This window comes from Hemibagrus wyckioides, linkage group LG15 (assembly GCF_019097595.1).
Source record: "Hemibagrus wyckioides isolate EC202008001 linkage group LG15, SWU_Hwy_1.0, whole genome shotgun sequence".
Classification (NCBI taxonomy): domain Eukaryota; kingdom Metazoa; phylum Chordata; class Actinopteri; order Siluriformes; family Bagridae; genus Hemibagrus; species Hemibagrus wyckioides.
The window spans coordinates 17851026-17995204 of record NC_080724.1 but is presented as its reverse complement, the minus strand read 5'-3'; the positions used below and the strand labels follow the sequence as shown (position 1 = coordinate 17995204).

Genomic DNA, 144179 nt, shown 5'->3' with positions numbered 1-144179 from the left:
TCTTTGAAACTGATTCAACTCTGTCTTTGAGTTAAATCAGACTCTTAGAACATAAAGAAGGATGTTGAAATCCAAGCGACACCAGTCAAAAAAACACTCAAAAATAAAATCCTGTCACAACCATGACAGCTCATAATAAATCATCAGCAGGTGCAGAGTCACGTCATGAAGATTCAGAATAAATATACTGCTAGATCTTCGATGATCCTAGCTACTAAAATATAGAAATATAAGCAACAACAAATCGATCACAACAAGAAATATAGCTATAATCAAAACTATTGTAACTGAAAAAGATAATAATGGTCGGCATGCTTTATTCTATTCTCTCTTTATTTTTGTTTACTGACCATATTTCTTTTGTGTCCTTCAACATGTGGACAAAGGCAAATCAATACTCCAGCACTGGGAAAGGCCATTCGATACAAATCAGCATAAATTACACTAACAGAAAATAAGGTTGGATTGTTAACCAGTTTGATATTTAGCTTCCTAAACGGGTTCGAGTGGAACATGCTGAGAAAGAGAAACTCTCTGTTGCAGGGACGAACCAAAGAACCACTTAGGGAACTAAATTAGTCCTTTAGATATCTAATAATCTAATTTATTTATTCAGTAAAAATCCATTTACCATGGACTGGCCATAGGTTATTAACGCTCACAGCAAATAAGCATTTAGACATAACTCACTGCGAGGTGAACGTAAATACTCTCACAGTCTTCCCTCTTGGAATCTATTTTCCATATTTTCCATTTGCATCAAGCATTTCTGTGAGTTATACAGGAACAAAACCTAGTGTTCAAAGAGTTATACAAACACATTTGGTGCTCTGGGATTACACACACTCACACACACAACCACACACTCACACACACACCCAAGCATCCAATTATACGATTTCACCCTATTCCAAAGATCAAAATGAACACGACATATTAATCACTGAAGACACAAAAAAACATATTTCCTCTAAACGGTTAATTATGCTGTAAAGGACAAGCCCCAGCATGCTGATTCTACAGCCCCGCCCTCCACATCACACGCTCAATGCCTGGAATCCCAACACCTGCAGTGATGATGGGAATTCCAGCTCGTTTCAGTGAAGCTCAGCTCATCTCACCAGCAGTGTTGCCAGATTGGCCAGGTTTCCGCCCAGTCCGGATTCATAAAATCTGGGCTGGTTTTTGATGCAGCTGGCGGGTTTTTATTTTTGACTACAAACATAATATTTTATTAATTTACAATAAAGTGTAAAATGTAATGTTGATGTTTTAATTATATGGTTCAGTTTAGCCAATAAGGTTCAAGAGAGTCCTGTCCAGTCAGACTTCAGTCTTGATTAGCGGATTGTTGTAATCGTTCTACTCGTTATCACAAAGTTATTAACTGTTGTTATTGTATTAGTTATAACAGTATGCATTTTGGGCTGGTATTTTTTTTAAATGGGCGGGTTTTAAGCTGTAGTTGGGCTGGAAATCTTGGGCTGCAAATCTGGCAACCCTGCTCACCAGAAAGAGTCAACATTCTCCGCTAACAAGGTTTTTTTTGTTTATTTTTTGCTCAGCAATATTTTGCAATAATTTCATTAACAAACCCTTTTATGAAATCATACTTTAGCATCCGAATACTGTGCACTGCATTGTATAAAAATCAATTTAAATAAGTTAAACACATCTCGACATTCATGCAAATGAACAGCACAGAAGCCTAGCTTAAACAAAAGGAAAAAAATGCAAACTGGCTGTCAAACTACAAGGGCCTGTTCAAAGGGCTGACTTGTTTGCAAGTGATGTGTAACTAACAGTTTATTACCAGTTCATTACACACTCTATATAAGGCAACCACAAAAACGGCTTGCTTCACGTGTTTAGCTCCAGCAGCTTGTGCTAAACTTTCCAAATTTGTTTCTTGTGGATTGAATAGTCATGTTTTAGAATGTTTATACTTAGTCCATTTGCTACTCTTAATGAGACTATTATAAAAACATTTTATCATAAAATCATTTATAAAATTATCAGTCCATTCTTTTAAAAAAAATATTTGGTATTTCCATCACTGGCAGCCCCGAGTGTTCAGTTCTGCACTTTTCACACTCTCAGAGTTGCGATACACGCCTTTAGAGATTTGTAAGGCCATTCAGAGACCTGACAGCCCATCTCTCAGTTGTATTCTTCTGAATCTATTCGAGGACCACTTGATTTCATTTAGCGCCAAAAAAAAAAGACAGTTCTTTGAGCCGACTCTTAGTTTTAGCCCTAAAGGCATGTGCGCATGTTTCCCTCTATCAGTGTCACTAAGCTTGTGTACTGTGAGCATCAAATCTACAGAGATAAAAAACCATTTCTGTGTATTGTGATGCAGCTCATTTCACACAGTTGTCAGTTATTCTGAATAGAAAAAACCCCAGCTAAGGCTTAGTGTTTTCATTACTTAGTCTTTTCAAAGCTTACAATATTTTAGGAAACTAATTATGCAAATTAATTTGCATATTAAAACTAAACTGTTAGCAACTGGATTATTTTTGGTACTATTTTTCATGGTTTGTAAATTGTGATAATACAGTATAGTGTAATAAAACTTATATATATATATATATATATATATATATATGAATATACATATATATATATAAATATATATATATTTGTACCTGGTACAAATAGGTACAAATCTTATTAAAAAATATTGTTTATTATGTAGCATTAGGGGAAAAGCTTCTTAAGCTTTATAGCACGCTATAATTATTAAAATATAGAGAGATTTCTAAACACACACTGGAGTTCTATGTCATGTGGGTGTAGTTAATGGGGTTGGGAAATGTATTAAAAAATAAATTATTTATATGGATAATTACCTGTTTCATTTTGCATATTGAGGAAATATGAATGTTATGAAAGTGAAGATTTTTCCAGCCAGAAGCAAAATCACCATCCTGACCCGTAGTACCGTGTGTAAATATCTAAATTAGACTTTTCTTCGGGATACTAGAATCGCAGGCAACATCATGAGAAAAGAAAAGAAAAGAAAAGAAAAGAAAAGAAAAAACACTTCTCTTTTCACACTGGCAGAAGAAAGCAGTTTAGAGTAGCTTAAAGAGTGCAATAAAGGCAACTCTTACTTCCTAAAAATGCATATATCTGAAAAAATGCTTTTTCTGAAAATAATGATAATAATCATATGCAGATGGACAGATAAAGAGGCTGTCACTAACCTTTCAAACTAAACAGTTTTCAAAGTATTGCTGAACCAGCTTCCATCACACACTTCTAGGAGCCATTAAGAAATCATTTGCAAATGATGACACTAAATCAGAGGCATCGCGATAATGGCAAGGAAGCTGAAAGCCTTTAGAGATTTAAGATGCTGTGGAGGATCAGCCAGCACACAGCACACATTCAACATTCAAAGCAAAAAAAAATGATTAAGAACATACTCCGGTTTCTTTGGTTTTTTAATAATAGCATGTTAACTAAAGTTATATTTCCACTCTACAGAATATTTTAATACATACACAATGTGTATTATTAGATGAACGGTTTCATTTGTCATTGTACACAGCATACGACTTGCAGCGAAATGAAAACCCTGCCAGAGTGTGCATATAAATAAACTACATTTAAGAAACTTTTTAATAAAAGAATGAATAGAAATAATGAGAAATAAGAAGTAGTGCGTAACTTGGTTTGAATGTTTCTAATAGCTGTGTATTGTAAGTCTTTGGCCTTTCACGTCCTCTGTGCTTAGGGTAGAAATAAATTATGGGTCTTATATTTAAAATGGCATTGCTATTCATCATCATTTGGCGGAGGGAGCGGGGGGGGGGGGGGTGGACACCCAAAGAGCTCTCAAGACAAAAGAGATAGATGATAGTTGACCTATGCATGTCACGTAGGATATAACAAATACATAAACAGTTATCATTAAGCAGCAACACAGTGCAGGGATTTTCTGAAAACACACACACATAAGAATGCACATGTATGCGCATACACACACACACAGCTGGATTATTGTGAGGAAGTGGATGAAAAAAAGCCTCATATTCATGTTGTTGGTTGATCTTTGATGGCTTGGGGCTGTTGTCAAGGTTGATGGGGTCAGGAATTCATGGTTACCCGCTGCCACAAGTCAAGACTAGTGGATTTTTAAGATAATAACATTATATGCACACAACAAATCACAAAGCACAGAAATATCTGAAGGACATAAAATTAGTGTTTCACGACAGCTGTCTTTCAACCCTGTTAAAAGGCCAGCGGCTGAACTGAATGCAAAGCAGTGAAGATAAACATAGGCTTTTAATGTTCTGCACTGAAAAGGGTCTGAAGGTCTTTCTTTAACCCCTTTGAATTTAACGGAATTTGATTCTAAAGTTAACGTTACAGAAAGAGCCTCAATGCTGTGATTATCTTTTTGCCAGTTATTAATTGAAGAGGTGCCAATACTTTTGAAGCCGGTATTATGAAAATAGATTCTCGGTCACTGTTCTTCAATACATCACTTTCTGTTGTGTTATTCTTTTCATATTTTATATTTAGATTTATAGAGAGAATAATTAATAGTGAACTATATAATGTATTAAAAAAAACACTCACACACACACACACACTCTCTAAGGCCTCATGTCTTTCATGGTGAATATGAGGCTTTGTTACATATAAGTGTGTAGGTGAAGGTGTAAGTGCTCCCCTGGGTTGGGTAATAAGTGGGCTATGCTAAGGAGAGCCCAGCTGTCACTGGGTTGCTTGACATGCTAGGCAAGGTCAGCAAATCCTCAGGGACTAACCCCATACACATATTCTCCACACCCCCTCATCAACCCCGCCTCAGCATTCTAATCTTACATTACTAACACGCTGCACCATCAGCCAACGTGGCTATTTACAAGCCGGCGTATCACAACAGACTGGGAAAATGAGCATGCTCAGGAGTTTATGTAGTTACTGGGGTCCATTATATCTAGCACTCTCAAGCTATCAGTCCCAACCAGTTTGGATAATTTGTGATGGTCCAGACGATAGCTTTGATGGAAAAGTCTTGTGTAAATGCCTGGCCTGTGTTCACTGTCTCAGTCAGAGTGCAATATTTGTAGGCTCAATCCCTGATGAACCTAACCTATGCCAGTGATATTCTACCATATGGAAATGTGAATTTATTGGCAAGGACAAGGCCTGCTTTAGCCACAGAATTTGTATCAGAAAAAAACATGCTGCTGATAAGTGCATGTCAAAGGGGCATAGCAAAAAAAGTAAATAACACAACCGTGTTGTGAATTACAAATGAGTCCAAAAGCAATCTCGCCTAATAGGGGGTCCATGTTTTAGACTAATTGGAGCTTATTCCACAGAGCCGAATTCTTAATTCTGATTGGACGGAAGGTGTTGATTAATTTTCATTGAAAGCCGCGCTGACAATAATTCCAGCTTAGGTTCGAAACATAGGCTTGAATTAATGCACTTGTTTTAATATGTTATTGTTTCTATAGCAACAACTCGTTCACAGGCACTTGTACGATAGCACTACATAACTTAAAAACAATTTAAAGAAAGAAAGAAAGAAAGAAAGAAAGAAAGAAAGAAAGAAAGAAAGAAAGAAAGAAAGAAAGAAAGAAAGACAGTGATTAAGTTTTCTTTAAGAAAATTTTAGGTTTCCACCAAAATCTTCATTAAAAAAAAAGATAAAGAGAGAGAGAGAGAGAGAAAGATGAGGCCAAAGAGATAATGACTTTAAATACAATATATAACTTTAAACGGATAAAAGCACCAAGTGTTATTGTATAAAAGGAATAAAATAGTTTGGAATGTTCTGTTATTAACTGTTGTGTTTATTTTTGTTAAAACAGAACATTCTTTATTTAATCAAATGTATAATGAAAGAAAACATTCTCTCTGCATACATACATAGCTGTGAAAATGAAGGATGTAGCTGACATTATATCTGAGATACCAGCATATTACATCCAGAAGCCTGTTTTTCCACTGGTCCCATTAACCTTGTTAAAAACTTTCTTACTTCTAAGTGCTTTTGATTTAATTGATTCAAGTACCTCTGGGGGGGACGGTACAGGAAAGGAAAGTACACTGCTGAGTTAAAGCATCAGCTTTGCATAGACGGATGGACGAGAATCCAATCCCTTCTGAGCTATCGCTTGCCCGCACGTTCATTATCATCTGTATTAAACCATCCTCCTCCTCCTCCTCCTGCTCTTTCTCTCACGCATAGCCACAGACATGAGCACACCCACACACGCATACAAACAAGCCCATCAGTTGAGAGCGATTTGACTGCCATTCAAATGGTTTTGTGGTTTGCAGTCAGGGAGCAGGATCGTTCAGTACGCTGCCAGAACTCATCCCGGGTATCACGCGAGAGGTTTGCAGCAGGGGAATTCGGCTCGTTCCACGCCGAGACTCTCGGCTGTGCTCTGATGAAGGTCACTGTTCCATAGCGCATCTCAATGGTGCAGATGCAAGCAAGGTGTCGATACTGACCTGCCTTCTTCTTGTTCCACTCCAATCGCCATGACAACCCTCTGACTCCAGCAACATGCCGCTCCACCCATTCCCATTCCCCTCCCCCATCCTCCACTTCATCTCCTTTAGCTCTGCATCTGTCGCTATGTTCTCCCTGGAACATCTCCATTTTGCCTTCCTCTCTTCCCGAGCATAAAAATCTAAGCTACAATATCTTGAAGCTATCAAGGAGGGAAGGTTTGAGATTGTAAAATAGCCCGAAAATCCTTCCTTTTCTTTGTGTTGCTTGCACATTCTTGCAGGTACCAAAATCATCACCTGTGGAGATGGAGGTTAGACCTCTATTAATGCATCCCACTTCTGAAAGCTCCACTTCTTATACAGTACAATAACATCCTTTATTTTTACATTTTGAAATTTCTCATCCAACACATATTGCTACATACAAAACCCTTCATTTGCTGCATTATCAATTAATTAGCCATCCTTCTGTCTTCCTGAAACCAAGCCAGTTGAGATTCTCCACTCAGTAACAGTACACTATGTCATGGTCTTGGTTTTAACACGCAAGTACTTTATGGCTGGTTTACGGTTTCTTATTTACAGCCATTAAGAGGTTGGAAAAACACTTCAGAGAGGAGATGGGAGACAAGGCAATGTGCAAAATATATTCTTCGTTCTTACATCTTTATATTACAGCTGTCCTCTTTTGCATCACCTGACCAGTAATGATGCATGAAGCAATGGAACTAGGGACAATAGCAAGATGGTAGTAATGTTATTCCTTTTTAAGGCGAGTAGCTTGTATCAGCCAAGTAGCAGAGTAGTTCTATTGCACTTTCTTAAAATACACAATTATTTTCAATCATCATGTTAATTCATAGATAGATAGATAGATAGATAGATAGATAGATAGATAGATAGATAGATAGATAGATAGATAGATAGATAGATAGATAGAAAGATAGATAGAATATACTCCAAATAAGGAAGTCCATGCAAGCTTATGTTGGCTACATAAAGCCAACAATTTTTGGTTCTGTTTATTAAACAAACTCGATGGCTTGAAGTCTGTCTCTAGGGAATATATACTTTCTAATCTATCTTATTCCACAGCACTGTTGAATGCTCAGTGGGTCAGACGGTATTACTGTTGATTAAATTTCTATAAGAGCATCTTAGACCGTAATCTAACTGCAATAAATTATTATGGTAATAGTCCTGTGGCTGGTATAGGAAATAATCAACTTTGGGATAATAACGTAACTCCATCGCAATTACAATACACCCCCAACATGTTTATACCTTTGGTATACAACACTGCACAGATGGTGTCATCCCATATTATCTTCCTCACATGAGGTAATACAAAAGCCCTTATCTTTATAACAGAGTGACATCATTTTTTTAACAAACACTACCACAGCACACATTTTCATTTGTTTACTGTCCCTCACCACCACTTCTGTTAGATGTTGCATCTGAAACCCAAGAACCTCCCACTGTTTGGAAAAACCATAAAGGCTCCAGACTTTGGGAAGTTAATTTTGTGTGGAAATCTAACAGTAAAAGCCTCCAATATGAGGAGCTGTGGGATTCCGTTTTAATCTCAGCTGATCTTGCTATTAGTGATACCGGCTGGAAAAGCACATCAAAAGCACATCACACACCTCTATAGCTGCCATAAAACCTCAGCAATTTACTGAACAAATGAAAGCAGATCCTTCTCAGTGAAAAATCAACCTGCTAGCCACATGGGGAGCGACGCAACAAACTGCCATGCAACCTTTTGTCCTTGTCCTACATATACAGTACCTCAGTGCTCTGCAGAGAAGAAAACCTCACACACAAGCAGAGGAGCTGTACAAAAGGTGTTCCTTCTCTATTTCTTTACAGTGTTAATGTGAGGACAGTCTGACCGGTCTTTCTCTGTCCTTCTTTTGCGCTTGCCTTTTCTGAGAATGACCTCCTGAAGACGACCAGCTCGGGTCAGCACTCCACTTCTCCTTTCTGTCTTTCTGTCTCACTCTCCACACTGATGAGAGACGACAGCAGTAGACGGCCCCGACTTGTGGCTTTGCTGGGGCAAAGCGTACACACACCGGAGCAAACAGAGAGAAGACGATAGAAGCGAGAGAGAGAGAAACGAAGGAAACTGCAATGACCTTTCATTGCAAATGCAGGGAGCTGAAATGCTACAAATACAATACAGAGGGGTCAATATTCAGGTCTTTTATACACTATTTTGCATGGACAGTCAACCAAACACTCAAGCAGATGGGCGAGATCGAAGTAAAGCAACAGACTGACCACTCCCAAATGCAATTATGGCATCAAGATGACATCTGTAATTTATTCCAGGTCAGACATGACAGGTCAATGTGTCCTTCGCATAGCCAAGCTGCTCCCCCCCCCAAATTAGTTTTAAAAAACCTCCTACAAGCTCCTAATTAGCAAAATGGCCAGAGATCAAATTGCTAATATGCCGATAATATTACACGGTAATGGATTTCTGATTATAGGTTAATTTGAGGGAGAAAATAAAATAAAAAAAAACCCTGCACCATGTAGAGCATCAGTGGAACTGCAGTAGAAACGGCTTTCCACGAGAGACAGTCTACATGTGTGTTAGAGACAGTTCTAATAACGCTATTGTTATGGGAATTTACACTTCATTGTAGTCCCTTTCCACATGAGAGAAAGAAAAGCATAGCATGCATAATCCCTATAAATAAAGCCGACAGGTGCTTCCACTGCGACTTCCCTGCGGGAGGAAAACTCGCCAACTGCGTTAGGCAAAATAAGAGATCGCAGCCAGGAGAGAGAAGGAAAGAAGAATGTGTTTACATGAACAAGTGCAAGTCCTCTCCGTGTCTTGTAAGCCTGGAGGAAAGTACTCTCTCTTTACCCAGTGTAAATATTGTGAATGTCCTGTACGATGTTGTTTTCATGCAGAAACGATGCACACTTTAATTAGCCTGTCAGCGGCAGTGAGGATAAGGACTATTCTAGAAACAGCAGGAGGCTTGTGTGTGCTCTCATGATGGGTGTGTGTGACTAAGCACAGCTAGTCATCATTTGTCATCTTCATTCTTGACATTTAAATAGCAGGAGGCATCAACACTTGTGTTGTCTGTGACAATCACGATACTTGAATAAATCATCATGATACGTGATATCCATCATGTGTGTAATGTTACAGATTAAAGGATATGGGGTTCATCACCATGGTCCAAATAGTAAGTGTGTGGAAATCTTCATGGCAAAAGAAGTTCCTTTCTAGTTCTCTGGTTACCTTCAACTGGTCAAAAACTTCAATTAGGTGTAATAGCGACTTTAAATCAGACTCTTGCTGAGAGATGTGTGTGTATATGTGCAATTGACCAGAATGCCACTCAGGATGTATTCCTGCTGTGTGTACAGGGTACCTGGGATGGACTCCAGATCCACCACGAACCTGCTCAGGATCAAGTGCTGCCTGAAGATGAAGGAATGATGGTGAAATTCAATGCCTCTGTCTACTGCATTTCCAAAAAGCCAGAAAACAATGAGGTTAAAACTATTTATATTTAATTTTGTCTTTATTGCTCACAGCCACTGTGTCATGATTTTGCAGATTTTGCTCTATGTATTTCCATTGCTTTTGGATTTTTTTGGACACCCTCTATATATGTAAAAAACCTGAAGTAGATTTTGATACAATGACCCCTACCACTTTGCCCCTGATAATAATAATGGAACGCACTAGGAAAATCTCAGAGAAAGAAATAGTTCAAGGGACTGCTTTGTACCTGTCCACAATATTCCATCCATCCAGTTTCTGTACCTCTTATCCTACACAGGGTCAAGGAGACCCTGGAGGTGACAGACAACACCCTTGGATCTCACAGACAACAGAACCAACAAACACATGTCTTTGGACCAGGGAAGAAAGCTGCAGTACCCTGAGGAAACCCCTGAAGCATGAACCACTAAGCCACTGTGCTAAATTGTGTGATTTCCATAAACACATACATGAATGATGATCATCACATTTCCCAGATCTGAGAAAAGAACCAAAAACATGTTTGCACATAACCCAAGTCTGGTGGCAACAGCTGCACTAACAGCTTTATATATGCTACAAATATGGTGACTAGAGATTAAAAAATATGTACAGATCATTTAAGGACACGAGGAAAAGAAAAAGAAAGGAAATATTTGAGATGGAAATATCAGCTGCTTATTACATTAGGCAAGCAATGAAGTCAGATGATACCCAGTGCCAGAAACTCTCAGAAAAGGGATTCATAATGCAATTTATGACAATAAAGATCCATCTAAATGGGCCGAATCAGGCCCTATTTCTCCCTTTCTCACCATTTCAAGCCTTGTACTTCTTAAAGCCCCGACTTTAACCTCGCCCTTTTTCCGTGCCTTACGTTCTTCCTCAGCTCATTTTCTCTCAGATCATTTCCCCAGCCCCCTCACAGTGAGCTTTCATTCTTTACTTAATGTGCACCCCGTCGTCAGCTCCTTCTTGAAACGCCGCCAGCCTCTTTTGCCTCGGGTCATTCGCTTGCTTAACTGCACAGTCACCTCGTTAGGCTTATTAGTGTTGTCTTTCTCATCCATGTCTCTCTCGTCCTCTTTTTCTTTCACTCCAGCTGGCTCGCTCATATTTCAGCGCACTCTTGTGTTGCTACCAGTACACAGTAGCCTGTTTTTTTTGGGGGTTTTTTTCTTTATAGCTCAACTCCCTCTTCTCCATCTCTTCCTCAATGCTCTTTCATCTTGTGCTGCCTACTACATACAGTAAGGTGGTTGTTTATCTCATGCGGTTTCCCTGATGTGTTGAAGTAAAGCAGAGGTTTTTGGCTGGCAACAGTGCTGAAAAAAAAAAAATCCCTGGTATTATTTTTTGCTGCAAAACAGACAAGACTCCACGCAGGGTTCGGTTCAGCCTGGTTTACCTCGCACACTTGGAAATGATGTGCATAACAAGTACAAGCTCAAAAAAAAAAATAAGTGTAGTAATAAAACACACACTCGAATACACAGAAGCACTTAAAACCATGGGGAAAATGTTGTCCTGAATTGTGATAGCACCGCTTCGAAGAAATCTGCAGGAGTTTGTGAATATTTTAGCATTACATAACCCCTTTTTTTTTGTAGCAATGCACAACTGTTATGCAAATATCTACAGCACAAGATGTGAAAGCTTGGGCATATGAGATCATTTTCTTTTCTTCGCCATGACTCGTGTGCCAACGCTAGAAGAATTAGTGTATTATAGATTCAGACGTATTTGAAAATGACAGCTTGAGCGTGTGAATTGTTCTCTCGCACACCATAAGGAGCGTCCTGATTTCCCAAGACCCCGTGCGGTGATGCTTGGGAATGAGAAAGCCCTCCTCAAACTCTTCTCCTTCCTCCATCCTGGCACACCCGTACTTCCCCGAACCCTGCCGAGAGATGCTCCGACGCTCCGGTTGGTGGGTTGCGGTGGAAAAATTGGAAATGCGCAGTAGGTGAGATTAAATTAACTGTGTGTATAGGGATTACTGCCAGCCAGCATGCTGATCTCCTCCCACGCTCTTCCTAATCCAGCTGTAATGAATATATCGCTCACGGCACCAGGTACCATACTTCCATCCATACTTTTCACAAGGTGTGTATAGGCACCTGCCAGTCCTGTAACACAACACACACTTCGACCTTCCTATCAGTCGTACACTGTTCTTATACTCCGCCCATGGCATTCTGCTTTGAACATGCAGTAAAATCTCATCCTGGGAATTAACAATGGAACCACAGAAACAACTGTATCACGTAATCAATGTTCCCAATCAATCAGTCAATTAATCAAGTCAATAGAAATCTGAAGTAGGGTAAGTTTATCCATTTTCCATTATGTTGATACATTCTGTCCAACTGTCTTCCTACATTTCCAGTTAAACCACCCACTTGTATACATTTTTATCCCAAGCCAAGATACTCATCCACCACAGGGATGCGTTACACACATGATTCAAGATTCCAGTTTGTCCAGTGGGCAGTGTACTAGCTCCTACACGTAAACAAAAAGGCATTGGAAAAAGAAATCTCAATGTACAATACAGGATTTTTAATAGCTTAACATTTTCTTTAGCATTCTAGTGAAAGATAACACTAATGCTAGCTATACTCCATGAACCAGACTTACTGCTACTAAATAATGAAATGTCAATCATTTCTACACTTGGGTCCCAAAGTGTGTTTGGTGTTTTTATATAGTTCTTTATAAACGAACTATACTCAATCCTGACCTGAAATGAACACAGTGTTCAAAAACTGGACTCAAAAAGAGATCCGGTTCTTTTTCTGAACAATTTTCCATTGATCAGCTCTGGGGTTAGTTGTTGTTCACAGTACAATGCCTTTGGAGCTCATCAGTTGTGTATCAATGAATTATTGATGATATCATTCAAAACAGTTACTCTACATGAAGCTATAATGTGTCTGTCGATGAGGGGGGAAACAGAGAACAAGTGAAAGGAAAGAACAGGACAATTTGAAAGTGTCCCTGGATTTTGGTTCCCCAGTGAGGATTGACTTGAGATTTCCTCAAGAAAAAAACAAACAGACGTCTTTGCTGCTAGCTTAAACGTTTTAGCCGTATGGTGCATTAGACGCAAAAGCATTTTAAAACAAATGACTTTTTTTATTCTATGGCTTAGTGTCATATATTCTCTATAGTTCTGTATATGGGATGATGCAATGCAGCCTGATGCATTTTCCTTTAACAGTGTAAGGGAAAAGTGTTTTTGTCTGAGCAATAAGTTAGATCTTGTTATCATTTATCAGTTTACATTATAGCAGCTAGAAAGCTAGAAAGCCATTCCCTTACTTTCTCTTGAAGTTAATAAGACTCCAGCTTTTTATGTTTCAGAAACACAGTAAAGCAAAAAGCCTTCCAATATGGAGACTTTCCCATGAAGGAAAACTTATAAAAACTTATAGGTTTTACCTTTGACTGTTACAAAGCACTGACACTGGAGACTCCCTCCATAAATGTTAAATAACGCACGGAAATCATAACAGTTAACGAGTATGTGTTTGCTTTGCTAAACAGTATTTTAAAATTTTATGTTTTGATTCACTGTATTGTCTGTGATACACCGTCCATGTGAACGAATGAAATGATTAGAAGCGATTTAAATTACAGCATAACTATCTGAGCTACTGTTATAGAAACTCAATCAACACCTTCTGAAATGTTCAGATTTGAGAATCCATGAGCGGCATGGTAAAAATCATGGTTCAAACCTTCATCTTCTTCTTCTTCGGGCTTTTTTTCCCTTCAGGGGTGGCCACAGTGAATCATCTCTCTCCACCTATCTTCTGCATCCTCAACACTCGCACCCACTAGCTTCATATCCTGATTTATTACATCCATATACCTCCTCTTTGGCCTTCCTCTTTGCCTCCTGCCTGGCAGCTCCATGTCCAACATTCTTCTACCAATATACTCAAAAATCATGGTTCAAATATCTACATCAAAAATCTACGTGCTGTTCTGTTTATAGTTGGGGAAATTTTGTTCTATTTCAGAAAAGAATAATGACAGACTGCTTCTCAATAGACCAGTCATCAGATAACAATACTCCAGTTCATCAGTAAGGACACAGGGATTCAGGCTAAGTTGATTCCAGTGTTGAGCCAGTAATGCTCCATTCAGAGGACAGGAGTGATAGCAAGAGATTGAAGACAAGGATGACTCACTGCGCCCTCAGTGAACAAAGAGATCATTTCATTTCGGTCACTGCAGGAAGGAAATTGGAGTCATGGAAATTAAACAGCAGAGGAGATAGACACAAGGACTTCTTGACTTTTTTCTCTGTAGATCTCTAAAACCTCATCCTTTCATTCGCCGCTTGCACAATTCCTTCATTAAGGAAAGTTATTGTCTTTCCAGGGGTTTTACTATTCCAGCGTCCTATCAGCTCAGCACTTCTGAGATCACAGGGCCAAAAAAAGAAAATTAAAGTGAGAACTCAGCACAGAAGTAGCGTTTATCAGTCTGCGGAGAAGTCTCTTGGACCTGAGTTATAGCGGGGTTTAGAAAACTGACTCGTTTTGATTCGCAGCCAAATTGGTCTTTTAGCTTTCAGTGAATTTGGATGCTGTGACAGATTCAAAACGAGCGTCAATTCAATTAATTTCATTTGCATATTTGGCCCTGCATAATGGATGTTCTTGATGGATTGGTTTCATCTTTATGGCCTTTGTCTGCGCAGTTCATTCTCAAATACGCCATTATTTTGATTGTGATTGAATGGCAGATAAGAAAGTAATAAATAAATAAATAAATAAATACCAATACTTGTGGCAGAAAAGGCATTAAGAAGGAAAAGAGTGCACTGATGCTTGCTACTTATACTAATGCATGTGTATTATGACTGACATTTAGGACGATGCTGCAAATTCCTTCACCTTTGTTCTGAACTTTCCCCCTTCGGTTAAAGGCTTCCGGACAAGCTTTTAAGCCTGCGTTCACGTCCCATCTTCCAGGATTCCTGTCTGCATGTGCAGAATGGGTCGAACACACATCCTGTGCTTTTACTTCAGCACTATTCACACCTTCTCCTCGTCCTCCAAGTCCTCGTGTCCCACCTGCAGGCCACCGGCATCTCTCTCCTCTCCCATCAGCTCACACTACTGCCATTACAAATGCATTTGCCTAACACAACCCGAGTCTCAATACGAGCTGCAGTAGCAATATCTTTTCCCTGGGCATGGATAATTTAAGCAGGATGTTGGATTGGATTTTTCTCTCCTGTGTGTGTGTGTATTCATGCATGCATGGTTATGGTGGCCCTCTGGTAATAACAGGTGGCTGCTCTGGGGGCTCTCGTGCCATGCCACGTCTCCCTCGAATTCCTCTGGAACAGACAGATTGAGAGCAGATGCTCTCACTTCGCTCAAACACTGTTCTCTGCCACTCCTGCATGCAATAGCGATTTAGCACGTGAGTGTCACACTTGTTCTAGAAGGGAGACACTAAATCTGGTCAGTTGTGGGGGGTTTTTCTTCCCCCACTGCTGGTATCCATTTGAACCCTTCATCCCCGTCAGACGATGGATTTGAGTGCGCATATATTACCAGCCTGAGGAGTGGCCTTGCTTGTCAAACGTGACCCCACCCTGCCTCTTTCACCGTCTGTTTTGGCCCACGGCTCAATTAAAGCCTATTGCTCAGAGGACAGATTATATTTTGCCTCACAACAAGACAATGCTTTCATCCTGCAGGTGGAGGAATGGTAAATTCTTTGAAAAAACCGAAAGACTGCTTACGTGCAACGACCGTGCAAGCTTTCAAACATATCCTTAGTCTATAATAAGCCTTATTGATTACAGGGTGATGTACATGTATTATTGTCAGACTTCATAGGAAGCAACAGGAATTTCTTAGCTCGTGTACATTACATCTAGCTCAGAAATAACAACACAATGCGCTGTATCTATATCCCAGTTTACAGTGTGGATTATTAGCAATCTGAACACTCTATATTGGACCCACCCTGGATCTTGCACGCTGGAGCTCTGCCAGGTGAGTGACATGCATTTAAGCGCCTCTGGAAATGAGAGAATTAATGAATAAATGAATAAATGCTAAAAATGAAGGCCAACCCCAGTGCATCATTATATCTCTCTCTTGGATGCCTAATGTTTATATATAAACCATAATACAAATAAAATGCAGTTAGTTTGGCACTGTTTGCTTTAGCGCTTTAGTGCACACACCCTGGACCTGCACAGCGGCTGCAGCAGACAGGAGCTCCAGCGACTCGAGACCAATGACCAGGATGCCACGAGAGAGTGGAGCAATCATTATCGATGGTTAACACAATTAGCAAGAGGGTAGGGGGGTGGAATAGAAGGAGGGAGGGTGATGAATGAACAGACAGAGAGAAAGAAGTGGAGCAAGAACTAAATTCTGAAAACATCCAGAGGAATATCAGATCACAAAGATGAAAATAGTGTTCAAGAAGGAACCTTTTAGCCATTCCTCCAGTGCTTAGTGTTGTTTTTAATCATTAAGTCACAGATTATAGTTTTCTAACTATGTGTATCAGAGATGCATCCGTTCCAAAACATGAGATGAACCCTGTTGCATGCATGAATTACATCAGATCCATGTTCATGAAAATACCCAAGTTTACACCCAAAAAGGTTTTTTTTTGTTTGTTTGTTTGTTTTATTTTCTATTCTCAAAAGTTCACTGTTCTTTCAGGTGGAAACACATCAGCTACTTTTTATGCCATGGGAACACTTTATTATTCACATGACATGCAAATTCTTCGTTAAGCATTTGCCTTGGAAATCTAAACACACAGCCGTCTTTAGTACCAACAAGCGTGTACTAAATGATTTTAAGTACAATACTGGACGAGTTGTCATGATGCACACATACCATACTGCATCCTTGATTCCCATGCAATGTATAAAATTCTATAGCTCTTAATTCTGCAGCTCTCAGTAAAAGACACTCCTCTTACCTCGACACACGTTCCTTCCTTATTTGATATTTTCCCTCCCTTCCTTGAGGTGAGGTCTTTGCACGTCTTCCTCTCCAGCAAATTGATGGTGGCCTGTACGTGCTGATGCTGCAGTGCTAGAAAAAAAACCACACACACACTCTCTCTCTCTCTCTCTCTCTCACACACACACCCTCTCAGGCTCGTTCTCTCCCTCCCTGCGTCTGATTCGCTGCTGGCTGGAGGTGACATCACCCTTTCTCTCCAGCTCCCTGCCTCTCCCTACCGCCCTCATCCCCTCCCTCCTTCATTCTCCTCTCTGCTTATGGACCATTCCTTTATTGTCTCTGCTCTATCATTTCTCTGCTCAATACTGGCCTGATCAAGCTGATGAAGGGGAAATCCAATCAAGAGGAGAGATGACATGAGGCATGAAGGCTTTGCAGCAGACACCGTAGCGCCATAAAGTCAGACGTCGGATATGGGCTTTGCTAATTAGCGCATAATTATGCCGCATCTGCAGGGCTGTGCTGGAAATGTTTGATGTTCTTCTCGACCTCCCTTCGCCGGTGGAAGGGAAGGGCGATGAATTAGGCCTGACGACTAGAGAGAAGGAGAAGACAAAATAGAAAGACAAGGGATAACAAATCTAAGAATGTAAGAAATTAATCAGCTGATTTGAGAAGAACTCCCAAATAGGTGACTAGGAGTGAAGCAGAAAAAGATCAGTGGGAGAAAACGCTTATACTGAATCATTCCCCACAAAGCTTTCTTGCTGTAAAGACATGCAAACGCTGTTGATGATCAGATTAAGAGTCAGAGAGCAGTGGCAGTGGATGTCTATAGCAAAGGTCACGCTGCACGTCTGTGAATCGACATTTACAGAGCTGATCTCTTTGTATCAGATCCAGATTATCTCTCATGATCTCTGTTCAACTCTGACCTGAATCCTGCCATCTCAGGGGGTCAGAATCAGGCCAGACCACCTGCTGCTGAAAACATAACCATAAACACACACACACACACACACACACACACACCATGAACCAATCAGAAACCAACCCCAGATTTCCGTTTGCCCGGTTTTAGCTTAGGTAATGTTTTTGTGCTGCTTGATTCACATGCTGCACCTCTAGCCCTGTGAAGTGAGGTGGAACAACAAAAGCCTATGCAAATCGCAGATGATTTGAATAAACCATTTGCAAAGGTAACCATAGGTAACCTCAGACGATCAAAACCAAATCGTTCTATGGTGGAGATGAAAAGCTTGTATTGAATATGACTTCGGTTCCGGAAGTGGAACACAGAAAGAAGATCAACGGTACAAGAAAATGCGCAGAGGAAAATAATTGGGAAAAAATAAATAAATTACTGTCCCATTTACAGTCAAATGAGTTGTACTGTGTTAGAGCGTTAGAGTCCTTTCTCAGCCAAGTAGCCATGGGTTGTTTTTTGTTTTTTACTTCTATATGTGAATCACACAGTGGTACCTCACATTGTTTAGCAGGGAGAGCAATTAACACTCAAGTACTAGGAGTGTAACGAGAAAGATAACGGCGTATCACAAAGCTCTCTATTTGTTAGGTCTGCATATTAAACAATACATTCAACAGCCTGCGTAATAAAGTAAGCTATTCAGGATAAAATGTCACTTATACTACATGAGGTGTGATAAAACCCTTTCAGTTTAATCAAGCCCACACTCTCTTTTCAGAAAATGTAGCTTCTACTTTATCCAGAATTAGATGATGCTACAGGGGTTACAAAGAAACTTCTAAGCATACTGTTTTTCACAGGCTAATATGCTAGCTTAAGAAAAACAGCAATGGCTATGCAAATTCTCGCAAGGCATTAAGCACTGGTGTATTGAAGCACTTCTTGGTCAATTACAACTCTGATGTCCAGCGAGTCCTAACAAATCTAATTACAGCACCCTGAGAAATTGAATTAAAAGAAAATCGTGTGGGCTTCAGACAGTAAACCGAGTTTACCACAGCCATGGAGCTAAATGCCATTTTGTTACATTCTAATGAACCTCTTTTGCTTCATAATATTTTAAGAAACATATAAACATCATAGAGCGGTGTTCCAAGACTGCTTATATGTCCTATAGCACTGAGCTATTTCACTGTGTGCTACACTACTATTGTCAAAAGTTTTGGGACGCCCCTCCAAATCATTGAATTCAGGTGTTGTTTTTCAGGGGTTCGGCTTGGCCCCTTAGTTCCAGTGAAAGGAACTCTTAATGCTTCAGCTTCATACCAAGACATTTTGGACAATTTAATGCTCTCAACTTTGTGGGAACAGTTTGGGGATGACCCCTTTCTGTTCCAACATGACTGCACACCAGTACACAAAGCAAGGTCCATAAAGACATGGATGAGTGAATCTGGTGTGGAGGAACTTGACCGTCCTGCACAGAGTCCGGATCTCAACCTGATAGAACACCTTTGGGATGAATTAGAGCGGAGACTGTGAGCCATTCCAAAACTGGGACATCTACCTTTACGTCCACATGAATTTAATATGGATTTGGCCATTGCAGCTCTAACAGCTTCATCTTCATCTTCTGGGAAGGCTTTCCACAAGGTTTAGGAGTGTGTTTATGGGAATTTTTGACCATTCCTCTAGAAGTGCATTTGTGAGGTCAGGCACTGATGCTGGACGAGAAGGCCTAGCTCACAGTCTCTGCAATAATTCATCCCAAAGATGTTCTATCAGGTTGAGGTAAGAACTCTGTGAAGTTCCTCCACACCAAACTCATTCATCCATGTCTTTATGGACCTTGCTTTGTGCACTGGTGTGCAGTCATGTTGGAACAGGAAGGGGTCATCCCCAAACTGTTCCCACAAATTTGGGAGCATGAAATTGTTTTAATTGTCTTGGTATGAAGCTGAAGCATTAAGAGTTCCTTTCACTGGAACCAAGGGGGCCAAGCCCAACCTCTGAATTCATTGATTTTGGAGGGGTGTCCCAAAACGTTTGGCAATATAGTGTACACTTCATGTTTGAAATGTTTTGTTTAGTTGACATTAGGAAGCAGGGAAGTGGTAGCTTTGTGTTTAAGGCATTGAAGTACTTATCAGAAGATTGAATCCCATGACCACCAAACTGCTGCTGCTGGACCCTTAAACAAGGCCCATAACCCTGTTGTATAAATGAGATAAATGTAAGTTACTCTGGAAAAGGGTGTCTGCCAAATGCCATAAATGTAAACTGAAGGCAAATGGAAAATTCCAAGCAATGCTTATTTTTCTTTCATTAAAAATGCATCATTTCATATTGAATCTGCTTTGTTAGTGCGTGTTATGTAGCAGAAGTAAACTGTATTTATTTGCTGCATGCATCTTGTTTCTTTCAATGAGCGTTCATCCATCTATCTGCTTCCCTTCTTTGCATCCTCAGACAGCTCCTCCCTCAGAAGACACAAGAAGTTATAGGTAATGCTGACTATTAATTATAATAGGAAGAATTAATTAATGTGGAAGCCAGAAAATAAATTGAAATGTAAAGAAAGATTAAAAAATATATATATAATGATAAAAAATAAAATAAAATGTAATATACTGTATAAAATGTATAAAACTTGAATAAATATGATAAAAAATAATAAAAAAATAAATGTAGAAAAATAAATAAATAAATGAATGTAAAAATCTTTTTTTTTTTTTTATTCGTTTCTACAGAAGCAGTTGTATTTATTCTTCAAAAATCAAGGAAGAAGTTTTTCCAGTAGTAAAATTAGGTTATCTCCCTCTGGAGCAGTGTTATTCAAACTCTTCTGGCAGATCACATGTAGATATTAGGTAACAAACCCCTGTGAACAAGTGCGCTCAGTAACTTTTAGAAATCAGTCCAGTCCAATCAGTAAAAAGTCCAGACAGTGCTTTCTAAATGCCTTCACTGATGTACGGTGAAGCGATGCCAAGAACAGTGATGGAATGAGGCCTGAGGCTTGTCTGACTGACCAAATGACCTTGTTTCAGCTTAAATTAATTGAATTAAAATCATTTAGCATCCTCAGAACCGTAACAAACAAGTCAACCATGCATGAGAAACACCAGATCCAACAGATCTTCCGGTTGTCTGCAGGAGTCTCACAGAAACAGTGAGCTCTAGTTTTGGGGGTTATTCAGGGTTTCTCTCTCTCTCTCATTCTCACACACAATCAGATTTTGTTCTATGTAGAAGAGTGGAGTCTTCACAACACAAAGTAGGACAGGGTTTGATGTTAGTGTGGGTCTCTTGAGGCTTCACATTATCGTGCGCCAGCACAGGAAGCAAGCACTGCAGAGTGAAAAAGAAGAAGAGAGACATGGAGAAAGAGGAACACAACAGGAATGATTTATAGCGCTCTGGCTAGGCTTTGATCCATCTACATGCCAAGTTAATTTATTAGGTTTGACGTCATTAAGACTCCCAGCGATCATCTGTGTGTGTGTGAGAGAAGGAAGAACTCAGAGCCCAAGAAATTGCTGATTAATGTCCGTGAGTGCAGAGTGCAGACAAAAATCCGTGTGCAGAATGATCACTGACTATATCAAGATCGAGAAAATTGAATTAAATGTAAATGTTTGCCACAATACATTAGACTAGCAATGCAGCTAGTCTCCTAATGTCATGTTCTCCTAATGTCCTGCTTTTCTAGCTTGTCGCGTGTCTGAAGACAGCACTGCTGAAAATCTATGATGATTTTATGATGACTTTATCTTTAATCAACTTTTCTGAGGTGTGTCAATTTGTTAATTTACTCCATTATTCATCACAGTGACTAATCGGAAGAGATGCTGCTTAAAGATTTGATGTACTAAAAAATTTACTAAAGAATAATCCTGCGCTAATACCTGAGTTAATACGTATTTAAATATGACCAAACAGTGGAGTTAAGGCATGCACTAATTATCCACAAAAGAAAAGCAAACCTTAACTACGACATGAGTCTTATGGATTCATGTGTGAATATCGACCACATGCATGTTAATACATGTTTTTAATGGTGTTTAAATGTTTTAGTACCTGTTTCTGTTAGGGGTTTAAGTATGTCAGTACATCAAAATACTCTATAAATTAAACGTGCATAAATTCATAGCGTTCATACAATTTGTTATACAGTATGAACCTGTGTACACAATCATCACTAGATAGAAATGGTATAATTTCATCATTTACACCGATCAGACATATCATTATGACCACCTGCCTATTATTGTGTTGGTCCCCCTTTTGCTGCCAAAACAGCCCTGACCCTCCCAGGCATGGATTCCACTAGATCCCTGAAGGTGTGCTGTGGTTTCTGATACCAAGATCTTAGCAGCAGATCCTTTAAGTCCTGTAAGTTGCGAAGTGCGGTCTCCATGGCCCCCACCTTGGAACTTATAGGACTTAAAGGATACTTACAGGACTTAAAGGGTACTTTTGATAGATACTGACCACTGCAGACCGGGAACACCCCACAAGAGCTGCAGTTTTGGAGATGCTCTGATCCAGTGGTCTAGCATCACAATTTGGCCCTTGTCACTCACTCAAATCCTTACACTTGTCCATTTTTCCTGCTTCTAACACATCAACTTTGAGGACAAAATGTTGACTTGCTGCCTAATATATCCCACCCACTAACAGGGGCCATGATGAGGAGATCATCAGTCTTATTCACTTCACCTGTCAGTGCTTATGATGTGTACATTGATTCTCCTTATCAAACACAGACAAACGCACTATTAATAAACGCTAATTATTTCACCTAATTCTCCATAAATTTCTCTACAAATCCCACTGTAGTACTAGTACCTGCTCTGGGTGGCTCAGGGGCACGGCTCTGCTCCTTTACCCACAACGATGAATGTCGCACCTTTAATTCATATTCTTTCTTATAGCACGTGTAATTTACTTTACAACTAATACATGACCTAATGTAATTAAAGTGGTTATTATTAACGTATGATTTCAGAAGACTCTACGTCGGTTATTTAAGTATTAATTCCACTGCATTTAGTGCATGATAATTCATGTTTTGTTATTGTAACGCTTTACCTGCATTTTAACATGATTATCAATTATGTGCTGCAGCTACATTTCTCGTCTGATGTGTTGGAGGTGGATTCGTTTGGCAAACCATAAATAGAAAAAAGGTACTTCACAGATGAACAGTATATACACTATTTTGGCACAGGTTTTGGGACGTCTGCCTTTAAATGCACATGAATGTAATATGGAGTTTGTCCGCCTGTTGCTGCTATAACAGCTTATAACAGCTTTAACTCTTCTGGGAAGGCTTTGCACAAGGTTTAGGAGTGTGTTTATGGGAATTTTTGACCATTCCTCTAGAAGCACATTTGTGAGGTCAGGCACTGATGCTGGACGAGAAGGGCTGACTTGTAGTTTCTGCTGTAAGTCATCCTAAAGGTGTTCTATCGACTCTGTGCAGGATAGTCAAGTTCCTCCACACCGAACTCACTCATCCATGTCTTTATGGACCTTGCTTTGTGCACTGGTGTGCAGTCATGTTGGAACAGGAAGGGGTCATCCCCAAACTGTTCCCACAAAGTTGGGAGCATGAAATTGTCCAAAATGTCTTGGTATGAAGCTGAAGCATTAAGAGTTCCTTTCACTGGAGCTAAGGGGCCGAGCCCAACCCCTGAAAAACAACACCTGAATTCAATGATTTGGAGGGGTGTCCCAAAACTTTTGGCAATAGCTTGATAATGTGTTGCCTTCACTCACTCCCATACTTTTCCAGTTAACTAATTTGAACCTGTTTTGCTAGTTTGTAGGCTAGCCTGTTTAGCGAAAATCAGCTACCCGTAAACTAAACACACACCCAATGTAGACAAGAACAGGATCATTTCACTACAAACAGCACACAAAAAAGATCTTTCAGTACTCCATGAAATAGTGAACTGTCACAGCCCAGTATAAATATCTCTATGAAGGCAATTAAAAATGATGAAGGCCATTAGACTAATGAACTCCTTTTGCAGCATTGCTGTACAAGTCTCAATTTCCCTCATCAGGAAAGTTAATGCTCCTGATTTATACTCAGTGCACCATAAACACACCGGTTTTATACCAAGCTTTATGGCCCCTTCTCAGAAACATCTCCTCATTAATGAATGAGAGGCTTTACTTCCTTTCCCACCTTTATCTCTCTCTCTCTCTCTGAATTCACACTCACTCTACCTTTCCATCAGTAATACACCTCCTCAACAACTTGGCTGCATTTGCATTATTTATTATAAACTAGTCAATAACTATTGAGCAGACCGAGCAGAAATCACTAGAAGCTGCATTATATAATTGAGGAAGGAAAGTAAAACAGTGCTTATGCAACCTTGGATGGACTCGTACAATTAGCGCATATTATGTAACACACCTTAAGAGCAAATACTTTGATGTGTTGAAGCAATAAGAGATAATGCAGCGTGGCTCAAACAGAAGCTCTCCCCCTACTGGTGAAGAGTGTTCAATGCAGTCCGAGATTCATCTGTCTCACACATGACATTTTATATATTTCTCCTGGCTCAGCAGATTTAAATTCTACAGGTTTGATGTAAAACATCTACACCACGCTTCCTAACAGAAACAATGTGTTGATAAAAATGCAAATCCTCAACAGCCCACTGCAGGCAGGTGCAGCACATGTAGGATTGATCCATGACTGAAATTAATTTAAACTTGCACCAAAAGTCCACTTTTGCCTTGTTTATATTGAGATATTTGTCGTGTTCACTGGTTTTCTCCCACTGTTTTGTAATGAAGTCATTAATCTGATTCATAATGCAATGCAGTTATACACCTATCAGGCATAACATTATGACCACTGACAGGTGACGTGAATAACTCTGATCATCTCATCATGGCCCCTGTTAGTGGGTGGGATATATTAGGCCGCAAGTGAACATTTTGTCCTCAAAGTTGATGTTAGAAGCAGGAAAAATGGGCAAGCGTAAGGATTTGAGCGAGTTTGACGAAGGGCTAAATTGTGATGGCTAGACCACTGGATCAGAGCATCTCCAAAACTGCAGCTCTTGTGGGGTGTTCCCGGTCTGCAGTGGTCAATGTCTATCAAAACTAGTATCGAAATCCAGTATATATCTATCATTTAAGTCCTGTAAGTTGTGAGGTGGGGCCTCCATGGACCAACGCAATAATAGGCATAATTTTAAGCAACCAACCAGGGCTCATCTGACACACAGCACAAAGTGTAGTTTGCTTGTGGGAGGACTGCGTTCTAGCACATCTCTGCATGCGACGTTTATACATGATCCATCTCTTTGCATTACCCTCAGAGAGGATTGTGTCCGATATTGGGATTGGCACAAAACGGGAATTTTTCTAAGCAGATCTGTTTAAGCACAGTGTACTGACGAGGTGTCTATGCTATACACACTAAACGAATAAAGCGCCGCTGCATCCCTATCACTACAAGTAGACATCTAGAGATGAAGCAAGGATGAGTTCAAAACACAAAACCCTCTGAACTAAATCATAAACATGAATCGTAGTTATTAGGTATGGATATTCAAGGTGGATCTTTCCCCCTGAAGATGAAATCCTGAGCTCCACTGTTGAAAGCATGTAAGCAGGAGAGATCATCTTTGAAGAGACAGGCGGCAGGATTGATCAGGTTTGTTTTCAATGGGGGGGTGAAGCTCATTTCCAACGCAGGAGAAAATGTCAACAGAAGCCTGAAAGTCTGAAAGCCTGACATTAACCAGTTCCACTGCATGGCAAAACTTCACATTAAAATTTCACTAGTATTTTGAAATGATTCAGGATTAAATTTGGAAACCGCACTGCACCTTTAAGAGGGGGCAAACATTCTTCATCTTTCTTTTCCTCCCCACACAAGACAACGGCAAAGATTTTGATTAAACTCAGAGGGAGGCCAAAAAAAGTTATATGATCTACAGAGAGATGTTGAACACACAGTGAAGGCAGAAAGGGGTTGAGATAAATTTAGCTTTCCAATAAATCTAAACTCCTAATGATATTACTTGGGAAAACATTTATTCCAAACTTCAATAAACTCCTTCTCTCACCTTGAATTTAATGAGCTTAGAGCCACCAAGCAGGCGTGGTGGAGCCATGCTGTCTGCTTTATGTATTAAACAGAAATAAGGAGGAGGAAAGCTGCTGTGGTCAGCCTACTGATGAACTATCCTGACATGAGCAGTGGCTGGACATTAGTGTGGCGCCCAGATGGCCAGGAGACACCACTCACCACGTGTCGTAATGAGACACACCCGAGTGAAACGAGCGCGATACCACAGGGGCACACCACCAGACTGAGGAGGGGAAGGATTTACAGAAGGAAATCAATTAACCGGCTTCTCTTAATAATCTGAAAGTGTGTATTAAACATGATAAACGGCTGAGCTTCTGTGCTTGTGTGTGTAAAGCGTGCTTGACCTCACTATGCCATTGTCTCATCCGGATCATCAGCAACCCACACGGCAGGGATGAAGTCACCATTTCTATGGTTGGATAAATCAAGCCACTTGACAGCATAAAGAGCAGTTGGTCAGCTCTGAAACCAGAAGGACTGAACCGCTGAAGATCTTCGAGTAGATCAAAACACTTTCTGTACAAAACGTATCTAATCCGAGTGTCCGAACCGGCATGAACCTCAAATCTTTAGTCATACAAGACAACATCAAGGAAACTTTTAAAAACAAACTTCCTGACCAAGGACATTTCAGCTTTGACCCACTCTGACTGTAATCCAAAAAGTTCCACAGATGAGTTTCTCTCAAGGATCCTCTGGCTTGCTCAGTGAGGATCTAGATCTGCATTTTTTTTAATGTGATAACTCTGTTAAATGTGCTGTACAAAGAAATTTTCTCTCATCATCATCGCTACTGGTTGAAACAATTTTAGTAGACACAATGATATCCGTTTTATGCATTTATTTATGTAGCAATTTATTCTCTGTTCACCTGCTGTTTCAGCAGTCTCATAACCACATGTCAGAAGGCCTGTGGCTCTTTATCAGTCCTTCACTTTCACTAATCTCTGTGTGATCCTTCCCAAAAATACCACAAAAGTTGCCTAAAAATGTCACCTTTTGAAAAGTCCCTGCATTTTTTGCAAGTTCATCAAAACTCTAAACTTCACCCGTCCCCCCCCCCCTCCCCCCAGCTGCCCTCAGCTCCCCATTTTCAAAGCTAGTGAGGTCACACATTAGCAACAGAGGACAATCTTCTCAATCCCACCCTGAAATTTTATAGCCATCTTTTTCACACACAAGCAACCTTCTTATTTTAACAGCCAGAGAGGAACAAAAATGATTAAACATAATAAACTCCCAAACCTTTTTTTTTTTTTTTTTTTTTTACAGAGAAAACAAACTAAATGGGAAAATGTCTTTGTATTAGTCCACGTAAATTCTCCAGACCGTCTCTCCGGCCGGCATTTTAATTGGGATGGGAGACACACAAATATACCAAAAATACAGTTCTGTGTGTCAATGAGAGGCTTTGCGTGTAGTAGGCAAGGTCAATATGTCTGTCTCACTCGCTCAGTCGTCCTTTTACATGGATTAGAAAGGAGTTGGTCTTGGCCGTCTCTACAATAGTGTGAATATGTTTGTGTGTGTCATAAGTTAACATTTTGTGAGTCTAAATCAGTGTCGGGTGTGTGCGCGCGCGTGTGGATTGAGGACAAGTCCTTAGGCCAATCCGAAGCCCTCTGAGCATTCCTGAATGGCCAGCAGCAGCATGTGTCTCAACTTCTCGTAGCTCTCGTAGGCTGGGAGATCCAACTGGTTAAAGCTGGAGAGAGAAAGAGAGAAGACAGAACACAAAGCCATTAACAACTTCATCTCAATAACTGATTTTAAGGTATTAGCTTTTTTGTTAACTAAGGTTCTGTATGGCAGATACATTTTTTTTTTTTTTTTTTTTAAAGCTTACCAAGTGTGTGCAGAGGGCAGGCGGTCGGTGGAGCGGTCATCGCGGTGAATCTGAAACTTTTGGATGCCGTTCATGCCCTCCAGTGCAGCAAAGCCCTGCAGAGGCACTTTGGACGTGCCCGTGACAAACTGCAGAAACTTGGCACGGTCTGCCTGGTCAAAGGAGCGCAGTGCACGCCAGAACCACTGGATCTGCACATGCAAATATTTTTAAATCATGATGACCACAAAGAATACTGCTTAGAACAGGCATTCTGTATAAGTTAACATTTATTTATTCATTCTGTAATTATTTGTCTCGTCCACTATAATTTGCTTATACGTTTGACTCTGAGGTAAATCATTTAAATGGATTTGTAATCTCTACTCCACAACCTGTTTCATTTTAAACCCTGTGTGTGGACCTACTTGGATAGAGCTGGACTGGTACTTGTGGTATTCAGTATTGGCCTTAAGATCATCAATGTCAATGGTCGGTAGGCCTGAGATGAGCAGCTCCAGCTCCTGCTCTGTGAAGATGGAGATGAGCCTCTTGGGGATAATCTCATAGAAGCCCTCCAAAAAGGCTGCCAACTGTTTACGAATTGCACCTTCAGCCACAACAAAAGAAACCAGGGTTACAAATTTAACACAAAATACACAGGTCTTCACTTCCTGATATGCTGAAAAGTTGCAGAATGTGCTGACACCAGGATTGTGGATGTAAAGCTCACCAGTCATCTTCATCTGGCAGACCAGGTGCACATACTCCTTCTTGTTCTCTTCAGTCACCAGGATATTGGCCCCATTGGGCTTTAGATCCCTCACCTCACACACACCAAACTCCTGGACCTATAAAATACGGGAAAGGAATCATTCCATGTATTAGTCTAGTGGTGTGTGCGTGTCTACATTTATAAATCACCATTCAGCAGTTTATATGTGGTGTACCTCAGTGCTAAATGTCAGCTCATAGCCCAGTGTGGACACATCGTTCTCTAGCAAGTAGACCAGGCCTTGGAAGAAAGGATAATCCTCACTCTCCATGTCAGTGTACCTGCAAAAAAAATATCAACATGGTGGCTTAGTCATTACACAAGTTTCATTAATGAAAATTCTACACTCAGCTCAGGTATGAAGTAGTCAAACAACCTAAAATGTGTCATTTAAACAAAAATACAATGTGGTTTAGTGTGCAATTTCACATTAACAACTATGACTTAAATACCAAACTGTATAATCAGAATTTACCACCAAAGAAAAAAAAAAAAAAAGTCTCTTCAAAATTGTTATTAAATAAAACAGCTTATTATTAAGTAAAAACAATCTACCTAACACTCTTCCCCAAGATGTGTTTGTAGAAGCTGCGTGTGAAGTAGCACTCTAGCAGTCTGTTATCGTACACAGCCTTGGCCACCACCCGACCCACAAATTTGAAGTAGCTGAGATGGTTAGGATTGCAGTGAGAGGACGGGTTGATGGTGTACGTGACCCGGTCTCCAGGTGATGTGCGGAACAGAGCGTACATGGGATTAAACATTTCTCTGGAGATGATCATGTACCACTCTCTCAACAGACCACCAGCATCCTGGCCCTCTTCCCCTTCAAACACAATGTACCTGAAACGTTTAAAAAGAGCGTAAGAAAGAGTTATATTCTATTACATATTCTTTCAGGTTATGCAACAATGATAATTGGTGAGAAAATGAGAAAAATGTAGTTTAATAGAGCAGCTCCCTATTAAGCCCTCACAGTCTGTTCTTCATGTCCTCTGGGCTCTTGCGGTGCAGCTCTCTGTACGAGTCCTCGAAAACATGGTCTCTCCTCACATGAACAGCCATGTCCTCCTTCCTTAGACCCTCATCCAGGCGCTCCAGTTCCTGACGGAAATACCTGAGGCGCACACACATACATTAGGTCCAAAGCCCAGGGGCACTCAACAAGCCTGAAGGAAAAACACTACAGGCAATTCACGTGTGACTTACTTGCGCTTGACATCAAAGTCAAGAATACGAATGTAGTCCACCAGGACAGCAAAAGGGCCGTCGGCCAGGTGTGTGGTGGACTGGCGCAGGATCTGGTTAAGCACTGTTCTGTGGGTTTCTGTTTAGAAAGCAAAAAAGGGAGATCATTATATGAGTAAGTAGATCAATGATCAGTAATTAGTTACAAAGAACCTTTGAATCCTATCCTGTTCTACACTTTTCACTTAGTCACAGCAATCTTAGCAAAACAGCAGAGCTTAAAACTATGCAAGTGGGAAAAACATCCACACAAAAAAAATTAATACTTTCTAATAAAAGCTGACATGTAACTTCTAAAACATTGTGTTTTCATAAGTGGTTACAATAGTAGCTCTTTTAATGCTCATTACTGAAATTGTATTTTTCACCCCTTCAAAAACAAATTCTCACGAACTCTGATAGTGATGTACGTGCTGAATTTACCGGCAAAACGGAGAAACTTTTGGGTGTCTGGAGGCAAGTTGGAGGAGATGTGCATGGAGGAGGGCTCTCTGGAGAAGAAGGGGTCGAGCGAGGATGGGGTGGCGGGTGTGAGAGGGGCAGGGGACAGCGGAGGTGGCTCGTCTTTGATGTGGGACAGTTGGCTCTCTCGAGTATCTCGCACAGGTGGTTTGCTCTCACGCTCTGTAGCATGCACCAGAAAGAAGGCCTCCACTGCAGGCTGCAAGACTTTAAAAATCAAACCATAGTGTGAATTTACAATCTGGTTTCGTTATTTTATCAGAAAGACATGTGCAGTGTTTCATGATTACCTAGAACAGCATGCTGATCATGTGACTCCTCCAGCTCTTTGAGACACTCGCCTAGCATGTCCCACAGCTCATCCAGTAAGAGCTGCTCGCTCAGAAGAGGCAAATCGGGTAGCCGCTCCTCTTGCTCCTGCTGGCTAGTGGTCTCCTCACCTGAACACACAGAGGTTCCATAATTTTTTTATTTTCTTAAACCAACAACTAATCAGATAACAGTAGAACAAATTCTAATAAATTAATTCTAAACCCATTGGCTAAACTGATTATTTAGCAGAAAACAGGAAGGGTTACTGTCCTGAAGTGTTAGTTGGACACCCAGTGAAGTGAAAACTCACCAGATGGGGCCTGGTCCTGCTCCAGAGGCGAGGGCTGGTCTACGTCCATGGGAGAGTCATCTCTCTGTGCTGCTGGAGGTTCTGCTGCAGAATGCATCTCCGACTAATACATAAAAAAAAAAAAAAAAAAAAATGAACCAAGATGAGCTTCCACATAAACAGCTGTAAAGAGCATGTTTAATAAGAGAACAAGGATGGATTTATGTTAACAACAGTGTACATCTTCAGTGAGAGGACCATGCATTAAAAGAAAACAAATCAGAAGAGGTGCTGGGGCAGGGGCCAAAGCACTCAGCCATAACAGGCAGCCAAAATAAACACAAGGCTGGAAAGCTAAAAGCACATTCAAAATTCATAACACCACAAAAGCCATAAACATGTACACAAACATCAGGCTGTCAGTCGCTATTGCATGTACAATGCAGTGATTGTTTGAAATGTAGGGAACAGACTGCAGAGTCATGTGGTGGAATAAGTGCATTTAAACAAATTGGAGGCATAAGGTCAATACACTGAAAAAAGTGGTAGGAAACATCAGTCTGGCGTACGAACCATACAGAATACTTGTAGGTGTATAGGAGCGGTTCTCAAAGTGGGGTCCGTGAAGCATAGCCAGGAAGTCCATGATTTTAACAATTTTCTTACAGCGGTGAAAATCACAACCCATCATTGTCAGTTATTGATTTATTCCTGAGTGCTGTAGTTATTCGCCTGTCTGACTGGTCACGTGAATTAAATGAGCTTAATTCAAACCTCAATAACTAATAAATAATGCCTTGAGTACACTAGCGATGTTAATAAAGGTGTGTTCGAGTCGAACGACCAGGAATAAAATTCTCTATGGCTTAAACAGTCAGAAAATTAATGCAGACATATGAATAATAAGACTAATATTTAAGGAAGGCAAAGAAACCTGTGCTACAATTAATTGGATCCCTGAGTGCAAAATGGTGGAGAGAACCTGGTGTATAGATCTAGGGGAGCTAGGATAATCAGTGTTCAAGGGCACTATCAAGTTTTGCTACACATTTTGCTGAGATCATTTATTCCTCATAAATATTATGCTGAGTTTTTTCACATCATCCAGTACAATTATTATTCCATCTGCTTATTAAGGGTGTTTCGTAATGTGGTGAGTAGTGTGAGTAGCAGTGTGCCTGCTGTAAATGCGGCCCATGCTAACCGTGGCAGAGCTGGCTGAGCCGGCGGGCGGGTTGTTGCTTGCAGCAGTGCTGGGGATATGGCCAGCCACCACAGACGATCCAGAAGCAGCAGCAGCTACGGAAGAGGAGGACGAAGAGGGCGGGGCAGCCTGCTGGAGACGGCGTGCCTGCTGCCCCTCTCTCACCATCTGAATAATGGCGTCTGCTTCAGCCTCCAGTTGGCGAACCGCAGCCTGAATACTACTGGTAGAGCTCAGACTACTGGAATCTGCAACCGCACAGCAGACAGGACAGCACACAATCAATATTAGTCAGAAGCCACATATCTGTTTCTACACATCAGAACCTGACCCGAGAGTACTTAACTATACCATTTTAACCACTTAAGATGATTTTGTGGGATTTTTTAGCAGTGGTGGCTTAGTGAATCAGGATCTGACCAGATTATTCAGAGTTAGAACTCCAGTAATGGCAAGCTGTCACAGATGAAGCCAAAGAAGAAATTTTAATTACTCAGTTAACTTGTTCGATAAAAGTGTTTACTAAATGAATAATGGTAATAATAATAAATTAATTAAAATGTTTTGAATCCAGTAGCAACCTAAAGAGCTTTAACAGTGTAATGTCCTATTTTCTCTCTCTCACGCACTCAGTCTTCCTGTCTGTTTGGCCTTCTTGTTGGCGCGGCGTGTGTCCTCCCTCAGCTGAATGATGACCTGTAGCACTCGCAGGAAGAATTTCTGCGTAGAGGTCTTTGAGGTAAGTGAGCTCATGCAGGGCAGCTGGAGCTCCCGGCCACCCAACGTGCGCTTCTGTGCAGCCACAATCACCACACTCTCTGAGCCGTCAAACCTGTAAGCAAGCCATAGACAGTATAGTCACCAAAAAAATCTGGCAATTTTGTGAGCCGCTGAAGAGCCGAAATCTAGATGTGCGCACTGGGACAGCAAAAATGTGGCAAATGTCAACAAATTTTACTTTGCAGAAGCAGTCTTCAAAAACAAAGCCATGTTTGTTAACATGTGAATAGTTACTGCATTCATGTCATCACTGCTTTATTTTGGTTAGGAACAATTTGTTTTGTTGAATGAGATTATTTTGTTAACATTTTGGGAAATGAAGCCACATAAATTCATTACAAAATATTGCTGCCAAAAATAATAACTGGCAAATAAGAGCTGGGACTGGGCAAAATTCCTCTGGGAGTGGATGGTAGTGAGATGAATCAATCCCACACAACTCTACCATAAAACGTTATTTTTTAAAGTAATCAAAAAGATAAATGCTTTGTGAATAACTTTTTTTTTCCTTCCAAGACCAAAAGGCTCCCCTCTTACCTGCTGGTCATCTTGCCCTTGAGGCGAGCAGTGATGGAGGGGTCTTCATGAGCCGCCTCTGGAGACTGGGCATCAGCCCGTGCTCTCTTCTGCTGTTCCAGGTTATACTCCCTCAACTCCGCCAGTAAAGTGCCTAAACACAGACCACAAAATAAGACGTGTAAATTGTTACTATTAAGCATAGGCTCTAATGAGCTAAAGAGTACTGCTGTACTAACCAATTTGTTTGCAGAGCGTGTAGCCTAAGTGGCGGGCCCCGCTGAGCAGCAGTCTGAGCACAGTGTCTCGGGTCTGGCTGTCCCCTCTAGACAGCTGTAATAGGATGTTGGCAGCATCCTCCAAGCCTTCTTCTGAACATGAGTGGGACGTCAGCACCTGGTGTAGAACACACACACACACACACACACATCAGGGGGTCTCCTAATCACACTGCTGTTGCTGGGTCAGAGAAACCAAGTAATCTAGACGTGAAGGTTAGGTTTGTGCGTTGGTAGATGTATAAATGGTCACAAACCTCTACTGAGAGCTGCAGCTGTTTCTCTGTTAGTCCAGTAGAGGCCAACTTTGTGTCAGTGTCTGTGCTGCTCCCGCTTGCCTTCTGTTTTCCTGCATCGAGAACAGTCAAATACATCTCATCATATATCTTGGCAAAAACAAGCTTTTGGAGAGCATTTATAATTAAAAGTTATGTAATAGTGAAATTAATGACAATGAAATCAGCTGAAAGAAAATCAGCTGATGAGAAGTGTAACACTGGTTATATGCAAAACAATCATGAACAAGATTTAGCAGAGATTTGGCAGCATCTTTTCTATTAATCATGATAGAAAAAAAAGGTGAAACTTCATATCTATAGCCCTCATACCAGGGGTGGTGCCTGTAGCTGCAGTAGCTGTGGTTGTGGCTGCAGTAGCGGTGGAGGCTGGTTGAGATGTTGGCACCGTTCCTACTGCTGCGCCCTGGCTAGACACCGTACCCACTGATCCGGCAGTGGCCTGAGCCGCGGGAGCTGCAGAAACAGCAGAGGGTGCCTGCGGCACAGGGTGGCCAGCTGGCACCTCAGTGGCCTTGTTGTCAGGCAGAGCGATTGAGATGAGCGAGAGCAACCGCAGGAGCTTCTCAGTTAGCAAAGAGCTGCGGCGGATAACGGGGTGAGACAGCATGTTCATCAGTTGGCCCAGTGGAGAAGCCTCTAAACTCAACTGAGCTCCCTCAGCTTCACCAGATGCCCCCAGAGGCACGGTCTTCATGGAAGCCTTGCCTTTACGACTCACATTCATGTTGTCCAGCTTGACTAGGAGGTCCCAGAAGTCGGTGGAGATGCCCAAGGACTGTGGAGTACCTGTACAGGAGCTTAGGGAATTGTGGGTAGAGGATGGGGTGTTGAGAACACCAGAGATATTTGTCTGGCTACCACCACCTGATCTACAGCCTCCACCAGCTGTGGAGGCAGAACTGCTACACAGGCGAGAGTCCAATTCAGAGGAGGAAGAGGATAACTGAGGGTCCTTACAGCGCTGCTGTGTGAAGTGGCTTGGGAAAACCTGCAGAAAACAAAAATAAACCACTTTAAGAAATCTTACAACAATATTATAGTTTAAAAATACACTTAAATTGCAAAAAAAAAAAAAGTATTTGTCAATACTGACACATACAATACCAAATAAAACAAGGAAGCTAATCCATACTAAGATCTAAGCCCCCCCAACCCCCAAAAATCCACACTGAAATTCACTCACCTTGGCCAGCTGAATAAGGGTATCCAGTACATGTCGACACACAACAGGGGCAGCTTGTGGGTGAATGTGCACTGTAGACCCTCCTCCTCCTGAGCAGCTGACTCCTGCTCCAGTTCCTGAAACTCCACTGCCCAGGCCCGCTGAGCCCACAGCTCCTCCTGCTGAATGTCTGTCCGCATGCTTCCGACCTGAGGCACGCTGGATCTGGAAAATGTTGGTCCTGCAGCCCAGCGCTGCATCCATGGACACTGAGAGCCATGAGAGCTGGCTTGAGCTGCGTGACTCCACTCGATTCAGCAGCTCCAGAGAGGAAGAAGAGGATGAAGAGGAGGACACAGAGGTTGAGGAAGTTGAGGAGCCCTTACTGGCAGCAGATGACCCTTGACCTTGTGCACGTTTGCCTCTAGCCTCGTCAAGCCGTGCTGTCTCCAGGCAGAGCTCGCTCTCGCTGCTGCGCTGAAGGATGGAGAGCAGGCTGCGAATCACCCAGCCACGTGTCTGAGAGTGGTAACACAGGTTCCTGAGCACACGGTGTAACCTACTCGTGTTCAGCTTGGGTTCATCCACAAACAGAAGCACCAAGAGACATGACAGAGCCTCATGGTCCAAGAGGAGACGCCCTCTGAGGCGCAACAGGGAATCTACGTTGGAACTAGATGGGCTGCAAGCAAAGTTCATAGATTACAGATTAGTAAAAAGGTGAGACCGACAAAGAAATATAATTAAGACAAATAATTTCTGCTCTTAACCAATAGCTCCTATTAACACTGACCGGTTGTGGTTGGAGCTTCCACCCATCTGGAAGGTTCCGCCTCTCTGCACAGCCAGTCGAGTGTACTGCACACCACGATTCCCACCTAGACGACTGGTGAAGGCAGGTGAGCGAAGAATGGCTGAGAGGGCCGAGGAGGAACTATGGCCAAACAAGCGTTCATGCATCAGTTGCCTCTGACGAGCTTCCTGCTCCCGGCGCAGTGCTGCAGCCTCGGCAGCAATGTCTGGAGGCATGACAGCCAGCACGCTGTCCTCCATGTCCTCCAGAACGGAGCGACGCAGCTCAGACGGTAGTGTCTGGATGAATGTGACTGGGTCCAGGGGCTGGTCTCCCTGGGGGGGCTGCTGAGACTGATCACGCCGCTGCTGCTCTGCCCTCTGCTGAGCTAAAACCTGACCATGCACAAAATAAATAAATAAATAAATAAATAGACATGTCAGTCTCAATCTTCTGGCTTTGAGAAAAAATGGAAAACTTGACATCAAGCAAAATATAACTATTTTTCTTTGGTCAGACGTATTTGTAAATTAGGCTTTGAAAACAGCACTGAGCATTTCTTTCTACTTTCTACAGCAGAGCATAGAGAATCTATCAATCACGGACAAACCTCCTCCTGAATGGCAAGTGGCAGTGCAGCCAGAAATTCTCGACTGACTTCGGTCACCCCGGCACCTCCTCCCAGTACAGCAGTTGCTGAAGAGGACATGGTAGAGGATACAGAGGGACGAGAGGGGGGTCTGATACCCAGCTGATTCTGCAGTACCTCTCGACGGATGTCCTCCGGTAAAGCAGCCAAGAAAGAGGGATCCACACCTTCTGGCAGGCTTATTCCTATGCACATAGAAACGTAAGCAAAAAAATATGCTGAAATGCAAACAGGATAGAATCTACTAACACAGGGTTGCTGATCTTGCTTCATAAGAAGTTCCAGATTCCATATTAATTTTGTATTGCTATTCTCTGAACACTTCTAAAACTTTTCCCAGTTCTAGTAGTTCCAATTAAAACACACACCTGCAAGTGGATCATCCTCCACATTGCTGGTAGATGGAAGGGGCTCCTCTTGGATGGCCTGGGACTGACTGTCAGCACTGTCACTCCGAGGCATGGTTTCCCCAGGAGACGACACAGAAGTTGAGCTGGGATGATCGAGAAAGTTTGATATTTATCACAGAAGGCCAAAAACATTTCAGATTCACCTCTGATCAAGAATACAAAACATGACCTGTAAACATATATTTACAGGATGCTTACCCTGTATCTGCATCTGTCTGCCTGTCAGTGAGTCCACTTTCACCACTCCCTGACAGTTCTTGAGACATGTGATTAGGTTGTGCTGAACTAGGGGCAGGTTCCTCCTGTGTTGCAGATGCAGGGCTGCTCGTATCCATAGGTGATCCCTCTAGCTGTGATACAGCTGGCACAGGCTCAGAACTCTCTGCTATATCTGGGCTCAGAGAGACTGAGGAATAGCAACAGTCTGTGTTAAGTAACAGGACATAATTATCATTTCTTTCATCACAGGCAGATGTGATAGACTAAATTTCACACTTAATGCAAAACAGTGACGCAAATAGAAAACACACAGGATTTCACAGTATGAGTAACAAACTTAGACACATTAAACACTATATACAACACAAACTAGACAAACTTTACTAGTTAATCTACCTTCTCTAACTGAGTCCAAGACTGCTCCTCCCCTCTCACCCCCAGTGGAGGCAGGCGACATTTCCATCTGAGAGGCTTCTGCATCGCAGTTTGCCCTTTCAGGAGCCGAAAGCTGAGGTACAGCCCCAGCCAGTGCCCCGAGTGAATCAGAACGCGAGTCAGCCAGCAGGAGCTCTGCGATTGGCTGATGTACTTGCTGACTGATGGCTGTCTCTAATGAAACCAACGCCTGTTCGTGAGGGGCAGTGGGGGTAACGTCTCCTGAAGGGGGTGCTGTGAGGAAGCCCTCAGATGAGCGAGGTGGATCAACACATGAGGACAGCCCACCCTGAGCTCTCTCTCCCTCTGCTATTCAAGACAAAGAATACGCAAGTGGAACATTCAGAGATTGCCAAGGTTTCCATAAATCGAATACAACGTACGGATACATCATGTGGCTCAAGGGCTACAATGAGGAAGGCAGTAAGTTGTATAGTTATCTCCTTCGAGGGCTGCGCTATCCTGATCCCCAACAACACAACTTACTACCTCACCACAGCACAGCCAGAAAGACCTGCTATAACAACTTATACAACAACTAACAAATCATGACATCAAGTTATTAAATATGTAAAAAATAAATGTGGCCAGTTAAAACTATTACAAACAAATTACTTCACAGCCTTTGAGTAGAGACAGGTGGTATTGTGAAAGTACATTCTGTTGACAAGCGACTGCCGTGGGAAAGACAGTAGGCTGTATAGTTATCTCCCAGATCTGGTGTGATCCTAAAACTATACAAACTACTACCTCATCCCACAGCCCGCAAAAAGACTTACGCAGCAAGCTGGTCCAGTACACCGATTTAGACTGTATGACATAACAGTGCAAAAACACAAAGGTTCATTCTATAGAACACAAATAGTATCACGTGAACTTTGTCACGAATGTAAAAGTAATTAGAGTACCTGCCGAGTTCTCCCCTGCTCCATTTACCGTTCCTATTGTAGTACCCTGGAAAATACACGGGGAAAAGAAATTCAGACATCCATATAATGCATACAACCACAAGAGTTTCTAAAAACTGGCTGAAACCTATGCATTCACTCTGATTAAATATTGATCTACTTTAGCAGACTGAGTCACATTCTGTCTGCGCCAGCAAACCTCTGGCTGTTACCCATGCCCTCCATCCCCTCTCACGAACCTGCAGCGTTTGCTCCCTGCTCTCTTCTCCAGCCGAGGTGCTCCTCTCATTTTGCTTGGCCTCTTCCTCCTCTGCCAACTGCTGTCTCCTTTTCTCCCTGCGCTCCTCCAGCTCCTCATCACGCAGGCTCTCTAAGTGCTGCAAGATGGGGACTTTCACCACTGATGCAGAAAGAACAAATAAGGTTCAGTTAAAGCGTTAAAAATACATTTCACAAATCAGAGCAAAATATTTCCAAAACGTGGAATATTGGAACTGTGAATCCCCCCATGAACCTGAAGTGCAACAGCATTTTATAAAACCTGCTTAGTTTTCTTACCTGCAACGCAATCGTGCATGCTTTCTGCATCCAGCACTTTACATTCATCTGTCCATCTGGTTAAGGCTGTAGGAATACTTGAAAGGGTGCCTAAAGATGAAGGAAAAAGTAAAGTCTGGGGAGGCTGCAGGAATGGTTCAGCATTTTTCATACAGGTTATACATACTCCTGCTCTGACTCACCAGCTTGGCCTCCGGCATTACTCTGCTCGTGAAAGAAATCATCTAATAGCTCATCGTCAGAGCGGGCGATGATATGCACATCCTCATTGCCAACCAGCAGACGGGCACGTCCTCGGGACTGCAGGGGTAAAGAGCTCGACAGCTGCAGGATGTCTGCCGCTGCACTGGGACCTAGCAACCTGCAACATACAATTAAAGATTCATTCAGAAAACAGCACTCTTGCCAGCACTTAATAACAGACAAAGTTTGCAGCGTGGAAGATTTTGTGGTTTCTCTGCAACATGACAAGCTATATTTTATGTCTTATTAACTTCAAGAGAGAGAAGAGGAGATTGGTGAGGGGAAAACGGATGACAAAGCTTAAAAATGTAACTACAAACGGTTAAATATACAAGTTAGTTATTGTATTTGGTGGCAAACATTTTGGTTATAAGAGGACGAACACTTAAAATGGACAGCGGTAAAATGGACTTTACTTCACACAGTCAATGATTATTTTCCTTTAAACATCCCATACAGTTTATTTCCTTGGCGTATTTCCACATGAATGCACATATATACACACATTTGTGTGTAACTGGATTTCCACTGCACATAGTAACAATAAAGGTTTGCAGCACTTCGCGACAGAAGTCCGTCTCACCTCTGCAGAATGAGTGGAGGGTTGGGTTGCCGATTTCCTGGATAGTGCACATGGATGGTGTGGCCCGTGTTAGCAGTAAGCTGGCGAAGAGTTCGCTGGCTGCGGCCCATGCCCTGGGTCAAGCGGCTGCTGGTGCTCGTTCCCCCCAAGGTGAGGGATCCGTGGTCAGCATGCCGCACCATCAGAGGGTGTGAACTAGGGATGTTTCCTGGGGAAGGTGGAATGTCAGCTGAAAAAGAGAGAGCGCCCACATTACACAAGGTAGAGGAGCAAGCTGGGCAGCATTTGTACACATCTGTAACACTTTCAAAGTGATCACAACTGTACTATTATAATTACTTACCAGAATTGGAGAACATGTTGTCAAACTCTATGATGAGGTCATCATCTCTATCAAATCTCTCGAATCGTATATGTGGAGCTGCATTGATATCTGGAAAATCTTCATCCAGTTCCATCTCTGAGCCTTCATCATCATCATCCTCATCTCCCTCTTCATCATCCTGATTAAGAAAATACAGCGCAAAAAAAAAAATTTAGAGGAAGATTTCAAAAATTATAAACAAAGAATTAAGCCTTTGATTTCTTCCAAACTCATACCGGATCTTCTTCTTCTTCCTCCTCCTCCTCCTCCTCTTCTTCATCTTGACTGTCTTCATCCTCGTTACTGCCGCTCGAGTCTTCTTCCTGAGTGTGCTCTTCATCTTCTGGCTCCAGGATATTCATGGAGTCTAAAAGATAGAAGGGAGTAAATGGAAGGAGTTTATTAATACCAACAATATTTTTAGCTTTACAGAGCTTGAATATTTAATTAGATAATTCTTCAATAGATATAGTCTGCCTGTTTTCTAGAAATTTGTGTTTCTTATGCCTGAAAAAGCAACAATGTTAGGGAAAGAATTTCCTGAATTAACAGGCAACAAGACAAGCAGAAACTTTTATGATCTTCTCCCCTTCTAGCATCTAGATATTTTTAATAGCTGCTAGAATGTGACTTAAAAATCACAAATTCTACTAATTTTCTAGAAAAAACAATCATTAGAAATATACTGTCAGTTTTTCTTTTTCAATAACACATCCTAAAACTGGAAAAAGCAATACAAACCTACAATAAGAGTTACAAGTACACATTTCATTTACCTCTCTCAAACCCTACACCCCAAACACACTCTGAAGTGAGCATGTTGATTGCACACTTGCAAAAAAACCTGTCCTACCTTCTCTGTTGGCCTGCAGTGTGGAGGCTTGACTCATGTTTGAAGGAGCTTCATCCATCAGCACATCTTCCTGAGATTCTTCGTCTCCAGAGCGACCGACTTAAATAAATAAATAACCCACATGTAGTGAAAACAGTCTCTTTGTCTACACCCGTTACACAGTTTTTACACTTTGTGAATATAATATCTGAAGAGCTTACCAATGATGGTACTATTTACAGTTCCTGCATCCCTTTCTAAAAGTTCATCGATCAAATCTACCAACTCATTCTCCACCTGCAAAGGCAAACAGACCACACAGGAAATCACACACACAGAGAGAGAGAGAGAGAGAGAGAGAGAGAGAGAGAGCTGATTACAGTGCATACATACATATATAGTGCAGAGATTTTATCACCAGCTACTGTCTGAATTGAATAAATCATATAATGAAGATGAACATACTTGCATAGCCTGGGTGCTGAGCACCTCTGGCTGGCCTGCGATAACCACAGTGTCCCCTTCTGCCTCCCCATCCATCAGATCCCCATCAGTAGCCTGGCCTCGGTGACTGTTTTCCACTGGCTCTGCCTCGCCTGCCTCTCCTACAGACAAACCATGTTAAAATCTCCTGCTAAAACCATTACACACATCTGCTAAAAATGTCTATTTCTATATTAAGATATTTATAATTCTGCAATACCACTTACCTTGATCCTGCGTATTACTGTTGCTGTCCCTGGCTGTGCCCACAGTATCATGTTCAGTCTTGCTCTTACTGGAGCCTCCTTTCCCTCCAAACAGACTGCTGGGCTGGTTGACAATGCGTGAGAGTGTCTCCAATGGTTTAAGAGCAGCATTGACCGTGTTTGCCATGTTAGGACTGCGAAGAACAGCACAAACAACAGTTTAAAAGCACCTAATGGCTAAGACGCACTCAAATCAGCATTAGATCAAAATATAAATTTATAAAAACAAATGTAAAGACAAACAAGAGTCTGTTTGTGGTGTGTGTGTGGCATCACCTAGACAGGTCAAGGCTGTGGGGTACACGAGCAAGGTCATTAACCAGGCCTTTCTTCAAGAAGAGTCGGATGATGTTGTTCATGCCGTTGTGTTGTGTCTTGGCCGTGGCTGTGCTGTAAAAACTGGAGGTGGAAGGGCATGACTCCATAATGGTGCTGATGATGCACATCACTGCTTGAAGCCTGCAGAGAGTACAGAGAGACGAAAAAGCAAATTAAGGTACAGGAAAATAAGAATGCTGACCAAACCTTCTGGAAGAATTCTGCACAGGAAAGAAAAACAGAGAGCGTAGCTTCATATACTGTAGGATTATGCCTTGTTTGATTTTAGCATCATTTCCTGAACTTTTAAATAATTCTCAAATACACAAAAAAAAACCCAAGTGATTGATTATTCTGTTTAAAACTGCTCCAGTTAAAAAAGAATTTAAGCTTCAATTCCTTTTAAAGCCAGGAAGAGTTCAAGCAGGATAAAAATAAATCTAACAGCTGTGCACATCCAGCTCCACTGTTCCATATAATTTAAGAATGTTTATACTGAGCCAGCATTCAGAAACAGTAACTAAACATTTCAAGCATCTGATGCTCAGTAAGAGTTCTAAGTGATTACAGTCTTTGAGTTAATCATTTTAACTGGACAAGTGCTTATATAATCATCCTTAACTGTCTTAACTATTAGTGCCGATTAGTAACGGCTTTAAAAACAGCTGGACTCACCGAGCATGCTTCTCTGTACCCTCTGCCATTGCCAAGGCTCGGCTCAGAGCAGCCTTCACCTCGTTAACCAGGGTCACCTGAGCCTCTGTGCCAGTGCCTGCTGCTGCCAGGCTGGCAAGGAAGAGGCGTGCAAGGGCAGGGGTGTCCTTATCCTCAGAGTTCTGAGTGTGTGGGAGCAGATGATCCAACACAAAGGCCAGCACACTGCAGTCCTGCAAGAAAACACACAGCCACATGACATTAGTCTAATTATACCAATCATTACATCAACCATAAACAGGTTTCTATGTGAAGGAATTCTGTAAAAAAATATTCTAGTGATGATCTTATATCTAGTAGGATATTAGTCTGTCGATTATTTTAAATCATTTTAATTTCAGGAGAAACATTGCTTGAAAACTAAAATACACAAAAAATGCAAAATATATTTTGATTGCAACATTAATATGCAAATAAGAGAGTAAACATCCACCCACCTCTTTAATCAGCTCAGACTGGCCAGCGGTGTAGTTGTAAGTGGCGATAAGTGTGGCAATGCCCACGTAGGAGCGCACCAGCTCTGCTAGCAGCCGCAGAATAGTGGAGGTGGGCATCAGGGGTTTGCTGGCCTTGGCCTTCGCCGCTCTGCTTTCTTCTGAAGAGCCTCCCCGGTCACCTTCCTGCTCCTTCTTCTCTTCTCGCATCTCCTCGGGAGTTGAGGCTAGAGAATTGTTGTGGGGGAAGAGGAAGTCAGAAAACAAAAACACACAGGGTGGGCATTGAATTTTTAAAAGGAGATCCATAGAAGAGTTGCATCACAGAGGGCTGTAAATGTACATGGGAAAGTTTTTACCTTCTCCCTGCGGTGTTCCAGACTGGGAGGACTCTGCAACTGCACCATCTGCAGCAAATACCTGAGTCTGAAAAGAAAAACAGAAAATCACTTCCTTGTTCCATCATTTACACACAACAACACAGCTACAGTTGTAAAGATATCACAATTCCTTCCTGAATTGTGTCACGTTATACAATTATAGCAAATAATTGATTACCAAATGGCTTTAAATGGTCTCAATTAAGATACCATGCACAGTAAATTAGGTTTTTGTAAACAGGCAATAAATCTATTCTACAACAGCATTTTAGGGGAAATAAATCTGTTGTCTCTGTAGTTTTCACTTAAACATTATTGTAAAATTTAGGAACAGATGTCTCGTATACTGGTACACGACCCTTCATAAAAAGAAGGGTAAAACACATGCTCTATTGAATAATGAGTGAATTTTCTGTACTTGCATGTAGACTCACATTTATGTGGAAAGCAGACTGGGAGTCAAAGTCGCTCCCTTGCCGTGTGAGTCTGTATTGCTGGTAAACATCATCACCAACATCCTGTAGGATCTGACAGAGGTCCTGGCTGCCAGGGACTGTAACCAGACGTTCCTCTCCTCTCTCTGCTACACGCAGGAGTGATGAAGGGGAAACAGAAAATTTCTCAGCATCGTAATATGTCTGTATCACAGGCGTATATGAATGAGAAAAAAAAAAAATTCTATTGATGTTACCTTCCTCAGGAGCATGGTATGCTGCCAAGGCATTAAGCATGTCATAGATGACCTCTTTAATGGTTTCTGGGATTTGTGGCAATGGAGACAGCTTCAGAGGTGTAGTCTTCACCAACTGTACAGCATTAGGACCCTTAATTCTGAAGTTCTCAAATTCGTCATCTGAAGCTAAGGCATTGCGAGGCAGATTAATAAAGAAATAAAAATTAGTAATTATAAGAAAAACAAAGTAAAACTAAACACAAACATAAATAGTACTAAATATAACAAACAAACCAAAATGAAAAAATTCTACTGTTGTATAGCTGGACATCATTTACAGTCTTTTATTGTTTGAAGACATTAGCCTACATTGTTGTACCATTAATCTCCATCTTCTTACCTTAGCAAAAATAAATAAGTAAATCTACCTCACCACAAAATAGCTTAAGGCTTTTGTATTGCCACTATAAATAGTAAATAAATACACAGAACAAATGTGTGAAAAATGCTGTTTCTGTAATAAAAAAGAAAAAAAGAAAAAAACCCCATGTGCGTCATACCTGTTCCAGCCCCTCTCGGAGCCGGGAGAGCGATACGGACACAGCTGTTAGCGGTTTCTGTGAAAATTTCAGGGTTCCGGCAGGCCGCTGGTCCCAACACACGCAGAATGTAATTAATCTCCCGAGAGCCTAAACTACCAGACACCACACCTGACGTGGTGCTTCCTGCTCCACTTGTCACTGCAGAACGAACCACCTGGAACAGAAGCAATTAAAAATAAATAAATAAACAGACAGCATACACAACTTGATTTCAACATCCTTTATTTTAACCACTTAATGGTAAAAATGACCCTTGCCTTCTGATGTATGAAAGATGAAGCTATAAATGGCGTATTTGCACTTTGTTAAATTTCTGCATTGAAAAAAACTAGTGAAAATTTATAGGCACTTGCGTCTGTTCAATAGATTTACTGCAGGGGTGTCCGATCTTATCTGGAAAGGGTCGGCTTTATTTAAGGTTTTCATTCCGACCGAACAGAAGCCACGTCCGAGTCTACTGAAAGCCTAACTAAAGCAACTGCCGCAGATTTGCAGATCAGACGGGACACCCCTGCTTTAACATACTAGTATTATATTGTGTTACTGTGTATGACTTGCTGTACTTCATGTAGCGAGCGTATACAGTGAACAACAGGGCATTTGTGATTCATTATATGGTTACTGATTTTTCACCTTGATGCATTCATATGAATGAATTTGAAATGAAGTTTTACAGCACATGTTTTACTTTTAATGCATTCAAATATTACTGAATACATAAAAACCCTACCGGAACATTTAAAGAAATTACCTTTTCCATGGTGTGGCGCAGTGTAGCCGGGTCCTCAATGATGTGGCGGAAAAGCAGAGTGACGAGTGGTGTGAAGCCATTGAAGCCAGAGCTTTGGGTCAGGCCCAAGATCATGCGTGTACTCTTAAGCTCAGCAAACATCATGGCATAGTGGTGGACGCGTGTGAGGCGCAAGCACAGGCGAAGCGTGGCGTGCAGCGTGTCTGGGTCCACAGGCACACTGATCATGCTGACGCAGGCACGGATCAGGACGGTGGTCATCTCCTCGGTCAAGCCCTGCACTACAATGCCACCGGATCCGGATGTGGAGTCCTGAGAAGTTGCAGGAGCAGTAGAACCAGATGAGGAGGACTCCTTCTGCTCCGTTTCCTCTTTAGGGGGGGCCATCTCGACGGCTACAGATGCTGGGTCTGTAACGGCAAAAAGAATTTTTTATATAACAAACAAAAGTAAGCTTATTTGCAGAGCCGCTGTATATAAAGTGAAATGCAAGTCCTGAACCTGCTACAGCCTGGGTCTCCTCACTCTTGGCTCTCTGTTCCTCCTCTCGCTCAGAGTCAGCTGCATTGCCCGATTTGTTAGGTTTGGGTATCCGGGGTACTCTCTGCACTGTTAGCATGACCGGCCGCCTGTTCCCTGTCTCCTCGTTTACCTGCAAAAAAACGGATAATGTTAGATATAGATTGTAGAAATATTATTGTTAATCTAAAAAATTTTGATCATGTAATGTGCTGTAATCTCTTGAAACTAAATAGTCTTCGAGTTGTAATGAATTCGTATTAAGCATGCTGTACACTTCCTTGATCTTTTAAACAACACACCAGCTGCTGCATACATAAATATGCAATCTATAAAGCAAATATTCAGCGAACAACTCTAGCTGTAGCACCTTATGTAGTCTAGTTCCCATATTGCATTTATTCAGAACGTAATTTTTGATCCTCTGAAATAAGATTTGTTTAAAAAAGAAGACAAATCTACCATATATTTACTTTTCAATAAAGCCTAAAGTAAACAGATCAGATCACATGGTATCTAAGTCCCATAGGGCCAAGGACACATGGTTTGCTTTCACAGCGCTTTTTCATTTGCTTTATACTTATTTTTTTGTCACACATACAGCACCTATTGTCAGATAACACAATACATCTTTAGTTTTAGTCACCTGAACCATGGTGTTGAACTGTACAGTGTATCTCCTACGGCCTGCAGTGAAACGGACACTGGTCTCGCCCGCTCTCCAGGCTGAGTCTATGGTGCTGTTGTTACTCGCGCTGTAGCTGCACCAGCGGCCTGAACGGTCATCAAACCACCTCCAATTATTTCCATTAGGCTGGAGGTACTGATGAGGGAAAAAGTTTCAGTTGTTTAGGGTACTCCATGCACCAAATTCCACAATAAAGACTACATTGCAACTGCACACACACCTTGTTCATTTGGGCTCTTCGTTTGGAGGAAACGGCCATTTTCTCGTAGAAATCAATGAGCAGGAGCACTGGAGTGATCCATCTACAAATAGAAAAATGGTAAAAAGTAAGTTTATTCCTAAACTAAAATGCAGACCAGCACAAATAACAGCAAAGGAACATCAGACAATATGCAGATGTAAACTGGCATGAGATGCTCCAAACTTTGTTACGACACCCCCTATTTCTTTGCATCAGCATAAGCTCCTCTCATATGGTGTGACACTATCAAATGTATGAAAGATTAATGGCTGCCTAAAAGCTCGACCCTGTTCCAATTAGCTAAACCGCAAAACTACTACAGTTTGTTATACCGTCAGATGCTGGTATTAGTCTGTAGTGTTGCCACTTTCTTTTTTCAGCAGGTTTGACATGTTGAAGTTTTCCTAAAGCCACAATATTTAAAGATGTTTGATGAATTTCACATGACTGCAAGGTCATCTTCATTTGATTCTATAGATTAACATTAGTTTGTCAGACCAGGCTCACTCCTGCTAGCCTTCATCATCTTTGCTGCTATCTAGCGCTTCGTTCCTTAATGTGATGGCAACACATCGTCCTGGCCTAGGTCTGTTAGGCTACATATGTTTGTGGAGTTATGTTAAACTGTACATTGCCAGTCTACTTTCATGTTTTGTTATTCGGTGAATCGTACGTTTTAGTAATTGCAATTTCAATTCAACATCTATCACTGATCCTTAATGTCTGCCCTGCCCTCTATTGAGGTTACAAGAGTTTTTTTTTTAACTCGACACATTTGCTGTCTCCTTTAAGGCTTCAAAGCTGGCAGCTTGAAAACACCAAAATTCTTGTGTGTCCTTCTATCCTGGACTACTTCCATCCAGATGATGGCTGGCACTCACTTAGGTGTCTGGATGTCTTTCTGCTCCTTGGCTGCCTGCAAGCAAGGCTGAACCACCTCCAGCAGCTTAATCAGCACAGTCAGCACTCCACTACTCTCCACAATCTGTGCGCAGGACAGCTTCAGCTCCTGCAACACAACATTCCAATATTGTAACTTTCACATCCGTGTACGTGCATTCATGATTTGTGTACTGTATACTGTAATTTGTGTGTCAGGGCACACTTTTAATAGTTTAAAACCTTACTAAGGGAAAGGCTAATGAAAAGTGTTTGTGTACCTCAAAGAGCAAAGTGAGAAGGAGAATACGTGTGGCCAGATTGGATGCCTGGGGTAACGTTGCCATCTGTTTGGTCCATTCAGACACTGTCTTCGTGTCGCTGGTGGTGAGCGGCACAGCAGCTTTTATCAACACGTCGGCAGCCTCCCACACCTACCATGGAGAAACAGAGGAATGAAGGCGGGTGCTAAGTCACATATGAAACTATACAGCTTTTTTTCAGGTGATAAGTTGCAATGTCATGACTTTGCTGGAGATGGAGTGAACTGCAGCTGTGCCACTGTCCTCGAACCTTATAATGTTTTCATTTCGACACAGCATTTACTCATGTTTCATAGATCAGCCAATAAGATAACTGCTATTTTGTGTGTTGTATTGTCTGTCTGCACACTATGCACTTTATACAGCTAGGACAACCTACTTTTTAGTCCTTAGCTCTGTGTTGTTTTTTTTTGTAGCACCAGGGTCCAGGAGAAATGTTTCTACTGCGTCAGCTATATATGATTGAGATTACAATAAAAGCTTCGACTTGACGTAACACTGCACTGGTGAAACTCGCCACTCGCAATGAACTCAGCAAAAGAGAAGGGGGAAAAAAAAGAAAAAGGAAATCCTATACGACTATAAATTCCACTCACTATTTTTTTTGTTTGTTTTATCAGGAACTTTTACATGACTGCTTGTTGAGTTATTGCTCATGGTTCATTTTAGAATGACTCATCTGCCCACAGCTTTAACGTTCACATCGACAACACAACTCTTAACAACCGACAAACACACCTTCCCTCACAATAGTCACAAATTTTATATTAGTAAGAGGGGTTGGGGGGCAGAAATGTGCAATCTTAGCCGCTTAAAAGCTACTGCCCACATATCCATACTTCCCACTGCCTCAAAACGTAATCATAATGCCTGGGTGTTTTCCCGGATACATGGCAGGCCTGCATAATTAAGTCTATTAAAAACAGATACTCGGTATCCTGGCTTTGGTAGATTTAATTATAACATATAAAGCATTAGATATTCTGGCATTCATACATAAGTAGTATGTATGAAATATTCGCATGCATTGCTTGACTGACCTGGTTGACAACCTGGCGCAGGATGAGGTCTCTGTACTCTGGGCCGTTCCTTTTAATGGCGGTCATAAGCAGGTCGCAGAGGCGATAGACGGTGTCTGGCAACTCGTCCAGCAGGTGGAAGCAGCCTGGCAGCATTGTGTCGGTGAAGGCATGGAGCTCTGTGCTGTCCAGGGGCTCAGCTTCCAGAAAACGTTCCAGACAGCGAGCCTCCTCTTCCTCAGCTCGTTCTCGTGCTCTTCTTTCCTCCTCCTCCCGCCTGCGTGCTGCCTCCTGAAAACACATACACACACACGTACCGAACAGAATTACCCCACCATTGTTTCACATAAGAGCTAGGATAGGTGAAAGACCTGCCTGTGTGTTTTTATAGTATATAGTGTATAATAATTTTCATTTATGTCGACAGGGACATCATATAGACTCAAATTTTCAAGATGACAATTTCCAAAAAAAAAAAAAAATCTACAAGGGCTCTCAACTAATAATAGATTTGAATAGCTCCGTTAGGCTGTGTTTGAAATGGTGTACTTATATCCTGCACCTGTATATACACTGTATATTACATACGATTCCTGCAGAGTGTAAGAATTATCACTTGAGATCATACATCAAGTCAATACCACCCATTTAATTTCACTTGTGAAAGCAGTCCCGTCAGAAATACATTTTAATTTACAAATTGCGTTACGTTTTAACCCAAAATTGATGTGAGGAGGCACCCGAAAACGATTTAAGGAGGCCACCAAAAACATTACTCTTTACTGTTAATTTACTGTCTGTATCAAATGACTTTAAAACAACGGTGTAGCTTTACTTGAAATATAACCACGATCTTTCCTCTTGTTGCTAATAGATTTATTTTAATACACTCCCCAAAAGTCGGATGTTGTAGACAGTATACATCATATGCACAGTATGCCATTTGAAACACAGCTTTATTTGTATGCCTGTGTGTCAGTCTGCCCACCTCAGGAGAGTCTGAGCGCTGCTCCATGCTGACTTCCTGACCCAGAGACATGGCAATGGCCCTCATCATCTGATCCTCTTCAGACATGGTGAATTCCTTTAGTGACACAAGCCAAAGTGACTAATTGTAAGCCTTATGTCTGTGTCTCTATGCTTGCCTGTGTGTGTGCATGTGTGTGGGAGCAAAGCAATTTTTATTCAAACATGTGATGGTGTCTTACCCGAATAGCAGCACTGAGTAACGGTGGTGGATGTGTGAGGAGGTACTCTGTGGCCTGCTCCATGGTGGTGGTATTGAGCAGAGCCTCCATAGCATGCTCTCTGGAGAAGCCCATATCTATAAGCTGTATAAAACGACAGAGAGTCAGTATTGTATTGTGTAGTTTTATGAACTGCACCAAGATTCCAAGATGTGGGTTAGTAAAATAGAATATAAATATAACTCAAGGACCTCAAATTGTGTTTCTAACTTCAAAAATATGTTTTACATTATTTATGTTTGAAATAATGTAGCTTCTATAGACAGCTACTGTCAGAATCAGCAATGTAGTTTCTATTTAGTATTTAGCAATATCCAGTAAAAGGCTTAAATCTAACCCTAAACCTAAGAAATAACTTCAGAGAAAGAAACTGTGAGCTGGGACCCTTACCTGTGTGAGTTGAGCCTGGTTGACCTGTGGTTCTCTGCGGGTCGTGGAGCTGCTCCCATCATCTGCAGTGCCTCCACCTGTGCCAGTACTACCTCCAGACCCAGAAGCACCTTCCCCAACTGCTCCAGTTCCTGGTCCTCCACTAGCTGCTCCAGCCCCAGAGCCTCCGTCCTCATCTGCACGAGAAGTGCCTTCCCTCTCCTTGGCTAGACGCTCTTGAATGACTGGCTCACCGCGTAGTATGTGGCAAAGGATGGCCAGCATGGACTCGGCCATGCGCCCGCCATATACCTTTAGTGGCTTGCGGTTCCACAGGTTGCGGATGCAGTTAAAGGCGGCCTGGATGTCAAAAGAGGCAAAAAATTAACAGCGTGTTGTAAAACAACCACGGCAGCACAGATACATTTTTGCTGGCTACATCCTAGGTACATGTATTCTGGTCAGTTTTTGGTGAAAAAGGCCAAAATATAAGTGTTGCTGAGTGAAATGTCTCAGCTTTATAATTTCCAACTTTAAGGTACAACTCTATTGATGCTTTTGATCTACATAGTGAAACCGTCATAGGCTACTAAATTCTGAACTGTACAATACCCGTTAGTCTAAAGAATAGTGCTGTTCAGATTTATTGCTTTTTCTGAATTTGTCCACCCCTAGTGAAATGTCAATCACTGTTGTCATTGTATATTGTCCATCAACAGAAATATCATTAGAACTTAGTTCAAAAATGTGTTCTCACCTTCTGGGTAACGATGAGGAAACGTGGAGCGCTGAACTGTGGCATGGTTGTCGTCGTTCCAGGCACCTTGGCAGGCAGAGAGTGGGGAGAGTCCAGCACTGTGCTGGGGTTCACCATCTTCTCCACTAGCATTAGCCAAGCATCTAAAAACTCCCCAGTCCCATCAGGCAGTTCGGAATGCTCCAATCCCTCAGACACTGGCACCTTCCCTCCCATGGACAATGCCCAGTTAAACGTCCTGAGCAACAGAGGCAACGGAAATAGGGGTTAGAGAATTATAATGATATCAAAGTGCCACAGCAGGGTTAAGAATAGCAAGGCACTTGCTGAACTCACTCAAAAAGTGCATCATGGCCTCCAGAGCAGAAGAACTTCTGTAGCATCAGGTGGTAGGGGTACTTCCTCTCGTCAAATAGCATGGGTGAAGTGAAGCCAACGGAACAGATGAAGAATGTCAGCCTGAATAGAACCAGACACATCAGTGTATTTAAAAGGCATATCAATAGAACAAACACGTACAGCAGCAGACAAAAGGAGACTGATGAGGTTTACAGGTCTGGGCTATTCACACTGTACCTGAAGCGAGGTGTGGGGGTATACGGAGGGGGCTGCCAGCTCAGGCCTTTGGTGAGCAGTTTAGTAAGTGATGAAGCAGTTGCACGAGCAGCTGGCGTCGGGGCAGTGCCCGTGTTTGTTGTGTGGTGGGAGCGGCGCTGACGGACAGGCGAGCCCACGCAAAGCTTCACCAGCAAGCCAAACAGTTCAGCCAGAGCCCTTCCCAAACGAGAGGATGCTGCAGACGAGAAGTACAAAAACAGTGTGTTTTAGCAAGACTAATTTTTATTCTTATAGAATTCAACATCTGAATGTTATCCTATAATTTTCTCCTGCAACTGACAGTTATGTGTTAACACTGATAACAACACTGTATCACATGAACCATGGGAGATGTAAACTGTTACTATACCAGGATCAAACTTCATAAATGTTGATGATTCAGAAAAATCTGTTTATTTAGCCACAGAATTATTTTGTCTTTTATAAATTTACATTGAAATTCATTTTTCAAAACAGCATTTAAAAACAGAACAAATGAATTTACTTAGCCTGAAATGCTGAATTCATTTAGAAATAACACAAGTCATATGACTCGTCTTTGTGCGTTTATTTTTCCACAGTGACAAAACTTGCAAAATACATAACCAAATAAAGCCATGTGGAAAAAGAATCTGATGCAGGGTCTGACCAGAGAGCAGAGGTTTGATCTGCTTGATGCGTGTTGCCATGGCAGGAGTGAGTTTAGACTTGGCTTTTGGGTCGGCGGTTGTGGGCTCATCCGTCTCCATTGGAGCGAGGGCGTCTCCGTCCAGACCCATGCCCTCCAGCAGTCCCTGTGCAGAGGGGTCCACACCCACAGACAGAGCCTCTGCCTCAGCTAGAGGAAACACCAGCAGAGAGAATTTAGTCGAGCATGAAGACATGGTAGACTCACAATGGCAAGTAAATATGTAAGGAATGAAAAGCATGCAAAAAAGGAAGTACTAAGACTCAAGGTAGAGAAAAAGGAGGACAGACAGTTAAGCAGAGGTTTATAGGGAAGGATTTATGCAGAATCACCATGGGGCAGTGTTTTTTTACCGGTTCTCCGGCCTCCACTAGTTGCAGCGCTGCTGGAGGGTTTTTCTTCTTTAGGCACCAGTTTCTGCATGTCAGCCTGGCCGAATTCACAACCAGGAGGGAGACTGCACAAAAACAAAAACAACTTAATACTTAAAACCCAGCCATCTCTGGCCTGGAACAAAGGCCATGATTCATGGGCAAGATTGTGCATCAAGGACCCTAAATATGAACCGCCATAGTGTGTGCGTTTTATAATTAATACTAAAATCAATAGGAATTTTTTTTTTTTGCCAGTTGACTGATCAAGCCCTACACATGAGTGGAGCTACCCAAGCATTTCTTTTGCTGTACATCTTGAGATCGAAAATCAAAATATGCAAATGGGAATCATTGGTAAATCTGCCAAAGGCATTAGAAGAGGTTTGTTAAGCACTGAGTGGGGGACAAAAATTAATCATCGATCAATTCAGTCAAACCATTATTACTGTACGAGTTTGGAGAAATAAATATCATAAGCAAAGGAGTCATTTTTGCCAATTTGCAATCGGAGAACTGAGACTTAGGCATCACTTGACTAATATAATAAATTTGTGCTGAATCAGGTGTTCGGAAAGCTATTTTGTCATTTGAGAATCGTGATACAGGTCTGTCTATTTTAAAAGTATACAGGTTTCAGTTTTCAGTCAATGGCATGGAACCATTACATTCACAGTTTCAGCTACAAGGATGCAGAAGGCTTGATGAGAATAAGCTGAGTGGAGTGTAGTGCTGACCTGTTGGGTGTGCAGAGGGATAACAGCACGGTGCTCTCCCACACCAATGAGCAGTAGAGCTGACTCAACTTATTTAGTACACTTAGCCCCAGCTGAGAGCCCCACTGGTTCACGGAGATCGCCCGGATTTCACTCTGAGGAGAGGGAAGGGAGGGGGAGGGAAGGAGAGAGAGTTACAAGAGAAGAACTTGTAGCAGGAAAGATAATGAATTTACATATATAAATTTTTTTTTTTTCTTCATTTCATGCATGCACTTCACCTGTCCAACTCTGCATGTGTGGACAAACATAAGGATGTATGCATGTGCAGCAGTGAGTGCATGCAGCAGAGGTGTAGCACGAGCAGACAGTGTCGCATCAGTGACATGGCCAGCATTGGCCAGTTCTCTCAGTAGAACCGAACCACCCGGCTCTTCGATTGGCCGATGTAGTGGCTCCAGAGCTGACAGGATGCTGTCCAACTGGCAGAGTCCCTCCTGCAAAACCTTTGGCTCATGGGATAAGGTCTGAGCCAGGAAGAGAGAGAGCGTTTTACAGAATTATGGTCAGAAAATTGGACTTACAAAGACGGAGATTTTAATTAGTTATGATTTTTTTTAAGTACTCAGAACACATGATGTGAAACCATTAAAGATAATCTACACGGAACAATAAAATATTTAATACAGGCCTCTTGCCCTTTATTTATGGAAAGAACAGCTCTTTTTCAATGCTTTATCCAGAGCGATTATTTTTTAAAGCTTCCAGACTTCGGGTTAAGTTTACTTTTAAAGGTCAGTGAGAGTATTATGAAAGGGGGAAACATGAAATATGACTCTTTTCACTAACACAGCCTCCGTAATGCATGCGACAGGGAATGGCTAAAGACAACACATTTAAATTACAGTGAAAACAAATATCCATACATAAACATCTTTAGAATTTCCATATACTCTGAGGTCTAAAAAGGAAAAGACTTTCATTGAAACCCTGTAACATTTTGTAATTCTTAAACTATTAATTTATTAAACAAGCGAGAAGTCTATTAATATGCAAGACTTGTAAAGCATCTAATTATATAGACTGGCATTTAACTTAAATGTCAAATCTGTAGAATGAAAATCAGGCAACATGAAGGACTTCTCCATTTATTAACCACATTTGAGTTTAGGGTACTTTCACAAGTCTTAAGCATGTAGGCATTCTAGTAATTATTATGCATCTCACCAAAATCGATTTGCATACGCCAGCCACAGCCTGACATGCAGCAGATGTGGGGAAGTCTATGGGAAGGTTGGGAAGCCCCAAGATAGACACCAGGGGTAGAAGTCCTTTCTGGTTGACAAACTCCTGACAGTGGTCATCTGTTGTGTTGTTGCTCAGAATGGACTCCACAAACTTCATCTTGTTATAAGAAACAGAGAACAACAAACGCAATCAATCTTTGGAAGTGGGGAACATGTATTTCCGTAAACGTCTTTTGATGAATAGACGCTGCTCTCTTGTGTACTTGCAAATATGCTGATTTGATATGCAATGCTAATATAACCCGAAACAGACTCAGCAGGGTTGAGCAGCCATTTCACTATTAGCTGACTCAGCACTTACCACATTGAGAATGTAATCCATAAGAGGAATGGGAATCCGCTCTTCCGTGCCAACCACTCTGTAAAAACACAATCCATTTTATTCACTGAGGCCATGGCAGTTCCACAAGCCCTGCACACACCATGAATCAATGTTTCTCTCCAAATACACTTGCAATCAAACCAGTCATTAGGTTAAAACACTAACTGCCTGTTGCTTTCTGGTTCCCCTTGCTGTTGGGTGAAAGTGTGGAGAGCCTCTTCCTCCTCCTCATCTTCACTGGAGGCTTCCTCTGCTGCGTGGTTCGAGCGAGCTGGAGGTACCGTCACAGTCCCGTCTGCTTTCTGAATGGAAGGCTTTTGACAGATGTACTCAGGAGCTCTGCCCAAGTTACAGATCTCCTCTAGCAACTGATGGGCAGACAGCAATATATATAAACAATGACAGATAAAGACAAAAAGTGCCAAAAACACCACACAACATAAAATGTTAGCCACTCTACCTTGATGATCGCTGTGGTGGCATCGGTTTTCAATGTAGGTTGATGTCTCATGAGCTCATCCACAGCACTGCCCAAGTTAGAAGCAGTGTCCCCTGAAACACACACACAACCTTCATACATGATTTTCATGTCAGAAAACACTGTTTACACAGCATCGTTTTTTTTTGTTGTTTTTTTAAACCACACAAATCGGTTGGTCAATCACAGGTCAGTCTGTCAAATGTACAAATATGCTCGTTATACATTCCTGACTTCATTTTGGAAAAGGTTTCAAGTTTCTCACCGAGCCACCACATAATTTCTCATTAAATTCAGTGCAACTTTCCTGCTTAATTCAAACCATGAAAGGTTTCCACACCTCTGGTCAAATCACAAGTCCCACTAAAAATGGCTGACTTATGAATACTGTGTCATTCTACTGCCAATGTACACCCAAGGTTAATTGGTTGTTCATTAACTTAGTTTACCAGTACAACCACATTTCTAACTGCATTCCTCTTTGAATTATATCACTTGGTCAAAAGCTCATGCTTTGCATTTGCAGAGGCAGGACTACTAATGCTGAGCTAAATCATCTAGACTGTGCTTCTGCTTCGTCACTCACCCAGTGGGTCAGAGCTGCGGCGGCGTCGCATGGCCGGAAGATAATCGGGCGACAATAAAACCTTGAACAGACGTTCGAAGGGCTGGCACTGGACGAACGAGTGCAGGCCACGGGCGTTTAGGCACAGGGCACTGAAGACATTGGGCAAGGAACCCAGCACCTCTCGGGTGGCAGGGACCTGCAGAGACAGAAACTGTGAGAGAGAGAATCGGAGAGAAAAAGCAGAGTAGGGGAGGAACATGAGAGAGAGGATCGTGGGAAGATGCCAGGAACAAGACCGTCCAACAGGTGTGGTGCGGGCTGCTGGAGTGTGAGGTTTGGGGAAGTTAATTAGAAAGAGCTGGCAAAGAAAGAGTGAATGAAACCGTGAAAACAACAAACAAAAGGCTACGAGTGGGTGGTGAGACAAGATGTCCGTTCACCCGAGGCTCGCTAACAGAGACGCTGTTATACTCAAACATGCAGAACGGAGGAAACGTGTGGGTTAAACAGAACACAATAGAGAAAAAGAAAAGAAACTAAAGAAGGGAGGAGGAAGCAGAGCATGGGAGAAAGGGGGGGGGGGTTGATATGCCAGACTCACATCTTTGATGAGCAATGCATGTAGCATGACATCTGTGAGGCCGTTGTCCTGCAGGGAGGAGAGGAGAGATGGCTCCTGGAACACGAACACTGTCACCACCTCCGTCGCTAAGAGAGAATGAGAAGATTGCTTTCAGTATATTATACTTTACCTACAAAAATGGCTTTACCGATTCTTCTTAATAATACGTCATTCTATTTGTCCTCAATCCGAAATAAATCTCAATCGAGTTTGAGGCTCAATCTGATATGAGGGAAGAATCGAGCTGTGCTTCAGAGCAGTGACACAGTTTGAAAAAACTACAGGTGCCCCTGACCTGTGTTGCTTACCCAAGAGGAAGAGTGATGGGCCATAATACTCTGCATTACTGATGATGTGCTTCAGCGAGGTAGGCAGGGACCCATCCATCACTGTATTTAGGGGAGAAAAAAAAAAAAAGAGAGAGAGATAATGTTAGTCAGTTATACAGATACAAATGATAAGCTAGCAAAACTGCAGTTAAATGCGTGTTTTCACACTTTTTAAGTGCACGTTTTACATGTCTATGTGGGGAAAAAACCAACCCAGAACACCGAGTACAAGTGAGGGGGGAAAAATAGTCTTTTTAATTTATGACATGTTGAATCGAACCTATTTTAATTGCAGTACACATTGTGATCTCAATTTAACTGTGGCTAAATTGATGTTACAGAAGCAGCTCAAATTGTCTTGCTTTTCTGCCTTCAAAGCTACAGTGAAGTCAAACCACTTCATCGCTGCCAAAATTAATCGTTTATTAATGCATGGCAAAGAAAGTGATTTGAAGAAACTGTGAAGAAACTGATTATGATAAACACTTAATACAGACAACACGCTAGTATAGTTAGTTAGCCAGCTTAAAAAAAACCCACAAAGTGTGAAATTACCCTGATAATGAGAAACATCCGATTCACGATTCATCCGATTAAGCAAGTTAGGAACAAAATATTTAACTGCAATTTTTTATAAAACAGCCTGAAAACTTCAATAGTAAGCTGCTTCGAAAAATGTGCCAGCTAAATGAGAATATCTAAATGAAAGCATTTGTTATATTAATGTAACTAAACAGGAAAAAAAAATCCATCAAAGATCCCCTTACCATGGCGTATTCCGTCTGAAAAGGCCGGGTCCTGAATGGCTTTCTTCAAAAAGTTCAACATGGATTTGAGCAGTGCTGCCCTCTGAGGGATGCACTGCACACCTGGAACATAGTAAAGCAAAGCCTGTTGTTTAACCACCTCTTCGCTGCTGTATATGGGATAAGACACAGTGGCTGGGAGTTCATTCACCTGCTCTGGGTGCGCTCACTGTGCTGCTCTGGGCACGAGGTTCAGAGTCGGTTTTGGAGCCTGTGGAAGTAGAGGGACCTGGGCTGCTCTCCATGGCAACCTCGGACACTGCATTTAGTACGTGTATAATATTTGAGAACGTTAGCTATCGGCATCGAAACGCTGTATTTTATGCTTTATGCCAACGAATTGCATCTTTATAGAAGTGACATCAAACCAGACAGGTAGTACATCCTAGTCCTAACCCACCAGAAATTCCATACAGTACAAAGACTGGAAATAAAGTAAAGAGGAACTGACTGTCCATATCTGTGTCCATGTCCTCAGTTTCAGCAGTTGTACTAGGCCTCTGGATCTTTGGCTTGATGACAAAAGGGCACTCTTTCCTGGACAGGTCTACTTCATGCTGCACAGACACAAAGTTATATGAGACCCAAACCATGCAGCATTTACAAAGAGTCTAGTGCCTGAGCTGTTTGAGGGAGAGCAGTATCTCTCATATGTATTACTCAGAGCAAACCACTAAATTGACATAAGTCACCATATTTTAAAGAGAATCATTCCTGCAATGTTTTAATGAATGTTGCATTTTAGCACAGATTAACATTGGAAGATAAAATATTAACTATTTGAATATAGATAATTTGCCTTTAAAGGGTGCAACAGTCTTTATTTCTTACTTTTTTAAATCAATAAAATATTTTGAGCATTAAGCCATAAGCATAAAACAAACAGCTGAGAGACCATTAACTAGTTGAGAAAACCTGTATAAACACTGACTTGTACAAGTTTGGACGAGCTTCACGTTGGTCATTTTATACACAGACTACAGTCACCATAAATCTGGGATGCTGAGCTTTTTTTGAAAATTGGCAGAAATGATGCGAGGTGAACACAATACAACAATAAATACAAATCCTTCAAATGTTGAACCCACCTACTTAATTGCCAGAGGACTAATCTTGAATAAAAGACAAATCTTTTAATTTAATGCACCTTTAAACATATGAAAATCTAACTCCTAGACTCTTTTGAAGAGTGAAATTTGACAGACCTAACAGAAACAAATCTGGCCTGGTATTTCCACAAGAGATGATAATTGTTTTAAAGGAACATGGGGTCACATTAAATTGTGAATTCTCCAGGGATGATGAGTGCCTGTACCTCGAGTCTGCAGATGAAGATAGAAAGGCCGCTGTGGGATTGAAAGGCAGCCATGTCCAGATTGGTAATGAGGTCCACGACACGCACTGCCCGTGTCACAAAAGTGATTTGGTCCTGCTCATCCCCCAGGAACTTGATCACCTAGAAACAGCGATGTTGCTTACAAAATCGTGTTCATGGTACAACAGATATGATAAATAAAGAAAAATACAAAAGAAAAGAAAACAAACCCTAACCTTTAACAAGGCCTCCATCATCCCACAGGAGACCAAGGCTTCTCCACCAGCATCATAACTGGCCAAGTGGTACAGGAAGGAAAACAGAGCTGTGGCAAACTGGTGCGGGTACGGCTCCATCAATGGGTCTGACATTCAAACAAAACACAAAAGGACGAATTTAGTCACAGAGTGATTTATTTGAAATCTCATCATGGCGAGAGATTTTTTTTTTCTCCCTTACCAATCATGGCTTGTATGCAGTTGCGGACCAGCACAGGCAAGAAGCCGTGGTAGGACGCTGTGCCGGTGCAGTCGATAATATTGGAAAGTTTAGGAGTCCTCTCCAAGTGGACAATAGATGTCAAAGTACGCAAAGATGCAGCCTTTATGTCCTGTCATAAAGAGAGCACACAAGCAATTCATCAAAACACTGCAGAGTTGTCTCGTTAGTTTGGTTAAGCATCGGTCAAATGATTGAAAAATGTCAGTCATTTGCTGGGAGAGAATACAAGATTTGGGTGGACTCCGGGACTTCCATGTGACTTTTCTTTTTATTCATGCATAATTCATTCTTTCAATCATCTTCATATTATATTTTGACCAGCACAGGAGTGAATCTGGAGTATATCCAAGAAACACTGGGCATGAAGAGGTGCACCTGAATGGGAAGCTGGTACATCGGAATACATGATGCACACTCAGACTCACCAATTGACCTACTGCCATAATTTTGTAGGTGGGAGGAAACCGAAGAACCTAGAGAAAAACCACAACATGCAAAATTCTACGTAGAGAGAAACCTGAGTAGAGCCAGTAATCCTTACCCTTACTCAAGCACATTTTCTTTAGTATCCGTCAGCAAAATAGTCAAATAAATATTTCTAATAAATTCTAAAGGTTGCGGGTCTTTTCTTTAAAGCTCTCAGAAACCCAACGGAGACCATCACTTTCCTCCTAGAACGCCCTCTCGAATCGTTCTCCTGCACTGAAACAGAGCTACAGCCTACGTCGACAGTAAAAATGTGAGGAACAAACCTTCCACAGATGACCTGCCCCTTTTATAATTACTTCTGTACAAATCAAATTTTGTAGGCTTTGGCGTTTCTCTTAAAACATCTGGCAAAGGAGCACACTAATGAGACGCTAAGAAAATGCAGGATAAAGACAAGCAGAGCAAGAGAGTGACAAAATGCTCCGCTATAAAGTCACTGGAGTCTTATAATGAGCATGGCTGACAAAAAGGGAAAAAAGAAAAAAGAAAAGAAAAAAAAAAGTGTATGGTTTGCTCTACACACTTCCCAACATAACGAACATGCCGGCTCGAATACAGACACCGCACAGAAATTCATCCCAGCAACAGTTCTACCTACCAAGCCAGTTCTCCAATCAGAAATGAAACACAAATCTTCGTTACTATGGATCTCTAGCCATTTTCAGTAGCAGAATAAAAACAGGGTTTATGCACATAATTACGTATGTAAAACACAGACTGTTAAATAGACTTCAGTTTAAGCATAATTCTGCATAAACGCACGCTAATTTGCAAGCGTATATTTGGAAATAAAAATGTCTCTGGGCCAAAACAAGCTGTGTAGTGTATCTAGAGAAAAGAATCATACATTTCTATGTCAAATCAAATTAAATCAGTATTAAGTGCAGAATGGAAAATCATATTAAAGCTTTAAATGTATGTACAGATTACGCCCTCCTTAGAACCGCAAGGCAATCGTTTATTTTTTTTTGTTTTACAGGGGCATTAGGATGCAGGAGTGTCTATCTAAAGATAACGCATAGATGACGGATACAAATGTCAGCGAGAGAATGGAGCCCCTTATTACAGCCACAGCGGTATTACTAGCTCTCTAACAAGGGCTTTACCAACGTGCACTGAAGCAGACAGAGTCTGACAAAACTGAGCGAGAGTACCACAGCCAAAAACTGTCACACTACTGTTATTGCAACATGCCAAGAACAGTACACCATCACCTCACATTTATTTTTTGTCATTTGTGACTGTGAGGTGTATGACAGCTCGGGAGTGGATAAATCAGTACCTGGGCTCCTGGGAAAAGCAGGTTCAACAATATAAAAATAAATACAACTTTCTGACTAGCAAAAAAAGCTTTTCATTCACCACCATTTAAACATAATGCACCTCGCACGCCGCCATACTGTAGATGCGAACCCCAGTAACTATGCCGTGTGCTACTCCTTCCCGAATCCTGCCAGTGAGGAACGATTCGGCTGACAGCAGAGCCAGTGAAGTTTTTACTACGCAGATTAATTAGCACAGATATGAATGAAACGGAGCAAAATACTGAAGTGCAAAGCTGTCAGAGTCAAATTCACCTGCTGGAACTAAACACATTCACCGTGTGCTTAAACAAAACATATATACATTTAAAGACACTAGCAAGACTCAAATGACACAAATATAATGCAACCAAAACATGGAACTGGGCAGCAGACTGATTGTCTAGATTTTCGAACTTAGCATGACTATGTTGTTAGCCAATTCTACCCACCTTTATTTAGAACTAACGCGAGGTGAAATGGGAATTTAAACAATCATGCATTTATTGGCACATCCCTTTTTTCCAGGTCATGTGGTTAATATGACAGCATATGTGCCAGTTAAGTGCATTTCACAACTCTTTTGGGATGATGCGACAGCTGGCACATTATAATTCAGGGAGTGAGGAGCAGAAATTCTCACCACCAGCTGTTTGTCTGTGATCTGGAGAACATCCACCAGCTCCTCGATCAGCCCGTTGTAGAGTATACTGTTGGCTGATTCCTGGAGGGCGTTGGAGTACACTACAAAAATACAAGCGCAAAACAACCACCTCAGCACATGTGCGGCGTGGGAGCCCGACACTCTTTGATGAAAATAAATGCCACCCCTTAATTTGGCTGGAGCCTGAGAGGGCACTCACCTAGTATGGAGATGGCATGCAGTCTGGCCTGCACGGCCTGCAGTCGCTTCTTGTGGTTGGAGAAGCCGTGTGCCAGGCGGATGTGTGTGAACAGCAAAGTCTGCTTGTCTTTAGGGATGTTGTACATGACCGTCAGCGACTCCATGATCTCAGACGGACTTTCCGAGATCTAAGCACACGCCAGAGAAAGGCAATTAAAGCCAAGAGGGATCAATGCAGACATTAAGGCTTCCGGCAAATTAACGGGATTAACGGGAGCTCACCTTATCAAGTTGTTCAATGTGGATGTAGTGTAGAGTGTTGCTGCTAGACTGTTAAAAGAGAATTATTAAAAATATTCATGTTTTGTGCATTCGACATGGTAGCGCCAATATTAAAATCCCCATTAGTTATGTTTAGGAGTAACTGAAAGAAGTAATCCCATACCTTTTTCTCCATTTTTACCTCAGAGCTAGGCTCAGCATAGAACTCAAAGTGCAGAGTGGTGGCACTAGGTGGATATTTCTACAAAGACATGGTAGAAATCATGAGAACAGACAAAAAAAAAAAAAAACTTTTATTTTAATTATACAAGGCTTAAAATAGAGATGAGTCGATCAACAGATACCAACGGTGTAATGAAAGCATTCTAATAAACTATATTACTTGTTATTTTCTTGATTTAAATCTCCAAGCCTGTTTCAAAGATGCAGGTTATTTCGTTTCATACAGAATACAAAACAGTCGTAAAGAAAACACGTACTATAAGCTACAGGAGACACTTTTATTTTCAGTCTCAGAGCTGCAGATACAAAGTTTTCCCACAGACATTTAAATCATCCAACTTTATCTTAATCATCTTGCCTTGCATATTTTACCTAAGAATATGTCTGAACACACATTTACACAGAAATCAGTAAATCAGGGCTTACAGTCATGGGCAAATCTCTACAGCACTCAGCCAGGCCAAAGCCATTCTCCTTCCCGCCCCAGCTCTGTGGAGAGATTGGGAAACATGCACAAAAGACATACAATAAATGAAGGAAAACAACCTTTAGCCCCAATAAAAATCAGTGAACTAAAACCTGAGCATGCAGAACACATGTAACCCATGTCAGGTCTGAACCAGATCAAGCTTTTACAAAAGTTAGCAGTGATATAGTTTTGAATAATGTTATACATAGCCCATGATGATCCTACCTCAGCCAGGTGCTGCAGGCGAGCGAGCAGGGGGCTCCTCTTGTCTGAGCCTAACCTGGTGATGTAGTTGGAGCGTTTGCTGAACACATACAAGAGGTTCAGCACGGACAACACCACCTGCATGTCGCATGATGCTAGAAGCGTGGTCAAGTGCTGTTAACAGAACAAACAGGCACACGAAGGTTAAGTGAGAATACGAAAAACGAGATGGCGCCCATATGGGATGCAGAAATTCTACAGTACCTCTATGGAGCTGTAGAGGTGCCGGGAAAAGCTGTACTCTATTAGCAGAGCCGTGAAGTTGAGCACTGCCAGCAGCAAGGCTTTGAGCTGTCCGTTATCTGGTCGGTCACATACCAGCATCCAGGACATGTTCTCCACCGTCTGGCCCGCATCGCAGAGGATGCCGTCGAAACGGTCCAGGAGATCTACCCAGTGGTAGAGCTCACACTACCAAGAAGTAGAAAAAAAGTATAAAACAGACATATTAACACAAGTATTCCTCACACGTGTGACGGGTTCTACATTTACCTTTCCGATGTTCCATGTTTTGATGTGCTGTAACTCCAAGAGCAGCTGCTCATCGCTGCATCCCTTTAGCTTCTCTATCAGCGCTCTGCAGTCAGCAGGCTGAGGGGTGAGACAGGCACAACATTAAACACATGGATCAAGAAAAGCAGAATTTATGCCTACAATATACTCATATAATCAGAATCTTGACCCATGCAATATGGATATCGGAGAAGCCTGCAATATGCAAATAAGCTATATTTTTACATAAGCATTACAAGCATTCTTTAAGCATTATGTAACAAATCTCAAGGGTTTAAACAAGTTTATCAGTTTCTGTGCAATAAATAAAGAGACTGGCGTTACAGAAGAAAATGAATGCATTCCGAATGAAAGCTCAACCATGACCCTAGACTGCCAGCCACATCACAATATGCTATTTCTGTCCATAACATGCGGCCCTAAGATGCACATCACTCTCAGAGATTAAAGGATACAAATATCTAAGCATACTGACCGCTTCAGTGGGGGTTTTCTTCAACTTGCTTCTGTCGACCTTCATGGTTACTAGTTTCTACACTCTGTTTCTGCAGTCAACGCAATTTACATCAGTGTCAATACTCAAGTGCATACAACACAGTATTTCAATGAATTACTATACAAGCATACAGGGCAAAGAGTCACTATAAACCATATATCAGCATCTTGCATTTATATGTACATGACAAGTACTTACGGTAATTATTTTGGCAATTCCAACTTAACAGCATCTTTCAGATGTAATACCTAAAACGAAAAGAAGACTTGAAGAAAAACGACACTTTCCTGTTCAGAAATGCAAGCAGCCTATTTTTATTAGGAAAAAAACAACAGCAGCTGTATCACAGACGTTCAGATGTGAATCTGTAAATTTGCTCTCTCAGGGCTGGAGCAAATCAGCTTGTTCATGATGCGAGAGTGAGCTCACACAAGTCGCTCTGGATAAGAGCACCTGCCCACTGACTAAATGTAAATGAACGCCATAAGAGAAAATCAGTGCGCTTTGCTCTCTAAGTGATCAGAAAATATCTTGAGCGCTGGAGTCTAAAAGCTATCACTTGTCAACGGAAGTCATTTATTGCATCTTCTCATTACGGCTGTGTTAAACCTGCATGTATTCCCTTTAACGGGAATGGATAGACCAGCATGAGAAGGAAAAGAAAGTTTTTCTATTTGTGTTCAACTTGCTAATGAGCAAAGAGATTTCATTAGACAAAAAGAACCGAATCACGCCATCCTGGTCTGATTTCTCCTGATCAGGGGATTAACGCAACCCATTAGAGAAACGTAGCACTGCAGACTTTTGTGACAAATGTGGCGAATACAGCAAGAAACAAAAATAAATAAATAAATAAATAATGGGGGAAAAATTTTGGTCATTGATGTATCTATAACCTCCCAATAATTCTGCATACAAAAACAAACATTCATAGTTCCTTTTTATTCTTCTTGGCTATGGCTGGAGTGAAAGACCTCATGTGTCCTACTCATCTGGAAGAACTGGAACATCACCTACAACCCCAGACCTCCTCACCTGACTTCAGTGTCTGCTCTCACTAACTCTCTTGTGGCTGAATGATCATGAAATCCCCAAAGCCATGCTTCAACATCTACCGGAATACCTTCCCAAAAGAGCAGAGGTTATTATAACAGCAAAGAGAGACTAAATCGGGAATGCAGCGTTCAATCACATGCAGGAGTGACGCTCTTCGACTTTCAGTCATAACGGTGCGCAAGGTAAGAAGACGTTACAGGATATGAAAATGAAAAGACAAAAGGAAAACGCTGTTATTATCGGTTAACATTTTACCAATTTAAAGAATTAACACTGAATCAGATGCTCTCTCCATGTTATAGAAATGTATTCGTTAGTGTACTACCTCCACCCCCCCCTCACCCCCCCAAAAAAATCATACTCTAGTTTTCAAAAAATGATCACAGCTCCATCAGGTTTCGGTTTCATTTCACAACACTTCAGGGCCACACGAAAGGGGCTCGATTTAACCTTGTTGGTCGTTCGCCATGATAGTTCAACATAAGACAGTCTGCAATTCGGTGGCTCTCAAACTTTTTGCACTCTGGGAACCTTTTACCCTTTAAACCATTTTGAAGGACCTCATAACACATTAGGTCCAAAGTTGATCTTATTTATTATATGAAACTTTTTTTTGAGCACCACAAGATTGTAAAAAGCAGAAAGAGTGTAAAAACTGGAAACATGGCACAAACTTTCTTCTAAACAATTTACTAATCAGTGAGTGCAAAAATGTGGACTGAAGCCTGATGAAGGAGAGCTGAAACTAAAATGGGAGACATTTCAGAGGATTGATTATTACATATTAATCTATTTTAAAGAAAAATGACCTGTTATTATAAATACCCACCGCCAAAAAAAACAAAACAAACCTGAACTATGAGATCTAAACTTTAGGAAGTCCAATCAAATGAAACACTGACACATTGTTCATATAATAAAAGGCTGGAAACTTGAATATATTAACGTTACAATGTTTACACGAACAACTGAAAGGGTTTAGTTAACAACTTAACAGTACAACTAGTAGAAATGTCTGGAGTGGACTGAAAGCTACTCTTTATTTTTGTGAGTCTTGAAAGAAACACAATGGCTATTATGCTAGCCGTTCACTCCACTGCAGCTAACGTAACTGCAATGCAACAGCAAAAAAATGCACTGACGTGCGCTGCTAGCTTTTAGCTAGCTAAGAGTTGTCACTACAGTATTCCAACAAACGACATTAAGTACACCGACTACCCAACAATCTTATAAGATAGTCGTGTGAGGAATAAAGGCACATAAATATCCGGGAAACAGAATACATACAGTGGTCGGAATGAAATTTTCAACGCCAAGGGGGAAAAAACCTAGCAAGCGAAATGCTACAGAATACGATGTCACTTAGCATTAGCTAGCATTTAGCTTAAACGCACAGCTAACGCAATTTAAACAGAATAATAAGCAGAAGCAAAAGCGCAACGTTACGTTACGGCAACCAGGCTCGGGAATGGTGTGTCTAGTACAACAACTGAACAAACACAGCTAAGCTAGCTAACAGTTTTAACACAGTTAGCTTAGCATGCTAGCTAGCGAGCCAAAAGTGCAAGAGAAAATTGATCTCTAGGATGTCAACACAAGCACAGAAATTCCTCAGGGTCCCGCGTAAATATGTATATACGTGTAAATTTCTTCCGTTCGGATTAAACAAATAAATCCAGCGCACTCCGACTACAGTGGGAGAACAGCAAGACATGATAAAACGCCGATACCTCAGCCACGACAAAAGCCGTTTCCGTCTCACCAACACGCGCTTGCTGTGTAACTCGAGCGGCCGGCTTAACACTCAGGCCTACTGACGCCTGCGATCACTAAAAATCATTTGTCCTAACACACACACAAGCGTGCGCGCGCACACACACACATCCCTTAGCGGAGTGTGTCAAATCGTTGTACGATGCATTAAGTTGTACATACTCGTCCGATACAATCTGCGTGTGTTGAAGAGAATCTCGCGGTTTATTTGCAGGAAAAATCGCCAGAAAGATGCTCGTACACACGGCTTCCGACATGCGCGCTCGCGCCGCTCTGCTGGCTGATTCGAGTGAGAAACGCAGAATATCTCGCTGAATCATTCCGCACACAGGCCTGACACACACACACACACACACACACACACACACACACACACACACACACACACACACACACACACACACACACACACACACACACCTACCTTACTGTCCTCCTGAGGACCTAACACTGACATAATACTTAATACTATGCTTGAATTAAACCATAACTTTAATCTCAGTAACCAAAGCAGACATTTATGAATAAAAACAAAATCTTAAAAGCTGCAGTTTAAGTTCAAAACAGCTTTGCTGATGGATACTAGTCCCCTCTAAGTCAGATTTGTCAGACATTTCTATATATTTGGTCCCCACCATGATATAAGAACGTACACACACACACACCTTCTCCCACGACTGCTGCAATAGTGCACATTAGTGTCTACAGGCACAACAGCACTGTCCATCTCAGGAAGGTCTGTTGAGTATCCGGTAGAGTTATAAAACTTAGTTGACAATTTCTAAAACAAATTCGTATTTTTTTTTTTTTAGGAATAATGTTTGAATTTCAGACACCAACTTTCCCCAGGAAGATTTACTGTATAAATCTGCACTAGGACTCTTTTAACTGAAAAAGTTGCTTACTGGAGTTAAGCACCGAATAAACCGTGTTAGAGTTTAGACTTAACTCACATCAGTGTTTCCTGTGCAAATCTACTGTGACGTAAAAGATTCAATTAACGTTAAATTGTAATATAACACTATATGGCCAAAGGTTTGTGGACAACTGATCATGACATCTTATGTGGTTCTACCCCAAAACGCACTGTAGAACTATTGTATAGGATGTCTTCATACGCTGCAGCTTTACAATTTCATTGGGGCACAAACCTGTTCCAGCATGACTATACCCCAGTGCACAAAGCAAGGTCCAACACACGAGTGCTAGAACATTCGTAGCTCTTCGTCAGTGCCTGATCTCACTAACGATGATGTGGCTGAATGGACAAGTTAAGTTGTCTTTATTTGTCACATATACATTACTGCACAGTGAAATTTCTTCACATATCCTATCCATGGGGGTTGGGGTCAGAACACAGGTTCAGCCATGATGCAGCACCCCTGGAGCAGGGTGGGTTGTGGCTCAAGGGCCCAACAGTGGCAGCTTGGTGGTGCTGAGGGCTTGAACCCCAATTTTCCAGTCAATGACCCAGAGCCTTAACCACTTGAGCTACCACAAATTTCCACAGCTTCCTTAAAACAAAATACAAGGAAGCCTTCCAAGAAAAATGGAGATAATTGTACCAGCATAGAGGGACTCTGAAATCACACATGGGTGTAATGGTTGTACACAAACCTTCAGCCATATAGAATACATTCATGTGATGATGTATAGTCATTATGCTTAAATGCAATGCAAATATACAAGTATGAGAAAATACAGCTCTATATCATGTTTGTATGGATGATGAATTATTGATAGATGTAAGAGTGCATGTTTTATGGTGAGTGACAAACAATATAGTTTAATCCTGCTCAGCAAATGTAAGAATAAGTAGTCGACATACATCACTAGTAGTAATATATTAAAATTGTAATGCCAGGAGAATAACAGTCTCTTCAGTCAGGGGTTATGGCTCGCACGAGGACATGCTTCAGACCTCTTCTCAAACTACATTTCCTCAGTTATCTCAGAAAGAAATACTGAAATGTGACATGCCAATATTCCCTCCTGACCACCCGCAGTGCAGTGCAGTGCAGTCTCCGGTTATGTAAAATAAAACAAACCCACCCTGGATCGCTATTATCAGACTGTGCTGAGCGTCTGCGCGCGCGCGCACATGCACGAACGCAGCGCATGCATTCCCCACGACACCACGCCACACCACACCACGCCGCCCCCCCATCTATCTATCTATCTCTATCTCTCTCTCTCTCTCTCTCTCTCTCTCTCCACCCCTCAGGCAAACCGCATATTAAAAATGGCGGTTTATACAGTACAATGTCCAGACCTTTGCGCCGCCAAAAACATTCTCGTTAAGCACGCGCTCTGTGTAGAAATCATAGCGCCCAGTCCAGTCCCCTGTCCCTAGAGGTCGTTCCCAGTAGACGACACGAATCTCAGGCTCGCGCGCACACCCGAATTTCGTCAACTTACCTCGTCGCGTCTCAGCATAACTTCACCATTTTACAGCAGCAAAGCACAGGGCGTAAATCTCGCAATATCTCGCGATAGCTCAGTAACGGAGAGGCTGAAGCGGTGGTGAGGGCGTCCCCGCGCTGTGTGGCGCCATAACAAATAGGCTGCTGTAATCACCATGGCATAGCTTACAAATTTAACTAAACTTGTTGACTAAATTGCTGTTATAATTAAAACGGTCTTTATGCTGGATGTGTTTTCTGAATTCTTGTGTATCTGAGTCTCTGGCCTGACATGTGGTGGGTACGAGTGGGTGACTGATACAGCACCACGGGGGTGGTGCCTTTTACCTCTTCTAACTATAAACATTAAACTTTTTAAAAATAATTTTTCAACATTGAATTAAATATATATATATATATATATATATATATATATATATATATAATTTCAATCTTGGCACCACATTGATGCTGCAATTCTAAGCTCAGGTTATTGTGTGTGTGTGTGTGTAGGGTTTGTTCAGGGTTCCCTGGTTTCCTCCCACCTCTCAAAACATGCCAATTCATTCAACTGGATAGTCTGATATACCCCTAGGGGTGGATTAGTATATGAATGTGTGTGTGTGTGTGTGTGTATTGCACTATGCAGGGTGTGTTCTTCCCTCTCACCTATATTCACCGTAACCCTGAATAGAGGATGATGAATGAATGTATGACGCTTTAAATGTTTAAAAATGGTCTTACCCCGTCAAAGTAAATAACTCTGCTAATACTGTCTTCCTTTTTGCTGTTAAATTAGTAACAGGGTTGAAAGTTACAGCGTTTTAAATATTCAGAATGTGGATAACTAGTGTCTATGCTAGACAGCCATGAGAAAGGAACATTAACAACTGTCCAGTGATTTGGGTGAAGTAATAATTAACTTTTGAAAATCTATAACGTCTGTATTAATCATAATATCAGTGAAAATAAATAAATGAAAAAAAAAATGGGATAGATTGCTGTTCTTCTTCCAATCATTTTCGGGAAATTGACACGAAGCAAAATCAGTTTGAATGGATTTATACATTAAGAAATAATATTATATACAAGTATTTGATATGAATGCATCTGAATATATTTCAAGGTAAAGTAGTCGGAATTGACGGGCAAAAATAGTGTACTATTAGCGCTGTATATAATAGGGTTTATTTATGTTTTAATTTATGGATCTGAAACATGTTCATGCAAAGAACTGTGTTTAAAATATCCTCTACTGTACACATATCTTTGCAATATTATACAAGTGGAATACAAATGGCACACAAATCATGGATTTTTCCATTTGTTTCTTTGTTCAGCACATATTAACGTCAAAATGAATCTCATGAAAAGACTTTTAAGCCTCTGAGAAAATCCCTGAAACCTTTGCTTAAATAATAACACTGTAGCCTTTACACTGCAGTCAAAAGTGCACATGGGATGTACTGTTTTACTTGATCACTCATTTTACCTCAGACATTTGGAAATATATAAATCAGTCTCTCAAGGACAGATTGTTGAGTTACAGAGTTGTTGATTGTTAAGTGTTACTAAATGCCGATTGTTCAATTTAGTACACGCAACAACAGGAAGAGGGAAGCAAATGCAATTCTCTGTGTACACTATTAGTGGCAGTAAGAAATGTGAACTGAAAGTAACAGTGGTGCACACTTAAGCGAGCTTCAGAATGACTTTATCTGTAACATTAAAAGCTATAGTTCAGTTATTTAAGTTGCACCCTGCAGAAAACACTATAAAATTTCATTCTCAGTGTTCCCAAATTGCTTTCAGCGCTACTAAATAATGCAAGTGCACTTTTGGTGTGATTGTTGTTTATCCCTCCTATTTCCTACATAGAATGAAGCTTGGAACACAACCTGAATTCTCGTTAAATGTGCACCATTTGCAGTGGTCAGATTAATCCTCTCAGTGGAGGAGGACACAGCGAAACCATTCTTACATAAATATTAAACATCTAATCATTTATCTGTACCATTTATACTGCATAGGGTTGCAGGGAGCCTGGAGCCTGTCTCAAGGGACATGGCAGGGTACAGGGTGCAAACCACATCACAGGGCACAATCACACAGTACAAACAATTTAGAGTTGCCAAACAGCCTACAATTCAGAGGAGGAAAGCAGAGGAAATCCCTGAAGCAAGGCAGAGGCAGGAATCGAATACCCAACCCTGGAGGTGCAAGACTAACCATTAAGCCTCCGTGCCCACCCACTACAAATCAAGCAGCTGAAGTATACCAAGATGACCAGCAGGGGGCGCTGCAGGCAAGTACAATACTGTACAGTAGACAGCTAATCCAGACACATGTACAGCTTAGGTTTACATCTAACAGGCCTATAAATACAGTATAGATGTTTGTCTTGCACATAAGAAAACCTTCTAGTATTCATGGATTCCAAATGGCACTATAACCTGTGGATCAGTAAGTCTGTTTATAAATCTGAACAGGATCCAAAACGGTATACTAAAGTATGAAACAGCCCCTACATCATCTCTACTGGTGTACTACTTTGAATATTTAGTATGGTACTATGCAGTTAGCTGCCTGTTGAGTTGAACTATGGTTATGGAAGGCCAAAAGGATCACATTTGCCATAAAAACACGGTACTTTTATTATATTATTAAAACTGCCATTTGGCTGTGTTTACTTTGTAAATTATTCTCGTTGGTTTTATTAAAAACAACAACAACATTTGGATTAATTTTTTAAGGGTGCTTTTAGCGCTTTGCATTTTGTGATACAATGTTCTCTAAAATTTCACTAAATGTAATAGTTATAATCTATATAGCAAAGAAACTAGGTCTCAAATGCTACGTTTTTTGTGCTGCTTAAAATGGTCAAAAATGCATTTTTTTTAACGCTATAATAAAAATAAAACAGTCTAAGTTGGGTTTATCTTTTAGAGAAAGTGACCCTTTCGGCGTTCCATAGACAGGCGCCATGTTGCAGCAGCGCCTCATGCTGCCTCGAGCGCGTTATATTTGAGTTGTCAATAGCAACGGCAAAAACTTCCGCACTTCCACCTCGGTGTTTTGTTTAGCTACAAGCCGGCATTCTTATCGATTTAAAAGTAATATTAATATGTTTCTAGGTTGAATTTTCTATTTTTCGAACACGTCAAGCCAGTTATACGCGCAGGTACGTTGGTACGATTACATCAGTAGCTGTGTGCTAACTATCTAGTCATCACTTTTAATGTATTGCATTATAGCTTACTGTATTGTGTGTATGGCACTGAATAATAACTCCATTATAACTGACTACTCGTGTATGATGAAACTTTAACTCATACTCGTTTCAAAGGTTCCCATAGGAAAACACGCTAAATAGCCAGCGGTCAATGTGGGCGATAAGCAGCCTGGTCCCTGCCCGTTTCCTGACCCTTATTGCCCACCTGGTTATAGTCATCACCATATTCTGGTCAAGGGTGAGTGTCCTTCTTTAGGGCTGAGCATCATTAATTACATAAGTACATAAACAAATGATAGCTCTATAAATATATGAGTATAATATATAGCTCAGCAAGTATTGTTTTCCTACTTTAGTAGTTATCAGAATTGGCTAAATACAATGTGTCCTATTGACTATATTTATGATGTGATCATGCTAATCTTTTTGTGTATGGCTGTGCTGCAGGAGAACAATGTGAAAGCTTGTCTGCCACTGACCTATACAGTTGAAGAATATAATATAGAGGACATAAGGTAAATGTTTGCTAAGAAAGATGTCTGGTCATACACCTCAACATATGATCAGTTGACAAGTGCCTGTAGCTGACTGTTCTTAACCCCTGTTCAGTTAAAATCAGCGTTGCAAGTCAAGTCAAGAAGGTTTTATTGTCATTTCAACCGCATATAACTAATGCAGTACATAGTGAAAATAAGACGACGTTTCTCCAGGACCCTGGTGCTACATAAGGCAACATACAACATATACACTATATTGCTAAAAAGTCTTTTCATGCAAATGAATGTAATATGGAGCTGTCCTGCCCTTTGTGGCTATAACAGCTTCAACTCTTCTGGGAAGGCTTTCCACAAAGTTTAGGAGTGTGTTTATGGGAATTTTTGACCATTCCACTAGAAGCACATTCGTGAGGTCAGGCACGAGAAAGACTGGCTCACAGTCTCCACTCTAATTCATCCCAAAGGTGTTCTACCAGGTTGAGGTCAGTCAAATTCCTCCACATTAAACTCACTCATCCATGTCTTTATGGACCTTGCTTTGTGCACTGGTGTGTAGTCATGTTAGAACAGGAAAGGGTCATCCCCAAACTTAGTTAGGAGCATGAAAATGTCTTGGTATGTTGAAGCATTAAGAGTTCCTTTCACTGGAAGTAAGGGGCCAAGCCCAACCCCTGTAAATACTACACCTGAATTGATTGATTTGGAGGGGTGTCCCAAAACCTTTGGCAATATTGTTTAGCTACAGAACAAAAACAACAACACACAAAGTAGTTGTCCTAGCTACATAAAGTGGAACGTGTGCAAACAGTGCAAGACAGAAGACAGTGCAGAAAGAGAAAACACAAAAACACGAGGCAGTAAAGGGCACAATTGCTGCTCAGTGATGGAGACCAGAAATGGAATGATATCATAGCTTTCCACCAAACTCTAGATCAAAACCCCAGATACACTCAGCGATAAGATCCTACACCTGCATGGTAACAGAATGAGTTTATATTAGTGTTTGTTAATAATTCTTCTGTTGGCTTTCTGTGTAAATTTTAATACTCCTTTTTTTTTCATTTTCTTTTTTCATTCTCTGTTGTGTGCAGGCTGGTGGTGGCTTTATCCGTGACCCTGGGTCTATTTGCTATAGAACTAGCAGGGTTTTTCTCTGGAGCTTCCATGTTCAACAACAGTCAAGGCCTTTTATGTATCCTTACCTGTAATGTCACCATTACAATCCATCATCACTGCAAAATCAGAAACTATATGTACTTTCATTATTATATAGAAAAAAAAAAACACCGATCCGGTATAGCATTCTGAGCACTGAGAGGTGAAGTGAATAACACTGATTAGCTCTTCATCATGGCACCTGTTAGTGGGTGCGATATATTAGGCTGCAAGTGAACATTTTGTCCTCAAAGTTGATGTGTTAGAAGCAGGAAAAATGGGCAAGTGTAAGGATTTGAGCGAGTTTGACCAAGGCCAAATTGTGATGGCTAGACGACTGGATCAGAGCATCTCCAAAACTGCAGCTCTTGTGGGGTGTTCCCGGTCTGCAGTGGTCAGTATCTATCAAAAGTGGTCCAAGGAAGGAACGGTGGTGAACTGGCAACAGGGTCATGGGCGGCCATTAATGCATGTGTATATATACATACATACACACACACACACACAGAAGTGAGAAATAAAAAATCAAAAAAACTAAACAAGAAGCCTTGAAAAGGCCTAGAAAAGTTTCATAGTAGGATAAAGGTAATCAGTCAGAAGAACACTGTATTGATTTGTTCCGTTGTAGGGGACATGTGGACCCAAACCATGGCAGCAAAACCTTCCCCAAATGCATAACAGATCCACCGAGCCCCGTCACTACAGTGGTCAAGTATTTAACCCTGCAGGTGTTTTCCACATCTGCACTCTTCCACTTGTCAAGAGTATAATAATCTGATCAGATCTCGTTTTCCCTTATCTCTGGAGATCAGTGTTTATTCACCACTCAGCTCTTAAATGTGCATTCATCTTTGTAATGAGAGACTTATGCACTGCAAATGTCTCTCTCTATGTACTGATTTTGTTGACAGTCTGATCACGTCCGGAATTTACATTCTCTGCTGCTCTTCTGTTTTTCCCCACATATTCCACAAGCAGCTTGCTCATTGAATGTGCTCTTTCCATCACAATCTCCTTCTCTATTCAATGACATCTTTCTCATAGACCTAAATACAGACGTCGCTGTAATCATTGTTGAAAGAACTCCATCTTGATCCCAAATCTGGGTCCGTAGATGGTGTCTATCATGCATTACACCAGTGTGCTATGTTACTTCCTTGACAGTGAATATTCAGCTACAGCGTGCCATGCAAGCGGCTCTGTTGCACTGCTTTTCTTTCTCTTTGAGCAGTGGACCTGCAGCATCTACTGGTGGATCTTTGGCTTCTGCAGGTGAGTCTTCACCTGGGGTGTAACAATGCCACTGTCTGTGTATCTCTTTAGTGATACAAATATCCATGTTTACCTCCATGATGTAACACCTCATGGAAATATTGGAAATACTGAAAAAGCCCCAGAGGTAGAAATACCATAGAAATATGTTGGCTCTATCTGTTCCTCGAGCTCATCTACATCACTTGAGTTTATAATTGATCTCTAATATAGATCTACAGTGGAGCTTTGAATCCTTGTACAGTTTATACATTTGTTTACCCTCAGTATTTTCAAACAAACTGAAGATCAAGCAGTTACTAAGGATGAATGACCATGAACATGGTCTTTATTTGTCCATCAAACATCTAATCTCGCCGTTCTCATATGCCTCAATGAAAGTAAAAAGCTCCCACTTGCACCCCTCAACCAGTCTCAACCAGAGGTTCTGTGATCCTTTCTGACCTAAATGTATTTCTGTATAGAACTTGTGATCTCTTCATTCTGAACAACTGCATGCATAATATGTACATATTTATATTCATCTTCTTTTGTTGCATGCGGTATATGCAAATATATGCCTTTGTCCTGAAGCTTTCTCCATCTCTTTCTGCTTTTTCAGTGTAATCCCAGCCTTGTATGAGATGATTCTGCTTATTGCTGTTTTTGCTCTGAAGAAGAAACCACTGTGAATTCATCACTGCTAACATAATAAGTGCAGTATTATCTGTTGTGTATATAAAATTAAGACTATGAATTGTTGTTGGTCTTTTGGCTGCTCCCTGTTTGGGGTCACCACAGTGGATTCCGTATGTTTCGATTTGGCACAGGTTTTATGCCGGATGCCCTTCCTGACGCAACCCTTCCATTTAATTCATGCTTGGGACCGGCATTGAGAGTTAACTTTTCAGTGGCTAGGTTAGCGCCCTGCCTGGGAATCAAACCTGGGCCACGGCAATGAGGGTGCGGGGTCCTGCCACTGGATAACCAGGAGGCTAAAATTTGAATATGAATAATTTCTTCTTCTTCTTTTATTATTATTATTATTATTATTATTATTATTATTATTATTATTAGTTTCAGTGTTCTAGTTGTGATTGAGTGAATATCACACTAAATGGAAAATGACTGGTAAAAAATTTACACCTTATGTTTTGTGTTGCATCAATTTGTACTGTTTTTTATATATATATATATGTGTATAAAAAATAGATTTTGTAATAAAATATTTTATTAGCACAATGTGTTTCATAAACATTTCAGGGTGTTTTCATTCTTGAGTGTATACTTCATGTTAACCCCAAACTTGTTTATAAGAGGCCCAGAGGTCAATTTTCAGATCAATTGTTGACCAAATGTGGATTAAATGTTCAAAAAGCCTGTAGTCTGGGGAAAAAAAAAATGTGAATTATTTGAGTTAAAGAGGTAAAGCCCATGGAAGTAAGAAAGGCTTACATACAGACTTTCATACATGTGGTGATGAATTCTGTGTAGCTCTTACCAGCATTTGGGTTTTCAGTGAGGTGTTGTGGTCCTATTTGAAATACTTTCTGGAATAGTTTTTGCTTGACCTGGCTGATGATCATGCAGATGCTGAAACACTGAGATGTTTTCCCTTTACAACCAGACAGCTCTTATAGCTGTTTAACTTTAAGTATTGATTTATACTCAGCTAGTATATGGATGTAATGACCTTGATGTCTATGTGCTTTTCACTCATAGATCAATAATCACATGTCTGATGTGTGTGAATAGGTTGTGATGTGATGCAGCAGGAAGTTTTGAAGGATATGCTTAGAAATGAATTATTAAATTTTTATACTACAATATACACGGACCAATAACCTTATTAGAAATGCTTGTAAACCTACTCATTCATGCAAATGTCACATGAGCCAATCAGCATAGGTAATATTTACATTAAATATCGTCATCTCACTGAGTTTGATCAGGGCATGGCTGATTTGAATATTTCAGAAACTGCTGATCTCTAGAGAATCTCTGGGATTTAGGTGTGAACACATAAAACATCCAGTGAGCAGCTGTTCTGTGGGTGGAAATGTCTTGGTGATGGTAGAAGTCAGAGGAGAATAGCCAGTCTGGTTTAAGCTGACAGGAATAATGACTCTTTACAACTGCGGAGAGCAGAAACGCATATTAAAACATAGAAAGAAACTTGAGATAGATTGGATAAAGACCAGACAACGTTTTTTTCCAATCAATCTCAACATCAAGGCATTTCCTACTACAGAGCCGCTGCTCACTCAGTGTTTTGTTTTGTTAATTAAACAGCTGTATAAATGAGTAAGTGTACATTCGGTGCTAATAAAGTGGAGAGTAAGTGCATACAACTCAGTTATCATTGTATGGTCTACCACAAGTGTGTGCCACAACCGTGTCTTATTAAAAATCAATGAGTTGATGATACAAGTGCTGTGGGTAACCTGTCTGAATGCTGTGTGTGTCTGTGTGTGTGTGTGTTGCTAAATTGCTGTGTGACAGAGCACTGGGTCTGACCTCGAAGCTGCTGTGTCACAGTTCTTCCTTACACCTGCTACTGAGGATTGGTCCTAAAGCAGCCTGAGTCATCCTTCATGCAGTCATGTCCCTTTCCTGTCTCAGGAGAAGATAAGAGACTTTTTTTCAGTCAAGACTTTATTGTTATTGTGTACAATAAAACGAAATTTAGTGTGGTAACTCTCAGAAAGCAACAAGGACATTTAAACGTTATAAAAGGAATTCAAATTAGAAAGTATAAGGAAAGAATTAAATATAAACAAAGAGTGCCTTGTAAAAGAGTTACAAGATTGTACATGATGAAGTGATGGAACAGAGAAGAATGTACACTGATCAGGCATAACATTATGAGCACTGACAGGTGAAGTGAATAAGACTGATGATCTCCTCATCATGGCACCTGTTAGTGGGTGCGATATATTAGGCAGCAAGTGAACATTTTGTCCTCAAAGTTGATGTGTTAGAAGCAGGAAAAATGGGCAAGTGTAAGGATTTGAGCGAGTTTGACGAAGGGCCAAATTGTGATGGCTAGACCACTGGATCAGAGCATCTCCAAAACTGCAGCTCTTGTGGAGTGTTCCTGGTCTGCAGTGGTCAGTATCTATCAAAAGTGGTCCAAGAAAGGAACAGTGGTGAACCAGCGACAGGGTCATGGGCAAAAGGGACACCAACACTATTAGGCAGGTGGTCATAATGTTATGCCTGGTCGGTGTAATTTATGTTAAAAGCTAGATCTTACACAAAATGTAGTCTGGTAATTTGTCCTTTGAACTGTCAGACTTAGCAAAGATTTAAGAGATAAAAAGCTACCTAGTTTCCTCATTACCGTTTACTGATGTTCTACACACCCCTCCAAATCACTGAATTCAGGTGTTGTTTTTCAGGGGTTGGGTTCGGCCCCTTAGTTCCAGTGAAAGGAACTCTTAATGCTTCAGCTTCATAACAAGACATTTTGGACAATTTCATTCTCCCAACTTTGTGGGAACAGTTTGGGGATGACCCCTTCCTGTTCCAACATGACTGCACACCAGTGCACAAAGCAAGGTCCATTAAGACATGGATGAGGGAGTTCGGTGTGGAGGAACTTGGCTGGCCTACACAGTCCTGTGTGAGTCCTGACCTCAACCTGATAGAACACCATTGAGATGAATTAGAGACTGTGAGCCAGGCCTTCTCGTCCAACATCAGTGCCTGACCTCATAAATGTGCTTCTAGTGGAATGGTCATGAACACACTCCTAAACCTTGTGCAAAGCCTTCCCAGAAGAGTTGAAGCTGTTATCGCTGCAAAGGGCGGGCCAACTCCATATTACATTCACGTGCAGGTAAAGACAGAAGTCCCAAAACTTTTGGTTATGTTATGTATTAATCAAAATCTGAACTCAAATAATTTAATGTTTAACAAAGAGCTAAATATATGTACATGTCTGACACGTAGTTATATATATCAGGTGCTGATTAATTTTCTAAAACCGCAGCTCTAATAACAGTTCTGATAATTGTATGAGATGATGAGATATATTAATGCAATTTTCTAATAAGTTTTACTTTCTATAGTAACCTGTCATTAACAGGGACTTTTATGGAGGATGTTCTACAGAATCTAAGCCTAATAATAAACGAATAAGAAGTTGTGTAGTTATTTAACAAAGACAAAGATTTAGCCCATGGTATGGTGGCACTTTGTGTAAGGAGTCTCCAGTGCCGGTGCTGTAAAGAGGCGTTTCCGATTTGCAGATTCTTGGTAATGTATTCAATAAAGAGAGAAAAAGAGAGGCTGGTGAGGAAATGGCTGTTTAAAGCTGCTGTAATGTAAGTGATAACAGGCACTAACTTGTCTCAAGAACATTAATTATAACTTTAAATGGCTTAAAAAATGTCACTCATTAACACGTGTAAAAATTGCTGCGGTATAAGAGGAATAAAACATTCCAAGCCGTTGAAATATTTCACTTCCTCTTCACATCAGGCTGCATTATACCACCACACTGTGTTCTATTCCACACATAATGTAACTTTGCTGGTCATTTATCTTATAATAATATAAAGGAAGCCAACACTTTTTGAGAGGGGCAACAAATCTCATATCTCCTCTGGTGGCTCCCATTTATGTACCCTGATCTTTCTTGAACAGATCAATACTTCCATTTTGAGGAAATCCTGCCCTCATATTCTCTGGATAGTCCAACCACTTGTCACAACTTAAATAACCCATACAGATCAATAAACCAACTTGAGCCAAGTGGCAGCATGGTTGGCTCATTAATGAGCTCCAGTGAGTGTATATACACAGCCCATTTCCTTTGCTCCTCGTGCACCTGTCCCCTCACATATTACCCACACTCATTTCTTTCTCCTTTGTTATTTCTGTCTGCTGCTTTGCTGTGACGCACCTCTGATTCTGACCCCTCCTCTCTCTGCATGTCTCACACTGAGAGTTCTCTCCACCTTAGGCCAATTAGTGTCAAGCAGACACTAACAACGTCAATGACCTCTGGCTTATAATTAAGGCCAACTGGAAGGAGCTAGGCATCCTGACAAAAAAGGCACATCTTGTGACTGTACAGGAGTGGTCTTGCCATCAGCACTGGAGTGTATTATTGCACAGCGGGATGTTTATTATGCGCTGACTGACTGCAAGATTTGAGTGAGTGAGTATTAATTTGTATTATTACAATTCAACAGGTTTCCTATATCAAATCATTTTCTTAGAGAAAGAACAAAAATCGATTTTTAGTTAGCCAGTTCTCTGTGTAGATCAGTACTCATGGTGTGTAATAATACACTACTGCAAAAACCTCCATACACACATGGGAATGTCAGAATCCTTCTTCTGCAGACCAAGAACTTCAGCAAAGTCATGACGTGGCTATATGATAGCATTTTATTCAAATACCAAAATCATGTGGCTATCCTTCCCTTTCTTGTGCTTGCTACATGTGCATCAGACCTCATATACACTTTGGTATTATCTGTCTTCCTTCCTCCAAACTTTAATCAGCTCATTTCTTCTCTTGATGGCTGTTTGGAGTTTTTTTTCCTTTTGTGGAGATATTCATGGCTACTAATTTGAGTTTGCATGCTGACCTCTAAGTCCATTGCTCTGAGCTTTACACATCAGCCGCTCTCTGGTGACCTGCAGGCCTGTGAATATGTGCCACTAGCATGGTTGAGCAGTTCTCCTTCACCACAATGCGTTCAACACCACTGAGCTTGTGAAGTCCTTTATCCCCCACTGTCTCCTGACTAGCTGGGCTGTCTAAAGGTGTTGAGTGGTCTCCCTCGGTATACTGCTGTTGTCCACTGTTGAGCTTGCTACCCTCTGGACTGCTACATTCTCTCAAGGCTTCCTCATGTGTCACTGTCTTGCTGCTAGCGCTAAATGCTGCTCAGAACTAACCGGTGTTAACTTGATTGCAAGAACAGACGCTAGCTAAAGAAATTTAAGACCCTTTGGAATACTCTTTACTCGGCTTTGTAGAAAGTGCCTATACCGGACATAGATTTGGGATAATAGCTCAATTCAGGAAGGAAATCGCCAAGATCTTGCACTCACAAGGGAGAGCAACCTTATTTAACCTTATTTAATTTTAAGTTCTATACACGATTTGTACAAGTCTAACAGTTTCATGCGTTTAATGATTCGAAACATCCACTAACTATAAATGTTGCAAGGATATGTAAGAAAACACTCAAAGTAATTTTCATAAAGTACTTTAACTAACAAAAATAATGCCAGAAAGATATCAGTTATGTCTGCTCTTGATACATGCTTTAAAAAGATTTATAACACAAGAATGTAGTCACCGGAAATTGAGCCATTGGTGTCCCAATGTGTATTGAGCAAGGGTCTTTACCAGTGCTCTAGTTGTGTACACGATATAGTGGCTCATGACCAAGGGATCTTGGGAGACACAACCAGGTCAATCTTACTGACCCTGACAGTTATAAGTAATATATATAATGAGAAAAATAAGTAAAATCGGCCATTAATTATGTATGAAACTGGGGGTTTCTGAACGGCAGAAAACCACTGTCATTAGCAAGCAATCACAATCCAGTATAAACTCGGCAGTTAGGATGGCTGTATGTATATACAATGGTATTTGTATTAATACTTTCACATAGTAACTTTGTTAAAGGTCTCTGTGCACACACACACACGCCCAAGAAGGCATTTAGACCACTCTCACTGTCCCTGGGATTATCTGGTGTTCATAGAACAACAATTACATAAGCATTCTATTAGACAAAAAGACCAAACTGAACAGAGCTGTGAAATAATCGATAAAAGGTCTCCAAATACTCCATATACAGCGGATAAGCCACATAACCCAAAACTAGTTTAAACTCTATAAAAAGCTGATGTATTGTTCAGTGTTTCATTGGGGAGAGCTGGTTATTTTTCTGCAATACCACACAATGAACAACAGGGAGCAGCAGTATGTGTGTTTATCTTATGACATCTCCTTGCAGACCATTTGCATTTACTTGACAAGAGGAAATCAATCCATCTGAACCCTAAATGTTAATCAGCCCTGTGCCTCATTTGCAACCAAAATATTTCATGATTGGAATACATAAGCTACATAATGTTCAGCCTGCCTATCGAAAACAGTTCAAATTCAAAAAATATGAATTGCTCAAGCCAATTACTTTGTCCCAAGAGCACTTTGCTATGCCATTATAAATATCATGCTACCGAACTGAATAATACGTAGAGCTCAAATATGTTAAAATTATATTTTAGACTTTCCTTTTATCTACGTGTGCCATATATGGAAATAAATCATATAGACTGAGATATTTAAATACAGATACAAAAACAGATAGATGTACCTCATGAGATTAAACAATATAGTGTCTTCTCAAAAGTAGTACACTATAAATCATTATGTCCAGTGTCTATTTCTATTACTTTTCAACCTCAATTTGACGTATCCCCCTCTATCACCCTTGCTGTCCATCATGATTCTAGTTTCTTCCGAATGACCTAGCAGAAACTGACCTGACACATACAGTCTTCATGTAGGATTGTTTTATTTGGCCCTGATTCCCTCTGTTGCGAAGATGTATTATGCTTAGTGCAGCCATTATAATGAGCACACTTGGGGTAATTAAGGCACGGATGGGCAGTAGACAGCGGTGGTCCGGGGACAGCGCCACACTATAAATCACAAACTCCTGGTTCCGCCTTCTCAAGCGTGGCCGATCACACACGCCCAGAAAGCAATTCTGCCAACCTGCGTTTGCACATTTGTCTTCATCAGCCGCTGGTTGTTTAGGGCCCGGCTGCATTCGCTGGTTCCCATGGTAATCAAACAGGCCAAAGATATCAAATGTGTCCATTTCACTGTCAGTAACATCATGACATTTGAGACAAGTTTGCGAATGAACAGCATTGTGAATGTAAATAAGCAGGTGGTTATTGACCAAATGGAAAGGTGAGCTAGAAATTCAGCGGGCACTAAAGCTGAATGAGAGATTAATTCGATTAGGGTGGTTTTGTAACTATATTTGGCACACAGGTTTATTTGAAATGTTGAGACCATAACTCTGTTCATCTTTCTTCACTTTGTAGTGGAACATTAAGGCATTACTGAGACGGATATGTCCTGCAATCTACAACTGTAAAGCACTAAAGTTAGTTGTATAAGTTTTACTTTTCATTTTACATTTCTATAATGGCACAAAAGCAACTGTAAAGTTAGTTAGTTCAATGGATAGATGGACAGACTAGTTTAAAAGAAATAGCCATACAAGGTTAAGGTAAGGAACGTAGGCGCTTCAGTGTTTTTCTAGACGTGTGCCTAATACAGACAGCTGTCTATCACATGCACCTGAGTCCTGTGAGAGAAAAAGAAAAGCCAGCAGAACAAAAAGGTGTGTTTGTGATGCGTTTCTTTGTGTGTGATTAGATTGCACAAGCAGGATCTAGAGCGGCTCGGCCTCCAAGGGACAGAGAGGCAGAATCAACCGGTGGAACAGGAGATTCAGTCAGACAGAACACGAAACCTAGGAGCGGCCATGACACATGACGGACACTGAGAGGCCATGAGAGGTTGTTTTCTTCTCTTCCTCAACATGTTATCTATTCTGATCAAGCAGTGCTGGAGCACTGAGACAGTGGGGCTGCAAGTCCATCTAAATGAAGCCGGAGTTTTTTTTTTTCCTGAGTTTCAAGCACGATATGATAAAGAACTGCACAAATAAAGAAGAGTAACTGCGCACCATTCTCAGCTCAAACGGCATCGTATAATATTTGTCCTTGTTCACACTGTTAGGCCTTCAAGGCAGGTTCATCTGGGTAATCCTTGTGTGCTGAATGATGCCCAAGTGCCAAAATTATTTGATTGGTCTTTTCAAATTAAATCACAGCACAGTTCCTCTTAATCTGTAAGCAGTTTTAGTCCACAAGCTTAGATAAAGGCCTGAAATCAAATTCACTGCACATGCAGGCTCTAGGGAGAGACACCAGGGGAGCCTACTTGGAAACAATAGGAGAATGAAAGCAAACATGCATAAGAAAGCAGATAAATTGCCGGAGGAAAGGATGAAACTTTGTTTCTGAAAAAAAAAAAGGATGGACTGGAGGCTTTGACCTCTTGGTGCTTGTTGGATTAAGACAGAGAATTTTCATACATTCATGAGAAATTTAACCAGATATCTAGCAGTTTGATTACAATTTTTTAAGAATGTGTAATGTAAATTAAAGCTACAGGATGTAGGATTTAGGAATTCTGCCCTCTCTGCCAAAATAAAAACAAAAACATAATGCTGTTGTTTGGTTCAACAGAAAAGCATTTACACTATCATCAGGAGATCATGAGCTTGATTTCTGATGATGCAGCAGCCATTTGTGGCCAAGAGCCAAGGGAACAAAATTGGTCATACTCTCTGTGTGGAAAGGGATGGTATTACTCTCTCCACTTTCAATTACAGCAACACTAATTAATTGTGTGCATCTGTGAGCTCATGTATGTCGACAAGGTTGAATAGCACTTTCCTGAAAATGTTTCACTGCCCTGTGATGCAGCATGAGCAGCAGTTTGGTTGGCTTCATGTGTCTCAGAGGAGGCATGTATTAGCCTTCACCCTCCCCAGTTGGTAGCTGTTGTGTGATAGGGGAGAGCTGGCTGGTGGGTAGGATATGGCAGGTTATAAAGTGCTACAGTAATATGGGCCTCAATCTACATTCTGAATTCATGACTATGTAGACACCATTGGAATACTGTTATATTACGTAACCGTAATACATTGTATAATTACATATGCCACTATTAGGGTCATTATCCATTATGTTATACCAGAAATTTGGGCTTAGGGTCCTTGAGACAAGTTTCAGACACTCATTGGCTGTATCTAAGTTAAACCAAAAAATCCTAAGCACACTAGGTTTAATTTTTTCCTCATTCACTGCATTATCTCATTACAAATGTAATAAATGGTGAATATTTAGATGTGAACTGTGAAGTCGGCACATTCTACTTGGCCTGTTGAAAAAAAATAGCATACTAAAAATCAAACAGATTATCAGGATATTTTTCTGCTTCCTGTCCTTACAACAAACCTTTTCATGAGTGAGAATTTGAATTTCAAAGCAGAGGAACTCTTCCTGAGTGCAGTGATTCCTGCTGGAGCTCTGTTTCATACACACTGCATTTTTATACACATTTAAAAACATGTTTGCATTTACACAGATTGACAAACTGTATGCCTAGACATGCACACACACACACACACACACACACACAGAGACACACATACAACCACCCACCCACACACCTCCTCTTGAGTACCTGTTTCGAAACATACAAATGAGTGAATCCACAAGAATCTCAACCTTAATGTAAATTATTAGTAATTATAAATTTAAGTGTTCCAATTAAATGTACCTAGGGTTAGGGTTAGAGAAAGAAACTGCATTGTTTGTCAGTCTCTAACTGACAAGAGACTGACAAACAATGCAGTTTCTTTCATAGGATGTCCAAATGCTGTCCCATTTAAGGACATGTAAGGACATTCATTCGATATAAGCAGTTGCTACTACTTCTACTACTACTACTACTACTACTACTAGTGTCTGTGTGTTGGTTCCCACATTCTTCCCATGCTCATATGGGTTTCCTCTGAGTTCTCAGGTTTCCTCCCACTGATCAGAAACATACAGGGGAATGGTGGTCACTGTTCAAGGTGTGTGTGTGTGTGCATGGCATTCTATGATGGATTGGCATCAAATTTCTAAATATTTCAGAAACATTTCAGAAACTTGTCTTGTTCTCTTGGCAGATAGTTTTGCTTATTTCAAGCATCTAGAAAAAAGCTTAATTAACTGCCGAAAGAATAAAAAAATTTATGCTTGAAGTAAATAAATATGAAGAAATATGTTTGATGCTCTTATATTTCCACATTGAATAATGACAGTGACAACTTTTAACAATAAAAATATAAATAATAATAATTAACAATATACAAAATAATGTTTCTATGCATTTTACTGAACACAAAATCAGCTTACAAGAAACAACAACAACAACAAACAAACAAACATATATACCAATCAGGCATAACATTATGAGCAGTGACAAGTGAGGGGAATAAGACTGATGATCTCCTCATCATGGCACCTGTTAGTGGGTGGGATATATTAGGCAGCAAGTGAACATTTTGTCCTGAAAGTTGATGTGTTACAAGCAAAAAAAATGGGCAAGCGTAAGGATTTGAGCGAGTTTGATGAAGGACCAAATTGTGATGGCTAGACCACTGGATCAGAGCATCTCCAAAACTGCAGCTCTTATGGGGTGTTCCCGGTCTGCAGTGGTCAGTATCTATCAAAAGTGGTCCAAGGAAGGAACAGCGGTGAACCGGCAACAGGGTCATGGGCGGCCAAGACTCACTGATGCTACTGTTGCTCAAATTGCTGAAGAAGTGTCAGAATACACAGTGCATGGAGGGTCGGGGCTGTTTTGGCAGCAAAAGGGGGGACCAACACAATATATGGCAGGTGGTCATAATGTTATGCCTGATCAGTGTAGATCCTTTGTTGAGTTTCATGTCCCATAATTCTGTGTCTCCAGGCTGTAGAAAACACTGGGGAGGGGGCAGTTTGTGTGAAATGAATTTTAAAATGTTTTTGACTTACCATTTTATTTCCAGTGAGAAATAGCTGGTGTAGTCACAAAATATTTGTTCTATCTTCCCTTCCTCCACCTCTCCTGTTCTGCTGCGCCACTTGGGAGCCTAGATTAAGAAAAATGACTTCTTATTTTCTGTGACAAAGATTTTTGATAAAGAAAAAGGAAAGTTTAATACCACTGAAATACAAGGAAAAGGTAGCAAGCACTGTAGCAAGTCTTAATACCAATCATCCCTATATTATCTGTCTAGGTATAAACCAGTGAGCTACCCAGTAAAAAAACATATCTGAATGCTATATGGATGCAAAATTACAGAATACAACAAAAACCTAAAACAAACTGATTTACAGCTGAAATAATCAAATTTAGGAGTCTTTAACTCTAACTCTGCTGTGGAGGTTTTCTTTTCCAAGGCGTTTATGTATGTATGTCTGCTACATGGGAATAAGGCAATTTAAACAGAGGTGCACCGAGGCTAACACCTGAGCAGAATAATAAAGAACAGACATGATTTCAACATGGTTGATTGAAATTCTGTTCAGTCGGATACGCTGCGAACACTATAGAGCACGCTTACTTGACCTTAGTCCTTAACGTGCAACAGTGTCTTCAGGCTTCACTCCGAGCAGAAATCTGAGCCACAGAGTTCAATCAATAATCATTTGTATAAATCTTACACAAGCCTGTAAATCCTACAGACACTGACAGTTCTGATGGCCAGGGACCAGTGGTGTCTTTAGGGTATATCTGACTTTTTTTTTTTTTTTTGCATCTAAACCTCACAGCTCGATAATACTTTGTGCTTTATCACATGTAGGCTACATGTGCACATGAGCTTCCAACCTATTTGTGGAATGTCCAGTGATCACTAGGGGTATAAACCTTAGGCTTCTACATAATACCATTTGGCTTCATAAGACAACATTTGACGATACCATAGAATATGGTCTGATAGGATGTGATTTGGTAGTAATGATAGCGTGATAAGTATATTCTTTAACAAAAAAGCATTAAATTTACAAGCAAATCAGCTTGCTACCCCATTAAATAATTTAAACATCAGTTTAGAGATTTTATAGCATAATAATATGATTTGTATGCACCACTTGTCTGTCTTATTGCGATAAAGATCGATGCATGATTTCAGTCGTCCCTTCTTCAATCAATGCATTATTTCAAAATATTTGTTTCACCTGATCAGAAAACTAACACAGCTCAAACCACATTAAAAAAAGAAGTTAGGGTAATAATAACAACAAATATTTCTACATTTCTAAATACATAGCATAGCAACATTAAACTGTTTGACATTTTATATTTAGTCAAATATTTTATTTTATTTAAAGACTCAAATATTGTTTTTTTTTTTTAAATGCCTGAGCTGTACATTTTTGCCTTCTCTTTTTAAAATATGCATAGCTTAATACATGACAGAGAAAAATTATTACAAAGATATATGTTTTATGTGATAAAATATGTGATATAATAGTCATCTAGCTATCACCTATACTGAGTACATATTTTTTTACATGAAAAATATTTGTCCATATTGAGATAAAAGTGCTAAAATAAATTAAAACCATTAATATATATAAAATTATAGAATATATTTTATTGAAAATAATTTTTTAATTCAGCTCTCAATTTTCATAATAATGGTGCTACTTGAGTAGGATGCCCTCATTTCTGTGGACCGAGCCCAGAATGTCTTCAAATCCTGCCAGGGACATTTTTTAACGCTAGTGATGTGGGAATATAAAAATGACAACGAGAGAGGTAAATATTGAGCTTGACAGGCTGCTTTCTTTTCCGTGTGTAATGCTGCTGTCTGATATTCCTCACAGTCCAGCAGCATTTGAAAGGCTCATATTTAAATCTGCCGTTATACTCCCTCTCCCCCCATCAGCTTCACCTTTTCTCTGACAGTCTCAGCTGAAGCCTGAGGCGTACGCCGCCAGCCTTAGCCTGTCCTCTTCTCCCTCTCTCCCTCCCCTCATCCCTCTCCCTGCCCCTTTCTCTAAACCTCTCTGGCTCTCTGTTCTCCCTGTTTGTGGAGGCTGAAGGCTCTGTGCACTCACCCATGACTGGCTCCATGCATGTGGGGGGATCAGAAGAGAGAGAAAAGCCTTGATCAGTTTCTGGAGCTGAAAGATGACTCAGGCCTTGGCTTCACCCGTTTACAGCTCGTTTACAGCAAGCAACTACACTTTAAGTTCTAGTTGAGAAACAGTTTTTGCATGTACACTGGCATTTTAGTGATCTCTGTGCAGAGGACATTCAAGCAGCTCGTAACATTTGTTGTGGCAGAAGAAGAAAAAAGTCTGAGCCTTGTGCAAACCACTGTTTGGACTTTTGTGAGGTGAAAGTGTGTTTGTGTGTGTATATGTGTGTGTGTGTGTGTGAAGGTGAGTGTCCTGCCATACTGGATATTGTGAGGGAGTGTATTTCAGAAAAGTAAATAACACACTTTGGTCTATATGCATGTGTGTAATGCAGCCCCCCTGGAAGCTTTTAGAGATGCAGCAGCTGAATCGTTTGTGGCAGTGCCTGCTCAGGGAAAAAGGTGTGCATGTTTGTGTGTGTGTGTGTGTGTGTGTGTGTGTGTGTGAGAGTGAGAGAGAGAGAGAGAGAGAGAGAAAGAGACAGAGACAGAGAGAGACAGAGAGAGAGTGTGAGACCAGGCAGTGCCACAACTGATTCACCTGCTGCATCTGAAGGTGAGACCTGCATGCACTTACACACACACACACACACACACACACTTTCCACCTGTGACTGTCTAAAGAAGCTCAGCAGTATGTTCCATTCCGTGTAGCAAACATTTAAGAGAGAAATGAGAATGCTGCTTATATTTCTGTTAAATTAGATCTAGTGGCCTTATGATGGTCCATCATCCACTATGGCCCATAATTATGGTATACCTTGTAGTATCCCATCCAGGGGTGTATTTCTGGTCCACACTCCCAGTGTTCCTGAGATAGGTTCCATATCCATTGTGACCCTATTTAGAATAAAACAGTTATTTGAAGACAAATGACTGAATATTAGTTTCCATTTCCATTCTATGGATTATACAATGAAACTAACTGGACAGTATGCAGTTTAAAGATTTTGTAATAATGTCAATGTAAGGATGGAGATACCAAGCCTTGGGACTTCATGTGTTATTGGATGTATAACCAAATACTGTCTAACTGTCTTTTTACTGACAGATACTTTGCTTACTCAGTCACGTAGGTATCTATTCCAGAAAACTCATTGTCATTTGTTGTTAAACTGTATTTTGTGAATAAATGTTACTGTTTTCCAGTGTTTTCAGGTGGAAAATGTCCAGTTGTGGTTTAAATCTGAACACAAAAATTCATACAGATATCTTTAACATTAAAGAGATCCAAATATAGATAATAGCATTCTGTTACATCCCAATTATACACTCTAATTTCCCATTAAGATCAATAAAGTTATATCTTATCTTATTTTATCTTATCTTACATTACCTTGTTTTATCTCATCTTATCTATAGCCACTATACACATTCATAGATTATGAAGTCAGATTTTAATATTTAGGATGATTTAATTCAAATTTCAAATAAAAGATATATATATATTAGGAAACCTGATTCTAGATTTTGATTAAAGTAAATAATGTAGAATATTTATTTTCTATAAATAGATTTATTTATATTATGTTTATATTTATTAATTCAGACTGAATATCATGTCAGAGGGCAGATCTTTCTTTCTTTCTTTCTTTCTTTCTTTCTTTCTTTCTTTCTTTCTTTCTTTCTTTCTTTCTTTCTATTCTAAACCCCCTTTATCCTTCATATTTAAAATGTCTTGTAGAATCTATGCAACTGACTGTGACATCTTCTGTCATTCCTTTATAAACCCAACAGCCAAGTCAAGCTCTGCTTGCCAAATAGCCTTTCGTCTACTTCTCTATGTCTCCTTCGCTCTTCTACAGACTTTATCAACAGAACTGTAACGGGAGAAAAGTCAGATTAAAGCAGGGTTCCAAAGACAGGATGAGAAAAAAAGGAGACAGAGTGCACGAGAGAGCGTGCCTGTCTGAATGTGAGAGAGAAAGAGAGATTGTGTGTGGGTGTGTGTGTGTGTGTGAGGGAGGGTTAAGAAGGAGACGCTCCACTGGTTGGCTGACAAACAGAGGGTCCCTCCAGAGGAGAAGGGGAGCAAAAAGAGTGCAGTACAGAAAGAGGAGGAGAGTTTGATGTGGGTAGCTGTGCCCAACCAGGCACCATCCCCCTTTCCCTCCTCACCACCCCACTGCAGAAAATCTATGCTTGCTCTCTTAGTATTCCTCTCCTCCTGTCCAGAAGCCTCCAAAGAGGCAAAGACAACGGCTGGCGAGGCTCGGGCCGGGTGGGAGACAGAGACAGGCTGGGAGGCTTTTTTAGGTGATTGGAGAGTGTTTACTTGAGGCTGTCAGAAGTGACAGGAGGCCCAACACTTTCAAACATCACCTTAGACCTCAAATAGATGAACCCTGCCTTTTATCCTTTTGCTTTCTTACTTTTTTCCATATTCCGTCCAGAGCTTGTTGCATGTTCTCAGTTAATGCTCACTGACTAACTATTTTCCTTTACTTTACAGCTCACACTGGAAACAGCTGTACACCCCTGACAGCATCAATCCTCTGATCACATTGTGTCTTTTACAGAATGTAAGACTCTCCGAACTCCTCCCTGAAGAGGAGAAGAAAACCCCCACACCCACCAACTTGGGTCACCTTGAGATTTGCCATCATGCTTCTGTGATCGCTTTAAAGGTCACTGTGTGTAGCCACTGTCATTACCTGTCACTGTCACTCTCCCTCTCCCGTTCGCTCTCTCCCTCCCTCCTTAGCCTCCGCTCTGCCATGCATTTCAGCTCTTCGCTCTGCAAGACAGATCAAAGTGCCATCGTTAGTTGGACTTTGAAGGTTACAAGCAGATAGGAATGATCCCACAGCAGCACCTGACGTCACAGAAACGGATCATCACCAGCTGGAACAAGGTTGGTTTAAGGGATTCGGTGTAGCAGGCAGGACCAATTACTGACTATTTGAATATAAGTGCAAGTATCAGTCAGTCTCTAGTAGCATTAGGTCTGGCTGTTAGCACTTATATTTCAGTCCGCATCAGGGCCGCTCTTTCAGAAAGTAGTGACAAGTCTGTTGTAAGTAAGTCTATGTGTTAACATTCAGCTCATTGATAAAATGAGTGTGCCTACTTGAAACAAGAGCAACAGGAGTATAGTGAATATACTGCACAGCCCTTTGTTAAATGGATAACCAGACTTGGCAAGAAATTAGTATATAGTATATATATATATAGTATATATATTTGTTTTCCCCCTATTTTCTCCCCAGTTGCTTATCCGTCAAATCCTTCTTAGCAGTCAGCTCACCCATATCACATGACACCTACCAACCAGGGAGGGTGGAGGCTAACACATGCTTCCTTTGAGATACTTGAACTACTTATGCAGTGTAACAGGACAGCACAACACCCTCAAAAGTGCCATCTGCCCCTCTTTCACACACATGAGCTCAAAGATGCCCAAAACATCTCTTTGATTAACATGGGAAAGATTTTGCCATCCCTCCCACTCCTACAAATTAGCTTTCAGCCATCATCGGGATTCAAACCTGTTATGTAGAGCGTCACTGTATCAGATAAAGCCATATATTATCAATAGTCTAACAAGCAGCAAAAGCCAAATCTTCAGTTTATCTCAGTTTTTAAACGTTCATTAAGAATGTAAAGAATGTGGAGGTAATAAAGGTGTCCAAATCGCACAGTTACTATCAAAAGAGGAATCAAGAATGTAAATACTTTAACACTTTCATAAAATAAAACAAAACGCAAAAAGACACTTGTTTGGTGTTTAGACCCTCCTTATTTTTCAGCTCTGCTAAAGCAGGGATTCTCAAACCTTTTGCGGACAGGAACCGTTTTAACCGTAGAACAAATTTCACACACCGTGAACATAACCATGAACTATTCAAATATCAGGCTGATTATTCAAATCTGTACAATAATATATAGATATTTTCTGAAGCCGTAGAGCTTTCCATAGCCAAAACACATTAGAACCAAGATGACATCTTTAAAGATCTGTTTAAAATATCGATTTAAAACGCCTGCCGAAACTGCATTAGGTCCACTATAAAGTCGAAAGGTTCATTATTTCAGCAGATTTGATGGAAGACGTGGCAAAGACAGTATTATACCAAGGAGACCACAAACACAGGTGTATCTTTTTATCAACTCTGAAGTCTGGACTAATCACTGGCAAACTTTAATCAGATGTGATCTATTATTCATGGCTTGAGGCCCTAGTGAGAACGTCTCTAAAACGCTCTCATACAGACGGCCCAGGATGAATAATTCAAACGCCATTTATACAAAACCAAGTGCCTTTCTGATGCCACATGACTGCACTAGAAATGTTATGCAACAGAGGATGTAAATTAGTTAAAACCAAAGATGCATCTAAATCAATTAATCAATTAACTGAACAACAGGTTTTTAATCAATCATACTGTTATCGAATTAGGGAGAAAAAAACCCATTGTGGTAAGCTTCGTGTACATGTTGCCAGCAAGTGCATCAATGACAACATATACTCAAATTCTTTTTCTGCCACATTGCATTATTTTACAAGGGAGTGGTAAGTGTTTAGAGGAGTTGACAAAGGGATGGCTAAAGAAAGACAGGCACAGAAAGAGCAATTCCTTACTGTCGCGATCTATCTTAAATCCCTGACAGCAAGCAAGCATTAATCACCAAATAATCTGTCAATACTTTTTTTTGCACATCCCCTTTCCTTTCCTTTCCTTTCCTTTCCTTTCCTCTAGCAAAGAGGAATGATCAAAATGTGGCTTGCTCATAATAATAACAATCCAGACCTCCAATGTCCTTCAAAATTGTTAGGTTCCTGAATAAAAAACAAGTAATAAAAATATTTAAATGTTAAATGCTCTGCCCTTTTAGCATTTTCTCCAACACATTCTGTATGAAGGATAGCTTGGCCAAGAGGGGGAAAAAACACTATACTGAAAATATGCAAATATCTGTTATGTGAATAACATGAACATCTGCATTAGACAGGTAATGTGAAAGCCCCCACAGCTGGTGTGCAGTTATTAGACCAAGACTTAATTTTCAGTTAAAAAAAAAAAAAGATTATGGTTTTAGGGAGCAATATTAATATGAACAGAAATAGATAGCAGGTAGAGAAAATAGATGGATTCTTCCTGCAGTTCAGCTTTGCTAATGAGGGCACATGGTATTGATATCTCCATAGGAACGCTCTGGGCATCACTAACAAACTGTACTCTTGTGTTTTGTAGCATTTCACTTAATGCTGAGATTAACAAATAGTCTAATAAAAGGCAAACGTTAATGCTTTACGTGTTTGAAAATGCAAACAACAGTGAGGAACATGATCTGAAAGAAAATATATGAATAAAAAATATATAGGAGATGTAAGGAAATTAATTTAGATGTAGGGTTTATTTATTTCTACTCCAAAATTCTCATTAGCAACCAAGCAGAGGAAGTGAACCAAGCAGACCAGAAAGGACAAGATGGTAAAAAATACATTTTTTTCTGCTATGTTAAACAAATATTAATAAGTCTAGTAAATTATTGAAAGTGTTATGAGCATTATCAACAGATTTTATACTTTACCAAATCCTTCAAGTGTCTCGTATTGTTTTGTAAATTGTGAGGCGAGTGTGAGTGTGTGTCACTCAGCGTGTCTCCTGAAGAGCACACACCCTTGTCATGTTCCTGTCAGATCTGAAGTTAGGAAGAAAGATGAGCCCTCTTTAAGGATGACACTGTGTCCTGCTGTGACAGATAGAAAGGTCTGTAACACTACAGAATTCAATCTTTCCATCCTTCTCGCTCGCCTCCGTGTGGCGTCTAACAAATAGATCCCTCTTTCATTATGTCATAAATATGTGAATTGCTCTGAGTTACTTTTTGTTTACTATAAACTTCCCTTCAATAAACATATTAACCACTCATCTGTATTTTGCTTAAATCTCCTAACACGGAATCAACCTTACATGCAGACATTTTTTTAAAGCTACATTTTTCAAAAGTTGAGACTAACAGAAAGAATTCCTCAGTGACATGCATAAATCAGGGTCAGGAGCGGAGCCAGGCACCGGGTCAAAAACAGACGATTATCCTGACATTGGAAAAGGATCAGTGACTGAGGCAGACACAGGGTCACTGACAGAGACTGGAACGGGACAGGTAACAGGATGGGGAAAAAAGGCTAAGGCAGAGGTAAATGCAGAAATACAGGCTGATGCAGTTGATATGTGGGGCAGATAAATGGTCAAAAACAGAAGGAGGATAAGAGACAAAGACTAAGGGAAAGAACAGTATTTGAAATAGAACTAGAAAAAGAAACAATGATGGGTGTATAAAAAAAACCCAACGGTGTCTGAAAAGATGCTGAGCTAAAAGCAGATATCAAAGCTAAGCAAAATATAAATCTGAAATCTAAGCAAGTGCGGAGTTGAACTAGAGGCTTTGACATGGGATAACAAAGAGCACTAGCAGAGCCTACATTATATTCATGTGCTAAGGTTTATAAACAGAAATAGAGAGAAACCTAAACCAGTAGATATAACAAAACTCACAACCATATACCTATATATCATACCTGATTTTCATCCCCAGCCATCCTCATTATCAACCCTCCACTAAGCCATAGAACCGTAAAGGTTGTACTTTCTCTCTATCCAGATCACCTGGGTGTTTTCTCCCAGAGCAGCGGCTCTATATCACAGTCGTCACAGAGGATAGTAATTTCCTCAAGCCTCACATCGCCAGACAATAAAAGACAGTGCTCATAAATAGTTATAGTCCACAAACATGTTATGGACCAACAACAAGCATTTATAATAAAGGTCAAAAGAATGAGGTATACATAGTTTGCATTCACATCTCTGTGATTTATGCAGAGATAACTAATCCAATGTGAACCAGTCATAATTTTTTATAAATGTACTTTGCATGTATGTCTAAAAAATTTACCCTGCCCAAATAGAGCTGCAGATGCAGACTGGGGCACGTTCTGCCTACTTTTCTTATCAGAAATTATTTTCAAATGCCATGTATTTGAAAATAATGACGTGTTTTGTTACTGATCAACTCAGTATTATGAGAGAGCCACTAAAGTAAGCAATTTGGTTTTGTCTATAGTCATGCACTGGTCAGTTCAAGCAAGTCAGATTCATTTTCTAGGTTCAGATTCATTTTTTAGGTTAAAAAATAATGCTGACTGTATGATCAGGCTGCACATTTGGGGAAAACGTGTAATCAATTGTTTAACCTGAACAGAATAAATTAATTCGAGTCACTAAACAGACAGACTAGTTTCAACTTTAGTGATGCCAGACAAGGTTACATAAAGGTGATAAAATAATGCTTCCTGCTCATATATAGCAGCCACATTCTCTAGTTTAGAGTACAGACATTTCCTCTACCTCTTCCATGGAGCTGATCAGCTGAATCTTCTGCCTGTTACTGTTGGCAGAGGAGCTTACATCACTTTTTTCCCTGCTGGGCTCAGCAGCTGTATCTGCCTCTCATTGTAGCTGTATCTGCCTTGCTGATAAATATAAACATATTATTATGACCAGGATTTTGTCTTAATTTAATAATGGGATTTTCACGCACATTAAATGCTGAAGTACACAGCATGCTTTTTGCATGATCAACTAAATGTAAGAAAATATTTTGTTCAATTCAATTCCATTTTATTTGTATAGCACTTTTAACAATGAACATTGTCTCAAAGCAGCTTTACAGAACATAAGAAACATAGTACAAAAGTCCAAGATTAATATTAGACAAAATCATCCCTAATGAGCAATCAACTGTGGCAAGGAAAAACTCTCTTTTTGGTAAGATGGTAGGAGGAAGAAACCTTGAGAGAAACCAGACTCAAAAGGGAACCTCATCCTCATTTGTGTGATTATAAATTATTATATATATTATTAAACACCTGAGAGCATGATTATGAATTATTTCCTTTCTACAGTCATATACAGTCAGTTGGAGTTGTGTGATGCAGATAAAGGATATGTAGAATGTTATGTTACGTATTGATTAGGAGGTTGTTGTCCTCAAAGCCCACATGGGGTTGGCATCTTCTCCTCGAATATCGAAATCTTCATGAAGCAGAACCTGTGCATTTTTGTTCTAGCAGAAGCAAACAAAAAAAAAACACAACTGATGCACAACTGAGGCTGTTCTCTTTTTTTTGAAGCTCTCCAGAATAGTGGATGTGTGTGATATATATATCATGAAAATGCAAACAACAAACAGACTTTCATACAAAAGTCCACTGCAACTTTAAGAACAATTAGATGACATCTTGTAGTTAGAAATGTGAAGAACTCCTACGTTTTGTTCAAACTATGTCCTGCCCACTCAGTAAACTGCTTAAGGCAATTGCTCAAGTCCCTAGTTATACCTGAGGTCAGAAAATGAATATAGACAATTTTAGTAATAACTTCTCCCTGTGCACATGCGAACTAGGAAGCGGGGATTTCAAAAGGGTGTGCAGAATATGGGTCACCATACAAGTCAGAACCTGTGCGTATGTGACATTCTGTCTCGTCTTCCTCATTTAATTTCCCAGTTTGTTGTTGCATGCTGTTTTTGCTGGGGTTTGTTCCTCTGCTACTACTTCTGCTTACTGTATCACTAGTCTGTCTGAGTCTCTATGTGAGTGTGTACAGCACAGCATTATTCTAGAACGAGTGAGCGTGAGTAAATGTTGTTGTGCTGTTTTTGTGTGTGTTATGACACTGTTTGGACTGCAAGACTGATTTCCATCCCCTGCGAGAGCTTCTACTTCGTCTGCCTGGAATAGGGAGCGGTAAATAAGTGGTAATGGGAGCGAATGGGAGGGAGCTGGGGAACACTTTCTGTCATCACTTTAGAAGGTTGTGACCCCAGAGCCCAGTGACACTGAGCTGTTAAATAATTCAGCGGCTATCTCGCACTGGGCCTCTGGAGAAGCTGCGGCTGTGATTGCTTGGAGCTGACTGACTGACATTTGCACATGAAAATGGGCTTTGTTTTCCCCCAAACAGCAGGACAGCTTAAGGAAAACAGTGCAGGGCCTCGGAGGAGGGGGCGAGGGTGAAAAAAGATGGGCCAGGCACAGGTGTATGGCATACTCACCTTACAACCCCTTCACCAGTAACCTGCTGACGAGAGTGGTGCAGCACACATCAGGAACACCTAGCTTGCATAATTAGCCAATTCAAAACAAACAAAATGAATAAATGACACATCTATAGATCTGAATTAAGAAAATGCAGCAATAATGAATTCTTACAACACTCTTAAGGCGTATGCACACTCAAGCTAAGTGTACATTGCATGCTCCTTGGATACATCTGGATAATTTAGAGATGAGATTTTCCAAGTTTCAGTGGATTGTTGCCAATGTATGGTTTCATTACTTCTAAATTGACTCGATTTAGAGTACAATTAGCTAATTCTCTAAGCTCTGAGCCAATAAAGCCAAAAGTCAGATTACACTGGGTGTGAAAATGACTATATAAATAATCTCCTATCCATCTCTTGCCAAATTCGAAAAATGATCATTGTACAAAATAGCAGCTAAACTATGAAAATGAAAGGTTTCATAATAGATAATTGCTATTTAGGGGACTCATTTGGGCACTAATTATTGCTACTGATTCAAATTAGCCCTATAATATATGCTTTATTGTAAGAACATACCGTAGTATTGATTTGCAATGTTTACTCTATTACACAGTCATGTTTTAAACCAGGAATGCTGGATGCTCTCACCACTAATTTACAATAAGACTTAAAAGATAAAGTGTCAAAAATCTGCAGACATTAGACAGGATGAATCAGTGACTTTGCTATGCTTTGAGGTCATTTTTTTTGCCATGATTCCACTTACAAATAATCATCACTGCAATTATCACACAGTTCTTATCATCTTTATCCTGTGATAACATTTTCATCCTGATGGGCGTGGTCTCTTTAAGGGTGACCCCACCCCAATCCACAGGGCATGACAACCAGAAAGTCACCTGTTAGAGTGATGTGTTAGACGGCGCTGTCCACTTCAGCAAATCATCAAAACATAGACTGGGGGAATATCTTTTGGAATGAAAATGATAAGCCAGCGCAGTACGATACTATTAGAGTTGATAAATTTGCCTATAGTTATGTAAGATATGTTTTGCTGTGTTTAAATATAGTAGGTAATTTTCACAGCTGCTTCTTGTGATTTGTGGTTTCACCTGTCATCTAAGTGTTAGTGAAAAAATTACCTAAATGGCACAATTTTATTTCCTAAAGTCAGTGGAGTGCAAAGCTACTCTATAATCGAATAACAATGTAGTATTACGTGAAAAAGCTGTGTTATTATTGAAAATAACTAAAAATATAGCAAATCACCTTCTTCTGAAAAGCTGCTTTCCCCCTTTTGTTCTTAATTAAAGTCACTGTGTAATCACTTCAGATATCTATCATTGTTAACCTTAAAAAACCCCAAACAGATATGAAATCACTATTTAACGAGCGGAAGATGTTCATTAATATAGTTACTAAAAGTTTAATAATAAAATGGTCACTATAAGTTCAGGACTGTATTAATATTTAATTATGCCACATTTCACATTAACCTGGTTATTACTGCTGAGATTAGCTTCGTGTTTCTTCACTTCACTAGGTTTTTTTCTACTAGGTTTATAAAATGGGTTTTGTATATTTTCAGAGAAATCTAATGCCAGTCATTAGATATGTAAGAAGATAAGGATTGTAATATAGCCATCATTTGAATCCCCCCACTCCAGGGTCTTACGCAGTGCAAAATATTAGCATATCTTTACAATCTTCCCAAGTTCCGGATAAACGTCACTACCACTTAGCACGAACACTGGCGCAAATAAATATGCCATTCACATTTGAGTGAAAAGCTTTTGTTTAATCCCTAAACCCTCGCAGAAAATGAATGTGGACTTAAAGAGGAGGAGTAGTGGGGCTGCATGCTCTCAGTATGCTTGACCATATCTCTCAGCTTGAGAGGCGGAAAGCAAGGGATAAGTGGACAGCGAGGGGGAGGGAGGGAGGGAGAGAAACACGAGCAAGGGTGGGGCGCAAGACAGCTGACAAATTGTGATTAATAAATGTGGTCCGGGACGGCAGTGTGGAACGATGCTTATTAATAGAGAGAATTAGAGTGGCTGTGCAACTCAATCTGCACACTGTCACTCTGCATCAGGCGCCATAATCAGAGCCTAATGAAACAGCACAGCAGCACCTCCCCACCCGTCACCCCCCACCCTCTTTACACCACCTCCCACCCTCCAACTCATTCACTCTTTCTTACTCTCTCTCTCTCTATACGCTTTCCAGGATCCAACCTTCCTTACCGGTAAATTGATATATTACCCTATATGCACACACATCCATGTCTTAGCACGGACACACACACTCTACATGCATGCATGTCCACGTCCTCACTCCTCATGAAGTGGACCTTCACCACGATTATCCATAAAATTGTATGAGACGCAATTTGAGAGATAACAAAGACGATAATTCTTAAATTTTATTATTTTTTAAACTTCGAGCATATTATTCAGTAAGTGCTATGAATTATTCAGTAACTACAGTAAAAGTAATAGGAAAGATGTGCATTTATGTATAAGAGTGAGGAATATAAGTCTAGAGCTGTCATCGTGACCTGACACTTAAGGAGGTTAATCATTTTACAGACAAATCTTATCTTACTTTTATGCCTTATTGTATTAAAACACCATGTTTTTTTTATCTAAACTGCACAGATCAGTGGCACAAAATTGACAAAAACGATTATCTCGAGTGATACCATAAAGAAACCATGCTTTGTCTAACCTTAAAGATTTCTGATGTTCTGATGGATGAATCTTTAAACCAATTTTTCTTGTTTAATTAAAATAAAAAATAATAAAAAACCCTGTTACACAAATTTTACAAAATGTATTTGGTTTTTGTGGCACAAACAAAAATGGATAAAGAATTATGGACTGAATGGTTCTTTACTAAAACCTTGGTTTATTCAAAGAATCAAAAACAGTTTATTGATGACATTGGTTTAATGAATCTTTTCTGGAATCTGTTTTTGTTTTTTTTTTTGAGTGTAATTTTCTTTTCACCCCAAAAGTACCTTACCAGTTTCTCCTGGATGTTGCTTTTCTGTATATCTTTTCTTTTCTTTGTTTCCGTCCTTTGGGACAATGTTTGTCAATCCCAGACAGTCCAGTTGAGTGTGTTCCCAGTTCTAGCCCATTCAATACGACTCATTAAAAGATCTGTAATTAGATGAGTCGAATCATGTGTGTTAGAGTGGGGAAAACACTAAACCTTTAAGTAGTGCCCTAGGTCAGCGTCTGGTAAACACTGCTCTATGGCAATGGTCATTAACTCCAGATTTGTACTTGATTCAGTTCCAGCAGCTAATCAAAGACTTTGGAGGACAGTGATTAGTTAAATCAGGGGATGGTGAGTTAAATAGGAAGTAAACCAGAAGAACAGAGATCTTTACGATTTAGGTTGATGAATGCTCAGCCAATGAAGTAACTCTCACCAAAGTCTGTTTTCTGATGTTGGGATGCTTTAAGAGTCATTATTCGGTTTGGCAGAAGAATAATAACCAAATAATTAAGATTGAGACTAATCCAATTTACAGCTAGCCCAGGAATGATTGGCACCCTTGTTAAATATTCATAAATAAATTCATGAAACAAAGTCTTTGGGGTTCATTCACTTAATCTCACAGTGAAAGCATGAGAGTGATCGAAACTTTCATTACTACACATTTATTTTAAGAAAATAAAAAACCCTAATATAAATAATATAATAATTTATATTCTATAATATATAATAGTTACGTAGCATTATTATTGGCACCCCATTTAGTAGTTTGTACCTCCCTTTGCCAGCATAACAGCACTGAATGCTCACCTGAATTACCTTGATATTGGAGAATCCTTCATAAAGTTGATCCCCAAAGCAGTGATGTCGTTGTTGGTGCCACTTTGAATGTTTTTATGCGAGCTGTGCAAAGGAAAAAGCATGTTCGTACAGTATAAGATTTAGAATGCACAATTATTATGTATTTTATACCACAACACTGTTGAGGTTTTGATATTCTGAAGATTTCTTTAAAGACATGTTTATTTCTCAAAGTCTCAAGAATCAGTAATTTGTCAGTCAGAGTAAGTCTCGTTTTCATATAATAGCATGGTCCATCGTGTTTTGTTCCATGAATAGCAACAAGGCCATTTGGGAGAGGAAGTACTTTTTTGGCATAAGGAAACTGCCCATATTAATAAGAACATGGAAATAAATGTTGCTAGCTTAGTTACAATTTTTTTTCCTTTTCATCCTAATACAAGCCAGGCGGTGCAAGTCAAATGTTAAATATCTCCTATTTCTGGTGTTCATTAAGGTAAGGCTAGCAGATAGATGACAGTAGTAGCTTAGAGCAGAGCAACTGTTGCTGTTACCATAGATACCAGTGGTCAGTGGAATGAAACAGGTATCAGTATTTAGCTTCTTATTCATTTTTGCTCGATATCCTCATAATCTCAACATCCTTACAGGCAAACAGATACACACACCTCCAGACTTGTCATTAGATCTTTGAGCTCAGATAAAATTTCAAGAGTCTAGTAACGATTACAGCCAATTAGGATTTAATAAAGTCAACACCATTTCATGTGATATGTCATAGAAATCACAATTTATACGACAGAGCAGCGCATGGATGTTTTTGTGGGCGGGTGAAATGAACATTATTAGATTTGTAGATATAAAATGATAGGACTGATTTAACACAAACGTGCTTGGTTGTACTGTATACGTGCATCTGTGAAATGTCTGAGAGCAGTCAGACAATATATTTTTTATCAAGCAAGCGCAATGTCGTTATATGTCATATGAATGGAGGTGTAAGAAATGACTGCAAAACCACACCCCTTACTCTGGCCTTAACTGAATTCATAACCTTGAGACTATCTTGGTGGGAGACTTTCTCTGCTGTATCTGTTGATATCACAGGCCTGCAGCATTTCTCGCTCTCTTTCTTTCTGAAACACACACACACACACACACAACACATCCATATATGCATAAGGATAGGTGATGATGAAAATGGGGGGCTAATTTAAATACCATAACTCTGTAATGATCCATGCTCCCCCATGCCCTTTACCTCCTTAGGTGCCTCTGGCTTTTATAAACAGCACCGTGAAACATTAATTAGTAGTGTAAAAATCAGTTAGAGACATAAAGCTATGCATGGCATGAATAAGAGCATACAGTGACTAATGGGCTGTTCAGGTCACACATCACTGAATAGGTGTTTCGGTTAGACTGGCTTTGACCTAGTGTTATATTTATGTCTTTCGTTTCAAAATATATGAGACAGGTCAGTGTAACAATTCAAAATAGGGCTCATAGCCTGTAGTAAATATGTAATAGCATACCAAAATGAGCAAGCACTTTCGCACTTTCTTCAGATAGTTTAAATCTTGTTAAATTCAAGCAAAATGCATCTAACTAACCGAAATAGCAAAAAGGAGAAAATGAGGAGAAACGCGAGGACAGGGAGAGAAAAAGATGGAAAGTGAAAAAGAAATGAGGGATAGACAGCTTAGAGACGTGCATATTTCAATATTAATCAGCTCAGTAATATTTTAACAGGCACTAAAGATCCAATTCTCACTATATTGCCTGTGACTCCTGGCAATGATTATGCATCCATAGAGGCCACAACTGTACTGGAGTAGAGTGAATGTGTGTGAGTGTGTGTATGTGTGTGAGCATGCATGTGTGTGTCTGTACATGTGGGTTTGTGTGTGCCGGTGTGTCTAATGGAATGGACTGACTGACCCACAAAGTGGAAGTGACACACCATTTAAGTCAGACTGCAAAACACACACACAAACACACACACACACACAAACAACACACACTCACTCCAACTCTTCGTGTCTGCTGAATCCCCCAAGATCCAAAGTCACTCCTGTCTCACCACTCATTATTTGGATCGAGATCTTCCTGGCGCTTCTCTGTCCTCTCTCCCACTGCACACACCGGTCACATCTGAAAGAGGGAGGAGGGATGAGAAGAAAAGAGTCGTCAATATGTATTCGCCCTGCTCCCACCTTCGCCATTAAACTTTAAAAATGCAGATGTGTGATTAAACCTGACAGGGAAGAAGGGAGATTGGCTGAGTTACAAAGAATTCTCAATGGAGCTGCACAGAAACTCCATATTTAAACACTATTTTGTGGCAGCCCAAAGACATGCTGCATGCAAATGTACACACACACACATCACAATGATCCACGCACAATTACTCTCACGCGATGCTATCTACCATCACTAACAGTCAAAAGATCGTCTCGCCTAATTAGATTATTAGACGTACGCATGAACGAGTTAATATTTCACTCGGAAAATGGGTTGTGGAATAGGTTTATGTGTGTGAAATGAGTGGGGAAAAGACAAATACTAGATTTAAATGAGAGTTGGAGGAAAGGTTTTATTTATTGTGATGTGTAAAGGACTGTACAAGAATGCAGAATGTTGTGCAAGAGATGACAACTGAAAAGTGTTTCGCATGCGTGTGTGTGTGTGTGTGCGTGTGTGTGTTTCTGTGTCTGTGTGTGTGAGCACAATGGTTTCAGTGTCCTTCACTAATGAGGTCTAAAAGACCTCACACACACACACACACACACACACACACACACAGGCCTGATAAAAAAAACTCACTCTTTCCTAATCCAAAACATAGATCTGCTAAAAAATATTTTTTGTTAAGAAAGAAATAAAGGGGAAAAAAGGTAATTTTATTATTTATTTTTCTCTATAATAGATATGTACACAGATATATAGACTGCAGAGATGATTCTATCTATTACCTGTACACTTAAGCTGTTGGTTTGAGAGAGAGAGAGAGAGAGAGAGAGAGAGAGATGGAGGTGAAGGAAGGAATGAAGGAAGGAAGGAAGAAAGGAAGGAGGGAGGGTGAGAGAGAGCGGATCGAAACGTTGCTGAAATCTCACAGGTGTTGGAGAGAGGTCGACTCGCAGTTCCACTCAGACCTGTTTCAGCTAATCGGCTAATCGGAATCAACTTTGAACTCTTTAATTGTTTCTCTTTTTCTTTCCTTTCTTAATTCTTTATATCCGCGACAACTTTAACCTCCCCCCCCCCACGCAGTTTATTATTTATTTATTTTTCGAGGTAAACAAAATGTCAAGGGTTGTGGATTTTTTCCCCGTTAGCTATCGGAAATAGCAGATATTAGATTAGCACGCTGCAGTTAGCTAACGCGCGCGAGAGAGAGGGGGGGAAACCAAAGTCCACAGGAGGTGAGCGCGCGCTTCCCGCGCTCTGCGAGTGAGCCGCTTTCGTCCGCTCGCGCGCGCAGTCATTAGCGGTCGCTGCTGGGAATGTGTGCCGCTGGAAACGGCAGGAAAAACTGAATATTTTTTCCCCCCGAGCAGGGTTATCATCATCATTATAATCATCACCAGGGAGAAAGCCGACATTTTTAAAACGGTAAGTGTTTTTAAACTTTTTGTTTGTTTGTTTTTTAGCGTATATTCTTGAACGGTCAAAGTTGCGCGTGACGACGGAGGGGTTGTTACCTTCACGTGCGTCACTCTGGGAAAAGCCAGGTGTAAATGTAAATGGCATAGGTTAAGTGTGTGTGTGTGTGTGTGTGTGTGTGTGCATACATATAAATAAAGACAGAAACACTCTAGAGCAATTTTCATATGGAAATTGATAGATTTCTCTGCAAGCAGAACTGCAAGGCTAGTAAAGTAATCACTTTTTTAAAAATGTTTTTACTTTAATAAAGTGAATTGTGGTAAATGTGCATGTTTATATTGTTTGCAGAAATATAGACCTTACTGTAGACAGATTGCATTCTGTGTTTAGGTTTTTTTTATTTATTTACAGAGTACTGGAGCGCAGTGTAATGTTATGCATAATGAAATAGTTTTATAATGATGTGCATAATGAAATGAATGAGTGTGGTGCATCGTGCAATGAAATGTATAATGCACAAGCTGTATAATAAAGTTTTACGTTGAAATAATATGCATAATGGAGGGGGAATACACTCTTGTATAAACCTTTGTATTGGAGTATGGTGTATAATGATATGTAATGTGATGTATGTGAGTTCCGTTCGATTTAATTCTTTCGTTTGTTTCTTTCTCCAGTTACGGATGTTTAACCTTTTGCCCATGAAAAGCCGGGATCTGTCTCTAAATCAGGACATCTTCATAATATCCTAAAAGAAATCAAAGACTTTTTTTTTTTTTGCTCAGCCAAAACTCTCAGAAAAACAGATACACAGAGTCGTATTTTTTATTTATTTTTTTTCCGGACAAGAAAATTCCAAAAGGTTTTACGTCATTTCTCGTGCAACGTTGAAATTCCTACATCCCTTAAGTGAGCTCTTGATACATCTAACAGAGGAACATTAGCCCGGCTTTTGCAGACATATCATTTTGCGACTGATCTGTGATTCAAAAGAGCCTTCGAGAGACTTTTGTGTCCTGGAAGAAGCTGTATGTAACAACGAAGGTAATAAGAGAGGGGATGAAAGAAAGGAAAAACAAGTCAAAAAGACAACAAATCAGCAAAATTTTAACCACAGTACTTCTACAGTAAGAGTACTGCAGTAATTCTACTAGTATAAGGGATCCAGAGCTCACTTCTTTTTCTTTGCACTCTTTTTTTCCTGCCACTCCCTTATATTTTCCACTGCCACCCTTCAGTCTGTCTTCCTTTCCTCCCTGTAATCCCTCAGCCCCATTTCTTCTCTGTATGCTCCATGCTCTTCTCAGCCCGTTCACCTCATCCATAAATTCATCCATTATTCTTGTCCCCATTGCTCTTATCCTTCCATAGACGTCTTTGTTGCCGGCGTTCATTTTCATACACAGAAAAAAAAAACCCTAATCCCTCTTTTCATACTGCCAGTGTGTGTTTTTCTGCACTACACCATCCACACTGGCGGGCACCATTCCGCCCAAAGGAGAGGAGGACTTCCTCGCGCTGGCCGCCTCCCGGCTCAGCCGCCGCAAGCGCGTCATAGGGGCGGCAGTGGGTGTGGCCATGGTTCTCATTCTCTTGGTCGCCATACCTCTGTTGGTTCACAGCACCAAAGGGGGTGGAGCTGGAAGTGCGGGAAGTCATTATGAAATGCTTGGCAGTTGTCGCATGGTCTGTGACCCCTACACCCCATCACAACATGGCCAGGAACTGACATCTGTATCACCGCGGCCCCCTGAGATCACAAGCCGAAGAGGGAAGCCTGGATACAGAGGGCCTCCAGGACCCCCAGGTCCACAAGGACCCCCTGGAGAGCCAGGAAAGCCTGGTCCACAAGGACCCCCAGGACCTGGCCCAAATGGTTATGTGCCCTCTATCTACACGCCGAAAATTGCTTTCTATGCAGGCCTGCGGAAGCAGCACGAAGGCAGTGAAGTGCTCAAGTTCGATGATGTAGTCACCAATGTAGGCAACTACTATGAACCCACTACTGGCAAGTTCACTTGTCCCCTACCTGGCATCTACTACTTCACCTACCACGTTCTCATGAGAGGAGGAGATGGAACCAGCATGTGGGCAGACCTAAAAAAAAATGGACAGGTAAGTTCACTTATATGAAACATTTGAAGCATTCTAAACATCTGAAGCATTTGAAAGTCCATATATTTTCTCCTTCTTTCACTACTGTAGGTATTTTGGACATCATTCCTTTTAGCATGTTTTTAAGGAGTTTGGTGGGGGAATTGAATTAGGGACAAGTCTGAACAGTCTTTCATTCAGAGTATTCCTGCAACCATAGCTACGTTGGTATCTTTCATATGCAAAGGTCCTGTAGTTATATTGCCTTGCTTCTTATGATTCCTGACTTTCTGAAGCACAGTGCCTTCTTTTCAAACACATTACAGGGGTTCCAAGGTGTTTCCATTCTCAAAGCTGGGACCTGGCCTAAATTATATGTGCCTTTTCTTTTACACATGGTGTTGTCGTGTTTCCTAAGTATCAGGATTATGTAAGAATACGTCATAGTGCACATGGTCCATGACTGGTGACCTGGCATCTATAAGAAGCTTTATAAGCATGCAAATTGTGTTGTTTTGCAGGAAGTTGGTGGTCAAATCTAATGAGCTGATTTGCATATTAGAAGGAAAATCCATCTAACACATCTAAAGACACATTTTAACTGCAGGTGCACAAGCATTTAGATAAAGTCTCATCATGACACAATCCAGATGAAAGAGGCCAGGTGTAAAATAATCGTAACATATGGGCTGTTATTTTAACAAAACCTAGATAGTAGTTTGATGCACATCTTACGTCTATATTATTAATGTGAACTGCACAGTCTGTGAGTCCTGGAAAGATGAAAAGTATCAGCAGAACGCCTGGTGGAGATGAGCTCTTCCTCCTTTTAGTGCATCGACTCAGTAGTGTAAAGAGCAACATGTATTACATAAAGAAGTGTCAAGGAATTAGGAAGCGCTCAGCTATTGTTACGGATAAAAATGAAAAATCTATTTACACTACATGGCCAGAAGTTTGTGGACACCTGACCGTCAAACTTATATGTGGACCTTCTTCAAACTATTTCCACAAAGTGAAAAAAATGTTTTTGTAAACTATCCCTGGATGACAATGGGTGTGTGAACGTGTGCATGAGTTTGTGCTAAACCGGTGTCCCGCTAGGGTGCGTACCCAGTGTTCTTGGGATATACTTCTTTGTCTGAATAGAATCACGCAGATACAGGCCTCAGTTCATGTTCACATCAACCATCAGTTCGGAGGAAAAATGCGATTTTGGTGACATGACCATGGCATGTATGTTGCTGCCAGATGAGCCAGTTTGAGAAACTGCTGGGAATATCTCCTGTGAATTTCACGAACAAACTGGACTGTTACTGTGCTGTTTGGTGGAGTCTGTGCCTGTGATATCCTGACATTAATGTTCTTGACTTACAGGAGTGGAAAAATAAAAAAGAAGTGGGGAAAAATTGGCAGCTCAATGCAATCACAGTGCTAACTCAATGTTTTTTTCTTTTTCGCACCATTCTCTGTAAGCTCATATGCAAATCCCAGGAGATCAGCAGTTTCTGAAATACTCAAATCATCTGATTTTAATGCTTGATGTGAAGCTCTTCACCTTGATCTGCATGATTTTATTCATTGTGCTGCTGCCTCATGATCGTGTGGTCTTTATGGTTAATACGCTTCCATTCAGATGTATGCAACTTGAATTCTACATTGCTTGCTATGACAAGTGTCCATATGTTTAGTGGACATGTATAAGATAAACATTTTTCCTGGTGTTCCTTTTCGTAGCATTTTGGAAAGCTTTTAAAAGTGAACTGTTTTAAACATGCTACTATGGAGGCATTTTATATGCGTTCGGTTGTCCATCTGTTACTTGTGTTACTGCTGGGTTAAGAGTATCAGAGTATAACAGGTAACACACATGCTGTGCTTCGAAAATGATAAGCTAAGGTGTACACCTACAAGGTGGATCAACAAGGCATGTGTGTGTAATAAAGTGGGCAGTAAGTGTGCTGAATTTAAAACCCCGGTGAGATTCTGTGTCTGATTCACTCGCACAAGCACCACACCCACTACCGAATTATACATCGCTACAGACTGAATCCGAGGACACCTGATAAACTGGACAATGAGTTTACACGAAATGTAGGTGTAACCTAACCAACTGGCTACACGTATAGTTTGCAATTCCGATTGTAGCTATATGTTAGCAACCTTGCTGAAAATGTTGTCAATAAAATACGGTACATATTACCTGTTTTAAAGTCTTCCAACACTCTGAGTCTTCACAGTTACATTTTATCACTGCTAATTAACAAATATATTTTCTCCTTGATTATCACCTTACAGGAAGTGCAGTAGGAATAAGCAGATATGACTGTCAAGGTGTGGACAAGCCAGTTTGCACATCAAATAAATAAATAATGAATGCAAAATTGACAGCTTATTCATCCAGTTGTCTAGTCCCTTGACACTAATTAAAGACTAAAGGCAAGACACGGACAGCAGAAAGAAAATTTTTATAAATCTACTGTGGATTTCAGAGATTATACAACCTGTAAAATCAATAGTAATAAAGCCACCCCCACTTCCATTTGCTATGTTGGAGGGAAAAATCTGAAGGCGTACTGACAGACGTACATGCAAAATGTAAAAAAATAAAAAAAATACCTGTTTCTTTTCAAGAAGGGAGTGAAAAGTTGAAAAGTGCCACTTCCTTACTGTCAGCCGTTCTATCTGAATGTGGTGGTGGATCGTGTGACGAGCTCAGAGTGAAAGCACATTAAAAAAGGACCCTGCACAGTTTAGTATTGTCATGCACATCCAGTCCTCCTATTAAATCATTTATAACCCTTAGATTGGATCCTCTGCCCACCACCCCTGCCCCCTCTTCTGTATTTCATTGATTGCCCATTAATTATCTTTTCACTCAATTCAATTATTTAACCATCTCCGTCTATCTCATACCCATCAGGTGGCACTACTTCATAAGGCTTGATGGCCTTTGTGTCCTTATGCCTTATGACAGACCTATATGTGTGTGTGTGTGTGTCTGTAGGTGTGGCATTGGCTTCGCTAGTGTAATGTAATGTGGGAAAAAAAACAACTGCAAAGCACCTCAGGCTATATCAGTGAAGTAAATGAGTAAATAGCGCAGAATTTAAATTTGAAAGCACTCGGTGAATGTAGATATCTGTAGCCCCACACTGTGCACGAATAATAAAAACTCAAGTGAATGATTTTGACAGATGCTGTGAGAATTGAATTCCCAGAGGTGTCATCTCAGCGGAGGCACCAAACTTCAGGAATTACAAGCGTAGTGTTATGTTAATTTGTAAAAGGTTACACTTCTATATAAACAAAATGATCCGCCCGTAAGAGAGTTGCTGTAACGGTGCTAAAGTTGGAGGTAAACCACAGCACAATTACTTATAAATACTTTTATTACACTTTGGGTAACAAGAAAGTGCCGGTGTACGGCGTATGCTTTGGTTCATGGAAGACATGTTGTATTGAGACAGATGAGACTGAGAACAATATGGTAGCCCAGTAGGTGTCCCGGGGACAGGGATGTACGTGTGAATTAAGAAACAAACCAAGGAATAGATGCGTTCACATTAGTGGAAGATATGATGGGAGAGAACGCTGAAGGAAACATGCCGTTTGACAGAAAGAGCAAGATAGATAGCTCAATCGAGACTTGAGGACAGTGGACTGAGAAAAGGGGCAGAGACAGATGGAGAAGCAGTCGTGTCATGGCTAGACAGGTTAACAAGGTGTCTGGGAAAATAAAAAGTAACCAAGAAAAAACGAGACTACAGGTAGACGTCGGAGTTTGTTTACAAATTATGAATGTCGATGGACGTCAGGGAGTTAATTAAAGCAGGGAGTCTCTGATGGCTCCTCCTGGGTGTATTCTGCACACTGCTTCACCTGGTTCGGAGCTGCAGCGTGCATCTGGAGAAGCTGTCTGCGCCTCAGTCATGATGGACAGTGAAAGCTGTTCTCGGAGGAACTCGGCTGCGTGGCTGAGACAGTTTGCTCGAAGTCGGACCCTAGCCATGGGAGGCTAAGGGCTCCCAAGAGTGTGCCTTTGCCGTGACAGAATTGTGCGTCTGCCAAAGACTGCTAATCCATTGCCTTAAGTAAATCTTGTTGGCATTTCAGCTCCTTCAAATGACCTTTTGGCCATAATACCCCGCTAGAGTTTCATAAGACGGGTCATGAGTTATGGGACTGAAATCAGGGTATTGGTCACAAGTTGACACTGGTCAAAATTTAAATAGTACTGATAGACAAGGGTGTAAAAGTCGCAAGCAAGCATAATGCTAGAAATAGATTGAGCTGTGTGGAATTATAATTGCATGCTGAGGTTACCACCTCATTTGGATTCAGTTTGACTTTACAGTATGACTGGTAAGACGTGATGGAAGAAGCAATTATGCTGGTGGTCACATGTTGAAAAATATTTCCTGCTCATTTGTTTGCTGTATCTCAGCACCTGCTGCAGCTGAAGTGAATTCATTAGCACGTATTAGGGGAACATGGATAGTTAGTGCTGCAACGCTATCACTGCAGATCTGCTTGCCCATGTGTAAGGCTACCTAATCAAATAAAGATGATTTGTCCAGCTAGATTTGCTTTTGCTTCTTTCTCCTTTTCCTCTCGTATCTGGTGAAGACGACTTTAACATCTGTGGTTATTCTCATGCAGAGGTTACATAACTACAATTTGAAGTTTGTTCTCTGATGATGGAGTAACAGCAGATGAAAGATGTGGAAACATGAAAAGATTTGTTCAGTGGCGATGACAGCGCAAGCGTTAGAGGTGGCATCTTTATTGTTCTGGCATGGTCAGAATAATGAGCTGTTTTCCCAGCATCTCTTGCTTAATGCTAATGTGGATTTGATTCACAATACAGCAGCGGTATTATATGTCATCTTTGGCTAAACGGGAACGTTTTTTCATTCTCATCATTAATTTCCCTGGTGTTGTAAATCTTTTAATTCATAGTCCCATGGCTCTGCTATGTATTTCAGAATCCAGGGAATAAAGTAGACTAATACACATTTTATCCTCTTTCATTTAACCATTCGGGGTTTTTTTTCCCCTTCCACTGTCATACACTCCTTTAATAGACCACCAAAAGGTCAAGCTTTCTTGCACTCTAGTGTAATAAATGCCATCGCCTGTCTGTTAATGACTGTAATAAATGTCTTCTCAAGCAGCATCATAGACATGATACAGTTGAGGTGTAATGAGTGGCTGTGGCGAGTTGACATTCTGTAATGACCAAATATATTCAACTGGAATCACACTAATGAATGAAGACCTGATAATGATCTAGGAGTATCCTTTCGTCCCGTTATGCACAATTTGTAATACTGACCATAGTCATTTACTATATAAGTAGTCATAATGTCTTACGGATGGTATATTGTTGATCCATAAATATAAAATACTAGCCCAATTAAACCATAATTCTATGAACGACTCAAGTGATTGCTTGTCTCGCTTTAATCTTGTACACCCCATGGGGGACGGCAAAGCTATTCAATAAATGTTCCATTTCCAACCCTTTGGTTTCCCCTCTCCCTCCGCTGCTATGCACTTGGTCCCTTAGGTAAGTTTAAGAGCTAGTTTTCCATTGTCTCCGCTCTAAGAGGCCTGTATATCACACGGAATGAATCCTGTCAGTTTTATTACCACTGGAGCACAGCAGCAACTGATAAAAACAAGACTTCATATACCCTCACATCTCTTTGGTCTTACAAAATAGCCTCGCTTGATCAGTCTGTTATCCCTACCCCCTCCTGGTCTTCTCTCGCCTTGTCTGTTGTCTGCCTCTTGCTTCACATCTATGCTTGTGTGTAAAATGCCAATGCAGCTGCGCCCCTCTTTCTCAACCCTCCGCATCTCCCTCCCACCCTCCCTCCCTCCCTTTCGTTTAATGGTGCCCCTGTAATGAAAGGCGCTGGCAGAACAAGCCCCCGGCAGGCCCGAGGGTCCTTGCTCACAGCCAGAGCCGAGATCAAGTCAGTGTGGTGTTTCACAAGCAGCTCGCGCCTGTGTCAATATCCATCTCTGCTCCAATCCACAGTAATCCTGAAACATCTCCTGCTAACTCGTCCATCTCCCTCACCACCACCCAGCATTTCACTTATTTTTGATAAATACCGGAACACAGCGAATGAGCAAAAGTATGTTTCGCCCTGAGGACGGTTGATCCTGATGCCTGTTGTCCGAAGTACACGATGTAACCCATCCCGAAAGTACAGAGCAGTAATCGATGAGGGCACAGAAACAGGCTTAAATGTTCTGCACTGGGTGTTGGCTAATTAAAGTGACCACTTGCATTTTGGTATTGAGCGTAGAAGTATGCCTAAGGGAGAGAGACGCCCTTTTCACTGTTCGGCAGTCTTAATGAGCGCAATGACATGCTCTTGACATCGATGAGATGAGGAAGCCAGGCCATCACTGTCACACACACACACACACACACACACAAAACCACACAATGACACATTTTCTATATTGAGCATCTGCGCTGACAGAATTTCTCTCCTTTTGGATTTTTCACTTAGTGCCGAGATTTATATGTTTACAAACAGTTCGTTATGTCGGCCTATTTATAACACATTGCTTTAATTTCATACAAATTAACCTCGACTGATTCAGAAATGGAAATCTTTCAAATCGCAAAAATCAGTATTCAATGATAAGGAACTTACTGTGGCAGCACACTCCAGTCAATTTACAAATTATTGACTGAGCTGTTTTGCAGCCAGAGTCTGTTGCAAAGTGCTAATAGAGTGTGTCTGTTACATTATTACTGTGAGTACACAGTTCACCAAATCTCGGTATTCAAGGTTTAGGAATGTTTGTGTAGCAGAAGGAAAGTTATTTATGGCTTTGTCGGTAGTCTAAACAGTATAGAAAATATATTTTCATAAAGTTCAATCACAATCCAACGTGCAGTTCTAGAGAGCAATCTGGCAAAGAACATTCTCGGTGTGGTTTGGATAAATATCCCAATGAATTATAGCCAGTATTTAAATATAAAAAAATCACATGTGATTTCAGTGTGAAGCTGTGATCCTGGAAGCACAATATACATGTTTTGAATCTATGCAAAAAATGCACATGTTAAAAATAAGCATGTCTGTGTATGTGCATACAAAAAGGCTAAGATATATGGTAAACAATTAATCCACTGGCTATCTCTTGGTATATATTTTTTCCAGTGTGTGCCTGTTAGGGGAGATTGTCTGCAAAGCTTGACAGGAATTGAACGGTGACACCGTCACCGAGCAAAGCACTAGACAAATGATGGTCGGGATCCGGAGACGGAAAGACCAAAAGGCTCAATAAATTACATGCATCGTCTATGTAGGAGTTATATTCTTATTTCGGAAATGAATACATATGATTTCACCATAGTCATTAGAGCTAGCCTGTAAAGATTTAACATGGGTGTGTCTTCAGGTTCCTTTTAATGGAACGTCATTAAATGTTTTCACCTGAAATATTTCAGTGAGTCAGACAAATCAAATCACGTCATGCCGAAGGAAGATGAAGCTTTGTCAATTGTTTCACAGCTTTCCGAACCTTCTTAATTGTAGAGTCTGTTCAAGTGTAGATGTCTGTGTGTCTACATGACTAAGCCCAATTTAAAATGTTAACAAACAATAGATCCACTCCTACAAGTCGATACAGCAGATCCTTGATGCAGAATTTAAATAAGTCTGTGCGTGTGGCGTGTAGTCTCTGAAAGATGGGCACAGGATGTGTTTCTCAATTCAACAGGTCGATACTGGAAAGAGATACAGTGTGTGTTTACACACCTCCATAGCAAGCCTTATTCCACAGGTTGGACCATACGAGCAGCGGCTTTACAGGAGATCGATACAAGGGAGTATGGAAGTAGCCTCGATCCATTTAGTTTCACCGGCCTTGCTGTCAGGCAGTCCACAAAAACACACAGGAGGAGAAAACCTTGAATACAATTAAAAAGCCAGTTTACAGGAACTTGTAAAAGAGAACACACCAGATCAGTATAGATATGATTTACGAACACTGTGCACATGCTTCTGATACCTGAATTGTGTTATTTTATGTATACGATGTATTAGAATTTGAAAGCATTCACTTACTAAGTAATTGTTACCAAGTAATAATAAATACTAAATTATATCACATTATTATTATTATTATCATTATTATTATTATTGTTATCATTATTACTACTTCTACTAATAATAATATTTTAATTCTACTGCATATTATAATGACCCTAAACTTTGATATTAACCCTTGCAGAGATAATCAAAGTTGTGTTGAATTTAAATAGGTATTGATCAGATAAACCAAACAAACAAACAAACAAACACATAACTAGCAGGTACCGTTACCGCCTCATAGCTCCAGGGTCCCCAGTTTAATCCTGAGCTCAGGTTATTGTCTGTTTGAGTTTGTCTGTTTGTTCTCCCCATGTTCACATGCAGCATGCTAAATTGCCCCTAGGTATAAATAAGTATGCAAATATGTGTGGTTGTTCCTGACATGGACTAGCATCCCATGCAGGGTGTATTTCTACCTCAAATCCAGCTTTCCTGGAACAGGCCCCAGATCCAACATGTCTTTGTATGCTGTATTACAGTTTCCCTCTCTTGGAACTTAAACGCTCAAACCTTTTCCAGCTTGGCACTTTTCCTGTGCACAAAGCAAGGTCTCTGAAGACATGATTTGTCAAGGTTGGAGCGTAAGAACTCGAGTGGTCTGCACAGAGCCCTGACCTCAACCCCACTGAACACCTTTGGGATGAGCTGAAAAGTAAAGGATATAACAGCAAAGGGGTTTTTTTAATAATTTAACAAGCACATATGGCTGTGATGGTTAGGTGTCTACAAACTTTTGGCCGTATAGTTAATTACATTGATTAAGGAAAGTGTATAGGTTCTTATGTGACTTCAGTAACTGATATTATTATTATTATTATTATTATTATTATTATTATTATTCAGTATTACAAATGAATCTTATGACTTTTGAAAATATTTAAAAAAAAAAAGATCTGTCATATATAGATGTGTTATGCTGTTTTGTCTGGCACACACATTTTTTCTTTGGCCCTGGTAAGTGCATGTAACGACGATGACAGAGTGAAGTCTAAGCGTCTCTCTGTCCTTCCACTGACCATGCCTCTATTTCTCTCTGTGTGACAGGTGAGGGCCAGTGCCATCGCCCAGGATGCAGACCAGAATTATGACTACGCCTCTAACAGTGTGATCCTGCATTTGGACGTAGGGGACGAGGTGTGTGTGCAGCTAGATGGGGGAAAAGTCCACGGGGGAAACACCAACAAATACAGCACCTTCTCCGGGTTCCTCATCTACCCTGACTGATTATACATTATACCTGCCGCTCCTTCAGCTCACAATGCTGCTCAGCACATACACACACACACACACATATATATATATATATATATATATATATATATATATATATATATATATATATACACACACACTGACACAAACACTCTAAATAGACCTGAAAGGAGGGACATGCACATGGTTTGATGCTGGGGGCAGAAGGGCTTCACTGACATGACATCATGAGCAAATTGTTGCTTTCATTAAGCAGGTTCTTTTCTGACATGTTGTTTGTATGTGTATGCAAATGATGGTAATATGCTCTACTTATATGAATGCAAATTTCCAAAAAAAAAAAAAAGAAGTGTAAAATAGATATTGCGTATAGAAATATATCTACTGGAGTGTTATCCTCCCTCAGCACTTGCAGCATTAGATGTACATGTGTTGATGTTATACAAGTCGCGTCATTTTTGCGTGTCCCACTTCAGTATTTAATTTTCTTCACACGTCCACGAGCGCACGTTCCTGAAGTTGGACAAAGCCATTACACGCGCGCGGCCAAGGCTTGGTGGAAGAGATTTCCATGGTCTTGTTTTCACTAACAGGAGGACTGATTGGATAGCGTGGCGCAGTTCAATACAATGACATATGTATGCGCACACACACCACCACTGTGGGCCTGTGATTAATCTAAGTTCCCTGGTTCAATTAATTTGACTTAAAGTGATCGCTTTGGCTGTCAGTGTGGAATTGGAGATATGGCCTGTGTGCATGGACATGCAGGGTGTGTGTGTGTGTGTGTGTGGTCAAACACAATACTTGAGCTGTGAGAACATGGATTTTCAATGTGTCTAAGAGCCCTGCCCCAGAATAAAGCATTAATATACTGGCTTAGGGTAGCTGTCTCTAGCTTGACTGATGATTAAAATTTGACCAAAGTTAAAATAATTGCAAGACTCTGTCCAAGAGGTGTCTTTATTGCCTTAGATAAGCTAACAGTGATAAAGTGCACTGACCTTAAATTAAATGAATTGGTTTAATTGCTGAAAGTATCTGTTCATGCTGCATTAAGCTCTTCTCATGTAATAATTGAAAAGGTAATGACTGCTAAATTACCAAACAAATCAAATCAGAAAAAAAAAGAAATGCTCAACATTAGCAGCGATTTGTAATGTGTTCATGCAAATTTTGAAAGATTAATATAGCTACATTTCCCAGCATAAATTGTGCCAGTATTAATGGATATTTTTTTTTTAGTTCTCTGATTGTATTGTATTTAATGTGTTTGTAAAATTATATCATGGCCAGATAAAGGTGGCTTTCTGCAAATTAATTATTTAATTTATTTGTCAAAAATATTTTTTTAAGAATTAACGGGCAGTCCTGAGTGTGTGTGTGTGTGTGTGTTACAGTACGTTTCAGTTGTAGCAGGAATGAGAAAGATTCTCTGCATCATACAGTGTTCCTGTAATTTTACTGAACTGTGTATTCAGAAAAAGGTTGATTCTGGAAATCTTATAGTAATTCTGTGCACAGTGGGATTTGGCAGGACACAAGACAAGCCATGTGCAAATATAATGAAATGCAAATACACATCAATACATCCATAAATCAAGCTCCATTTCTTCTCATAAAACAACTCTATAATAAAGAATGTGTAAATAGCACTAACTCGTTTCTTCCCTTTGTTCAGAAATCGATACGTCAAAGACAAAGAAATCAGATTGCTCATGAGGTGGTGATTAATTTTCTATAAACTGTTGGCTTGTGCTTAAAATAACAGGTTTATATTAATGCACTCATTCTGATGTGTTATCAATTGTATAGTAAAAACTTTACAGGGACTTTATAATGAACACGCCATGACGTAAGGCAGATCATGTGAATCCGACAGAAATTGTGCTACCTAAGAATGAAAAGCTATAATCATCGATATGGTAAAGCTTTCTGTACGGAGACTCCTGTGGTATAAAAGTAACAAAACACTCCGGGGTTGTAACAGTAATTAAGCTGTGCACCAGGACACAAAACACTCCATCCTTGATCATTGTTCGACAGCAGAGTGTTTTATTTATTGTGTAACCCATATATATACGTATTCTGGTGTTAATATTAAGAACTGAACTCATTATGAATGTACACATCTGTCTGTACTGCCTTGTGACCTCATGAAGAAAAACAGTGTCGCCGTTTTTTTTAAAAATTAGACTCCCTAAAAAACAGCAGACAGCAGCGGAAACTTTGCCACTACCTGTGACAGTGTTAAAAAGAAGGGAGAAATCTTTAATTAAGAGCGAGCGGTAATGACATTCTGAACTTGCAGCCTGTGGGGGATCGCAGTGTGTGTGTGTTGAGCCAGCCTCCTCGCTCTCTCATGCTAGACTCCAGTTGAAAGTTAATTGGACCGGGAGAGGTCTGAGACGGTCTGTGCCGAGGCCCATTAGCGATTCCCCTGTCGAATGCAGAGCCACGAGGATCACAGACTCACAAATAGGAGGATTAAAATAATCAATACACTTCACTTACCTCCAACGCCTTCACACACGCGTACGGCTGCCCAAAGCTGCACGCCGACACCCCGCCCAACCGAATTCAGTAATTAGTAGAGGATCTATTCACCATTGGTATGATACCTGGCGCCTTACCTTCACCCACACAAATAGCATTAGCCGTGCTATCTAATGAGGGGGCATAGTTTTGACTGGTTGTGTGGAGATGAGGAAAAGGTCAGCGAGCTGTTGAGAGGCTGCTCTCGCCACACAATGCATCACACAATCGAGAGCTGGTATTTCAGTTGTGGCATACACCCAAACAAACCCTCACTATAATCTTATTTTTTACTACCAAAAGCTAAACTGAACGCACAATAGCACAACGGTTCGTACAGATTTATTGCTCACTCACAAATCCTTTTACCCATAGATTTGCTCCTTATACTTTCTCTATTTATGCGATTATTAGGGAGTCAAACCTGCAGTCATTAACTAATCATAATAGGGTACGGATTATTATAATAGGATTATTTTTTAATAGGATCTTGCCACAAATTAATATACTGAGGTCACAAGATAATATATACGGTTCTTGTGTCCACAAGTTAGGTTAATTTACACTAATGACTACGTTGCGCCCAAGATGTGACCCGTAAATATAAACATGCGGTTGTAATGTATTCATTTATAGCTATGCCTTGTAAAAACATCATCACCACTTCATAGGCTCAGTGATGCTGAGAATGATGTGCAAGAGCAAGGCAGATGTATGAGCAGGATTAAATTTTAATATACACATTTTTCACAGCAAAATAAAATGATCGAAAATTTCCAAAAAAAAACATTTGTTGTTATAATTGTGAAATGCCAACAATTAGGCCATCATCTGTTTCCGAAAGAGCAAGATTGTTATACGTAGCATAATATAATATAAAAAAAGTATTGCAGCTAGAAAAAAAAAATGACTGAGATTTCCTGAGAAAACATAACCATACATTGCTTTATTCAAAAAAACAATTAGAGTTCATAACTGACTAACGGCCACATAAAATCCTTTAATACCAGGGTTTAGATGCTCAGGTCTAAAAATATTATAGAGGAATTTCAGTTCTGAGCAGCACAAACAAATGTTAAAAGCTATTAAAACTTCAGGCAGCAAGTATTACTCAGTGTGACGGTAATGTAGTATTACACATCGATCAGTTAGGATTACAACTTGTCAAACTGTATGAGATCATGCATAATGTCGTGGCTGAATTCTATAATTCAGATTGTGTGTTCTCCATGTCAGATTATATAATGAAAACCACCTAACCTAACAATGTGTATGTTTCACCATTCCCACTACAGTATTTGTAGCTGCTCCATAGGTTTTGTTTTTCATCCTAATACTAAATCCTACTATTAGCGACCTGTTCGAGCACAGCAACGTCCCTGCACAAAAAGACAATTTAACAAGGGTAGGGTGGAAGAACTCGGGTGTCCTGCACAGAGCCCTGACCTCAACCCCACTGATCACTTTTTGGATTAATTGGAACGCTGACTGATCACTGTCTGACCTCTCTACTATAATAGCAAATTATCTGAAAAGGGATAACTTAAAAGCACGTATGGGTGCAATGGTCAGGTGTCCACAAATGTTTGGTCAAATACTCTATACTTACAAGGGCCACCAGCTCAGATATCTCATACTGCAGTTATTCAGGCACAATGACAAATTTTCAGCCTTGGTGAAGGACTTGAGCAAACAGAACCAGCTGCAGCTCAACATGATCAGGACAAACGACTTGAATGATTTAAGCCTCACACCCTCTTCATCCCCAAACTCCTATTACTATTGATGGAAGTGGTGAGGCTTTTGGGTGGATGTGGATGCTAAACCCGAGCGGTGGACAATCAAGATGAATGCAGTGTGTCAGAATGCTGTCCTTGTGTAAGTCTGTTGTTGCTTTTGTGTGCAAGTTGTTACTATAAAAAAAATTATATATTAGATCACACAATTTAACAATTTAAACCTGTGATGCTGTTATAGAAAATTAATCAACCAATCAAAATAGACAATTAATTAGCGCTTTGGTATAAAACTGTATATCAGCCAGTTTTTTTTTTATCCATGACTGGAAAATCATGTACATGTTAAATCTTCACACAGAGAAAAGATAAATAGTACAGTACTATTGAGAGACTATTTTGGTCAGCCAGACAACATGGTCATTTCTGTCTGGGTTTTACTCCAACTGAAGGACTATAAATGTGCCGTATAGGACTTGTTAGTTATAATTTGAAGTTTGACCTTCATACCAAACACTCATTTTAAAATGCACATGTTGTATACTCAAAAAAAAAAAAAAAAAAAAGTTTCATGTAGCATTGCCAACTCACAACATTGGGGAATTGATTTAGTACCATATCTTGAGAGGCTTTACAAGGAACTGTTTCCACATTTTGAATTTCAGTAAAGTTTATAAGATTTACTCTTATTAGTGTTTTAATGGTGACAAGACAGGATTCAGTATTTTGTTAGCCATTTCATTGCCTGAAGGATCATTTCTTTTTTACTTATTCAGAGATTAAATAATTAAATCTGCTTTTGCCTGTTATTAAACTGAGTAACCACGAATTTCAGTCGAAAAGAGACAGAGCTGCTGTCCTAAACAAAATAGCCTGTTATCATTAATCACTGCATATGTACTATGTACAATAGTGAAATTAAATGTTTAATACTGTTTATTCTTGTGACTATAACAGTCTCAGGACATCCATCCATTGTCTATACCTGCTTTATTCCTAATTAGGGTCACAGGGGTCTGCTGGAGCCTATCCCAGCGCACATTGGGGGGAAACACAGGGGTACGCCCTGGACAGGTCTCAGGGCCACATATAGACAGACAACCACACACACCTACAGGCAATTTAGAATTACCAATCAACCTAACGTACAGGTTTTTGGACTGTGGGAGGAAACCGGAGAACATGCAAACTCCACACAGAAAGGCCCCCACCTGTTCGAACCTGCGATTCGAACCCAGAACCTTCTTGCTGTGAGGCAACAGTGCTAACTAAGCCACCGTGCTGCCCCCAGTCTCAGAACAATAAACAGCATTTAGGGAAATCTGTGCATGATCATTATGTGCAGCATGCTTCCTACAATCATCAATGCAGCTTATTGCAGCTACAGTAATGATACTTAGCTTTATGATGTGGTGCAAGGCTCTTGGGTGAATTTCGTTTTTTCCTTTAATATGGATTTTTCTGTAATTATTTCTGCAAAACTCCATTACATGTGATGGCTAAAATAGTTCCATTAGAATAGTTTGTGCTTTTGGTGTTTTAATATTAAACAGAAAATGTAAAGACTATTGAATGAGCAAGAGGAATAATACTATCTATGCAACCATTATTCATAAAATATTTATTTAAAAACATAATTCATGAAAACCTAACTATCCTACTACTATTTTATAGGAGTGTGACGACGGTGCCTATAAACAGGGTTAGGAAATTTGTGACAGGTTCATATTATTGAAGATTTCTTATCTGTACCAAAAATCACTTCTTTTTTTTAATGGCTCCTTATTTTTAGGATTAAAACACATTTCTAGCTTAGGTCTAGACTAAAGACCAACCTGTTTAATACAGAATAAACTTGACTTCCTATAGGGGTAAGGATAGAAGACAAGTCTACTTTTGGTGAACTTATGTACTGGTGTTTTTGGCTAATTCTATTCAGAACCAATCACTCCTGGGTTTTGTCTTGACCGTCACTCCCATAGCCTTTTTCCTTTCATTTTAATTAGGGTTGCCTGAGCACCCTTTTACACACAGATCACCTAATAGTTATGATTCTGTTGCTACTAAACAGTTGTCTATACCTTTTGTTCCTGTCATGATATGCACAAGTGACGTCAGGATCCTACTCATGCTGTCCTGATGTGTATAAGCTCCTGCTTACTCTTCACAAATTGCCTGCTGACCTTCATTCACCTGGGAGTTATAAATACAGTTAAACCCATTCTGAGTTTGGTAATAACTAGTATAATGTCAACCAATTTGTTACTAACTTCTAGACTGCCTCAATAGTCATAGTGACACTCCCTTTTCAGTTCTTATTACCTCCTCAGGTTTCTTCCCTCCAAGCTCTTTGGTATGGTCATCCCTGGCTTCCTGACTATGGGCTAGGATTTTGTTGTCTGTTGGGACAGTCAGTATTGCAATAAGTGCTATAAGAATAAAATTCAATTATACATTCTACTTTATTGAAGCTTTAGATAAAATTACATAGGACTATGCACATACATGTAGCCAGTAATAAATGGTCATAGATTTCTGTAGTTCAAAGAACTCTCCATTATGGAAGAAAATAACAAATGTGACTGTGGTGCCATCTATCTATGAAATTTGTGCTACACAGTTAAGATTTATGCAGCACAGTGTTTTCCGACATGAGAGAAATGTGTGTGTGTGTGTGGGGGGGGGGGGGGGGTTCATCCTGGCAACTTTAAACAGGTCTTCTCGATCATCCTAAAAAAATATTGTAGCCAGCAGTAATATTTGATATTAATTTAGTCTACTGGCCAACCACAAAAATACATTTTAAAGCATGTACCAGACCTGTAAAAGAAATACACAGTAAACAGGACTAAAAATGGCAAGAAAATATTATTTTAAATTGTATTTTATTTTAGGCCCAAACATGAATAGGAAAAAACAAAATTGAAAATAGTACAATTTGAAACATGACCTTTTAGTTCTGATGTTAAGATTTTCTGCATAAAATTGCCCCTCATTGAATGAAGCAGCTAAAGGAAGATGCAACTGCCCTGCTATAAAGCACTGTCCATCAGTAAAGTGCCTGAGGATTGACTGGATGTATTGCATCTAATATGATGTTACTACATGGACCTGTGCTGCATGAAGAGGTTTTATTGCAGAGAGTTCACCTTCATGCAGCTATGTGCTTGTAATATCACTAGACAATAGACACTAGTGACGAGGCCATGTGGGATCTTAACTGGGGAAGATAAAGGCACTTCTGAAAATAAAAACGTATGAGTGCAAACGTGCGGAAAAGAGAAGCAAAAGATGTGGGGAGGAATGAATGAACAAAAGGAATGGTGAGAAATACGGAATGACAAATAGACAAATGCACAAGGAAACAAAGATTTGCTGCTTTCTTTATCTTCAACCATTCATGACCATCCGCACAAGTTCTGTGAAGGAAAAAGGAGACGTATGTTAGAACATAATCACTGCAAAGGTATCACAAAAAGGAGAAGGGGGACCCCATCTACAACATGACTCACAGTGTACCTTTCATTATCATCACTTTTAAATCATGAGACACAAAAAGTTTTTTGATATGCTGATGTTTAACCTAAAACTCACTTGATCTAAAATAAAGCAACATGCTTGTATTTGATCGAGACAAAACACTTCACACTCCTCAGTCATCAGATGATTACAATAAAAATAAAAAAATCACAAATCAGCATTACATGCAAGTATAAAATAAGAAAGGGAAAAGAGACAGGGTCACACTTTGCCACTGCCACAAGATTTGGCTAATATGGCATGTTGTAGATAGGAGCCACACCCTAACACTCAATTATTCCATCAGTGAAAAAGTCAACAGTGAGTGATCATTACTATCTCCTACTCAGCCAGAGATTTAAGGGTTTGCCCAGGTCTATAGGATTCAAGAGAAAGTTAGAGAAGCTCCTCCAGCTTTTCCTCTACAACAGGTCAAGATTAGAGAACAGTACACTGGTTGGTTAGTAAAAGAAGCGACTGCACTGCTTTGAAAGCTTTGGGAGAATGTACACCTGTTATTGTCTCAATTAATTAAACTTACTTAATGTGGCACAGATTTAAACAACGTCTCCAGAGTGACACATTACACAAGTTTCCAAATGAGACAATCACAGTTTACTTACTTTGAAAGACTTTTATAACTGTATTAAACCGCACTGCCTTGAACACAGATATACATACTTAAGACCTAGACAGTGACAGATGATGTCCTTCCCCACTACATTAAAAAAATCTGAGGGCTGTTAGAAAATTGGTTGTATTACTTGGCAATAAAAATTTACGGTAGATTTTTGGCTGTACCTTTTTTTTTTAGGCATAATATAGACTCTGAACACAGGATTCCCAAGGCAAATCAGAAGCTCAGGAGCATCCAGTTATAGAGTATACACTTATGGCCAAAGGTTTGTGGACACCTGACTTTCACTCCTGTCTGGATTTAGTCCCACTTTGCTGTTATAATAACCTCCACTCTTCTTCGAAGACTTTTCATTAGATTTGAGTGAGCCCGTGCATCCACAAGAGCATTAGTGAGGTTGGGCAGTGATGTCAAGCACGTAGGTCTGGGGTGCAGTCTGGGTTTCATCCCAAGGTCCTTAGAGACATTCATATTCATCATGTCTTGGATTTCACTTCATACGCAATGGTTTGGGCCCCTTAATTCCAGAGAAGGAAAATTGTCATGCTACAGCATGCAAAGCCATTCTATATAATCGTGTCAAAGGTTTAAGGAAGAAACAAACATAGATTGCCTATATCATGTGTGGAAAACTTGCACATTATAGCTATAAGCAAGTAACATCTCGCATGAACAGGGAGAGAGGCAAAGTCAAAATTTCTCATCTATCTAGTTTACATCATGAGGGTACTGATTTGGACAGTAAATGATTAAACAATTGGGTCACCGCCACAGATAACATAACCACCATACAGCCTATATGTGAATAACACATAACCATCACTTTATTCTTCACTGTAATAGTCTGACTCAGCTACCATTGGACCATTAAATATGAGCTACCATTAATTACCATCAAACAGGCTAGGTAACTCACTAGGTAACCACTGATGAAAATACTTGCCAAATGAAAACTTACTGTCATTTAGTTATGATTAATTGGATTCAAAATGACTAGCTCTGCCGATTTGTAATACTCAGTTATTAGCTTTAAATTATAGGTGTAACAAATGACGCTATCACCTTCATAACTTTTATATGAATCTAGTATTCAAGTATTTAAAAAAATTCAGCAAAAACAAAGAGGGTCTACGAGAAGCATTAATTCCAAACCAAATGGCAGAAGAAGCAGCTGTGCATCCTGTGTCACCTGTCTAGGTCTTTAGTATGTATACATATGCTTGAACCACTTATGGCATTGTGCAGCATGAATGTCAACCAGCCAAGCCCTTGGGCTAACGCAGTGCTGGGCCAGACGCATGCAAAGAGCATGACACAGCCAGGTGCCCAGAGTGAGCTGCTGCTGCTGCTGAGCAAACATGAGTGTAAAACAATGAGTCAAAACCTCCACACAAACACCAGCTCGAACCAGACCCTTCAAATACAGACACATCATGTCTCACAGAAATTCTCAGCACAAACAGCACCTTACAAAATATAATGTCTGTCCATTTCAGATTATTTTGCTGGACAGCTGGACCATTTCTAGTGTGGTTACAATCTTTAAATTTCATTTCCATATGGCTGTAGTGCTGATGATATCCTGTGCAGGCATGCGTGCTTGTATAAAGGAATACGAGTCTGGATCGAAGTGTCTAGTTGTATACGTGTTGATGACAGGAGGAGGACGTACTCCTGAGACGGCTCTCAGCCAGACATGATGTGACGAACAAAAGCTGCGAGAGACCAGTAAAGGTTATGACATGTACGCCAATAACGAAAAGAACATATTGCATGAATCTTTAAGCAGTATGCATTTTTATAAAGACACACACAAGACAGACCATGATGCAGAACAGAACACATATGACATTCCTTCTGTGATCAAATAACCAGATTTAGGGTCTCATTACATTTTAACTGTCTGTTTACCTTCATAGTTGATGCAGCCATTGGCATCCTCATGTCCAGCCAGGAGTGTTTCTACTTCATCCTCTGTCATTTTTTCCCCTAAAGAAAAAAAAACAAATATCATTTCAAGTGACTAAAAAATTCTGCTACAATCTCATCAGCATCACCAAAATTATGCTCGAAAAAAACAAAAACAAACAAACAAAAAAAACAAACCTTCAACTTATTTCTAACATCAGAAATCATAAAATATAAGATTTTACTAGATGTAGCATCACTTACAGCAGCTTTAAATTACTCATACATTTGCTTTGTATAAAAATCATTTATTTCATACATCTCATTTTCCTTTACATTATATTGTTAAATGCATCAATTAGGTACAGCTTCAGGATCATCGACTTCCATCATTAAATTCACTAAATGTTGCAGGTTGTAGTTCTTTATTCTGACAGAGCCCTGGATATGTGGGACATAATTATATAATCTCCCCTAAAGATAAGTCGGCTTACCCAGTGTGGTGAGAACGTGGCGGAGCTCAGCGCCCATTACTGTGCCGTTGCCTTCCTTGTCAAACACTCGCAGCCCCTCCACAAAGTCCTCAAAGGAGCCCTGGTCTTTGTTCTTAGCAATGGCCTGGAGCATAGGCAGGAACTGCTCAAAGTCCAGCATTTTGGTGTTCATCTCTGGAACACAGAATGTGAATGAAATGTTTCTGTTACAGCAATTAAACCCTTACAGACCTAACAGCATCTGCATTTCTCTCTCTCTGTGTGTACAGCAATAATACATAGCAAAGTACTGGCTTTGTGTCCGTACCCTCAGCCTTGGGGTTGCCTAGAACCTTGAGCACCTCAGCGTTGACGGGGTTCTGGCCGAGGGCCCGCATCACGTCTCCACACTGACTGTAGCAGATCTTCCCATCTCCCGTCCGGTCAAATAGAAGGAAGGCCTCTTTGAATTCTTGAGACAGAGAGAGAGAGAGAGAGAGAGAGAGAGAGAGAGAGAGACTCGATAAGCATCAGGGACAAATATGGGAATGGGTATGTGTGAGTGGACAAAGTAAGAAGAGAGGGACAGATGATGACTGGAAGCATGACATGCAAAAGTATATATAAACAAACAAATATATAATAAAATAAATGTGAAGTAAAAAGTGAGGTTGAAAAGTAAAAGGTGAAGAGGACAACAATTTCTATTAAAACAACTGTTCTTTTACGTCGTTAAAAAAAATAAGTTACATGCATTTATTAAAAACATAATAGTAAAGTTATCATCATAAAGACAGAGAATCAGATGGAGACACCAGGTAAACAGTGCTGTAACACGACTCCAATGAAACACTGCACCAGCAATCAATATTAAATGTTATTCCAGACCGTTTTCAGCACTGTCTATTCACATCATCTGATGCAGAACAAGTCGCTACTGACGAATCCTATTCCTATTAACTATAAAGTAAACTACGCTGATAAAGCAAGTGGAAGGTATATTCCCTATCACAACTTAATATTACACTACCACATGGATTAAAAACGGTCTTAACCCAAACAAAGTGACCTTATAAACACAAACGCATATATACTAAGACCACATTGCAATACAGAAAGAAATATGTAACTGGACAAGTCATTAGCTCTGTCACAAAACAGAAACAACTGTTTTTTTTGCTGGTACAATCTTGACCCTGAATCACAACAAGCACAAGCCTTAACAATGATGAGGTATGACATGCCTGTATAAGGATTAGTATCATTATAACAACCAAATTCTTGAGCTGAACACACCTCTCACACTACACAAAGGGCTGCAATCATTTGTGGCATTTTAATAACAACGAACATGCACAGTGTCCAAATTTTATCTTCACAACTTTGATACCGAATGAAAAACATTTATTCACACACTCAGAATTACTCAATGAAAATTAGGAACACAAAAACCAAACATTCAATATGAGCAGCATTTGAGTTATGATCCAAAAACCATGCAACATATTCACATTTACAATTTTAACAGGAAAGCGGTGTCTTTAATAATGAACAATAGCAGAATTTATACACGTCCTGGTTGAATTTGTACAGCGAATAAAATCTATAAAGCACATTTTGGGCCACCTTGAATTAGACTTACACACCAAGGGAGCAAATACTAACTCTAGTGCTGGAATATGCGTTTCTTTTCAGTTTAACCACACTAATACACATATATAATACAATACACATAATTTATCATCAAGCATCACATGCATAGACTTTTTCACCAATTTACTCATTAAGTATAAATATTCTCTCTCTCTCTCGATCATTTAAACCACAAGCTCCTTAATCATAATTTAACTGCATTTGACTGTAGAGGCATATTTATTTAATTTTAATCATTAAATCAGATTAATCATGACCGTGACAACTTCTCTTCCTACACCGATCAAACACATGTTCAAAGTCCGTCTTGCATGTTGGTGATTAACAATCATGGGTTTTAATAATGAGAAGAATGATGATCTTTCTATACTGTTATTCAATGCAAGCCATTAAAAAGAAATCCTGTGCAGTAAAAGAAAAAGAACCAACTCAAACTCGAAACAAAAAAACTCAAAAGAAAGAAGTGTCATAATACAAAAAGATGAATATAATCAGATCAAACGGTGTGTAAATAAACTAGCACGAGCTGCTTCTTTCAGTACTTGGCGGTGGAGTACATAAGTTCAGCGTAACAGACTGGGACGGCCCTCTACAAATAACTCAGCTGCGCTTCCTGCTTGCTGGAATGCGGCTGTTCCCTGGAAGCCTGGAAATGTTCTCTTTAACCATATAAGGAGCTGGAGAGAACGGGGAACAGGGGAACGAGACACAGCGAACGCTGTAATGTCAACCATCTTTAATCAAACAAACCAGACAAGGGATGAACCCGAATGATCTGCCACCTAAAAAGGCTAGAGAGTCCCTTTCAGAAACCAGGACTGGAAACGCACATTCCTGTCGCTTAAGGTTCTGCTTTTGAGCGACCATTAATGGAGCACGAACAAGTCCAGGAATTGAAACGACATATAAAGTGAAACGTGTATCATTTCAAAGCGGGTGTGTAAGTCCAAACAGTTTAGGTAGACTTTAATGCGAAGAAAAGACAAGCTGTTTCCTGTGGGACACACCCTTATGATCGAGTCTGAACCTCACACAGTTGTGGACTTCCTAAAGCAAAAACAAAACAGAAATACTTCCCTGGTCTTCTAACTTTCACTAACACTTTCCTTATCGAGTTACTAAGCCATGCATGCACACGATATTAACACTGGACTCAAGAAACCACATGCAAAACGAAAGACAACACAAAAAAAACTCACTCGACCAGGACAACACACACTACAAGTTTGTACTTGCACAATCAAGGCGATGTGCTGAACCTTTCCGAGCACTCAACTCACCATGGATTTGCTCCAGGTTAAACTCAATCTGGAGATTTGCACAGATGCAAAAGAGAAGAAGAACAAAGGAGAAAAAAAAAACAAAACACAACAATGAAGAAAGATGGGAAGATTTGTTTGCTAGGACGGAGTGCAGGAAGCAGGTGATGGAGCTAGGCTAAGGAAATGAAAAGAAAGTTACAGAAACATGCAGTTCGTTTTTATTTTAATATTTTCGGGACAAACTCACCAAGAATTTGGTCTTCTGAGAAGTCGCACTGTTTAAAGATAAAGCGTTAGGAGCCGGCTTTTAATAGATAAATCCATCATGGAAGGAAAAAAAAAAAGGTCTCAGAATTTAAAAGTGAGCTAACTAGCTAGCAAATGCGCGAGACTTACTGCGCGAGCCGTGATTAAAAAAAAATACAACAATAATAAACAGAAAGAAATTAGCCATTTGAAATTGAAGCTAGCTAGAAAGACAAAATGAAATATGAATATTAAATTATACTTTAAACGTAGTTAAAGTTATATAAAAACAGGCTACATTTTAAATATATATATAATGTATATATTTAGGTAGTTAGCTAACTAAAACTATATCGCTGCCGGCTAGCCAGCAATCGAATGCGCAGAAAGCTAATGCTAACACATATAAAGACACATATTCCGTGGTTTGAATATAACATTTAGCTAATTCATTTAGGCAAATCCTATGAGAAAGCGTACCATAGCTGCACGGAGGTATGAGGCGGGCGGCTGCTAATGCTGCTGCTGCTGCTGCTGCTGCGGGCGGAGTGGAGAAAACTAGCGCCTACACTGACTTTTTTGCTCTCAAACCCGGAAGAGACGCCGAGACGATTGCCACAACGGATCTGTATATGCTACACGTGCCTCCGTGTAATAGGGAAACTGCGGATGCGGATGACTTTTAGATCTGGAAATGCGCGTTCTGCGTCATCACGTCGTACGCGCTCACGTCACGTCACTGTAGAGGCTTAACTAATGCAGAGTGCTTACATCATTCCAGGCCCATGCTAATGCATGCTGAGGTTAGGGATCGGCTAACCTTCGGAATTTATATAATAACTTTAACACTGGCTAATCGAGCTCAACATACACTGTGGAAAATTAACTGTGAATTTTACAGTCAGTTAAGGGTTCAGAGCAGTCTCCAGGAAATAACCATTAATTACAGCAGTTTCTCTGACAGTTTACACTTAATGCGAAATATACACTATATTGCCAAAAGTTTTGGGACACCTCAATTCAAATCATTGAATTCAGGTGTTGTTTTTCAGGGGTTGTGCTTGGCCCCTTAGCTCCAGTGAAAGAAACTCTTAATGCTTTAGCATACCAAGACATTTTGAACAATTTCATGCCAACCTTGTGGAAACAGTTTGGGGATGACCCATTCCTGTTCCAAAATGACTTCACAACAGTGCACAAAGCTAGGCCTGCTGGCCTTTACAGAGTCCTGACCTCAACCCGATAGAACACCTTTGGGATGAATTAGAGCAGAGACTGCAAGCCAGGCCTTCTCGTCCAACATCAGTGCCTAACCTCACAAATGTGCTTCTAGAGGAATGGTCAGAAAAGCTGTTATAGCTGCAAAGGGCGAGCCAACTCCATATTAAATTAATGTGCATGTAATGGCAGACCTCCCAGTTTTGGTCTGGCTCGCAGTCTCCGTTCTAATTCATCTCAAAGGTGTTCTGTCAGGTTGAGGGCAGGTCAGTCAAGTTTCTCCACACCAAACTCGCTCATCCATGTCTTTATGGACCTTGCTTTGTGCACTGGTGTGCAGTCATGTTGGTACAGGAAGGCGCCATCCCCAAACTGTTCCCACAAAGTTGGAAGCATTAAATTGTCCACAATGTCTTGGTATGCTGCATTAAGCATTAAGAGTTCCTTTCACTGGAACCAAGAGGCCAAGACCAACTCCTAAAAAAAAAACACCACAATTCAGTGATTTGGAGGGGTGTCCCCAAACTTGTGGCAATATAGTGTAACTGAGCTCAGGTGCTTGCCGGAGAGCTCAGCTTTGGCAATTTGGTGGTGCTGAGATTTGAACCCAACTGCTGATCCACTATAACCAGCAAGATAAGTGCAAGTTAATGCAGAGGTGGTGGTGGTTAAATCAACACAACCTTGATGAGTGTGGAAGCAGTGGTGGATCAGTGGTTAAGGCTTTAGAAATGTAAATCTGTTGCCAGGATATAATTGTAAAATTTACATTAAATTCTATACAGTGTATAATTTATGAATAAATAATTAAATCTGTTGTTCTGTAGTTCCCACAACTGTTGCCACAAAGCTGAAAACGTACAGTTGTCTAGAATATCTTTGTATTCTGTAACATTAAGATTTCTGTGTATAAAGCAAGCTCTGTGAAGACTTGGATTGATTTAGAAGAACTCAAGTGGCTCTAGCCCTGACTTCAACCCCACTAAACACTTTTTTGGGACCTGGAACGTGACTGCCTCCTGAGCTTCCTCACCCAACATCTGTGCTTGACCTCAATAATGCTCTCAGTAAAACCTTCCCAGTAGAGTAGAGAGTTATTATAACAGAAAAAGGGGGGCCAACTCCATTTTAATGCCCATGATTTTGAAATTGATGTGATAGCCAGGTTTCCACTTAATTTGGCCATGTGGTATATGAATGCTGTATTAATTTCACACAGGAAATTGTGAAGGATGAGGTTTAAAGATACACTTCCATCACTAACTAGTGTGAAAGTGACAAGCAAATGCATGGTGTAGTACCATTAATTCTGAAAGCGTGTTGCATTTAAAGTCTGTCTGGGAAGTTTACTGAAATTTAAATGAATTCTGCGTAGATTACAGCTGGTTTGCCCTATATCAGAGGTCAGGAGTTATAGTCCTCTTGAGCCAGAGTCCTGCTCCGTTTGGTGATTCGACTCACAAGTTAATTACCTGATTTAACAGGTGTGTTATAACAAGGAAATCATCAAAATGTGTTGGACTGTGGCTCTCCTGGACCAGACCTGATGACCTTTGCTTAAATGTGAGAAAATGTATTAATGAATGCAGATGAAAGCTCACTTGAGGATGCATGATGTACAGCAAATTTCTGATGTGTTGATAATGTTTTGCATGATAATGAAGACGTCCACGCGTTTTAAAGTTAACATGAGAATTCACATCATGTCTTAGGAACACAGTTCATACCATTTTATTACATTATTAACATTAATGCCTACAGAAATTAAATCTGAACACACATAAGGAAAGAATTTATATCTACTAATTTCACTGTTAGGCCATTTCATGCTGAAGCTGGTAATGTTTTGGGGAATATACCAGCCGCCCTTACCAGTGTCCTATTTCCAGATCTTGATATAGCACTACTATTCTCTCTAGATATGGGGGCTGGGTTGACACAGATTTCTGTATGCCTTAGAGAAATGAATTAATAGCAAGACAGCAAACAAAAATGGTGCTCTAAAATATTTCTAAATAAAGACTACGCAGTGATTAATGCTGTCAGGCAACACAGATGAAATCCTCAAACGGTATTATGTCTTGTAGATATTTTTTTACTTTATTGCTATAGTGGAAAGGATTTGTTGGCCTAATTTAATAGAGATCATAAATGTAACAGTATTTACTGTAATATAATCCAAGCTAAAAACTATTTTTAAAACGATGGATATTAGGCTAAAGATTATTACTAACCTCCAGTGTACTGGGATCAAATGGGGAGTCAGAAGGGCGCAGCAGCCGAGGCTTGAGCTCTGGAACCGGCTTCGGGGGTGCAGGTGTGGAGGCAGAACAAGGGAAAGGAGGTCCAAGTCTTGGTAATGTTCCGCCTGATGGAGACTTCTTTATCGATGGTTCTCTTTTTGGTGCCATTTTTAAATTTGTATTATCTATATATATATATATATCTGTACTTCCTGCTAGCCGGTACTGTGGTTTTATACAGGGATGAGACCGAGTAAAGAGAATCTATGTCAGTCAGATACACTGCATCCTCACAGAGAGGGAGGGAAAGAGAGAGCGAGAGAGAGAGAGACGAGATCAGTGATGAGAAGGGCACTGTGTGTGAAAAGTGTAGGAGTGTGTGAGGAGAGAAGAGAGAATGTGTAGGTGTGATGTAAAAAAAAAAAAGCGCTTCATGACTCTCGGCTTGTTTTCATATATGTCATGTCGTGTCTGTATGTAGGTGTCTATCTGTAAGAGTGAGTTGGAGAAATTGAACAGTTTTGAGCCAGAAATATTAATAACTTGTTTATTTTTATACCGTTGCATTTTTTGAAGCAATAGGTGCTTCTTTTGTTTTCCATCCTTACTTTCTAAGCTCGCAAACAGACTGTCTAACAGTTTCTTCCCTCGAGCCATCAGACTGTTCAGCACCCAAAACTCTCTCTCACACACACACACACACACACACACACACACACACAATCATTCAATATTCATCTATGTCCACAGCACCACCCACATTAAAACTGTTTACATGCTGTCTTTGCAAATTTATATGTCTATATAAATTTACAGGAACCCTTTTCATTTAAAGTACTCTTATGTCTGCATGATGTACTGTACAATATACAGAATGTACACGCGCTATTTTGTATCTTATCTGTCATGTAGTGTTTGTAGTGTAGTGCTGTGTAGCTGTCCTGTAGTGGTAGCTTAGTGGTTAAGGTGTTGTCCCTCTGATTGGAAGGTTGTGAGGTCAAATCTGCCACTGCTGGGCCCCTGAGCAAGGCCCTTAACCTTCAATTGCATAATGTGAAAAACTGTAAGTTGCTCTAGATATTGGTGTAATGTAAATGTTTGTTTGTTTTTTGTCTTGCACTAGTTTGAACACATTACATTTTATGTGGCTAGGACAACTTACTTAAAGTCCTTAGCTCTGTGTTGTGTTATGTGGCTCTGTGTTGGTTTATGTAGCACCATTGTCCTGGAAAAACATTGTTTCATCTCACTATGTACTGTGTCAGCTATATATGGTTGAAATTACAATAAAAGCTTCTTGACTTGACTTAGCAGATAGTAAGAAAATCACAGTTATCTGTAATAATATAGTTGTTGTTGTATGGTCCCTGTTCAGGGTTGCCACAGTGGATCATCCGTTCTGCACATTTTTGATTTTTGCACGTTTTACGTCAGATGCCAGATCCTGAGCCTGTGATAATATTGTATGTGTCAATAAAATATTAACTTTAGTAATAACAACAATGCACATAATATAGTTCCTTAACTTCACTGTGGCACAGTGGATAGTGTTATTGTCTCACAGCTCCAGGGTGCCTGAAGAACATGTCACCGTGGTCAACTGGGTTTCCTCTGGGTTTGCTGGTTTCCTCCCATCTCATCAAAAACATGTCAGTAGATATATTCACTGTGTAACATTGCCCTAGTTGTGTATAGATGTGTTCCAGTGAGGTCAACCTGGGTCAACCTCTGGATCCATGCCAAGACAAAGCAATTAATGAATGAATATTATTAAGAATGAATGAAAGAATCATCTTGCCCAGAATCTTACCCAAGTTTGACTTCATTAATACTGCATCAATCAAAATTGTTTTCAAGTAAAACTGATATCAATCATTTTATGTTGTGTTATTTCATTATGGTCCCACAAACAGGAAAATATATGAACTCTCTGTCTACAGGAACTCTCATACAATTGTTCTTGTACAATTGTGAAAGAAGACCCTGACCTACAGTTCGCTAATCATCAAATAGAATCAAAACAAAGCATAATCTCTGAAGTCTCTATTAAAATGGCTGCCTAAAGTTGGTATAAAACTATTTTAACATCCATATCGCCGTAGCCAGTGTTTTCTTTTTATTTGTCACATGCCAAATGTGAGAGAAATCTCCACATCTATAGAACATACTGTGTGAGTAACTCCTTAAAACTTAGAACAGCCTGTCCTTGTGCTCCTTGTCCATCAGGGGGAGCTCTTAAGAAGCAGGAAAAAAAAAGTGCATTTAATTACAAATTGTGACATATTAAATAATATATCTGAATGTGTAGCAAAGTAGAGAGAGCGAGAGAGCGAGAGAGAGAGAGAGAGAGAGAGAGAGAGAGAGAGAGAGAACATGATAAACAAACAAGCAAACAGAGAAAAATAATTAGCGGTGTAAAGACGCAGAAAGACTGAGCTGTCATGTAATACCAAATCTCGACCACTAGATGTCAGCATTTCGCAGATCCTCTTTATTGCATCCATTTCGCAAGTCTTTTATTCTTCCCCCAAAAGACATGACACGCAAATTTATTTTTTACGTTATGAATGGATGTTACCTTTTCTAAAACTGCATATCATATATCTCTTTATATGCTGCTAATTTTAATTGATGACATTGAATGCAAAGAATAATCCGGGAACAGACTTCTTAGCAAAAACAAACAAACAAACAAACAAACACAAGTGTTACACAGATTGAAGTGCTGGTCCAGTGAAATACCAAAGCAAATTTCAGTGCTTGTCCAGTAGAATAAAAAAAAATAGAACTTATAGCAACACAGTAACAATGAAAACAGTGGATCGATTATCATGATTTTCATAACTATTAAATCATAAACCTGGCATGAACAAAAAGCCTTGATATGACAAGCCCACTACACGCTGTCAATCAAAGACGGGTCTAAAACAAATCTTGCAACATAGGACTATTGTTAATAATAATAAAACTAATCTCTAATCTAATGTGCACAGCACGTGACAACAGATATCTGCCATATATCGATCCAAGATATTCTGACCATTGTGCATTAGGCCTACAGTGACAATAAAACTTTAGACCACTGTTAGTGCAAAGATAACTGATGTGAACTATTACTGTCTCTCTTCCGATAATTGAAGAGCTCAGTCTCCGCCCCCGAGTGGATTTTAGGTCCAATCCATCGCGCGCTCAATGGGCCTTGAAATCGCCGTTTATGTGCCTCGCGCGACAGAACAATAGTGACACGCTCGCGCCCCCCACTGCGACACCAACGGCCCTGCGCGCTTCCAATTTTTCTCATTTAGACTATAGATTAAGGCAAGTCTGCGTCCCAAAACTACTTTTTGAGGTTTTACACAACCTTTATACTCCAATGCACCACTATAACCTTACAAATAACCTTTTGGAGTGCTAAAGGAAGTCCCCTTTCCCCATAAGTGTGTTTATATAGGCTTTGATTGTCTACTGAGGAATGCGTAAGGGTTCTTTGGGTCATGTTAATGGTCGTGGAAACTCCTTTAAAAGTGCCCCCCAAGAACCTTGCTGTGAAGGTTGATAAGCATGTATTGTTCTAAGAAAGAACATAAAAAGAAAGAACCCCCAAAGTTTCTTCGAGCTTGCTTCATGTTTACAGTGCTGTTTACACACAGGCCAGTAGAAAACATGATGGCATAAAGGCAGAAACATAACTTTACACTTCCCATCTAAAGACAGTAGCCAATAGCCAAAAAATGAGATATGACCTAGTTATAATTCTGTGACCTTTAATCCACTGTTGCATTTTTGACAAAAATATCGATAAGGCCAAAATTTTAGTCAGGCTGTTATGCTAATGGTTGCTATTATAGCTATTCATTTTAATCATGACTAAAAATAAATACATGTAGATTATATGGGAAATATCACCTGTGATTAGTTAGAGGTGTTGAGTAGACCCACTTACAAACTGAATCAGATCTGTGAGAGAAATGTCCATATCATGGTTTAGGGTTACTCTTCCTGTTTATCCTCTTTAAGACATTCATCCTTGACAATTTATGATCTAACCCTCTGAAGGGGTTAAAACAATGCTATGATCATAGATGTGGTTATAACTAGCCATTACACATTAAAACAGAGTAATCACAATTCTGGTGAAGGCAGATTGGATAACAAGTGAGCGCACACTAAGCATTATTAAACATAATGTATATAGACAGACTATTTGTTGCATTTCTAGGCTATATTTCCTGAGGGAAGGTTAGGGGTGATGGTGGTTTGGGGGGTGGGGTGGGGGTTATGTTCAGGGTTTAGGGGTTTAAATCGCTGAGGCAGAGCCAAATCGGCCTCACGTGAACACTTTAAAAAAGTGTCCGGTAATCCGAAGAGGAGTCTGCCGAGCAGACACAGATTAAAAAGATTAATTTCTAGGCCTCACGTTTCCCTAAATCTCTTAGTCAACTCCACCGCAACTCCCTCTTTTCCCACTTGACACACACACACACACACACAAACACACACACAAAAAGCCTTGATCTAATATTTTTGAAGAATGAACACCATTTGTGATATTCACTAGCCCGGGTTAACCACTGATTTATGTAAATGAAGAAGAGCTTCTCTGCAGCTGAAAAATGTCTAAAAGGTATGCACCTGCCTTTAAATCAAAAGAGGCCCTGAAATGGTCTCCACGGGCACGGATTTTCCAATTGAAAAAGTAAACTTCTTTCCACATTCTCCGCTTTATTTTTGTTACGGCCAATGGTGAAAATAAATTTAATTATGCCGAATTAGGGGAAGGGCTTCAATTGTTCCTCTGAGCTTCTCTCAGAATACATAATAGAATTATAGCAACTGCCTCGACAAATGCCTTACAAAATCCCTCCACCATGCCAAATCATCAAACCAACTGATTTATTTTTAATGGTATTACACCCCTCACTCTGCAGTGTCATGGTAATAACTGGAGCTCCTGCAGCTGCCTCTATATCACATTAGCCAAGCTTAATATTGACTGTGCAAGGCTCACAAAACAATACGCCGGAGGACAGGCAGCTTAAAGACAGCCAACGAATCCATAAGCTTTTCAGGGGGCTGGAAGGGAGTTAACTAAGGCTCTGAAGTTGCTTTTGCCCTGAAGGAGTGGCACAATCAATAGGATGCTTAGCACCAGTTCGCCCGTGTGGACCTTCACCTTCCATACCGAGGCCCTTCTCAGCAGCACTAGGCTGACAAGAGACCATGAAACCTGATGCAACTTGATTCCTTTTATTTAGTGTCTTTCTTTCATGTGGCCAACAAACAATCACTTTTCGTCTCACTTAAGCCCAAGCCTTTCCAGCTGCTTTTTCTGTTTCAGCATCGAACATCCATATGCACGTGGGAATCATGTTGAGATGGTGTGGGGCTTCAAGAAAATGAACTAAATTACGTTAACATTGTCGGTCAATGTCGGTGACACATTATTAAAAATGGTTAGTCGATATTTATTTGGATGGTTAATGGATCTACGATACTTTGGATCTACTTCTTACCCCTTGCGGTATTTAAGGAAGACTTAAGAGTATGTTTATATACAGGCTTTTGTTTGACTTACTGGAGGAATCCTGAAGTGCTCTTCAGTTTGGGTCACTAGTCAAAAGTCTTATTTTTAATAATAGTTTAATAATAGTTTTATTTTTAATAACTCCAGACGTCACATTAAACAGCACTAAACTCAATGCTGTTTCACCTAAGAGTTCTTTTTAATCCACTGAAATGAAATTGGACTACACTTGCCTCTGTGTGTGTGTGTGTGTGTGTGTGTGTCTATGTGTGTGCATGCTGTGGGTTTGCAGAAACCCACAGTGGGAATCAGACTGTGCCACTTGTGGGTAGTGTGCACCTGATCACAACTGATCCATGGCCTCCTGCCAAATGCACAAAACTGTTTTAATTTGATGAAATAAATCCTCGCAAATCGGCTCGCCCCGGTGATTAATTGCAAAATGTCAGCCTTACTGCCGTCGTGTTTATGATACTTATGAATCTCTCTCCGATGATTAGGTTTGTAGCTGTGGGTTGCACCAGGAACAGACAAAATCTGTGCATTGTATTTGCTTATACAGATTACGGCCCTTGATTAGTGGATGGGTGCAATCCATTCAGGCACTTTCCCTCCCACCCCAGTAAAGCCCCTTGGGGTATGCCCACATCCCAAAGGACAGCCGGCTTGGCAGATGGAATCCCCTCCTCCCGCCCTCTCTCTCTCTCTCTCTCTCTCTCTCTCTCTCTCTCTCTCAGTTCATCACAAACAGGGCTGAGATTCAGGGACAGGAACAGATACACACTGATGTGATGAAGACTTTAGCCTGTGTTTACTTAAATGGCACATTTTCTGGAAGACAAACACTTCACTCTACAGAGTGTGAGTTTTTCTACACTCTTAGAAAAACAGGGTTATTCAAGATTGTTTGTTATTTTTTTAGTCATTAGCTTCCTAAAAAAAAAAACTCTTTTTAACAGAAATCCTTAGACAGATACTCCAGATTTATATTCCAATGTCTGTTGAATGAATATTAATGAGATGTGTACATACACGTTTAAGGCACTTTAAATGTACTAGTAAACTTCAAACTCAAAAGAGACACGTGAACTCTTCTCCGAACGGCGCAATAAAACAAAAAAGCACATAATAACATTGCTTTTCACAACCATACACCTGACACAGCTTTTAAAAGGCTCTGTCTGGTCATAAATGTGTCCACAAAGCTGTCTCCCATCCTCAATTCCTCCAGCCATGTTAATGTCAGTGCAGTGAAGCAGAATGTCTAGAGAGGGGTTGCAGGTGGCATAGTGTCTAAATGGGTAATTTTACGCTTGCAATTACGTGCCGGGCTTGTGATATAATATGGGATTGATTTACGCAAACTGGCAGACTGGCCCCTGTGGCCTCCCCTGCGACTGCGTTTGCTAGAGTGGCCGCTTCGTTTCTCATTCACTGGCCATGATGGTTGCTAATCAAGACAGGAAATAATTCATAGTAGTCAAGCCGGTGCTGATGGATATTCAGGGCAAAAGTGCATGCTGGGTTTGCACTGCATCTCTGCTCTTCTGTAGGACTGAGGGAACTCGGGACTCAGTTGTCCTGCATCTCTGTCCCTCAGGATCCTGTGTGTACTGCTCATGCATTCAGCTCCATTGAGCAAAAAAAAAAAAAAATAGGGCTGTCATTTTGGGACTTTAAAACATGTTTAATAAAATGCCGAAACACACACACACACACACACTGTTTTTCAGTCTTTGTAAGGACCTGAAATGTTGCGAAATATTTTATTTATTTATTTAAAGCATTTTGAAGAGAAAAAAAAGTTTTCCTTGACAAATAAATATCTCTATCTTTATGTGGACGTTTGATGACCCTTCAAAACACACACACACACACACACATTTGTCTTTCAGTTTTTGTAAGGACCTGAAATGTTGTGAAATGAATTTTATTTATTTATTTATTTATTTATTTATTTATTTATTTATTTATTTATTTGTTTGTTTGTTTGTTTGTTTGTTTGTTTGTTTAAAGCTTTTTGAAAAGAAAAAAGTTTTCATTGACAAATAAATATCTCTATCATTATATGGACATTCAATGACCCTCCAAAACACATACACACACACACACACCAGAACCGAACGCTTATTTCAGACCTTTAAGTTCCTCATTTGCATCCAAAGTTGTACCCAACAGTTCAATGCCCGTCACCCCGATACACCCTCCCTTTATTATTACTACAAGGGGCTCAGCTTTCAGGAGGGCTAGAGGGAGCATGTGTGCATGGCTTTAATTCCTATTGTATTCGTGCAGTCTCAGTGTAAGCGAGTGTGTCTGTGTCTGTGTTTTGGATTGAGGGAGTGAGGGAGAGAAGGAGGGAGAGAAAAAGCCAGGAACAAGGACCCATCTGTCAGAGAAGCGAACGTGTCCCCCCTTTCCTCTCCAAACCGCTCCCCTGGGACACAAGCAAGGGATAACTCACTTGTGGCAAGAGTTGTGGTTTTTGGTTTCTTTGCACACAGGAAAGGAATCTCAACCATAAGAAATGACAACACAGAAATATTAATAACACCACAACAGGCTCGCCGGTGAGACACTAACACTACTGTATTGTAAAGGATGAGATCTAGACAACTAACTGGCGTTACTGGGGCTGATGTGTTGACAGGGGGTGGATTCACTTGCCTAGAGATTGGCTTTTAATGTCCTGTCGGCCTTCTGCTAAATCTTCACTGGTTTTGTTAGTTTCACACAGTGATGTACCATATGGAGGAACAAGTTATAATTAATGAGCAAATTATATAATGAAAAG

General features: G+C 40.3%; 5 protein-coding genes and 2 long non-coding RNA genes across 21 annotated transcripts in view; 2 read left to right on the top strand and 5 right to left on the bottom strand.

The window, feature by feature from the left end:
• Window positions 1-17151, bottom strand: part of l1cama (L1 cell adhesion molecule, paralog a) — a 54695-nt gene extending 37544 nt beyond the window's left edge. For all 4 annotated transcript variants that reach the window (XM_058409698.1, XM_058409701.1, XM_058409700.1 and 1 more), the window contains exon 1: window positions 16994-17151. The gene's annotated coding sequence lies outside the window, so the exon portion shown is untranslated. The remainder of the gene's footprint in view (window positions 1-16993) is intronic.
• Window positions 17152-26862: 9711 nt separating this feature from the next.
• huwe1 (HECT, UBA and WWE domain containing E3 ubiquitin protein ligase 1) lies at window positions 26863-70684 on the bottom strand. Of its 8 annotated transcripts, none has more exons than XM_058410821.1 (82): window positions 70591-70684; window positions 65542-65591; window positions 65323-65392; window positions 64827-64925; window positions 64539-64745; window positions 64296-64448; window positions 64028-64090; window positions 63543-63620; window positions 63380-63427; window positions 63117-63285; window positions 62897-62997; window positions 60422-60572; window positions 60199-60326; window positions 59963-60103; window positions 59099-59204; window positions 58799-58906; window positions 58609-58710; window positions 57821-57901; window positions 57492-57598; window positions 56909-57101; window positions 56305-56396; window positions 56010-56212; window positions 55824-55881; window positions 55443-55619; window positions 54497-54742; window positions 54237-54370; window positions 53461-53585; window positions 53090-53278; window positions 52420-52636; window positions 52180-52302; window positions 51844-52081; window positions 51108-51446; window positions 50679-50801; window positions 50459-50554; window positions 49492-49761; window positions 48410-48562; window positions 48131-48258; window positions 47229-47310; window positions 46967-47143; window positions 46303-46453; window positions 45802-46211; window positions 45009-45204; window positions 44467-44634; window positions 44210-44358; window positions 43755-43821; window positions 43399-43622; window positions 42923-43134; window positions 42206-42388; window positions 41891-42063; window positions 41646-41785; window positions 41402-41477; window positions 41202-41300; window positions 40585-40715; window positions 40328-40487; window positions 39985-40213; window positions 39341-39519; window positions 39159-39248; window positions 38840-39000; window positions 38601-38646; window positions 37654-38001; window positions 37237-37444; window positions 36997-37121; window positions 36590-36813; window positions 35980-36374; window positions 35208-35868; window positions 34334-35012; window positions 33983-34074; window positions 33687-33843; window positions 33469-33601; window positions 32781-32983; window positions 32152-32399; window positions 30969-31071; window positions 30637-30786; window positions 30308-30553; window positions 29846-29963; window positions 29613-29753; window positions 29192-29479; window positions 28812-28917; window positions 28595-28712; window positions 28290-28471; window positions 27883-28073; window positions 26863-27741 (listed from the first exon to the last, which is right to left on the bottom strand). In XM_058410821.1, the coding sequence occupies exons 3-82, from the start codon at window positions 65365-65367 to the stop codon at window positions 27639-27641; spliced, it is 13713 nt and encodes a 4570-aa protein (XP_058266804.1). In that variant the 5' UTR covers window positions 65368-65392; window positions 65542-65591; window positions 70591-70684; the 3' UTR covers window positions 26863-27638. The 8 variants fall into 8 exon arrangements, with proteins under 8 accessions (XP_058266804.1, XP_058266803.1, XP_058266806.1 ...); XM_058410820.1 differs by lacking the exon at window positions 70591-70684 and adding an exon at window positions 68335-68482; XM_058410823.1 differs by lacking the exon at window positions 70591-70684 and adding an exon at window positions 68335-68482 and having other exon boundaries at window positions 44210-44355.
• A 2869-nt stretch (window positions 70685-73553) lies between these two features.
• tmem107l (transmembrane protein 107 like) lies at window positions 73554-77878 on the top strand. The gene is made up of 6 exons (XM_058409275.1): window positions 73554-73755; window positions 73921-74044; window positions 74254-74321; window positions 75395-75495; window positions 76634-76730; window positions 77332-77878. The coding sequence occupies exons 2-6, from the start codon at window positions 73958-73960 to the stop codon at window positions 77399-77401; spliced, it is 423 nt and encodes a 140-aa protein (XP_058265258.1). The 5' UTR covers window positions 73554-73755; window positions 73921-73957; the 3' UTR covers window positions 77402-77878.
• Window positions 77879-78896: 1018 nt separating this feature from the next.
• LOC131366198 (uncharacterized) lies at window positions 78897-91408 on the bottom strand. The gene is made up of 3 exons (XR_009206778.1): window positions 91284-91408; window positions 88368-88465; window positions 78897-79322 (listed from the first exon to the last, which is right to left on the bottom strand). It is a non-coding gene; the product is annotated as an uncharacterized LOC131366198 (long non-coding RNA).
• Window positions 91409-101949: 10541 nt separating this feature from the next.
• Window positions 101950-106643, bottom strand: LOC131365520 (uncharacterized). Of its 2 annotated transcripts, none has more exons than XR_009206697.1 (5): window positions 106504-106643; window positions 105413-105538; window positions 104415-104520; window positions 103394-103486; window positions 101950-102741 (listed from the first exon to the last, which is right to left on the bottom strand). It is a non-coding gene; the product is annotated as an uncharacterized LOC131365520 (long non-coding RNA). The 2 variants fall into 2 exon arrangements; XR_009206698.1 differs by having other exon boundaries at window positions 103403-103486.
• On the top strand, window positions 106526-120080 carry c1ql4a (complement component 1, q subcomponent-like 4). Its single transcript, XM_058409119.1, has 3 exons — window positions 106526-107002; window positions 107674-109111; window positions 118264-120080. The coding sequence occupies exons 2-3, from the start codon at window positions 108575-108577 to the stop codon at window positions 118441-118443; spliced, it is 717 nt and encodes a 238-aa protein (XP_058265102.1). The 5' UTR covers window positions 106526-107002; window positions 107674-108574; the 3' UTR covers window positions 118444-120080.
• A 5490-nt stretch (window positions 120081-125570) lies between these two features.
• On the bottom strand, window positions 125571-136044 carry zgc:153867 (uncharacterized protein LOC337226 homolog). 4 transcript variants are annotated; one of them, XM_058409636.1, is made up of 7 exons: window positions 135853-136044; window positions 132173-132200; window positions 129568-129711; window positions 129261-129434; window positions 128770-128847; window positions 128531-128573; window positions 125571-126121 (listed from the first exon to the last, which is right to left on the bottom strand). In XM_058409636.1, the coding sequence occupies exons 1-6, from the start codon at window positions 136027-136029 to the stop codon at window positions 128545-128547; spliced, it is 630 nt and encodes a 209-aa protein (XP_058265619.1). In that variant the 5' UTR covers window positions 136030-136044; the 3' UTR covers window positions 125571-126121; window positions 128531-128544. The 4 variants fall into 4 exon arrangements, with proteins under 4 accessions (XP_058265619.1, XP_058265621.1, XP_058265618.1 ...); XM_058409638.1 differs by lacking the exons at window positions 132173-132200; window positions 135853-136044 and adding exons at window positions 132402-132429; window positions 132881-133016; XM_058409635.1 differs by lacking the exon at window positions 128531-128573.
• Window positions 136045-144179: the final 8135 nt, after the last annotated feature.

Bases quoted from the DNA above. Each gene is read 5' to 3' on its own strand.
- huwe1 (XM_058410821.1), bottom strand. From the start codon at position 65,367: ATGAAGGTCGACAGAAGCAAGTTGAAGAAAACCCCCACTGAAGCG. The intron at 64,091-64,295 runs GTAGGATCATCA...ATCTCTCCACAG, and splicing joins GCCTGCAGCACCTGGCTGAG to AGCTGGGGCGGGAAGGAGAA. The intron at 40,488-40,584 runs GTATGAGTTTGG...TTTCTTAATCAG, and splicing joins AGGAAGAAGAAGAAGATCCG to GATGATGAAGAGGGAGATGA.
- tmem107l (XM_058409275.1), top strand. From the start codon at position 73,958: ATGTGGGCGATAAGCAGCCTGGTCCCTGCCCGTTTCCTGACCCTTATT. The intron at 74,322-75,394 runs GTAAATGTTTGC...TGTTGTGTGCAG, and splicing joins TATAATATAGAGGACATAAG to GCTGGTGGTGGCTTTATCCG. The intron at 76,731-77,331 runs GTGAGTCTTCAC...CTGCTTTTTCAG, and splicing joins TGGATCTTTGGCTTCTGCAG to TGTAATCCCAGCCTTGTATG.
- c1ql4a (XM_058409119.1), top strand. From the start codon at position 108,575: ATGGTTCTCATTCTCTTGGTCGCCATACCTCTGTTGGTTCACAGCACC. The intron at 109,112-118,263 runs GTAAGTTCACTT...TCTGTGTGACAG, and splicing joins ACCTAAAAAAAAATGGACAG to GTGAGGGCCAGTGCCATCGC.
- zgc:153867 (XM_058409636.1), bottom strand. From the start codon at position 136,029: ATGGCACCAAAAAGAGAACCATCGATAAAGAAGTCTCCATCAGGCGGA. The intron at 129,435-129,567 runs GTACGGACACAA...TCTGTGTTCCAG, and splicing joins AGGCAACCCCAAGGCTGAGG to AGATGAACACCAAAATGCTG. The intron at 128,574-128,769 runs GTAAACAGACAG...GGTCTCTCGCAG, and splicing joins TGGCTGCATCAACTATGAAG to CTTTTGTTCGTCACATCATG.